Genomic DNA, 144,179 nt, shown 5'->3' with positions numbered 1-144,179 from the left:
GTTGTGATCGTCAATTTGCAGTTGCTAGGGGCCGTCTTAAAATTACTGTGAGGGGAACATTATTTTTCCGTGTTGAAGGTTTCGCTGTGACTTTGAGATGGAGAACAGCAACGAAAGCACATTTCCATTGCTTTTTGTGTGTTTTACTGTGTGTATACATTTTGTACTGATTTTGTGTTGTTGGTGAAAACCCCAATTACTTTCTATTCTATTACAGATTTTTTTTCAAATGGGTAGAAAAATAAGAGATCGTCGTTAATGCTGTTTGGCTTCAATTAAAATGAGTTGATGGAGAAGTAGTATGGGGGGATTGATTTCGCCCGAGTTCCCTTTTTGTCGTACTTTTCACCAATAAAATGTTGAGTACATGTATTTCTAAATTCAATTTTAATATTGTGTCAAATAACATGATACAATTCAATACTAGTAAGACCTATATATTTTGTTTTATAGAACTACATTTTTGTACCTTAAAATAAACATTTAAACTTCAAATATATGAAAATAATGAAACTTTAATAGCGTTGTATAACTTTAAACATATTTTATTAAAACCGTATTTTCTTAATTTGTTGATTGGAAGTTACTTCTTGTCAAAATTTATACAAAAACAATGTATAAAGTACATTTCTAAGAATTTTTATAACCTTTATAAATCACTTATACTACACTACAGTCCAGGTGGACTTTGTCATTTACACTCGCCCACGGTGCATGGACAAACCAACGCCGTCCACTCCCTGTCCACGTCCGTTGTCCATCGTGGGCGTGGTGCCCACCCTATACCGTGGACTTCCGTGGGCGTAGTGCCCACCCTATACCGAGAACAGCCGTGGTCGTGGGGTCCACCCTATACCGAGGACAGCCGTGGACATATAATGCCCACGGTACACGGTGGAAAAGAGTATGCACAATTCTGGATATAACTCGTGATTTTCGGATACGTTAGATGCTTTTAAAGGGGTTTATTTCAATATAATCTTTTTATAAAGTAGTTTGCAATATTTCATGCATTTTTCATCTTTGTAAAAAAACGTTTAAGGGTCATACCCTTTACCAGTTCACCGAATGAATCAACTTGTCCAGCAGGTGTTAATAAAATTGACAAGTTTGTGGAATGTGGAAGGTTACCGAAGGAGATTTCGCTTAACAACATTTATTAATTTTCAAATTATTAGAGAAACAGATTCTCGCATAGTAGCTCGTTAATTTTCTGATTTCAACTTGCCGAGATCGGACTTTTAAATTGAAAATTAAACTGTTGCAGACATTTGTACCCATGCTACTTGCGTTTTTTTTAATTAATAACCAGACGTATTTCGTATAATTACGTGAAAATTATCAAGTGCAAAATAGTATTCCTTATCGCTTATGCATATTAATGAAAATCATTTTTTAAGGAACAATCATGTAGATAAATGATGTGAAAATGTTTTGTGGTTACACATATAGTATCAATATTAAATCAAGGATACCAATAATTTGTGTTAACGTTGCGGAAGAATATCTCAAGAAGGTTTTCCAAAAATTGCGGGAAAATTTGAATGCCTACTCAAATCTACTTACTCAAATCCAATATATTAGAAAAACTAATTATTTCAAAAGAATAACCTAACAATATAATAGTTGTTACAATGAGGTTGAATTCCCGGTCATTTATTCATCATCTACACAGGAACTTGTCTCCGGAAAACATGTGTCTGTGAGGTGTACCTTAACCTAACTGTTGGGAAAAGACATGCGATGTTTTTGCTGATACAAGTGCTTGTCACCACCCAAAAGAACTTGTAGTCAACCGATGTTTTGTCAGTACATTGATTGATTTAAAGATTGGTGAATGCTTGATTTCATCGTCTGTTTAAAGACAAAAACGGATATGGATAGTAAACGGCGCTGGAGAAAACTAGAGGCTCTAAAGAGCCTGTGTCGCTCACTTGGTCTATGTGAATATTAAACAAAGGACGCAGATGGATTCATGACAAAATTTTGTTTTGGTGATGGTGATGCGTTTGTACATTTTACTTTACTGAACATTCTTGCTGCTTACAATTATCTCTATCTATAATGAACATGGCCCAGTAGTTTCAGAGGAGAAGATTATTGTAAAAGATTACTAAGATTTGAAAAATTACGAAAAATGGTTAAAAATTGACTATAAAGGGCAATAACTCCTAAAGGGGTCAACTGACCATTTTGGTCATGTTGACTTATTTGTAGATCTTACTTTGCTGACATTTATTGCTTTTTTCAGTTTATCTCTATCTATAATAATATTCAAGATAATAACCAAAAACAGCAAAATTTCCTTAAAATTACCAATTCAGGGGCAGCAACCAAGCAACGGGTTGTCTGATTCATCTGAAAATTTCAGGGCAGATAGATCTTGACCTGATAAAAAATTTTACTACATGTCAGATTTACTTTAAATGCTTTGGTTTTTGAGTTATAAGCCAAAAACTGAATTTTACCCCTATGTTCTATTTTTAGCCATGGTGGCCATCTTGGTTGGTTGGCCGGGTCACGCCACTTATTTTTTAAACTAGATACCCTAATGATGATTGTGGCCAAGTTTGGTTTCATTTGGCCCAGTAGTTTCAGAGGAGAAGATTTTTGTAAAAGATTACTAAGATTTACGAAAAATGGTTAAAAATTGACTATAAAGGGCAATAACTCCTGAAAGGGTCAACTGCCCATTTTGGTCATGTTGACTTACTTGTAAATTTTACTTTGCTGAACATTATTGCTGTTTACAGTTTATCTCTATCTATAATAATATTCAAGATAATAAACCAAAACAGTAAAATTTCCTTAAAATTACCAATTCAGGGGCAGCAACACAACAACGGGTTGTCCGATTCATCTGAAAATTTAAGGACAAATAGATCTTGACCTGATTAACAATTTTACCCTGTCAGATTTGCTCTAAATGCTTTGGTTTTTGAGTTATAAGCCGAAAACTGTATTTTACCCCTATGTTCTATTTTTAGCCATGGCGGCCATCTTGCATATCCAGAAATCAACGCCACTTTGCTTATTTGAATATTTTACTAAAGAAATCGGATACGGGTCACGGAAATTACATTAAAATGATAGGGAATTTTGAAAAAGTGTCTGTTTTAATTTTAATTAAAGTGATAGACAGGTTGCCGGCGCAGAAAATGAATATATACACAACAATTTACACCATTTAAACGAAACATAATGACTGTTGTTGCAAAAATACAGGTTCCTGAGCTATTTTAAAAAACGAAGCGTGAGGCTTTTAACATTGCAGTGTAAAATACAGGCTAACATGGCTGAAACGTCAAATTTGCAAACTTCGTGTTGAAAATTGGCTTACATTATAATACAAGGTTATTACAAAAACAGGTTGCCGGGGTGAAATATGAAACTTGAATTTCCAAAGAATAAGCAAGTCCAAACCTTGTATGTGTAGTCATTGAACTCTAGGTTCCCACGTAAAATTAAAATGTCACTATTTTAAGAAGAATAAACTCACGAAAGCACGAAAAATTCATTAAATTCGCGTTCATTATTTTGATTTTGACCGCCTGACAACTGTACGGAAATATCAAAGTGATTGTAAATAAGGACTCTGTGACGGGCAACTTATAATATCCGTGTTTTAAAGATTTTAATGATATCAAGCCTATTAAGCCAGTGCGGTTCAAAGTACTATCACGTGGTACAATTCTCATTTACATATTATGAATATTAATTAGCAAAACCACTACTAATTTCTGGCTATGGGTTGGTTGGGTCACGCCACACATTTTTTAAACTAGTTATCCCAATGATGATTGTGGCCAAGTTTGGTTTAATTTGGCCCAGTAGTTTCAGAGGAGAAGATTTTTGTAAAAGTTAACGACGACGGACGACGACGACGACGACGACGGACGACGACGGACGCCGGACGCCGGACGCCAAGTGATGAGAAAAGCTCACTTGGCCCTTCGGGCCAGGTGATCTAAAATTGTATTTTTATAGAAATAAAACTTTTTGATACAAAATTTCGAAGACAATTATGCATAATTCTTTCAACATGAGGTTTCCAGCACACAGCACTTGAGATATGTTTCATTTTTATTCAATTGCAACCTTTTGATAAGAAGCTCGAAGAGATACTTTCCATAATCCAATGAATCGACATGCATGTTACGTTCTCCGTTAGAGCCCTAATTTCCGGCCAATCTGAGCTCGTCTAGTCAGCAATTTATTCTAGAATGATGTCAATTCTTGGTTATAACAATTTTAAATTTCACATGAATGATTGATGTCAAGTTCGTTTTACGATTTGAAAATGTGCAATAATATTTTATAAAATGATTTCAAATCAATTTTACGGATTTTAAAACTTATTAGAATCGATCAGAGATTCGATCTAACTAGTGTATTCATATTGTTTAACGTGTCGTTACGTGTTCTTTCTTTGTTTGATAAATACTTTGTAATGAATTACAACTCGTATTACAAAAATCCGTATCAGTTATTCTCATTGTCAGGTTCATGTACTTGTAGGATGATATGTGATTTTCCGATGGCAAGGGTTGGGAACTACAAAAAATCTAAAAAAAAATCTAAACACATCCTTTACGAGAAATGCCATTTTCTGTTACAGACGCTTTTTTTTAACCTTGCGTAGACTTGATAATTTTTTTTTATAGACATTTACTCACTTACATGTATGGAGAGTTACAAATGTATCTCATTGGCAACCATGACAAATCTTTTTTTTTTTTTATTATTATAAACGTTAAAAATAACTTATTAAAAGTACGAGCTAAAAATTCCGTAGTATAGTATTCAAATTGACCACTTTCTTTTAACAAGTAAAATATTTCTTTGAAAGTACTTTCCACAGTCGATATATTGTGATTCGTAAGGACAAATCGATAGTGACCATGAGAAAAACGATTCTTGAAATTATATTAATTAGAATGTAAAGCCCCAGTCCCACTATGCCACGATCGCACTACGCTCATCACGATCTAAAATAAATGCAGATCGTGGTGAGGTCGCGGTATGAGCGGCATGAAAATGTAAATTGTCGTTGCTTGCACGATGCTACTACGTCCTCATTACGCTTCTACAGCGATCCCGCTACGATTATACCACGTTCTCATCACGCTTATTCTTCGACCTCTCAACGCTTATCAAGATCTTTCTACACTCATCACGTTCTCACTACGACTATACCACGAGTTATCCGATTGCAACACGATCTTACAACGCTTTTACTGCGATTATAGTACGTTCTTAGCACGATCTTACTACGTTATCAGTAACAACGTCAACATCGTGTTCCATATCAATGCAATTCCATTCCTTGTATTTTTTATTAAAACAGATTTCTCGGAAACAATACAGTCATGTCACTTTAAACTTCTAGAACACGTGGACGGGTTGGTAGGGGTTGGTGTAGAGGCAGAGGGAGCTCTGATAATAACGAATCCAAATTGAGCAGAGATTTCGGACCAGTCAATCCAACCTAAATTACTACCTTTTTCTGGTCCATCAAGCTCAAATGACGATATTTTAGTGAATGATTGCAGAGATGATACAGATGTGTCAATAGATATAGGAAGATGTGGTATGAGTGCCAATGAGACAACTCTCCATTCAAGTAACAATTTATAAAAGTAAACAATTATAGGCCAAGGTACGGTCTTCAACACGGAGCCTTGGATCACACCAAACAACAAGCTATAAAAGGCCTAAATTTTTTTTGATTGTAAAACCATTCAAACGGGAAAACCAACGGTCTAATCTACATAAACGAGAAGCATGGTTGAGCCGTTAAAGAAAATGGGCAAGAACTACATACAGACAAACAAAACCTGAAGATATATCAAGGCCGTAACTACCCTTGAGGCAAGTGAGGCAATTGCCTCACTAAAATTTCGACACTGATTTTTTTGTTTGTACATATATAAAAATATAATAGTCATTTGTTGTTCTGTCTCAACCTTGATTTCTATAACTTGTCATCATTCCTTTTAAACTATTCTTCCTGGATATAACTCAGCATCTCAACGGGTGATGTTTCTCGATTACAAGTTAACCTAGTAACGATATTAAATCATCATGGATCTCTAGTAAAAAACAGGATCTTGCAGAAAATGGAAAAGCGACACTGAAGGTAAAGAAGGAATAATTCTAGTAAACTAGTTTTTTTGTGAACAGAGTTTGAGTATTGCATATAACTTCATTAGAACAATCCAAAAACGATAAATAGACTGACAAATCAAGTACTGGTCTTCGGAAGGGGGCAGTCCTGTCTGCGTATTCATTTCTCCGTTTCACCAACTTTTGGCAAATCAAGTACTGGGCATCGCAAGGGGGAAGTCCTGTCTGCGTATTCATTTCACGAACTTTAATCTTTCTCTTTACAGATAAATAAAATATAAATAATATGAAGCATGCATTTAGTTTTTATCAATGTTTCTTTAACCTTTAAAATTGAAAGAATATCCCATATTCCAATTTGATATTATTGAGGAATGGTAGAACCTTTAACACAGGATTTTGTCTTTACTTATTCGGGACTACGGAATTTCATTTCTTTATATTCGGGGTTTCGGAATCGGACACCCCCAACCCCTAACCCCTAAATTTATAGATTCTGGAACTAAAATACCACCAACTATTTCCAGAAATAATTGGAAATTACGGACCTACATGTAAACGTCAAAAACGCCATTCCAATTTCCCCTGTACCCATATCAGATATACTTACTCTATAGATAGAATCATATATCTGTATCTTATCTCATTCTATCCATAGTTTGTCTACTCTTTGTCAGCATAAAAGCGAGTTTAATATTTTGTAACTGCGACTGTATGATGGTGCTTACAGGAAAGCTTAATTCCCTTTTGCAAACAAAACTGTTACTATCGATGCTGCTACCGAATTGCTGATGGAGAAGGAATTGGAAGAAGACATTGATCATTGTGTTGATGATAATGTGCTACCTTTAAAAACACAGACTGCCCTAAAACGACTGAAAACTTGGAAAAGACCATGCATGATTGGCGAGAGATTGTGCGGTCTTGCCATGCTCCATGTTCATCGCGATAAGGATATCAGCAGACCAAGTTATGATTCTGAGACGATTTGACTGAACCGGCAATAGAAAATTTTGGCAAACTCTACTAAATCGATGTTTGTTCTATGTTCTGGCACCAGACTCAAATCAGTGATATTTGGATGATTATCTTACATATAAATTTAAATAAAGTTGTTAAAAATTTGGTGTTAGTAAAAGTCTTAAAATATAAAAAAATTATATAAAAAGTGCCCAAATTCATAACATTATCAGACTCTCTAAAAATGCCTAGAATGCAGGATTTTGCACCATTCATTTCATACCCTCCAAAAAAAATTTTTCGCCTCGCTTCGCAAGGCTCAATTATTTTGCCTCACTAAAATAAAATGCCTAGTTACGGCCTTGTATATAATATATTTTATGTGAAAATGACAATGAGAATGATGGTCGTAGTATGAACGTAGTCAGGTCGTTAGAAGAGCGTAATGAGGACGGCAAGGGCGTGCTAGAATCGTACTGTGGTCTTGTTCATGTAATTGGGTCGCGGTGAGAACGTGATGGTCGTAGTGAGGTCGTAATAACGTCGCTGTGAGATTGTAGTGCAGTCTCTCTGAATAGAACCTTGCTTTCGCTGCGCTCTTGCTACGATGGTACAGCGACCTTTGCGATCTTACTACGACCTTAGTACGCTCTCACTACGCTTCTACTACGATCTGATTTCGCCAAGACCGCACCACGATTTTTTTTAACATGTTCAAAGTTGGCCACGCTCATCACGATCTTGAAGACCTCACCACGACCGTGATACGATCTTACTGCGATCTACACGATTGTACTACGAATATCAAAATTTGCATTTTTTTCACAGATTGTAGTGCGATATCGTGGTCTAGTGAGACTGCGGTATAACTAAATATATCATGTATATATACATATATGGCTTATATTTGGAAACATACTAATACCTTTGCTTGTCTTTAGATATAAAATAACTTTTTAATAGGTGCATTACTTGACGAGTTAAACTGTAAATATTACATGAATATAACAGTGCTGGATCAAGTAGAAGTCGAAGAGTGCATGTTTTAAGAAATAAGTGGATATTATTTACTGTCTCAAAATAAAGTATCCACATTCAAAGCGAACATTTGTATGTCTTAAAAAGTTGAGAAACCATCTTTGTATTTAATTAACAGTAATAGAACAATGTTTTGAGCTTGTGTCCAGCGGCAAGTATAACACACCCCTTAATTCGACGTCAATACTATTAACTATCTTGGTGTAATCGGGGGGTGTACAGAATTTTATTCTGTTGTTGAAAATTACTTATACCCCGGATTACACCTAGAAAACGAATTTAATAATAATGAACAATTACTGTATACTCATTTTAAAACCGTATGTAAAATTGAAACATGCTAATGAAGCAATTCCAGTGTAACATTTTATTTCAACGATGTTGCTGTGTATTGTCAAATAACGTTTTTCCTTATTTTTTGGGGAAATTCAGAAGAAGCAAAAATTTTCTTTCGAATTTTTCGGGATTTTGTTTTTTATTTTTACAAAATTTTGTCCTCAAATTTATTTATTTTTTAATATTTTTTTATTTTTACATTTTATTTTAAAATTTCTTCTTTTTTGCCAAAGATTTGAATAGTTATTTTTATATATCACAGGGGTGAACAAGGGTGGATGTTATTTACACCGGGGTTATTAACCAATCAGATTGCAGAATGTTTGCTACATAAGAAATAAACATACATATTTGAGTTGAAAACTTAAATACGAGGGTAAAATTGATTAAAATGTAATAATGATAATCGGTTTGAAAAATAGCTGTAACACAAGGGGAGCCCTTGTCGCCTCTTTTGTTTTTATTCTTCATCAATGACTTGATTGAGGACATTCATATTGATATGCGGGATGATGCCGTTACTGTAAATAATATTCTTATATATCTTATTCTTTTTGCGGATGACACTGTTTTGTTTGGAAAATCACCAGAATTATTGCAAGAACTTTTAGATAAATTATTGAAATACTGTCATAAGTGGAACATTGAAGTTAATACTGAAAAAACAAAAGTTATAGTATTTAGAAATGGATGGCAACCAGTAAGTGCCAGATTCTTCTACGACAATAAAGAGTTAGAAATAGTAAATTCCTGTATATATCTTGGCATGATGTTTTATTTTAATGGAAAATTCGTACAGACTCAGAAACGTGTGTCCCAACAGGGATCACGAGCTTTATCGTCATTGTTAAACTCAGTGAAAGATTTGTACTTGTCAAAGAAGAAACAACTCGATCTATTTGACAGTATGGTGGCATCTGTTCTTAATTATGCTTCAGAAATATGGGGTTTCAATCGAGGTAAAGATGTTGAGATTATTCACAATAGTTTCTGTCTATATATTTTAAAAGTTGGCAAATCTGTCTCAAAATGTTTTTTATGTGGAGAATTGGGCCATTTTCCTATGTATATTATGAGAAAATTTAGAATTTTGAAATATTGGTTGAATATGTTAACTAACAAAACACCTATTGTTTATGATGTTTATAAATTGTTACTTGATGATGCCAATAATGGCAAAAAAAAACTGGGCTTCTAATGTACGTGTCTTACTATTTGATAGTGGTCTCAATTATATATGGTATCAACAATCAGAAATACATACTATTGGATTTTTTGATGTAATTAAGAATAGAATTAAAGATCAGTATATACAAAGCTGGTTATCAAATGTAGAAAAGAGCGAAAAACTTAGTATTTATAAGGATATAAAGTTAGAATTTAGGTTTGAACATTATTTAGATTTTTGTTATAATTCACACTTTTTAACTAAATTGCGAAGTGGTACATTCAAACTGAACATTGAAACAGGAAGATATACTGGCATGGCTAGAGAATTACGTTTATGTAAATGTTGTAATATGCAGTGTGTTGAAAACGAATACCACTTTTTATTAGTATGCCCTGCCTATAGATCAATTAGGCCTATATATTTGCCAAAATTCTATTGTTCTTGGCCAAACCTTACTAAATTACAGTATCTATTTAAATTAAAGTCTGTTTTACATATTAAAAGATTGTGTAACTACATTAAATCTGCTTGGTCAATCAGATCACATATTGTTACTTAATGTTATTTGCTTTCTTGTAATGATTTATATGTATTGATCTCTGCTGTTTATCATTTGTCATGTTGTAAATATGTTTTTCGTTGCTATAGCATATATATGCTTTTTGCAATAAAGTATTCATTCATTCAAATTCAAAAATTTCAAAATAAATCTGACTCCAATCATTTTATCATATTTTTTTTCTTAAATTTTAAGTACAAATTAAAAAATTTCAAAATGAAATCTAACTCCAATCAATTTATCATATTTTTTCTTTATTTTTAAGTACAAATTCAAAAAGTTAAAATTAAATTCAACTCCAATCTATTTATCACAATTTAAGTATTTCTTTGGTGAAAATAGAAACATATTACAAATAAACAATTATACTAAACCGGCAGTGTACCATAATGCTATGCTTTAAAAAAAAATACAGGTATATCTTAGGTGAAATTTTACTTAACCTTGAATGTTATAAAAACAAATTATTTATCAAAATATCTATTGTTATTTGCAAGTGGGAATAGAAAGAATAGTACTCTGAAAAAGTGGAAATAGGAGGAAGACACCAATAGTATACATGTAACGTTTTCATAGATTTATGACACGTTTCGTTTTGTATTTTAAACTAAATCATACAGTTGCAAACGGATGAAAATCTCTCAAAACCCAGTGTTTTGAAAAATACTCAAACTTAGTACAGAAAATTATGTGAAAATGTATTTATTATTTGATGTCCCATTGATCTAGTGTTTAGTTGTTTTTGTTTACACATTGTCACATATACAAAGCCACCATCAACAATGATCAAAGAACACGATTTCATTATAGGATTAAACACATTTTTTCTAGAGGTTATTGATGTGTAAACCGGGTCTCTTACTCACAAACTTGACATAAATTATGACGATATAAACACAAGTAATACACGTCGTTAATATTGCATCTTTTAATTAGATAGTGTTTTCACACCTTGTGATAAACAAAGCAATAAAAGTAGGACACACTTTCACACCTAGTGATATATACAAAGATAGAAAGTAAGTTAGAGATTATACGGCTGTATAAAAAGTCCTACAGCAACACAGAGATGAAGGTGTCATTAGAGTCATAGGGTGTGTCCCGGTTGTTAGCTATCGGGTGCAGCAATTTCGAAATGGCAAGTTTGATGCAAATTTATCACCGACCAAGTGGAAAAAGTTCAACAAGCTTTCAAGAGAAGATGTATGCCTCGTCAGCAAGACATTAGCCAAAAAACCATGTACGACCATCGATTTTTGAAACAGAAAGCATCAAAGATCAGTCTTACAACAACGAAAAGAGCAATATTTCATGCTGGCTATACCAACACAAAGCCAAGGTATGCTCAAATGGTTCGACATGATAACAAAGAGAAGAGGGTCAACTTCTGCAAGACTCTCATTACAGCAGACGACCAATTTGAAGACATCATATTTACGGACGAGTGTTCCGCACAGTTGCACAACAACAAAGTGACATTTTACCGAAAAATAACAGCTGACCGACTGTCAATACCTAAGCCAAAGCATCCATTCAAAGTACATCTATGGGATGGCATCAGCAAGAGAGGAGCTACTCTAATTCTCATATTTGACGGCATCATGACAGGAGAGTTTTTTACGAACGCCAACCCGCAAAGATGAAGCTCTGCCATTCATCAACAGAAAGTTTGCGGATCATCATCGTTTCCAGATGGACATCGACCCCAAACACCGGTCCAGGGTTTCTAAAGACTTCATGGCTGCAAATGGCATCAACTGGTAAGTGTGTCTCATTATAAACTTTTTTGATTAGATAATGGTAATTTGATATGAAGGGTACCGTTAATGTTGTGACAGTTCGATAATTTTTCTAGTACTAGTACTAATTATGTATTTTATTATTGATGTTATTTTCATAGTTAGATATAAGAAGATGTGGTATGAGTGCTAAAGAGACAAATCTCCATCCAATTCAAAATTTGTAAAAGTAAACAATTAAAAGTCAAAGTACGGTGTTATGTGTCTTTTATGATTTTTATAACATTATATGCTGTACAATGTCTCGTGTGGGTTACATTGTCATATTTAATTATAAGTGTTTATTGTTAATACCCCCCTCCCCCCCCCCCCCCCCCCCCATGTTATCTTCAACAATATGCAGTGCTATCAATGTTACGGGTTAAGATATATTTGTTGTTTTGATTTTTCATTGGCATGACATTTTGTGTAATTCAAAACAATTCATATTTTTTCATACACATACATGTACAATGAAGTAAATAATTGCCATAAATATGAAAAAACTGTGGAGTGCCTCTACATAACCAATCAAATTAACCTCTATGTTTATTTTCTACAGAAAGTGCAGATCTTAACCCCATTGAAATGATGTGGAGCCAACTGAAAAGGTACCTAGCCAAAAAGACCTTGTACACAAAAGACTGAGACCTCATCAACTCTATAGATCTAATGCTGAGGAAGACTTATGTTGTTCACTTTTATGAACGTTTGTTAACTTATGTTAGAAATAATAATATTTATTTTTATGACTACATGTATTTGTAATTTATGCTGACAATTATAATATTGTAAATATCTTGTATAGTCTTTGTCATTTATACTGGATAAACACTGAAAAGAGAATTTGAGGTAAATTTGTCAATGCGATTGCTTTAACCATGTGAACAGACCAGTCAGATAAATGATAACAAATAAAAATGAGAGTATGAATTTGTACATGTACATCCATGATACATCCACTACACAACAACACAAACCATGATGGCATACAAGGGCGAATCCAGTATGATTCTTTATTTTTTCTACGGTATTGAAAGTAAAATTGTTGAATATGTTGAAACAGACATGACAAGGATATGGTCTTGCCTTCATGAGATTTTAGAAGAATGGGGACTACAACTTCAGTTTCGTGTTTCGGAGGGAATAATTTAATTTTGGATGTAACGCGTCTTCTGATTGGCTGACGTTATTTTGTTATGAGCCCATAGACATAATATTTAGACATGTTACCGTGACGCCATCAACGTTTTTTCATGGATTTCTACGGTTTAAAATGGAATTTAGAATTAAATTATAAGAAATGACTGTAATATTTTTTTATGTCTATTCGAAATAACATAAAAAATGTGGTGCACACTGTTAAATAACCCGCTACGCGCGTTATTCAGTGTGCACCAAATTTTTTATGTTATTTCTTCATAGACAGAAAAAATATTACAGTCATTCCTTAATTAAAAATAATAACTTGGCTTGGGAAGAGTTGAAAATAAAAATTCTGCAACACGAAATACAGAAAACAATTGAGACAGCTCTCCATCCAAATAACAATTTATAAAAGTAAACCTTGGTTTATTTTTGCAATAAGTACTTATTCATGATTCACACCGTATTCCCATGAAATGTTGTTTTGAAAGTAAAAATCTAATTTATAGAAGCTTAGGATGATGCGTGAAGAAAACGGGGAATTTTACAACTATTAATTCGTTTTAAAATGGTAATCAAAAACACCGCTCGGCGAATTGAAATTTTTTTGGATGAGAATACGGATATAATTAGGGGGAAAAGCACAATACAAACGCAAGTTGATAGTTGGGGCTGGCTGTAGTCAGACCGGTTCCGTGTTCCCTGATTCCGTTATAATTTTTTTCTCGAAATTTACATACAAACGAATGACTTGTTATTATTCAAACGGCAAGAGACTGTAAAAAAGCTAGATCTTGAAATCATTTAGATTTTATATTCGTGCATGGGTATTCGGTGTTTTTTTAGTTTTGAGTTGGAAATAATGTACATGTACAAGTTGGGAGACAAAACGACTGAAAGAAAATTAACAAAGTTACCTTTTAGGGCTCTGAGGGCCATATTGCTCGCATACTAGGCATCGGAAAAGGCCCGGAAGGATTCTTTCTTGAAATTAGTTTTTAGAACAAGTATACAAGTATACATGTATAGCGTCAGTTGAAATTTTCCCGAACATCATCGCGGATGCCCTGCCTCTATTGCAAAACCTACCTTTTGTATTTTTTGTTAACTTGTTCTCGTCCTGAACATGCATGAAATATTTTCCACTGGACGTTAACCAACCAATAATGAAAGCAATCAATCCTACAATTTACACCCGTCACTTGGAACTTTAGTTGTTAAAATTTAAATCATTGCCTCTAATTTTTTTTTTAAATTCGACAAAGTTTAAACGCAGACCGCGAGGAAGACCAAAATTGAACAGTTACGCAAAACTAAATATCTACGTTACCGCTTGCTCATTATGGAAGTGGGGTAACATGAGACTTTATTTGTAAAAGTACAAGTACATATAAAAAAAAAATTTGTGTACATGTTCATGTTATTTGTACAAAAGTTGGCTGATAGAATGATAAATGGAGATATGTGATATGCAATTTATAAGATAGCAACAGCTGGGCATTAATTAAACGACATCAACACCTTGAAGACATCAAGAAAATCGCGACTAATGCTAATTGGAATAGTATCTTTAAACTTAATTTGTTTTAGTAAACGTTGGAAAATTTTGAGTATGTGTACAGTAGTATAATTGTCACAGTAACATTTCAGTCTCTTGGTAAATATTAGTTTAAGTCTTAAAACTTTTGCTCTTCTCTAGAAAATTCAAAATATAATGAAATATAAGGAGATGCTGTAAAATTTCCAATTCATCAACTTTCCACCAAAGACGAAATGACGCAAATACTAGTCTTCTTACATTGCTACTACATTTCAGATCTCCAAATTACCATTCCATTGTATGAACTGCATATTCAAAAATATGCATTGTCACCAAATTACTTATAGAGCACGTATCATCATATTGTTTAACATTTGTCCGTTCGACCGTTGATGATGATATGTGGATGTTTCACGTCCGGCTATCCTGTCTGGATATTGCGGACTGGACTAACCTATTCTAAAGACCGGAGTCTGTTTGTCTTTTAACCTTCATTTTACTCCGGCTGCGCTGGTGTTGCTGGTATGGAGTATCGAAATTGCATTGTATCGTCCCGAACATGCATGAACTATTTGCCACTGAACGTTAAACAACCATCAAACCGAGAAATTAAAAAACTGTTAAATGAATCAATTTTTTTTAAATACTATATTTCTGCATCACCGGATGCAGTGATGATACCACCATTGTCTTATATGATGGAGTTAAAAATCAGTAATTCGGATGAATCTCATGTGAAATGTTTCATTTAATTTTCACGTAAACTTAACAAAAATCTGAAGGTATTTTTTAAAGTTTTAATCAAATTTTAGAACAAAGATATTATGTAAATAATTTAATTTCAAATATTTACGTGAATTTAACATGTACAAAATTCCGGTGATTTATGCATGAACTATTATCATAAGGTTCATATGGAACCTGTTCACGCAAGTTTCAAGTACATGTATATCTCGTTTGATGTGAAAATCAGACGATATTAATATTAATTCATATGAGTGAAATTCCATGTGCAGGACGAACTGAAATTATATCTGATTCAGTAGAATTTTATATTGCATTACTAGGAACTTTACGACAGTCGACAGGGGAAATGAAAATAAAATATACTCATTCAGATCCCGACACATATTTTTTTCTCCATTTCTCTGAGAAGGAATAACGTTATATTCCGTACACCATAACGTCACACGTTTTTGGTCAAATTCTAGGCCTATCGATCAATTTTGAAGCCATTTATTTAAAAAAACAAGGATGGTGACATATGAGTTTCTATACGTGTATGGATTCACTATGCAATCCTGGATATTATGTTAGTTTTTTGTTTTCTCCGTATATAAGAAAATAGCCATCCATTCGAAAATCTAAAAAAGGTAAGCCGAAAAAAGGGCATTTCCCCTATATATATCTAAGTAAATTTGTCGCCAAAATTGACGTTTTCCTATGAAAATTACAAAAAAACAAAAATGGTGACCCCCATGTTTTATTACATATTACGATGTAACTCGATTCAAAGTACATGTATTCCAAAAATTTTGGAAATCGGGAAATATGCCATTCGGTATCGTGTTACCTTAAATTAGTGTATATGGGGAAAAAAACAGGAAGTGAGAATTTGTTTCTACATATCCACAACGACAATTTGGAGAGTGTACTAAATTACGAACGAAAAGGTGTGAATTCAATGAACTTGAATCCATTCTTAAGCGAGCATGAAACAGACGGCATACACATATAATACATATATATATAGCAAGTTTAAATGATTAATTATAAATCAAATATAAATATAATTCGCCTAACGTTTTTGTAGATCATGGTACATGTATCATATGACAATATTTTGCAACGCGGTCCTTAGCATCATGCAAAATACATATTTTTATAGATGTATACAAGTGTTCTAGCTGCTTTTTGGTTGGGTTTTATGTCTTTTTGACACATGCTCCATTTCCATTCTCAATTTTAATGTTACATGTCAGAATGTTACCTGTTCAACATAAAAAAAATCCCTGTGTCCATAAATCAACCCCTTCTAATTTTTGCTAGTTGTATTATATGTATATGCCGTCTTTTTCAAGAAATAATCTTATACGTCTTGAAAAGGATGGCATAAACATATAATGAAAGTAACAAGTTGCCATACAGTTGAAAAACAAGTTGCCGTACTGTAAATATGTGAACAGTAGCAAGTTGAAGTTGCCAGTATATACCCTAGGCTGGATTCATTTTTACTGATATTCTTTAGAAATCGTCTTTTTGAGATCGAAATTCAGTAAATATGAATTCGTACTATCATAATCAAAATATTTGCCAGGAAAAAAAATGAAAACCGGTTGAGTATTTTGCCAACGGTGGGACGGAGGAAGATTAACCTCGAAATTTTCTGGTACTTAATGCACCGTTTTGGAGTATAACTCAAAATCTTGTATTTGTTTGCTTCTTTTTGGTATAAAAAATTAAAGCTTTATATATCAGTAACTCGTTTCAGAAGCGATGCCCTCATCAAACCGCTAGAAATTATAGACTTAAATTGTTTCTTTATTTTTTCCTTTCTCTCCGGTGGCGATGATAGTGATCCTGAACCTTTTAAAAGATCAATTGAAGAAAAGAAAAAAAATAAGCATATTCTTATGACGTCTGTTGGAATTAAACCTTATATATTCACTAGTGAGGGAGGATAGGAGGGGTCCTGATCCCGAAATCCCGAACTTAAAAAAACGAAATCCCGAGGTCCCGAATTTAAATAAAGTAAATCCCGACGTCCCGAAATCCGAAAAAAAGGATTCCCGGATCCCGAAAGGGTCAATCCCGAAATCCCGAGCTTAAAAACACCCGATCCCGGAGTCCCGATAAAGGTCCTATCCCCCCTCACTAGTGTTGTTCTCTTTAAAAAAAAATCCTATCAGAAATATTTCCGGAAACAAGCCCTGAAACGACTTGTATATTATGCATAGTAGATAGTTTCCCGCCGCCTGTCAAAGTATGTTTCCTGTAACGATTGTGAAAGAAATGGTAAGAATAGACGGTTTTTGTCAAACATACTCAAAGATATGTCAAATATGTTGTGAATACGCAAAGAAGTATGTTAAAATAAGACGTGCAAGGGTGCAAGTTGAAACGTTGGTCCCAGCTGGGTCAGTTGTGGTCCTAGTTCCAAACAACAAAAATGTAATCAAAAACCCATTCCTTGTAAAAATAATTGTCGTATAAATATACGTTAGTGACACATCTCCATTAATCCCGTTAGGGAGTGTACATGGATGCCACTGTACCCTTGCAGCTTTCGAGGGGTTCTTCGGATATCGGAGGCATTTACCAGTACATACATACATACAACAGTAAAATATACACAAGTAATACTAAACATGAATATCAGTGGCATAGTCAGGGTTGAAATGATGTGGATGCAGAACTGAAAATTTTTTGGGACTTTTTTATGCAGAAAATTATATTTTTCGAACGTTGTCCCTGTATGCATGTGAACTCCCCTAAAATCCGACACTGGTTTAATAGATTTTTGTTTAATTTCAAAATACCCACCAGTATACATTATATTTCCAACAAAATTTTATTGTTTTGTCTGACTTGACTATCATCATTAAATGCAAAAATATTTGATGTAAAAGTTTCACATCAGATCTTATATTTGACATCTCAAAAACAGACCCAATACAGCTGCTCTTCTGTATATAGAACTTCGGAATATAGGAACCGAAGTGCTCCCTCTCCTTTCCTGGAATTTGAGCTTCCCAATTGGGTTTTTGATTACATCTCTTAACTCCTTGCCGCGAGGGGATATGGAAATACCGGGCGTCCATCCGTCCGGTCTTGTTAGCGCTGTCATGTGTGAAATTCTTGCCAGATTTTCATGCAGCCATGTCTTTCACACATACGAGTATAAATCCTGATCAAATATTTTTAACCAATATGCCCCTTGGAAATATAAATTATAATGCAAATCTCATTGTATTTGTTCGGGAGCTTTTGTTTCTCTCGAGATATAAATACAACAAAGAAAAAAGTGTTTTTTTTAGCTTTTGCCCTGGTATCTTGGATAGATAAAATATGTCCAATGAGGGGGACATTGGAACTCTGATCTTTTATTGAAAACAACATGAATATTTGTACCTAGATGGAAAAGGGTATTCATGAGCCTAGGAATAAAAACACTTCATTACAAATAGAGTTTTTATCACGTCGTCTTTCGTGCCACAGGAAACGATATGATGTTTCAGATTTTTTTTAAACTAGTAACATTGCTATGCCATAGCTCTGTTTGGCTAAATTTCAGACCAAACTTGTCCGCAGGTCTGCGTTTCATCATCATCATCTGCGCTTGCCATAGCCTACAACATGTACAACGCGCTACGAAGTAGTTTTTTTTTAAACGAGAACACTTTTCTGTGATTTATATGGGACTATTATACTTGGTAGTATAATAGTCCCAGGATTTATCAATCTTGTTTTCATAAATGAAAAACCATGCATACTGCTTCGGAAATGATTGGATGCTATTCCATTATCCTCACCCTTTTTACATTTGGATACCACCATGTGTATATGCTGCCAACTCTTGCATTACATATTTATTAAAAACATTTTTTTTTTGTCAAAATGATGTGCAGGGCTTTCCATTGAAATTGAAGAAGAAGGCTCAATTAAAATTATAGGCGGCTGTAACATGCGTTCGGCAAAGCCGGACGCCCTCCAAGCTGTAAGCTTGGTGCCTTACGGCAGGGGTTCTGGGGGCTGCTCAAGGCCCCCAGAAGCTCTGGCATAAATAGAGCAAAATCCTGCATTCTCGCAATCTCCTGGCACCTAATTCCATCTTTCAAATGACCATTATTTATGTATGAAATTAAAGAAAGAAAAAAAAAACTCAAAGAAATTTAATTTTTTTTTATGTTAGTTTTTTTATTTTCATTACCTTATAATGCTTAAAATTCATTTACTTTTAAAGGAGTTTTATTTAAATAATCATCCGGTTTGTTAGAAATCTTGATCAATTTATTTTGCATAACCATGATAACTACGTGCATTTGTAAACAAATGACCCCCCTTTTCTCTCTAAAGACTGTTACACGTATTTAAATCATAATTATTTCTCAAGCATTGACAGAAAATTGATAAATCCTCTGATTTTCTCTTTTTTTTTTGTAAACTGTTCAATAAGTAGGATACATAAATCATTAGGAAATGTTATTCATTTGAGGTCGAGTCGACAATATTCTACTTTCGTTTTTGACCTTGATTCTCTGAACACCACGTGGGCTTTGAAAAATGAACTTCAAAAGATACTGTTTTCCAGATTCTGAACAATATGATCTACTACACTTTCTTTAATTTGACTAATAATATTCCATAACATAAAATTGTCATTCTATCTGATTGTCTCACGTTTCAAAGGCCAAAAAAAGCCAACGAGTTAATGACCATCGGAACGTCTCTATTGTTATCTTTCAATGACCACCGGAACGTCTCTCTTGTTATCTTTGAAAAAAAACATGCATTCTGACTTTAAATAGACAACCAATCAGTGACCTGAATTCATGTGAACTATATTTAGCTCAAGGTAAACACTGACTTTTCATCCTTGTCTATCGTGACCGCGACTTTGCGACAATACGTCTTTCGGCTGCCTGTAAACATTTGAAAAAGATATTTTTTTCTTTTTGAATTTATATTTTTGTCAGTGAAGTAGCCGGCACTTGAAGCTACCGTAAGCGGCGGATTTCCCAGGGATGATTCCAGGTGTTTTCAAATGGGTCCCTTGACCATCAAATTGGGAATATTTATCCCAATTGGGAATTTTTTACCCATAAAATCTTAGGTGAAATAACATCATGAACATTATTTTCTTGTAAAAACAGAAAATGTATATTAATAAGTTTCACCTGTACACTGATGTAAGAAGTTGTAACATTTGGAATAATTCTGGACGGGCTACTGATTATGACATTTATACTGCACTCGTTCTATTTGAGCAGTCAAAATGCTTTGACTGTATATTTCTATGTCATATACATATATATGTCACTGACCCGATATCACTTTTCCTCATGAATATTTAAATAGAAGTTGCCGAAATGATATTTCATTATGCATACGACCTCTTCAACCTGTTTTTTGTCGAGCCTGCAACTTTTATTGCAGAAAGCTCGACATAGGGATAGTGATCCGGCGGCGGCGGCGGTGTTAGCTAACTTCTTAAAAGCTTTATATTTTAGAAGGTGGAAGACCTGGATGCTTCATACTTTGTATATAGATGCCTCATGTTACGAAGTTTCCGTCAGTCACATGTCCAATGTCCTTGACCTCATTTTCATGGTTCAGTGACCACTTGAAAAAAACGTTCAAATTTTTTGTAATGTTGAATTCTCTCTTATTATAAGTAATAGGATAACTATATTTCATATGTGCGTACCTTGCAAGGTCCTCATGTCTGTCAGACAGTTTTCACTTGACCTTGACCTCATTTCATGGATCAGTGAACAAGGTTAAGTTTTGGTGGTCAAGTCCATATCTCAGATACTATAAGCAATAGGGCTAGTATATTCGGTGTATGGAAGGACTGTAAGGTGTACATGTCCAACTGGCAGGTGTCATCTGACCTTGACCTCATTTTCATGGTTCAGTGGTTATAGTTAAATATTTGTGTTTTGGTCTGTTTTTCTCAAACTATATGCAATAGGTCTACTATATTTGTTGTATGGAATGATTGTAAGGTGTACATGTCTAGCGGGCAGATGGCATGTGACCTTGACCTCATTTTCATGGTTCAGTGGTCAATGTTAAGTTTTTGAGTTTTGGTCTTTTTATCTAATACTATATGCTATAGGTCAACTATATTTGATGTATGGAAATATTTTATGATCCTTATGTCAGTCGCGCAGGTTTGATTTGACCGTGACCTCATTTTCACAGTTTATTGCACAGTGTTAAGTTTTTGTGTTTTGGTCTATTTTTCTTAAACTATAAGTTTAAATAGGTCAACTATATATGTTGTATAGAAGCATTGTTAGCTGTACATGTCTGCCTGGCATGGTTCATCTGACCTTGACCTCATTTTCAAGGTTCATTGGTCTTTGTTTAGTTATCTTGGTTAATGTTAAGTTTATGTGACAGTTGTTATAAAGCTTAACTTTATACTTAGGACTATCAATATAATATCAATGGTTAGTATAGAAGGCGAGACATTTCAGCGTGTGCACTCTTGTGTTTCCAATGCATGGACCAACTTAACCTTCAAGTTGTTAATTTTGAATTTATTGGAAAAAGATATTTCATTTGTTAATATTAATGCTTTTTGTTTGAAACCTATAAATCATTTTGTTTTATGCTTATGGTTGATATTTTAGTCCATACTCAAACGATTTCGTTCACCATCGAGTGTGGGTATCACCATGTAAATGTACATTTCATTTAAGAATTGAATGCTTCTTTTTGTAAATTTATTAGGGTGTAAAAGCGTTGACCGAAGTACATTTTGTATGAAGCGCTTCTGCGCTTCATTCTAAAATTGTACGCATGGTCAACGCTTTTACAACCCTATAAAGTTACAAAAAGAAGCATTCAGCCATTCAATACTTATAATTACATTTTTTAGCTAGGATCATGAAAACACAAGTTTTATTTAATTCACCTGTGCACTTTATTGTGAGACCTCGTGTCATCACGAATGATAAATTTTATTGTCTAATGCAATTGCTTACGGAATAACATGTGATGTGCAGTTAGCAAATCAGAATAACGTATTATAATGAAACATACATCTAATGTAATTATTGTGTTGTATTCCGCGAGCATGATATGAGGCCTTTTTAAAGGGGATTTCCCCCAATATTTTTAAAATCACATAAACAACCTTATTTGGATGGAGAGTTGTCTCATTGGCATTTACACCACATCTTCCTATATCTAATTAACGCATTAGGCAACAATTGAAAATGTTTTTTTTTAGATTGCAGTATAAAGACAATAATAGTGCATTGACTTGACATATACTTGACATATCAACGATATTTCAAGTCAATGCACTATTATTGTCTATATATGATAACCAGATCGCTTGACCGTTATTGGATTGAAACCAGGGAAGTTGTCTTAAGATCATTGCACATGATGCACCATCTTTTGTAGGCTTGCATCTTACAATGTAGCTATTGTAACCTAGGCCTTTTACAATAACATAATATATATCAGTTAACATAAACCACTGAAAAAAACCCATCCATTGGGTATTTTTTTCAACAACTGGTCATCTTTATACATTTACCTTGATTCAAAGTGATTTCAAATTGAAAGCTATTGTAACCTAGGCCTTTCAAATTCAGAAAAGCAATTACCAAAGTTTATATACTTTTTGCTTGCTGTTTATAATATATAGAAGTTTGCCATTGTTTCACTGTACATGTGTAGGTGTCACCATAAGAAACAGGAAATAAAAGCATTGAACCATTGTATTTTAATATTTTTTGGATAATCTTCTCAACTTTTGAAACAGTTCCATAATGTTGACATCGTATTTTATGAATGACCTATCCTCCACATGTATTTTCAAAAACGCTCAAACTTGTGTCTTTTGAGGAAATAGAGCCTGACAAAATATAAAATAATTTCTTTTACAAATCAAGTTTTCATCATATTATATAATATGCTCTGCTGTGCGATCTCCTTTTATGAGATCGGCGCCCATTAACATTTATTTATCAATGTTATATCAAAATTTGAATTTTGCTCTCTGCCGAGGTCTGCTTTAATGACATCCATTTTGACAAAAGCATCTTTTTATCGACCTTCTGGGCGATCTGCTTTTATGAGATCAAGTACTTCCATAACATTTTCATCAATTCAATCAGGCTGCTAAAATCGTTTACCACATGTTGACTTACTTTAATCGTTGTTAATAAAGTGCGATCGTTGACAGCATTCTTATCCTGATTTTAAAACGTTTTGACGACAAACTATGAAAAATTATAGTTGCCTAAATCGGTGACGGATACATTTCTGTAAAATATCGATTTTTATTTTATTTTTACTCAATTGGGAATTGATATTCACATCATTTTTTTGGGGCCGCCGGTCGATTTAAGGGCCGTTTAGCGACCCTAAACTATATAGTGGAATCATCCCTGTTTCCGCCGGCTACCGGCTTCAATGGAAAGCCCTGGAGCATCTGAGCATACATGCAAGCTACGCCACTGAATATTCATAGTTTACAAGCAGTGCGAATCCACTGACTGCCTAAGAGGGGACCCTCTTCCAGTAATGCTCCAGTGATTCCCTAAATAATCAAGTTTTTCTCACAAAAAGGGGAGGGTGGACCCCATCCCCCCCAAAAAAAAAAATCCGCCTCTATCTAGGGAGCTACAATTTGATTTTTATGCTGCCTTGGTTCACTAACTCACATATAAAGGTACTCTATTATATAATTATAGCTGTTTATTAAACATATGAAATATTTCATATAAGACAGATTTACAATAATATTAAATTCCAGCAATCAATATTCTAAATTTAACTTATGCATCAAACCTCTGACCTTTTAATTACCAAAAAGAAATGCTGAATTAGACGGAAGGTATTTATATTAGAATCCTTAATGTCTTAAGTAGTGGTCAATAACATGTGAAATAAACAATTAATTACAATTTATTACTCTCTAGAACTACTGCTACTAAAACCAATACCTGTTGTTGACAACTAAAATCTACACATGCAAAATCTTTTATCTTCAACATGAAATAATTAAAATACTGAAAATTATATAAAATGATACTATCAAATTTGTCAAGTAAATTTACTCCCTATAAAAGTATTCACTTCTACATGTATTTATTTAACTGCACATTGCAGCATCACTCATTTGTGATGGCTGTCTTTAATTGTTCCACCTGACCAAAAATTTGTAAAACATGCACCCATAAGCACATACTGGATGTGCTGAAGCTGAAAGCTGCCATTGAAAAACAATAAATAATAATTAAACTGTCAATTGTTCTTGAACAATTGAGAGGTCTTTCCTTTTATAACGTAAAATACATGTTTCAATAGACGTAAAATGCATTGAAAAGCTTTAAAACACACTGAAATTCCTTTAAATAAGGTCAAAAACACATAATTAGATATATGGGAATTGACCTTGACCTTTGACCTTTTGACCTTTGTCAAGGTCATTAGTCCCCAATGTCATTGCTGAAGACCCCATGGGTCTAGGACCTTTGGTTATGTAGTAAAAGCTGATTTTGTCTTTTCAGAAACCTAAAACAGGCTTTATGCCCCTTAACAATAGGTTAAATCTCTTCGGTCAAAATGTAACAAAGTTGCGCCGTAATGACCCAAACACTTTCCACTATTTAAAACATCTGTAAGTATAATGGTTGCTTAGATTATCCCATAACAAGGTGTTAGGTCAAAGGTCAAGGTCAACATACAAATTTGACCTTGAGGTATTTTTCAAAGATACATGAATTGATGATGATTGGTGAAGATCCTAGGTGTCTACGACTTACGGTTTCTGAGTTTTGGTGGCCAACCGACACCGGTTAATTTTTATAGGGGCATAACCCTACCAATGAGTCGTTGAATCTTTTCGATCCAAATGTAACGAAGAACCGGGGTCTGGTCCTGAACAAATTTCACCCTTCATTTTTTTTCTACCTATTACGGTTACGGTGTTGGAACGATAACAAGGTTTTTGGGTTTCGGAGGGATTACTCCGAACCGACAAAATATTTCGACTCGCAGGGTGAGTTCCAGATAGGTATTCATGACACCGATACAAAGTGTGAACATGAAAGCGACACGTCTTACGGTTACGGAGGCTAACTTCGTCAAAGTTTGGCGGAACAAAAAGAATAATAATAATAATAATCAGAAGAAATACAGTAAGGTCTTTCCCTTTAGTAAAAGGAAAGACCTTAATAAGAACAACAAATGATATGTGGTATCCATTTATGACAGAAAATCAGTACATGCACGACAAAAAATCACACACGGAATAATATATTAATAATATGTATGCAATATTGTATCATCATGATCATTGAATTGTTTTGTGCTGATTATTATTATTTTTCTTCTTTTTTTTCTTCAGCCTAATTTTTTTCCTTCGCTGTTTTTTAGTTCACAAGATGTCGCTTAGAAATTTGGAATATGATATCGAACAGTTTATATGCTTTTGAAACCAACTCTGCTTAACAGAATACTTTCCCATATATGGACCATAATTTGCTATTGGGCTCCGTTTCCTATAACTATAGAAAAGTGATAAAATGTGAATTACTGTAAGAAAAGTTGCAACTACATCTAAAGATGCCATTTTTTTTATCAACATACAAGTGTATGCTACTCTTCCCTAGAAAAAAAATTAAAATATACGAATTTCAAAGATTCTACAACCGTATTTTTGTGTCGTTTCTCGCGTTATTTTTTGCTTCCGAAGAGCATAACGCTGACTGATTTATAGATAATCGTCACCGGCAAATTCGTAACTTTTGCTTTCAAATAACAAAGAACATCGACCAATAAGAATAGTGAGAAGAAAATGCCGAGAACTATAAGTATTTATGTAGCAGATATAAGAACAGTGGCGTGATTTTTGTGTCCGATTTCGTAACGCAATTTTTAGATGATGTAATCTGCTTTGTTGTAATAGAATTCTTAAAAACAATATGCAAATATGAACTCTCGCGAGATGTTCAAACAGGTAAATCCGAGATGATTTACATTCTTGTTTTGATCTTCGTAATAATTGAGTAAGAAAATTACGTTATCGTTATGCGTTACATTTCACACGAAACAGAAGTCCAGTTATTTATTAAAATTGTTTTTGTCCTTAAGTTCTAATCATTTCCGGTCATACGTGAAACATGTGACTAACATGTGATAACGCCATTACGGCCGGATGTACGAAATACTAGGTCTAAACATTGTTTTTGTTTCCAACGGGATGTTAGCAAACTTAATCTGTAGACTTGTTTCGTCTTGTTTAAAAGAGGAAAATACAATTGTCAAAGAGATTGCGCCGATGGTCTGTTATTTTTCCTATGTGCATAATGTTGCATAAGATCCTGTGTGAAAATAAATGCCCAATGACTTGACAAAATCGATTTCATATTTGACAGACGTTAGAACACACTTCGTTTCCCGATAATGACGTGAAGAGTCCTTGGAAAAATCAATCGAAATTACGTCTCTTATCATTGTACCAATGCTCTTTGGATTGATTTAACTTCAGCAGTAAATATTACTGGATATTTTAGGTGAATAAATATAATTTAATAAAAAATACATGTTAATATACCGTTACACTTGGAATGTACAAAGTTGGAATCTTTGTCACAGTTTTTAATTAATATTTTTTATTCATGTTCTGCAAACACTTAACAGAAACGCAATAAACTTGTCAAAGGAGAAGTAAACTTTTACCATGCTTGACTTGAAAGGAAGTACTTTATTGATTTTAGCCCACTAAAGTAGGTTAAAATGTGGAAACCATGTAGATGGTGTACAGGTCACAAGTATCACATTGTGCCTATTTTAAAGATTTTAATTCCAAGTTAAAAGTTTTTTTCTTTACTGGATTTAAAGAATGTTACATTGCCAAGGATTTGGAATAAATTGTATATAACTGGAATATCAAAACCAAATATAAATACATTTTTTTGGCTTAAACATCAAGATACAACGATTATGGTATCTTGTATCAATGAAGAAAATATGGAAAATTCTGAATAAATTGTACTAATTGTTTTCAAAACAAGCACATATTTAGGAGTTTTATAATACTGTTACATTTAAGATGGATTTTAAGAAAAAGTATACGGTTCAGATTATTTTAAGCAGATTTTGCAATAAAATAAAACTAAAAAAATGCTTTCGGTTTCTTATGGTTTCCTGTCAGGTTTAAAAAAAACTTTAATATAACATTGAAAATAGATTTTAAATATTAACATGAAGCAAGTAACACTAGTAATGGTGTTTATTTATGCCTTTTGAATTATATTGTGCAAAATAAAGAAAATAAAGATTGGTTTCCTGTTTGGTTTCATGTCACGTAAACGGTGAATCAAAATGTATTAATTTTTTCTCGAAAAACTCAATTGTTCCATTCATACTATTCTAACACCAACACAACCCACAAAATAAAAGTTAAAATTTTAGAACTTATAAAAAAGGATACAAAAAGAAACCAAAGGCCGAATACCAAATTATGGTCCATATAAGAGTTATCTCCCTGAACACTGTTTTTCTTGTTATCCCTAAGGCTTCGCAACCGTAATAGAAACCGACAAATTTATTTTTCCAAAGTGCTCGTTATATCCTCAGGATATTCTGTTTTATTTTGACTGAAGCCCGATATAGATTCCATATGAGAGTTTTCCCCCCTTTTATGTTTGATATATAAGAATATGCATTTCTAACTGGTAAACCATAAGTAATAGAGACCTAGGGTCTTTCCATTTGAGATACTTGGTCCAAAAAAATGAAAATAAGGTCAAGGGTCAAGGTCAAGGGTCAAGGTCATATTTTAAATTTTGATTTTGGCTTATTTTAACTTATTTTCAAAAACTATTTAACATATAACAGGCTATTATTTGAACTTGGAATTATTTTTAATTATGGAATTTGCATAATTTCTTGTGTTTAAAATTTTTAATAAATTCCATGTTAATTTTGTATTATTATCTTTTGAGGGGTTAACATGGTTAATAAAACTTTCCATACAATGTATTTTGGTTAGATAGTGTTGTGCGCGGCACAGTACATTCTATTGAAAATATAGTATTTTCTTTGTAATAGAAAGTGTTGTGCGCAGCACAGAGCATTTCAGTACAGAATAAACATGGAATTTATAAAAAAATTTCAATAACAAGAAATCAAGCAAATTCCATAATTAAAAATAATTCCAAGTTCAAATAATAGCCTGTTATATCGACAAATTATTTTTATTAAATTCAGTGATCTGGAAGGATTTTTTCACTATGGGCCCAGGGATCCCCAAAAATTAATTCAATGGGCCATTTAAAAAAATAATGGGCCATGTTGTCCAATGAGTGGGCCATTTAAATTGACTACTGTAAAAAAACCAAAAGTATCAGTATATTTCAGCAAAGAGGTTACTTACCTTTATGATTTTAAATAATATCATGGATATTGTTCCTGTGATTTTGTAATTTCAATTTCAATGAATATACAATAACTTCTTCCAAACCGGACAATATTTAAGATAACCTTTATTTACAATTTTTGAACTGGTACTGTTGCCTTGTTCATGTTCCTGGTGTTTTTTTTTGGTACATTAAATTTGGGTCTTCGTCGATACCATACTTATTCCAGACGTTGCGTATCAGAGGACATTTCTAGCATTTCCTCTGCACTTCTTGTATTATTATTACTTCATCCCGATGACAAGAATAACAGTAGAGAGTATCATTAATTGATAGAACAAAACACCAATTCGATGAAGTCATATTTACAAAATGTCAAAACGAGCCAAAGACCAAAAAATGACAAGGACAGTTAAGCGCCTTATATGGAGACTATCTTCATAAAAAGGCTTTGGGGTTTTTCAATCAAAATGATAGCAAGCTAAACTAACTTAAATATTATAATTAGAGATAAATCTCGTCTGTACTAGCCAAATTTCACAAATTTAAAGTTTTTTATAAAAAAATATATCATGAATGATGGTTAATTACGTTTTTTGGGTAATCAGTTAAACCGCATGGTTTTATAATTACCATAGGAAAACACCCGAGACTTTAAACTGCATGGTTCTATTACCATAAGAAAACACCAAAGACGTCCCAAAAATATATAGGTGCTCCTATCATTGGAGGAACATTACACAGTTGTGTACACACACATGGCGGTACGAAACACGATCAGAAATCCATTTGACGATATATAAACGTTTCGAAACGAAGTGAAAAATATTGTGCGCCACGTGGGCGCTTACATTTGTCACTCTATGTGCCATTTCTGGTTGATATGCGCTACAGGCGCAGGGCGCACGTCCTTCCCGATCCCTGTAAATTGTTGGTTGCGACATGTCGTAAACTTTTAATTTGGGTTGAAAGGGTGGGTAGACAAGAAATAGGAGTTTTTGACCATATTATATCTAGAATCATGCGTAAAGTGAAAACACTTATCAACCATACATTTTAAAGACCTAGGGTTTTTTGATTTGAAGTACTGTACTTGGTCACTGACCTTGAAATTGAGGTCAAGGTCATAGGTTAGTTGGACGTTCTAGATTTTGACCTTTGTTTCAAATTCATTTCTATATCCCACATATATGACTCTGTGCTTTAGGTTACAAACCAAATGACTTTTAAAAAGCAAACCGGAAGTGACATTTATAAACCGGAAGTAGCTCTTTTTGGACTTAATCCATTAAAACGTATATAGAAACCATATATTTTTGGAATCAGCTGAGCATTACCTTTTATTTGACACTGGAAATTACATTTAAAACTGAATTCTGATATTTTCATATCAAAATAAATCATTAGAAGTTGAAAGACCTTCTTTTGGGAAAGACGGCTTCAAGCCGTCGATCCCCTATGGGGTTGACCAGAGTGACATTCCCTCATATCATTCATTTTGTTTTTATAGTGTGGAAAACCCCCTAACAAATCTTACTGAAATTGATGAGAAGGAGACACACAAATGAATAGATTGACTTTAAACACTTTTCTACACATTTCCCTTCTGTTTCTAGCGAAATTATCATATTTTGAGCTCTCTTTTGCACTATTTACGTTTCTTTTACAATACGGAAAATCAGTATGACGAGATATTCTAAATATATCCAACCTACATTACATTATATTCTATAATGACCTCATTGTTGGAATGCCACACTATGCAGAAGCAGGGATATCCTTCGCTGGTTATTTAAATCATTCTCAGAGTTCGTGCACTAATTATAAATTGTTATTTGTTAAATTTAAACATAATTATGTTTGCTGTAGATGATTCAAACATCAACATGCAATACTTTAATTTGTAGGCCAACAACTTTCAAAGTAAACAAAGTTCGTGGAGATACATGAGATTAGGGAGAAAAACAATTTTTATTATTATTGAAGAATTTTTAGCTTTACACATGTCTGCCTGGCATGGCCTTACCTCATTTTTATGGTTCATTGGTCACGGTGCATAACCATAACGGCCACTTCTGGCGGAAACGGATACTGCCATCAAAACCAACGGCGACTTTCTGCGTTTTTCCTATGATGGACTCGGACGACGATCCGAATAATGATGATTTAGACAAATCTGTTAGATAAGTGATACAATTGCTGCGTCCACGGCTTCTATATATATTGGATTAGCATTTTAAACTAGTGACTATGTGCTGTGCAACTCTTTTTCCACCAAATTGACAATTATTTACCTTTAATTAGAACAGTATTAGCCATACTTACATGGTTTCGACGTAAACTTTCTTTTGTTAATAACATTTTGTGCATAATTCAAGATTTAAAGTCAAACTCCTTCCTTTTCAAAATTATTAGAAACGGGTCTAGGTGAAAGGGTTCGTTTCTAATAATTTGAAAAGGAAGGAGTTTGACTTTTAATAACCTCTAAAACACGATTAAGTGAAAATCATCTGTTCCTTATTTTGTTCCCAAGGTAAAACAATTGTGTTCAACCAATCAAATTCTATGTTTCTCATGATCAAATTAATAAGCTAATCAAAAACATTTTCTCTGAAGATTATTCTAACATGCTAGATTTTGAACTTTCTTGTTTTCATCTTGTAAAATCGTGAACATGGCACTGCCTCAGGTTAATTTTCATCTGCAAAGAAGGTTCTTACACAGCTAAAGGATAAAAGCATGGCTGATTGACAAAATTCAATGATGCAGTACTACCATAAAGATAATACTAAATAGTAGTTTTTTCACTAATTTATTGACATAATACGTTATTTTTGTATTCAATTAAATAATTTAGTATTCTTTTTTTCACAAAGACCAACAAACAGGTTGTCACACACTATAAAACTCCATGGGAACTTTCAAAAGTTGGCAGGTATGTAACAAGTCTTACTATTTTTATGCCCCATTTATGGGCATTATGTTTTCTGGTCTGTCAGTCTGTCCTGCTTCAGGTTAAAGTTTATGGTCGAGGTAGATTTTGTTGAAGTTAAAGTCCAATCAACTTTAAACTTAGTACACATGTGTTCCTTATGATATGATCTTTCTAATTTTTCTGTCAAATTTTCACGGTCCACTGAACATAGAAAATGATTGTACGGATAGGAAATCCATGTACTTATGACATATTCTTGTTTGAAGAAAAAAATACGTCATAACGATAATGGAACAAAGCAGGCTGGGTTAGTGGGGCTGCTTTTATGGTAATTCAAGTTACCTTTTATTCACCTTCTTCCACCTCAGAGCTATCAGCTCTTTGATTAAATTATTGACCTATCACAATCACTGTGTTTGTACTTACATTCATGAGCAACACAAGTGCCACATGTGGAGAAGGATCTGCTTACCGTTCCGGAGCACCTGAGATCACCCCCAACTTTTGGTGGGGTTTGTGTTCCTCAGTTTTAAGGTTTTTATTTCTCTACCGACAAAGTAGAATGGGACTTTAGGTTTGCACTCCATCAGTCTGTCTGTCTGTCCATCTGTCAGTTCAGCAAATCAGTTTTTCAGTTTTTATAAGTCCGTCAAAATTTTGACGGACGTATTATGGTATACAAATTACCGGCGTCTGTCTGTCTGTCCATCTGTCCGGCGTAAACATGTTGCACCGTTACTTGAGAACAGCTTATCCAAATTTCTTGAAACATAAAATAGTTGTTTCTTATGATGGTCAAACGATCTGTATACTTTTTGGTGAAAAAAAAATTTAAACTTTTTCAGTTATAGGACGATTCAAAATTTTATTTTAGAGTAATTGAGTTTTTTGTAAAAAAAAAAAAAAAAGGGGCGGATTTCACGTCGTGCCACATCCCAGAAACTATTTATGATTATTGCATAAAACTTCACACAGTTGTTAGTTAAACTAATTAATCTGAAGATCTGTATACTTTTTCGTGATGTTTCTTAATTTTATTTTTGAGTTATTGAACTTTTATTGAGCTTTTTGGTAAAAAAAATATAAAACATGTTGTGAGCAATTGTTTTTCTGTCTCATATATAAACTTCCTCAAGACTGGTTTATCCACGTCTTATCTCAAAAACATGTGCTGCCATTAAGAGGTTACATGGTGCGTCGGCCATTGCACTCGTGAATGATAACGCACAATCAATTTAATCAGACTGAAGGACCCTCTAGTTCTGAACTGTTTCCAGAAGCTTTTTGTGATTTGAATGTGGTTAATTCACCTATGGCATCATTTGGAACACAATATGTCGATTCCGATTATATGATTTCACAGGATCACATGTATTCAAAACCCTGGTTGGCCACACAGAATACCTTTACTCAAACGAATACAGCGTTGACTGATCAAGAAAAGGGGGTTCAAGTTAAAATTGAAAGAAGCGCTATGTCCGCAAAAATAAGTATAGTAACGGACAGTGACTCTTTGTTATATACTGGTGTTCTTTACGTTAGCAGAGGTTATGTCAGAAGTAAATACATTTAGCTTTCAACTTGAAGTCGTCGACCAGTTACTACTAGTGTTGATGAAACCTAAACCAAACTTGCTGTTTGATGACTTAGCTCATAGATTTGGTTTAGTAAAATGTTTAATGCTTTACAGTACAATGATTTTTTAAACGGTAGGGGACTATGTATACCATGTAATAATGTCAGTATGCTTGTTTATTTTGTGTTTTGTGTACTGTTAATGTTAGTGTTTTCTTTTTTAGCCTTGTCTTTAGTTTGAACATCTATTATTTGTATTTTGTAGATCCTTGTCCAGTCAATGTGATCCTTGTCCATGCAGTCAATGTGATCCTTATCCATGCAGTCATTGTGATCCTTGTCCATGCAGTCAATGTGATCCTTGTCCATGCAGTCAATGTGATCCTTGTCCATGCAGTCAATGTGATCCTTGTCCAGTCAATGTGATCCTTGTCCAGTCAATGTGATCCTTGTCCATGCAGTCAATGTGATCCTTATCCATGCAGTCATTGTGATCCTTGTCCATGCAGTCAATGTGATCCTTGTCCATGCAGTCAATGTGATCCTTGTCCATGCAGTCAATGTGATCCTTGTCCATGCAGTCAATGTGATCCTTGTCCATGCAGTCAATGTGATCCTTGTCCATGCAGTCAATGTGATCCTTGTCCATGCAGTCAATGTGATCCTTGTCCAGTCAAGTTATTATAGGTAAGTGTACATTATATGTGAACTATATATAGGACCATTTACTTTTGAAATTTGTTCCAAATGTAAAATGTGAGCTATATGTCAATGAGACAGCAACCCAACAAAGCAGGTATGGTGATGTATACAGGTCAATATATAGTCAACAAATCAAAAATAACCTCATATGACAAGGTCTACATTTTAATGAAGCGAGCCATAAAATTTAGGAATTATAATTATGGCAATGAAATTATTCAGGCTCATTTTAATTTTCTGATGAGGTGAACACAAAGAAATTATTTGTGGAAAACTTTACTATGTATTCTAACCAAATTAAAATCGTAAAAATTTGCATTTGTGTTTCACCCTTCAGAAAATGAAAACGACCCTCACGAAAATCATGGCCAGATAAACAAAAAAACTATTACTACATCTTATGGTGTTTATTTTATAAAAATAGCTCATAAAGTAATATTTTTTTTGAATAATATTGATTTTAGTTGAAATGATAGGACATGTTTTTAGCTCACCTGACCTGAAAGGTCAAGTGAGCTTTTTTCATCACTTGCCTCCGGCGTCCTGCGTCCGTTGTCCGTAAACTTTTACAAAAATCTTCTCTTCTAAAACCACAGGATCAAATTAAACCAAACTTAGCCACAATCATTCTTGGGCTATCTCCTTTAAAAAATGTGTCCGATGACAAATAAGTCAACATGCCCAAAATTGTCAGAGGACAAATTGTTAGTCGTGCAGGTTTTATTTGACCTTGACCTAGTTTTTACGGTTCATTCGGTGTGTGCTTTATATCTTTGAAACTAAGATATTTAGGGCAAATCTTTCAAGATTTAAACAATCTTTCAAGATTTAAATGTCCATCAGAATAAGATCTATCCCCTATCAAATTTTCAGATGAATCGGACAACCCATTGTTGGATTGCTGCCCTAAAATTGGTAATTTAAGGAAATTTTGCAGTTTTTGGTTATTATCTTGAATACTATACTCATCACTTGCCTCCGGCGTCCTGCGTCCGTTGATAACCCACAAACATTGATATGTTTATAAGAAACAGGTAGATAGCACAGTAGATAGCACACACACATTGATATGTTTATAAGAAAACAGGGATATAACACACACACATTGATATGTTTATAAGAGACCGGGGGATAACATACAAGCATTGATATGTTTATAAGAAAAAGAGAGATAATACACACACATTGATATGTTTATAAGAAAGGGAGATAAAACACAAACATCGATATGTTTATAAGAAACATTCATAACAGCTAACTATAAATAGAAGTACCAATGAAGTAATTTTAAGTGATACATATATTTTACATATATCAGGCTTAAACAAGTATAAATATGATTTATAGTTATTTTTCACAGATGCAATAGATGATGGCACAACCTTACTTATAAAATAGGCTGACCTCAGAGGTATATTCATCAGTATTTATCCAATTACAATGTAGTATGTATTGTATTTTTTAAGATTGCATAAAATTTTTTTTTCATAAAAGCTGCCTCGTTGATCTTCATTGTGGTGTGGTATTGTGTTCACCTTAAGTGTTTGAGATGGTGGGTTACACCCTGGACAGTTAAACCAAAGATCTTCATTGTGTTGTGGTATTGTGTTCACCTTAAGTGTGGGAGATGGTGGGTTAAACACTGGTCAGTTAAACCAAAGATCTTCATTGTGGTGTGGTATTGTGCTCACCTTAAGTGTGGTAGATAGTGGGTTAAACCCTGGACAGTTAAACCAAAGATCTTCATTGTGTAGTGGTATTGTGTTCACCTTAATTGTGGGAGGTGGTGGGTTAAACCCTGGACAGTTGAACCAAAGATCTTCTCGGTGTTGTGGTATTGTGTTCACCTTAAGTGTGGGAGGTGGTGGGTTTAAACCCTGGACAGTTAAACCCAAGATCTTCATTGTGTTGTGGTATTGTGTTCACCTTAAGTGTGGGAGATGGTGGGTTTAAACCCTGGACAGTTAAACCAAAGACTTGAAAATTAATATTTGCTGCTTCTCCAAAATGAGGTAAATCTATACAGCCTGTAAGCAGTTTTCACATCTACCATGCAGTCACTTCCTGTTTGCCGATAGTTTGAAATTATACAACACTCATTGTACAATGAAAATTTCTTTGAACTTTCCTTGGCTTCTATTAAAGGGAATGATTTTATATAAGATGGACAGCTTTTTGTTTTGGCTGTTCAGCTTCTTCCTGTTTGCCAGTAGTTTGAAATTTTACAACACTCATTGTACAACGATAATTTTCATGAAAGTTTCTTGGCTCTCATGATTTTATGGAATGATCATTTATGCTTCAGTAAATATATTACCTCAATCAATTGCATGCAGCGACACAACTCTATTTGTCTTGTTCGAAGTTATGGTTCCACAGCATAGGTTAGTGCCATTTTTAAAAAGAGCTTTTAGTTAAGGACTAAGCAACAACATAAAAAAAAGGCAATATAACACACCATTACATTATTCTTACTTTACTTCTCATAGTTTTAAATTAGTGGTCAGGGACCTAGTTTTAAATTAGTGTGGGCCCAATGGTCAGGGACCTTTCATTTCTGCGAGAGAATATTTGAATTTTAGAAAACAAAGGTCCATGGCCTACAATCCGTTAAGTTAGTACTTATTTCAGGACCATTGAATTTCTTGAGGAGGGCCTTTTACTTGAAAATTCAAATGGTCCAGAACTAAACATATTTTTAAGCAAATTGTAAAACTTATAATTTTACTTATAGAAAAGAATTTCAAGCTTCAATCCTGCAAGTACATTAAGTATGTTAAGAGCATGAAGAGGGAGGGGGCATCTGTGATAATTTTATTGTATAAAAATAAGAAGGTGTGGTATGATAAACAATGATACAATTATTCCTAGACCATAGGACAAAGATATACATAATGACAGTTCATATAACTGCCTTCAACAATGAGCAAAAATCATACCATATAATCATAAGGAAGTGGGGTTAGATAAACAATGATACAATTATTTTTAGACCAAAGGACAAAGATATAAACAATTACAGGCTGTCCAACAGCCTTCAACAATGAGCAAAACCCATACCATATAATAATTAGGAGTTGTAGTATGATTAACAATGATACAATTATTCCTAGACCATAGGACAAAGATATAAACAATTACAGGTCGTCCAACAGCCTTCAACAATGAGCAAAACCCATGCCATATAATAATTAGGAGATGTGGTATGATTAACAATGATACAATTATTCCTAGACCATAGGACAAAGATATAAACAATTACAGGTCGTCTAATAGCCTTCAACAATGAGCAAAACCCATACCATAGGATAACTAGGAGTTGTGGTATGATTAACAATGATACAATTATTCCTAGACCATAGGACAAAGATATAAACAATTACAGGTTGTCTAATAGCCTTCAACAATGAGCAAAACCCATACCATATAATCATTAGGAGATGTGGTATGATTAACAATGATACAATTATTCCTAGACCAGAGGACAAAGATATAAACAATGACAAGTTGTCCAACAGCCTTCAACAAGGAGCAAAACCCATACCATATAATCATCTATAAATAGCCTTGGTATGATAAATGTGAAATATTTCAAAAGAAAACATCCTCAGCTGAAAACAACAATGAAGGAAAAATAAATATGGTACACAACTAACTAGTCCTGATTGTGGACAAGCACATAAAGAATAAAGAAAACAATCCAATTTAATTGACAGTTCTAGTTCAGTAGTTGATTATGGACAGTGTTTTAAGAAACTGTTACTTGATATTTGATATTGTATTTAGCTCACCTGACCTGACCATAGGACAAAGATATAAACAATTACAAGCTGTCAAACAGCCTTCAACAAGGAGCAAAGCCTATACCATATGATAATTAGGAGTTGTGGTATGATTAACAATGAAGAAATTATTCCTAGACCATAGGACAAAGATATAAACAATTACAGGTCGTTCAACAGCCTTCCACAAGGAGCAAAACCCATACAATAATCATCTATAAATAGCCTTGGTATGATAAATGTGAAACATTTTAAAAGAATAAATCCACAGCCGAAAACAACAACAAAGGAAAAATAAATATGGTACACAACTAACTAGTAAATATTTAATTTGACAGTTCTAGTTTATTATGGACAGTGTTTTAAGAAACTGTTAGTAGTGTTACTTGATATTTGATATTGTTTTTTATGTGGGTCTTAAAGCTGGTAAATAAAACTTTTGAAATTCTTAGGTCTGGAAAAGTGCAATAGATGTTCTGGTGTTCGATGCCAGAAAGAGTCAGACCCTGCTTGTAGAATACATTTGTACCTCATTTAGGTATGTGATCAGATCTTCAAGGTTTTGAGTTCAGTTCATTAACTTTAAATAGTACAGAAAAGTTGAGATAAATCACTGTTTCAATGTTATTATTATTTGAATGAAATTAGTATTCACAAATATCTAGTCAGTATTTTATATCCAATAACGATCATGTATTTTTGATTGGCAGTAACTATAATACATGTACCTCAATAATAACTCAACAGTATATATTAAATATAACTTTTCTTTTCTATTTTTAGGCTATAATGGAGGATTGGAATACGGTAAGATTTACTTATTAGTTTCCTTGCTACGTGTTGTTGTGTTCCCTTTTATTGAACAATTAGATACAAGTATGTGATAATTTCAGATGAAAACTAGTAGAATACTAGGTAAACTACAAAACTACTTATTTCAAGAACACAGATCAAACAAAAATTACAAAACTGGGACAAAGCAAGGTGTACTCAAAACATTTGATAAACTAAGGAGTTGCTAATAACTAATAGTTCTCAGAGATTGTCTTAATTGTGTTATCTATCTACTCATTACACAGGTGACACTGACTTAAATGTCTTATTATCTACTCATAACATGGGTGACACTTATTTGTTTTATCTTCTACTCATTACACAGGTGACACTAAATTGTCTTATCATCTACTCATAACATGGGTGACACTTGATCATGTTATCGTCTACTCATTACACAGTTGACACTTGATTGTCTTATCTTCTACTCATAACATGGGTGACACTTTATCGTCTTATCTTCTACTCATTACACAGGTGACACTTGATTGACTTATTTTCTACTCATTGCACAGGTGACACTTGATTGTCTTATCTTCTACTAATTACACGGATGACCCTTTTTTGTCTTATCTTCTACTCAATACACGGGTGACACTTTATTGTCTTATCTTCTACTCATAACACGGGTGACACTTAATTGTCTTATCTTCTACTCATAACACGGGTGACACTTAATTGTCTTATCTTCTACTCATAACATGGGTGACACTTAATCATCTTATCTTCTACTAATAACACAGGTGACACTTACTTGTCTTATCTTCTACTCATAACAGGGGTGATACTTGATCGTTTTATCTTCTACTCATAACATGGGTGACACTTAATCATCTTATTTTCTACTCATAACACGGGTGACACTTGTCTTATTTTCTACTCATAACACGGTAGACACTTACCTGTCTTATCGTCTACTCATAACATGGGTGACACTTACTTGTCTTATCTTCTTCTCATAACACAGGTGACACTTACTTGTCTTATCTTCTACTCATAACAGGGGTGACACTTGATCGTCTTATCTTCTACTCATAAAATGGGTGACACTTAATCATCTTATTTTCTACTCATAACACAGGTGACACTTGTCTTATCTTCTACTCATTACACGGGTGACACTTAATCGTCTAATCTTCTACTCCTAACATGGGTGACACTAACCTGTCTTATCTCCTACTCATAACACGGCTGACACTTACTTTTCTTATCTTCTACTCATAACACGGCTGACACTTACTTGTCTTATCTTCTACTCATAACATGGGTGACACTAACTTGTCTTATCTTCTACTCATAACATGGGTGACACTTACTCATCTTATCTGTTACTCATAACATCGGTGACACTTACTTGTCTTATCTTCTACTCATAACAAGGCTGACACTTACTTGTCTTATCTTCTACTCATAACACGGGTGACACTTAATCATCTTATCTTCTACTCATAACACGGGTGACACTTGATCGTCTTATCTTCTGCTCATAACATGGGTGACACTTACTTGTCTTATCTTCTACTCATAACACGGCTGACACTTGTCTTATCTTCTACTCATAACACGGGTGACACTTAATCATCTTATCTTCTACTCATAACACGGGTGACACTTGATCGTCTTATCTTCTGCTCATAACATGGGTGACACTAACTTGTCTTATCTTCTACTCATAACATGGGTCACACTTACTTGTCTTATCTTCTACTCATAACATGGGTGACACTTACTTGTCTTATCTTCTACTCATAACACGGCTGACACTTACTTGTCTTATCTTCTACTCATAACACGGGTGACACTAAATCATCTTATCTTCTACTCATAACACGGGTGACACTTGATCGTCTTATCTTCTGCTCATAACATGGGTGACACTTACTTGTCTTATCTTCTACTCATAACACGGCTGACACTTACTTGTCTTATCTTCTACTCATAACAAGGGTGACACTTACTTGTCTTATCTTCTACTCATAACACGGGTGACACTTACTTGTCTTATCTTCTATTCATAACATGGGTGACACTTACTTGTCTTATCTTCTACTCATAACATGGGTGACACTTACTTGTCTTATCTTCTACTCATAACATGGATGACACTTACTTGTCTTATCTTCTACTCATTACATGGGCGACACTTAATCGTCTTATCTTCTACTCATAACACGGGTGACACTTAATTGTCTTATCTTCTACTCATAACATGGGTGACACTTACTTGTCTTATCTTCTTCTCATAACAGGGGTGACACTTGATCGTCTTATCTTCTACTCATAACACGGGTGACACTTAATCGTCTTATCTTCTACTCATAACATGGGTGACACTTACCTGTCTTATCTTCTACTCATAACACGGCTGACACTTACTTTTCTTATCTTCTACTCATAACACGGCTGACACTTACTTGTCTTATCTTCTACTCATAACATGGGTGACACTAACTTGTCTTATCTTCTACTCATAACATGGGTGACACTTACTCATCTTATCTGTTACTCATAACATCGGTGACACTTACTTGTCTTATCTTCTACTCATAACACGGCTGACACTTACTTGTCTTATCTTCTACTCATAACACGGGTGACACTTAATCATCTTATCTTCTACTCATAACACGGGTGACACTTGATCGTCTTATCTTCTGCTCATAACATGGGTGACACTTACTTGTCTTATCTTCTACTCATTAAATCGGTGACACTTACTTGTCTTATCTTCTACTCATAACATGGGTGACACTTGTCTTATCTTCTTCTGATAACACGGGTGACACTTACTTGTCTTATCTTTTACTCATTACATGGACGACACTTGTCTTATCTTCTACTCATAACAAGGGTGACACTTACTTGTCTTATCTTCTACTCATAACAGGAGTGACACTTGATCGTCTTATCTTCTACTCATAACATGGGTGACACTTACTTGTCTTATCTTCTACTCATAACATGGGTGACACTTGTCTTATCTTCTACTCATAACACGGGTGACACTTACTTGTCTTATCTTTTATTCATTACATGGACGACACTTGTCTTATCTTCTACTCATAACAAGGGTGACACTTACTTGTCTTATCTTCTACTCATAACAGGGGTGACACTTAATCATCTTATCTTCTACTCATAACATGGGTGACACTAAATCATCTTATTTTCTACTCATAACACAGGTGACACTTGTCTTATCTTCTACTCATTACATGGGTGACACTTACTTGTCTTATCTTCTACTCATAACATGGGTGACACTTACTTGTCTTATCTTCTACTCATTACATGGGTGACACTTAATCGTCTTATCTTCTACTCATAACACGGGTGACACTTAATTGTCTTATCTTCTACTCATAACATGAGTGACACTTACTTGTCTTATCTTTTTCTCATAACAGGGGTGACACTTGATCGTCTTATCTTCTACTCATAACACGGGTGACACTTACTTGTCTTATCTTCTACTCATAACACGGCTGACACTTACTTGTCTTATCTTCTACTCATAACACGGGTGACACTAAATCATCTTATCTTCTACTCATAACACGGGTGACACTTGATCGTCTTATCTTCTGCTCATAACATGGGTGACACTTACTTGTCTTATCTTCTACTCATAACACGGCTGACACTTACTTGTCTTATCTTCTACTCATAACAAGGGTGACACTTACTTGTCTTATCTTCTACTCATAACACGGGTGACACTTACTTGTCTTATCTTCTATTCATAACATGGGTGACACTTACTTGTCTTATCTTCTACTCATAACATGGGTGACACTTACTTGTCTTATCTTCTACTCATAACATGGATGACACTTACTTGTCTTATCTTCTACTCATTACATGGGCGACACTTAATCGTCTTATCTTCTACTCATAACACGGGTGACACTTAATTGTCTTATCTTCTACTCATAACATGGGTGACACTTACTTGTCTTATCTTCTTCTCATAACAGGGGTGACACTTGATCGTCTTATCTTCTACTCATAACACGGGTGACACTTAATCGTCTTATCTTCTACTCATAACATGGGTGACACTTACCTGTCTTATCTTCTACTCATAACACGGCTGACACTTACTTTTCTTATCTTCTACTCATAACACGGCTGACACTTACTTGTCTTATCTTCTACTCATAACATGGGTGACACTAACTTGTCTTATCTTCTACTCATAACATGGGTGACACTTACTCATCTTATCTGTTACTCATAACATCGGTGACACTTACTTGTCTTATCTTCTACTCATAACACGGCTGACACTTACTTGTCTTATCTTCTACTCATAACACGGGTGACACTTAATCATCTTATCTTCTACTCATAACACGGGTGACACTTGATCGTCTTATCTTCTGCTCATAACATGGGTGACACTTACTTGTCTTATCTTCTACTCATTAAATCGGTGACACTTACTTGTCTTATCTTCTACTCATAACATGGGTGACACTTGTCTTATCTTCTTCTGATAACACGGGTGACACTTACTTGTCTTATCTTTTACTCATTACATGGACGACACTTGTCTTATCTTCTACTCATAACAAGGGTGACACTTACTTGTCTTATCTTCTACTCATAACAGGAGTGACACTTGATCGTCTTATCTTCTACTCATAACATGGGTGACACTTACTTGTCTTATCTTCTACTCATAACATGGGTGACACTTGTCTTATGTTCTACTCATAACACGGGTGACACTTACTTGTCTTATCTTTTATTCATTACATGGACGACACTTGTCTTATCTTCTACTCATAACAAGGGTGACACTTACTTGTCTTATCTTCTACTCATAACAGGGGTGACACTTAATCATTTTATCTTCTACTCATAACATGGGTGACACTAAATCATCTTATTTTCTACTCATAACACAGGTGACACTTGTCTTATCTTCTACTCATTACATGGGTGACACTTACTTGTCTTATCTTCTACTCATAACATGGGTGACACTTACTTGTCTTATCTTCTACTCATTACATGGGTGACACTTAATCGTCTTATCTTCTACTCATAACACGGGTGACACTTAATTGTCTTATCTTCTACTCATAACATGAGTGACACTTACTTGTCTTATCTTTTTCTCATAACAGGGGTGACACTTGATCGTCTTATCTTCTACTCATAACACGGGTGACACTGAATCGTCTTATCTTCTACTCATAACATGGGTGACACTTACTTGTCTTATCTTCTACTCATAACATGGGTGACACTTACTTGTCTTATCTTCTACTCATAACACGGGTGACACTTAACTGTCTTATCTTCTACTCATAACATGGGTGACACCTAATCGTCTTATCTTCTACTCATAACACAGGTGACACTTACTTGTCTTATCTTCTACTCATAACACAGTTGACACTTACTTGTCTTATTTTCTACTCATAACACGGGTAACATTAAATCGTCTTATCTTCTACTCATAACATGGGTGACACTTAATCATCTTATCTTCTACTCATAACACGGGTGACACTTACTTGTCTTATCTTCTACTCATAACTCTGGTGACACTTACTGTCTTATTTTCTTCTCATAACACGGGTGACACTTACTTGTCTTATCTTCTACTCATAACACTGGTGACACTTACTTGTCTTATCTTCTTCTCATAACACCGGTGACACTTACTTGTCTTATCTTCTACTCATAACATGGGTGACACTTCCTTGTCTTATCTTCTACTCATAACACAGTTGACACTTACTTGTCTTATTTTCTACTCATAACACGGGTAACATTAAATCGTCTTATCTTCTACTCATAACATGGGTGACACTTAATCATCTTATCTTCTACTCATAACACGGGTGACACTTACTTGTCTTATCTTCTACTCATAACTCTGGTGACACTTACTGTCTTATTTTCTTCTCATAACATGGGTGACACTTACTGTCTTATTTTCTTCTCATAACACGGGTGACACTTACTTGTCTTATCTTCTACTCATAACACTGGTGACACTTACTTGTCTTATCTTCTTCTCATAACACTGGTGACACTTACTTGTCTTATCTTCTACTCATAACATGGGTGACACCTAATCGTCTTATCTTCTACTCATAACACGGGTGACACTTACTTGTCTTATCTTCATCTCATAACACGGGTGACACTTACTTTTCTTATCTTCTACTCATAACATGGGTGACACCTAATCGTCTTATCTTCTACTCATAACACGGGTGACACTTACTTGTCTTATCTCCTTCTCATAACACAGGTGACACTTACTTGTCTTATTTTCTACTCATAACATGGGTGATACCTAATCGTCTTATCTTCTTCTCATAACACGGGTGACACTTACTTGTCTTATCTTCTACTCATAACATGAGTGACACCTAATCGTCTTATCTTCTACTCATAACACGGGTGACACTTACTTGTCTTATCTTCTACTCATAACACGGGTGACACTTACTTGTCTTATCTTCTACTCATAACACGGGTGACACTTACTTGTCTTATCTTCTTCTCATAACACGGGTGACATTTACTTGTCTTATCTTTTACTCATAACACGGGTGACACTTAATCATCTTATTTTTTACTCATAACATGGGTGACACTTGATCGTCTTATCTTCTACTCATAACATGGGTGACACTTAATCATCTTATCTTCTATTCATAACACGGGTAACACTCATCTTATCTTCTACTCATAACACGGGTGACACTTACTTTTCTTATCTTCTACTCATTATACGGGTGACACTTGTCTTATTTTCTACTCATAACACGGGTGACACTTACTTGTCTTATTTTCTACTCATAACACGGGTGACATTTAATTGTCTTATCTTCTACTCATAACATGGGTGACACTTATTTGTCTTATCTTCTACTCATAACATGGGTGACACTTACCTGTCTTATCTTCTTCTCATAACATGGGTGACACTTCCTTGTCTTATTATCTTTTACTCATAACACGGGTGACACTTACTTGTCTTATCTTCTTCTTACAACACAGGTGACACTTAATCGTCTTATCTTCTACTCATAACATGGGTGACACTTACTTGTCTTATCTTCTACTCACAACAGGGGTGACACTTACCTGTCTTATCTTCTTCTCATAACATGGGTGATACTTCCTTGTCTTATTATCTTTTACTCATAACACGGGTGACACTTACTTGTCTTATCTTCTTCTCATAACACGGGTGACACTTACTTGTCTTATCTTCTTCTCATAACACGGGTGACACTAACTTGTCTTATATTCTACTCATTCCACGCGTACGGGAGACACTAAATCGTCTTATCTTCTACTCATATTTAAGGAATTCCTCTCTGTTATACGAAGTAAGAATTCTACTGATTTATGTAGTCATTGGGTTTAAATTAGCTGTGGTCCAAGATCTGAGACCTATCAGATTAACGGTCGGACTTCTGATTTGGTTATTTGCTGCACCGGACAGACTTTCAATTTTCAAGTTTTAGAAAACATTTATATTGAACTACTGTATAAACACTTTGTTATAACTTGTAAATTGATGTGGTAATGAGTCACGATAAATTAGCTTTGTGATTAAATTTATTTTTAATTTAGTAATCAATTTCCTGGTTCATTAATAGTGCAGCGTGTCAGATGACAATTTTTATGGGTGCTTTCGTCAAGTTCGCGTTCGTCATATTAACGCATGTGGTTGTCAAAATTGCTAAACCATGAGTTTTTTTTGCTTAAACATCACGTCTTCTAAGTGAAAAACGGGCGAGGTGGATGAAATAAACTGAAGAAGCAATGAGAGTTTAAATAAGGATAAAAGATATGATCGCGAGAAACGTAAGCAAAAATTCAAGTTTCATTGGCAGAAAGATCGCCCTTGGCTCCAATTTGAAGCTTCCTGAACCATGACCTGCAATTATTGTTTAAAATACCTAACCCACTCTGATAGGCATAGTGCTTTAGTGAGAGGGTCACAAAATCTTTAAAATTGATCCAATCAAAAGTCAATGTTTGGACCTTTCATCCTAAGGTGTGGACCTTCCACTTTACTGGTGTAAAGGACTTAGGTCCAGGAATTTTCAGGGAAAAACGTTGATTTGAACACTCTATTGTGTCAATTTTGGAAGCATACATTTACAATAGTGAAAAAATACAATTTTTCTGAAGGACCATCATATATAAAACAAACAATGGCATGTCCTTGGTAATACAAATAGCACAGCAACACATAAATACATAACTTTTAATCAATGATCGGAACAATCACAAACACATGATCTGATGAATACTAAAAAATGTTATTTTGAACCACTGCATTGCTATACAGAAGAATACATAATTATTACCTGATTTAACAGTAAGGACATTCATTACAATATATTAAATGTAATTTCAATGTTTTACTTACAGAAACTTTATACAGCTGCTAGAGATGGAGATATCGAAACCTTAAAATTATGTCTAGAGAATGGTGCAGACATTGATTATCAAGCTGTAAGTGAAATAGTCACATTCAAAACTATCTTAATTTAATACTTCATAGAAAAATCATTTCAAGATACGGCATCATGTGGTACATGTACAATAAAACACACAACCACAATTTACTTTAGATCATAACAGATTGAACATAAGTAGTTAAAAACACACAACCACAATTTACTTTAGAACATAACACATAAGTACTTTTAAAACACACAACTACAATTTACTTCAGAACATAACAAATTGTACACAAGAAGTTTAAACCACGCAACTACAAGTTTCTTCAGAACATAACATATTGTACATTAGGAGCATAAAACACACAACTACAAGTTACTTCAGAACATAAAATATTGTACATTAGGAGCATAAAACACACAACTACAAGCTACTTCAGAACATAACATATTGTACATTAGGAGCATAAAACACACAACTACAAGTTACTTCAGAACATAAAATATTGTACATTAGGAGCATAAAACACACAACTACAAGCTACTTCAGAACATAACATATTGTAAATTAGGAGCATAAAACACACAACTACAAGTTACTTCAGAACATAAAATATTGTACATTAGGAGCATAAAACACACAACTACAAGCTACTTCAGAACATACAATATTGTACATTAGGAGCATAAAACACACAACTACAAGCTACTTCAGAACATAACATATTGTACATTAGGAGCATAAAACACACAACTACAAGTTACTTCAGAACATAAAATATTATACATTAGGAGCATAAAAGTTTTAAAAGAAACAAAACGCAACTAAATGTTACTTCAAAACATAACAGATTGTACATAAGCAGTGTAAAGCACATGCACAACTGCAAGTTACCTTCTAAACATAACAGATTGGACATTAGCAGAATAAAACACACAATTTCAAGTTACTTCTAAACATAACAGATTGTACACCAGCAGTATCAAACACATAACTACAAGCTACTTCAGAACATAACAGATTGTACACCAGCAGTGTAAAACACACAACTGCAAGTTACTTCAGAACATAACTTGTACATCAGCAGTATAAAACACACCACTGCAACATACTTCAGAACATAACAGATTGTCCACCTGCAGTATAAAACACACAACTGCAAGTTACTTAAAAACATAATAGATTGTACATTACCAGAAAAAAATACACAAGTTAAAGTTACTTCAGAACATAACAGATTGTACACCAGCAGTATAAAAACATCTGCAATTTACTTCAGAGCATATCAGATTGTACATAAGCAGTATAAAACATACAACTACAAATTACTTCAGAACATAACAGATTGTACATTAGCAGAATAAAACACACAATTTCAAGTTACTTCTAAACATAACAGATTGTACATAAGCAGTATAAAACACACAACTGCAGGTTACTTTAGAACATAACAGATTGTTCATAAGCAGTATAAAGCACATAACTAAAAGTTACTTCAGAACATAGCAGATTGTACATTAGCAGTATAAAATATACAACTGCAAGATACTTTAGAACATAACAGATTGTACACAAGCAGTATAAAACATAAAACTACATGTTACTTCAGAACATAACAGATTGTACATTAGCAGTATTAAAACACATAACTACAAGTTACTTCAGAACATAATATAATAATATATCTGTATGGAAACTGATATTTATATCATTATACTGAATTCAATATTAAATCAAAATCTGTTTTTAATTTAACAGTTTAAATGAGAGAAAAAAAGTATGTAAAGGTATTTTTTTCACTCATTAATTGTTTTTGTTTGTTTTGAATTATAGTTGATAAAGTTCTTACTTTGAATATTTACAAGAACATTTTTTACACCAAGATTTTACAGCGGGTGTAAAACAAATATCACACATGTTTGTTATTGCTTCACTTTGACCACATTCCTTAATATATACAAAATTATGTTGTTAATTAGACAGGGTTAATGGACAACAAATATTTGTAAGAATCATATAAAGTGGGGTCTCATTTTGTTTGTCTCCTCGTACTAAATCAGGAAATGTAACTATTTTTCATATTTCTTTGAAAAAGTTACTTTTTAAAAAATTGATCATTATTCTGAATCATGTTAATCAGACAGATTTAATCATTATATTAACAAATACTTGTTAGAATTATATAAAGTGAGGTGTCATTTTACTCAGAGAATTGTAATGAATGCATTGATGTAAATATTTTACTAATTTCTTAAAAAAAAATTTTTTTTGACATGACAGTTCATGTTGTTTATTTGTTGTTTATGCAGAATATTAATACAAGTGTGAATGGTCATTTTATTGAGTTTTGACCACTGATATATATTTTACAACATTGTCCAGTTTATCAGACAAGTTTTGATGTCAGTTGTATTATTCCAGGAGGATGGAGGATGGACAGCATTAATGTTTGCTGCCTGGGGAGGACACCTGGAGGTCTGTCGTCTTCTCATTGATAGAGGATGTAAGATCGACATCACAGATGTATGTTATCTACTTAGTCTGATCACATTACTATTAATCTACACTAAATCCTGTTGTTAATTAGACAGTTTTAATGAACAAATATTTGTATTAATTATATCAAGTGGGGTCTCATTTTACTCGTATTATTGTTCTGAATTAGAAAATATTACTTTTTTCATGTTTCTTTAAAAAAAATGTTTTTTATTAGAATGAATAATTATACTGAATCTACACTAAATCCTGTTGTTAATTAGACAGATTTAACAAACAAATATGTGTAAGAATCATATAAAGTGGGGTCTCATTTTGCTTGTTTTGTTCTACTGAATCCATTGATATAATTATTTTACACATTTTCTTGAACATTTTTTTTTTTTAAGATATCAGGTTTTATGGAAGTTTTGACATTTCACAACAAAACATGTTTATTTATTGTTTAAAAACAATATAAATACAAGTGTGACTGGTCATTTTATTCAGTTTTGACCACAGATTCATGTGATATATATTTTGTTTATATTGATTACACAACATTGTTCAGTTTATCAGACAAGTTTTGATGTCAGTTGTATTATTCCAGGTTGATGGATGGACAGCATTAATGTGGGCTGCCAGGTTTGGACACCTGGAGATCTGTCGTCTCCTCATTGATACAGGATGTAAGATCGACATCACAGCAACAGTATGTTATCTACTTAGTCTGATCACATTACTATTAATCTACACTAAATCATGTTGTTAATCAGACAGTTTTAACAAACAAATATTTGTAAGAATCATATAAAGTGGGGTCTCATTTTGTTTGTTTTGTTCTACTGAATCCATTGATATAATTATTTTACACATTTCTTGAAAAAAATATTTTTTTAAGATATCAGGTTTTATGGAAGTTTTGACATAACAAAACATGTTTATTTGTTGTTTATGTAGAATATAGATACAAGTGTGACTGGTCATTTTATTCAGTTTTGACCACTGAATCATGTGATATATATTTTGTTTATATTTGTTACACAACATTGTCCAGTTTATCAGACAAGTTTTGATGTCAGTTGTATTATTCCAGGTTAATGGATGGACAGCATTAATGTTTGCTGCCTGGAGAGGACACCTGGAGATCTGTCGTCTCCTCATTGATAGAGGATGTAAGATCGACATCACAAATGTATGTTATCTACTTAGTCTGATCACATTACTATTAATCTACACTAAATCATGTTGTTAATTAGACAGTTTTAATGAACAAATATTTGTAATAAATATATCAAGTGGGGTCTCATTTTACTCGTATTATTGTTCTGAATCAGAAAATATAACTTTTTTTCATGTTTCTTAAAAAAATTATTTTATTAAAGTGAATAATTATACTGAATCTACACTAATTCCTGTTGTTAATTAGACAGTCTTAACGAAACAAATATTTGTAAGAATCATATAAAGTGGGGTCTCATTTTGCTTGTTTTGTTCTACTGAATCCATTGATATAATTATTTTACAAATTTTTTGAAAATTTTTTTTTTTTTAAGATATCAGGTTTTATGGAAGTTCTGACATTTCACAACAAAACATGTTTATTTGTTGTTTATGCAGAATATAAATACAAGTGTGACTGGTCATTTTATTCAGTTTTGACCACTGATTCATGTAATATATATTTTGTTTATATTTATTACACAACATTGTCCAGTTTATCAGACATGTTGTATATTATTGATATTGATAACAAAGTATTGTACATAATAGTTACATGTTATTTGGTTATATTATAGATTGATGGATACACAGCTTTACATTATGCTGCTCAGGGGGGACATCTACAGACCACAAGATGTCTGGTAGAACAAGGAGGTGCCAGTCCCTTGATTAAAACACATCAGGTAATATTTTATAGTATATGACCAGTGATCAACTATTAAGTAATGAATCACTAAAATGATGTATAAGATATGGTTGGTCAAATTGATTTTTTTTTCAAGGCTATAGTCAAAAGTCATATGATTATTTAAATTGGACTTCAAATATGAAAAAGTTATATAGACTTGAATGTCTAAATTTTACTATAAAACACAAGAACATAGACTATCATACTGGCTGTAATTAAAGTCAGTGTAAACAAACAAATTGTCAAACAAAACTTACACCAATCCGTTGTCATGACAATTATAACAAAGACTAATACATATAGATATTGAAGGGTGTGGATGAGGTAAACAGATATAGGAGGATGTGGATGGGGTATACAGATATATGAGGATGTGTATGGGGTATATAGATATAGGAGGGGGTGGATGGAGTAAATAGATATAGGTGGATGTGGATGGGGTATACTGATATAGGTGGGTGTGGATGGGGTATACAGATATAGGAGGGTGTGGATGGGGTATATAGATATAGAATGATGTGGATGGGGTAAACAGATATAGGAGGGTGTTGATTGGGTATATATACAGATATAGGAAGGTGTGAATTGGGTATACATATATAGGAGTGTGGATGGGGTAAACAGATATAGGTGGGTGTGGATGGGGTATACATATACAGGTGGGTGTGGATAGGGTATACATATATAGGTGGGTGTGGATGGGGTAAACAGATATAGGAGGGTGTTGATGGGGTATACTGATATATATAAGTTGGTGTGGATAGGGTATACATATATAGGAGGGTGCGGATGGGGTTAACAGAAATAGGAGGGTGTGGATTGGGTATACAGATATAGGAAGGTGTGAATTGGGTATACATATATAGGAGGGTGTGGATGGGGTAAACAGATATAGGTGGGTGTGGATGGGGTATACATATACAGGTGGGTGTGGATAGGGTATACATATATAGGTGGGTGTGGATAGGGTATACATATATAGGTGGGTGTGGATGGGGTAAACAGATATAGGAGGGTGTGGATGGGGTATACTGATATATATAAGTTGGTGTGGATAGGGTATACATATATAGGAGGGTGTGGATGGGGTAAACAGATATAGGTGGGTGTGGATGGGGTATACATATACAGGTGGGTGTGGATAGGGTATACATATATAGGTGGGTGTGGATAGGGTATACATATATAGGTGGGTGTGGATGGGGTAAACAGATATAGGAGGGTGTGGATGGGGTATACTGATATATATAAGTTGGTGTGGATAGGGTATACATATATAGGAGGGTGTGGATGGGGTTAACAGAAATAGGAGGGTGTGGATGGGGTATACAAATATAGGAGGGTATTGATCGGGTGAACAGCTATAGGAGGGTAGGAATGGGGTATACAGGTATAGGAGGGTGTGGATGGGGTATACATATATAGGAGGATGTGGATGGGGTACACAGATATAGGAGGATGTGGATGGGGTATATAGATATAGGAGGGTGTGGATAGGGTATACAGATATAAGAGGTTGTGGATGGGGTAAACAGATATAGGTGGGTGTGGATGGGGTATACAGATATAGGAAGGTGTGGATAGGGTAAACAGATATAGGTGGGTGTGGATTGGGTATGCATATATAGCTGAGTGTGAATAGGGTATACATATATAGGTGGGTGTGGATGGGGTATACAGATATAGGAGGGTGTGTATGGGGTATACAGATATAGGAGGATTTGGATGGGGTATACAAATATGGGAGGATGTGTATGGGGTATATAGATAAAGGAGGGTATGGATGGGGTAAACAGATATAGATGGGTGTAGATAGGGTATACATATATAGGTGGTTGTGGATGGGGTATACAGATATAGGAAGGTATAGGTAGGGTATACAGATATAGGAGGGTGTGGATGGATATACAAATATAGGAGGTATAAATACAAATATATGCTCAGATATAGGAGGATGCGGATGGGGTATTAAGATGTAGGAGGGTTTGGATAGGTACACAGATATAGGAGGGTATGGATAGGGTATACAAATATAGGAGAATGTTGGTGAGGTATACAGATATTGGAGGATATGGATGGGGTATACAAATATAGGAGGGCATAGATAGTGTATACAAATATAGGAGGATGTGGATGGGGTATACAGATATAGGAGAGTGTAGATGGGGTATATAGATGTAGGAGGGTGTAGATGGGGTATATAGATGTAGGAGGGTAAGGATGGGGTATATAAATATAGGAGTGTGTCGAAGAAGCATGCATTTTTAGCTCACCTGGCCCAAAGGGCCAAGTGAGCTTTTCTCATCACTTGGCGTCCGTCGTCTATCGTCCATCGTCTATCGTCCGTCGTCGTCCTGCGTCCGTAGTTAACTTTTACAAAAATCTTCTCCTCTGAAACTAATGGGCCAAATTTAACTTAACTTGGCCACAATTATCATTGGGGTATCTAGTTTTAAAAATGTGTCCGTTGACCCGGCTTACCAACCAAGATGGCCGCCATGGCTAAAAATAAAACATAGGGGTAAAATGCAGTTTTTGGCTTATATCTCTGAAACCAAAACATTTAGAGCAAATCTGACATGGGGTAAAATTGTTCATCAGGTCAAGATCCATCTGCCCTGAAATTTTCAGATGAATCGGACAACCCGTTATTGGGTTGCTGCCCCAGAATTGGTAATTTTAAGGAAATTTTGCAGTTTTTGGTTATTATCTTGAATATTATTATAGATAGAGGTAAAATGTAAACAGCAATAATGTTAAGCAAAGTAAGATCTACAAATAAGTCAACATGACCAAAATGGTTAAATGACCCTTTAAGGAGTTATTGCCCTTTATAGTAAATTTTTGTCAATTTTTCGTAACTTTTTATTATCTTGTACAAAAATCTTCTCCTCTGAAACTACTGAGACAAATTTAATCAAACTGGTCCACAATCATCATTAGGGTATGTAGTTAAAAAAATGTGTCCAATGACCCTGCCTGCGAACCAAGATGGCCGACATGGCTAAAAATAGTACATAGGGTAAAATGCAGTTTTTGGCTAAAATCTCAGAAACCAAAGCATTTAAATTAAAGCAAATCTGACCTGATTAATTTCTTCGTTAGGTCAAAGTCTATCTGCCCTGAAAATTTCAGACTAATCAGGCATTCCGTTGTTGGGTTGCTGCCCCAGAATTGGTAATTTTCAGAAAATTTTGCAGCTTTTGGTTATTATCTTGAATATTATTATAGATACAGATAAACTGTAAACAGCAATAATGTACAGCAAAGTAAGACCTACAAATAAGTCAACATGATCAAAATGGTCAGTTGACCCTTTAAGGAGTTATTGCCCTTTATAGTCAATTTTAAACAATTTTTATAAATTTTGTAAATTTTGTAAATTTTTATTCGTTTATGATATGCCCATAGACCTAGGTGAGCGACACAGGCTCTTTAGAGCCTCTAGTTGTTAATGTCCTTTTTTTTCTGTTGAACAAATAGGAGATATAGCGGTTATATCGAAATAAAGAAAAAGAACTAAATTACAGAAATCGCTTAAATTTTACAATTATTTAGTTTATGTACAGCTTATTCGAAAACAAAAATAAAAAGTATATGTCACCGATGAGTTAAAAAAAGATAATTAAATTTTAATGCCAAAAAATGGCATTTTTGCATCAAAGGGAGATCATTTGGAGCTTTTTCAATGATATCTACCTTTTAAAAGTCACCTGGGGCCAACACAAATTCATTTTTGGAACTACATTTGTATCATATGATAAAGTAACAACTACTTAAGGACATAAATAAAATTTGTATTGAAAAGTAAATGTTTAATTATTTTCTGAAAATCTTATACCCGTGAGCCTCCTTCATAGGATATACAGATATAATAATAACTAGAACAGACCCGTGAAATCGCGGGCATTAAAGCTTGTGAGATTTTGTGTCTGGAGAATTTCAGTAAAAGATTTCATATCTGGAGAATTCAGAAAAAGTATCAAAAGGTACTTGGAAACAGTTTACAGTCCTCTCCCTTGTTTCCAATGTCCGTTATTTTTTTCTGTTTCCATTATTTTCGCGTTTCTGTATACTATAAATGAAGTGTATTTGCTATTAACTATGAATTTCTTCTCCTAGACGATTACTGCTATATATTATTTATTATAGAGTCTCTATCAACGCAATAATTATTGTCCTGTCCTTGAGTACTCTTATGAAATTTAAGTGCAAGTTTAAAACCGAAGTCCTGTTTGACTTACATTTTAAAGCGAAATTGTGGACATTTTAATAAAAGCTAGGTTGAAAGTATTAACTATTTTAGGCTGATTTTTTGTAAAAAAAATTATGCCTGAAGAATTTAAGAAATGATATCAAAAGTTACATGGAGATAGGACAATATTTCTAAGTCCTCTCTTTTTAGCTCACCTGTCCCGAAGGGACAAGTGAGCTTATGCCATCACTTGGCGTCCGTCGTCGTCTGTCGTCGTAAACTATTTCAAGAATCTTCTCCTCTGAAACTACTGGGCCAAATACTTTCAAACTTTAACTGAATGTTCCTTAGGGTATCTAATTTATAAATTGTATCCGAAGTTTTGATCTATCAACAAACATGGTCGCCATTGCTAAAAATAGAACATAGGGGTCAAATGCAGTTTTTGGCTTATAACTCAAAAACCAAAGCATTTAGAGCAAATCTGACATGGATTAATATTGTTTATCAGGTCAAGATCTATCTGCCCTGAAATTTTCAGATGAATCAGACAACCAGTTGTTGGGTTGCTGCCCCTGAATTGGTAATTTTAAGGAAATTTTGCTGTTTTTGGTTATTATCTTGAATATTATTATAGATAGAGATAAACTGTAAACAGGAATAATGTTCAGCAAAGTAAGATTTACAAATAAGTCTACATGACGGAAATGGTCAGTTGACCCCTTTAGGAGTTATTGCCCTTTATAGTCAATTTTTAACCATTTTTCGTAAATCTTAGTAATCTTTTACAAAAATCTTCTCCTCTGAAACTACTGGGCCAAATACTTCCAAACTTTAATTGAATGTTCCTTAGGGTATCTAGTTTGTAAATTGTATCCGAAGTTATGATCTATCAACAAACATGGTGGCCATTGCTAAAAATAGAACATAGGGGTCAAATGCAGTTTTTGGCTTATAACTCAAAAACCAAAGCATTTAAAGCAATCTGACATGGGGTAATATTGTTTATCAGGTCAAGATCTATCTGCTCTGAAATTTCAGATGAATCAGACAACCTGTTGTTGGGTTGCTGCCCCTGAATTGGTAATTTTAAGGAAATTTTGCTGTTTTTGGTTATTATCTTGAATATTATTATAGATAGAGATAAACTGTAAACAGGAATAATGTTCAGCAAAGTAAGATTTACAAATAAGTCTACATGACGGAAATGGTCAGTTGACCCCTTTAGGAGTTATTGCCCTTTATAGTCAATTTTTAACCATTTTTCGTAAATCTTAGTAATCTTTTACAAAAATCTTCTCCTCTGAAACTACTGGGCCAAATACTTCCAAACTTTAACTGAATGTTCCTTAGGGTATCTAGTTTGTAAATTGTATCCGAAGTTATGATATATCAACAAACATGGTCGCCATTGCTAAAAATAGAACATAGGGGTCAAATGCAGTTTTTGGCTTATAACTCAAAAACCAAAGCATTTAGAGCAAATCTGACGTGGGTAATATTGTTTATCAGGTCAATTTCTATCTGCCCTGAAATTTTCAGATGAATCAGACAACCTGTTGTTGGGTTGCTGCCCCTGAATTGATAATTTTAAGGAAATTTTGCTGTTTTTGTTTATTATCTTGAATATAATTATAGATAGAAATAAACTGTAAACAGCAATAATGTTCAGCAAAGTAAGATCTTCAATTAAGTCAATTTGACCAAAATTGTCAATTGACCCCTTAAGGAGTTATTGCCCTTTAAAGACTTTTTTCACAATTTGTTCATCATGTTGACTTACTTTAAAAAATCTTCTCCTTTGAAACTGCTGTATCAATTTCAGCCAAACTTAGGCTAAATGAGTTTCAGAGTATCTAGTATAAATTTTATATTTTATTTCCTTGTATGTCAAGAAACATAGCTCCTATGGCTAAAATAGAACATAGGAGAAAATGATTATTTTTTTTGGCTTTTGAAGAAAATAGGACGATCCAAAAAACATTTAAATAAATTTAAAAGCCAAAATAATCATTGATGAGAGATTTAACCAAAAGAATTAAGGTGAGCGATTCAGGCTCTTGAGAGCTTCTTGTTTTTTTCAAAGTCCGTTTTTTTATTTTGTTTTCTGTTATATCTCATTATTTTCGCGTTTCTGTAATACTTTAAACATAGTTTTACGTATCTTTTTTATAAATATTAATGTGAATTTAATTTTCTACTAACTATTAATTCTATTAAGTTTCTTCTCCCTGGCGATCACTGCTATCACTGCAATATTATAAAGAGAGTCTCTATATATAATAGTAGTATATTAATCATAGTATACATGGGGATGATGCAGATAATCGTGAAAATAATTGTCTTGTCCCCGTCCTAGTACTTATGAAAATTGTGTGTAAGTTAAAACCGAGGTATGATGATAGTGGTTCTTACGATATAAAAACCACGATGTGGACAACGCTCTGATTGGCTTATTTATTTATCTTCTTTTTTTTTTTATCTATCATATGATTGGTTATCAATGTTAAAACTGGTAGTCATGTCTGACCTAAAAGTCGGTTTGATGACAGAAACTCAATGCTATATTGTATAGAGAGTCTCTATATATTATAATAGTATATTAATCATAGTATACATGCAGAAAAATGCAAAAATAATTGTCCTTTGCCTGTCCGAGAACTTATGAAAATTAATATGTGTAAGTTAAAACTGAAGTATAATAGTTGTGGTTCATACGATATAAAATTAAAAACCATGATATGGACAACGATCTGATTGGCTTGTTTATTTTCAGTTTTGTTATCTATCATACGATTGGTTCTCAATGTTAAAACCGGAAGTCATGTGTGACATAAAAGTCGGTTTGATGACACAAGCAATATTCGGACACCTTAATTTTCGTTTTTCTCCCAAAATAACCCAAACTGAATAGTCATTAGAATAGATGACAAATGTGACTATGCATGGTACCTATAGGACACATAGGCATGATGATTAATTTATTGTTGGAGGAAGAGAAGCGACACACAAAATGAGGTCTTCTCTTTTAATAGTATAGATAATAATGATTAAAAAAACCAATTGTTCAGAGAACAATCGAAGGTCTTTCCACCAAAAACAATGTATTTTAATATGAAAGTTGTAAAATTAAGTTTAGAATGTCATTTCAATTGTCAAATGATAGCTTATTGTACGCTGATTCCAAAAATATATGGTTTCTATACAATATTTTTTAAATAAGGGAGATGATTTGTTACTTCCGATTTGAAAAATGTTACTTCCGATAATATTTGAACATTAACTTGACACTGATTCCAAAAATTTCTGGTTCTATATACTTTTATATTAATAAAGTACAAAAAATAGCCACTTCCGGTTTACACAGGGTCACTTCCGGTTGTTTTATTCAAGGTTAAATGGTTTGATACCTGTTGTCAAAAGTCTCATGGCTTTATCATGCATGTAAACATATGAGGTAAAAGCAAAGGTCAAAATCTAGAACGTCAAATTAAGCTATGACCTTGAAATCAATTTCAAGGTCATAAACCAAGGACCTCAAATCAAAAGACCATAGGTCTTAATTATATTTGGTAAATGAGTTATATCACTCGTATTTTTAAATACAAGAGGGGAGAGAACTCCCTTTTAATCAAAATTTTCGTCTTACAACAGACATGTTGCAACTAACAATTTAGTAAAAATAATTTGTTGATATCTTATACGCTTTTGGGGAATAAGTGAAAATAAGACAAATTAAAAAAAATAGAATATGACCTTGACCTTTGACCTTGACCTAATTTTCATTTTTTGGACCAAGGACCTCAAATCAAAAGATCCTAGTTCTCTTTCACTTATGGTTTACAAGATAGAAATGCATATCACTTATATCAAATGCATAAGGAGAAATAACTCTCATATGGAGCGTTCATATTGCTTCGGTCAAAATAGAACAAATCATGCGAAGGATATAACAAGCAATTTTATAACATAAATTTGTCGTAATCTTTTACCGTTGCGAAGGAAAGTGGACACAAGAAAAACAGTGTTTGGGGAGATAATTCCCACAAAGAAAAGTATTTGGTTACGCAGGGTAAATTTCAAAAGCATATAAACTGTTCGATATCATATACCAAATATCTAAGCGACATATTGGGAAACAAATATTTATAACAAGAACAAAATTAGGCGGATGAAAAGAAAATTAAAAACCAATTAAAAACCAATTGTTCAGAGAACAATTGAAGGTCTTTCCACCAGTTAATATCTATTTTGATATTAAAATATAAAAAATCAGTCTAAAATGTCAGTTCATATGGCTTTATGATGTATAGATATGAATTTAAAGCAAAGGTCAAAATCTAGAACGTCAAATTAACCTATGACCTTGACCTCAATTTCAAGGTCACAAACTCAGGATTTCAAATCAAAAGACCCTAGTCTCTAATATGTATGGTTAATAAGTTATATCACTTTAAACATAATTTAAGATATGATAGGGGCTAAAACTCCCATTCATTGTTTACGCACCCTTTCAACTAAAATTATTTAGTTACCACATGTCGCAACTAACAATTTATACAAAATAATTTGTCGATATCTTATACGGTTAATGAAAATGAGTGGAAATAAGACAAATTCAAAAATTAGAATATGACCTTGACCTTTGACCTTGACCTAATTTTCATTTTTTTGGACCAAGGACCTCAAATCAAAAGATCCTAGGTCTCTATCACTTATGGTGTTCCAGTTTAAAATACATTTCAAAATTTCAAATACAAAAAGGGAAATAACTCTCATATGGAGCGTTCATATTGCTTCGGTCGAAATTGGACAAATCATGCGAAGGATATAACGAGCAATTTTATAAAATAAATTTGTCGTAATCTTTTACGGTTGCGAAGGAGTTGTTGACACAAGGAAAACAGTGTTTGGGGAGATAACTCCTACAAAGAAAAGTATTTGGTTACGCAGGGTAAATTTCAAAAGCGCATAAACTGTTCGATATCATATACCAAATATCTAAGCGACATATTGCGAAACAAATGTTTATCGCAAAAATTAACAAAATTTGGCAGAAGAAAAAAAAAAATAATCAGAAGAAAAACAATAGGTCTTTCCACAGAAAAGTGGAAAGACCTAATTATTCAGAGAACAATTGAAGGTTTTTCAACATCAAAGAAATTTTGAAAAGAAGCTAGTTACTTTATACTGATGTGATACATAAGTAGTTTCGATATACTTTTTAATGAAATAAGGGAGATAATTTGCTACTTATTGTGAAGTAAATTTCTTCCTGTCTCATATGATTGCTTCTTGCACACTGATTCCAAAAATATATAGTGTCTATATCATTCTGCCTCAAAATCAGGATATTTTTGACACTTCCGGTTGATCAAAAGTCGGTTCTAGTCTTGAGTGATAAGTAAAGGAATTCAAATAACAACATGTATGAATTTTTAGTACTTTTTCATGAAAAAAGTGCAAAAAATAGCTACTTCTGTTTTCTCAAGGTCACTTCCGGTTGACATTTTTCAAGGTCATATGTCACCCAACCTTTTGTAAAAGGTCATATGGCATTATAATGAACCAAGTTGAAGAAATAATCAATTAACCTTATAATTGAACATTTCAGGGACAGTAACTCCTATAAGATGCCATTGGATTGTTTCAGACCAAATGTAACATATCTTCATTACAATAAAGCAAACATGTTCCACTTGTTCTTTTATATATATTTTTAAAAGAGTTGAGAAAATGCAAAAATAAGCCAAATTCAAAATTTAGAATCCGACCTTGACCTTTGACCTTGACCTTATTATTATTTTTTTTTGAGCCAAGGATCTCAAATCAAAAGATCCTAGGTCTTTATCACTTATATATAAATAACTCTCATATGGAGGGTTCATATCGCTTTGGTCAAAATGGATCAAATCATGCGAAGGATATAAAGAGCAATTTTATAAAATAAATTTGTCGCTTTCTTTAACGGTTACGGAGGAGACGTGGACACAAGGAAAACAGTGTCCAGGGGGGATAACTTCTACAAAGATAATTATTTAGTTACGCAGGGTAAATTTCAAAGGCGCATAAACTGTTCGAAATCATATTCCAAATATCTAAGCGACATATTGCGATCGCAAGAACAAAATTAGGTGGAAGAAAAGGAAAATAATCAGAAGAAAAAAATAGGTCTTTCCACAGAAAAGTGGAAAGACGTAATAATCAGAAGAAAAACAATAGGTCTTTCCACAGAAAAGTGGAAAGACCTAATAATCAGAAGAAAAACAATAGGTCTTTCCACAGAAAAGTGGAAAGACCTAATAATGAAAATTTATAAAGCACCCTATATAAAAATAAAAATTACTCTAAGGTGCTGTACATTCACATGGTAATTAAAAAAAATCAATGACAAAAACATAAAACATATATAGCATGTATAGTGTCAGATTCAAATACTGAAAAAAAAATGCCTACCATAAAAAAAGGTCAATACGAAAATACATGTTAAAACAAAGAATTAAAAATAAAAAAATATAGGCTAAAAGCATGCAAAACAAGCAAACACTCTTAAACATGTTAAACGAAATACAAAAAGTTGCATTAAAAATTGATTATAAAAAAATAGTAAAGCCCGTAAAAGAGAAAAGAATTCAATCTAATAAAAAGGCAATGCGATGAAAATGAGTTTTTAGCTATGATTTAAAACACTCTAGGGACTTGCATTGCCTTAAACTGTTTTGAAGATTGTTTCATAGAGATGCCGCTGCCCAATCAAATTATATTTCACCGTACGTCTTCGTCCTCACTTTTGGAACGGTAAACAGAATATTCCAATAATCAAGTCTGGATGTTACTAGACTGTTCTCTAGTGTCTTGCAAGCAGTTGTTGTTATGAAGCTGCAAATGCGTTTAATATTACTGATGTGAAAATGACAGGATTTTACTATGGCAGAAACTTGTCGTTCCATCGTTAAATGTTGATCAACATATACACCTAAGTTTTTCACGCAGGATACACTACTTGTCACAATATTGCTGACTTTGAGTTAGAGAATTGGTACAAGAGCCTTCAGATGTTTCCTTGTTCATATGATAAGTTCGGTTTTAACATATTTGTTGACATCCATGAACTAATGTCAGAAAGAGTGTGTTAATTGGGTATACACTATACAGATATATGAGTGTGTTAATGGCCTGGGGTATACATATATAGGAGGGTGTGGATGAGGTATACAGATATAGGAGGGTGTGAATGGGGTATACAGATATAGGAGGGTGTGGATGAGGTATACATATATAGGAGGGTGTGAATGGGGTATACAGATATCTGAGTATGTTAATAGAGTATACAGATATCTGAGTATGTTAATAGAGTATACAGATATAGGAGGGATGTTAAGGGCATACGATACAGTTTTGAACCTGTATTTACAAGTTGCTGAAAATTTGCATATAGGCTATTTTTTACCTGATTAAATCAAATATGTTATAAAAAATATACCATCATGTGCTACTTTTTGAGTAAAATGAGGTCGAAATTTTGTATATTTGCTCAAAATTCAGATTTGTGTCTGTATTTTCTTTTTCGAAAGAAGGACACAACTTTTTTGTTTTAAAAGATAAACACAAATTGTTTTTTGTTAAATAATTGGTAATTTCTGTATTTTATAAGTATCATTAAAATTTATGCAATTTTTATTCCGAAATAACTATATTTATCAAATGTTCATGAATAGAGGAAAAAACATCATTTTTTGCTGCATGTTTATCAAAATTAAAAAAAATGCGCTATTTACAGTTTTATAAAATTTGGGTCACATAATCTCCTTGCAAAATGAAACAAATTGCTGTTTTAAAAAATAGGTGTCCATGCACTCGTTTTCAACTTAAATCAGTTTGAATGATAAAAATCAGTCGAAAAATGCATCTTTTCCTGATATGTCATAGTTTGACGTCGCGAAAATAACATTTTACGTTAGCAACGTCATTACCTTCCCTGTAACTGTATCGTATGCCCTTAATAGAGTATACAGATATAGGAGGGATGTTAATAGAGTATACAGATATATGGAGGGATGTTAATAGAGTATACAGATATAGGAGGGATGTTAATAGAGTATACAGATATAGGAGGGATGTTTATGGTGTATACAGATATACAAGTGCGTTAATATTGTATACAGATATATGAGTGTGTTAATAGAGTATAGAGATATCATACACATGAGTGTGTTAATGGGGTATACAGATATATGAGTGTGTTGATGGGGTATATAGTTTTATTAAGTGCGTTAATAGGATATAAAGATATAGGAAGGTGTTTATAAGGTATACAGATATAGGAGGGTGTGGATAGGGTATACAGATATATAAGTGTTAATGGGGTATACAGATATGAAGGTGTAGATGGACTATACATATATATAAGTGTGTTAATGGGTCATACAGATACATGAGTGTTAATTGGATATAATATATATAGGAGGGTGTGAATAGGGTATACATTTATATGAGTGTGTTAATGCGGAACGGAAAAATACTGTTAAATACTACTCATATAAGAAAAATAGAATTTCTAAAAAATCTAACAGTGAAATATTATGGAATAGTTTACTGCGACAAACTCTCCAGCGGAAAAGATATCACAGAGGAAGAAATAAACCATTACATACAGTTAGGGGGGGGGGGTGTTGATTGGGCCAGTTAACAGATATTAAATGTTGTGGATAGGGTATACAGATATTAGAGCTGCAGGGGGTAAAAAAATCCCTAGCTCGGCGTACGGAAATACAGCATTTACGCCTCGGGCAATCAAACTGTTCACCCAATATGCCTGACAGACTAGTAATAACAAATTCCTGGCGTTTCCAAAATAGAAAATTAAAAACCCTTATCACTATTCTATCTTAGCTAGTCATATTTAAAAATGTCATCCAGGATTCCAAGAATTTGAACTAATTGTGTACATATTTTAAAAATAGAACACTTAACTCTGGGTTGACTGGTATCATGTATTGATACCAATTCCCCTACTTGCAATAATTATTTCTTAGTACAGGAGGTATTGTATATCGCTCAAGCTAAGACTTTTTATTATCATGTTGGGGTATCATAAATTGATTGATATTTACCTGTCTTGTCAGACAGCTGTTGTGCAAGAAACCATGCAACAAAATATTTTGAAATATTTTAGGACAGGCACCACAAAAACTTGGTCAGTCTAACAAAAAGTTAGATACAGGGGGTATTGAGATGGAAATTCATTTGAAAAAATGCCAAATACAACCGGAAAAAGGGAAAAGAACAGTTATAGTGTCATGGACAAAAGGATTCCCAGGGCAAGGTCGGCTGTTGCTGTTTATATTCAGCAAAGACTATGTTTTGTGTATCTTGCCGTTATTTTCTCAATCACAACAATAAAAGTCTGCGTTGTACATGTTGTATGTTTGAACAAATATTTGATTTGATTCACTGGTTATACATCACAAGACCATTGCAGATGTTTTCTGTAGTTAATCATGGTGATCAAAGATAATCTATCAGATTAACTCTTCAATCCATTTAACATGTTTAAGTCCTTGTAAAATATTCAACAACCCATAGAACAAGGATAAAAATGAACAAGTTTATAGAACTCATTGTATGATGTTACATTTGTAGCAAAATTTGAATTTGTAGGACAAACTCAAGCTAACAGGTCAGTTTCGATCAGTTCTTCAAACAGGGCTAGTAAAATCATGCTACCAATATACGTCTTGGGTTAGTGTGCTGTTATCAAATTTTTGAACCCGTAAGAGTGTGTGGATTGGGTATAAATATATAAGAGGGTTTCCGCGGCGACGTCACTGACAATATGCCGTCGAAAATGGAAAAGTACAATAGTACTGACAATGTGTTCCAGTAACAATCTAAACAGTTGATGGGCTATACAGATATAGAAGGATTAGGATAGGCTATACAGATATAGGAGGGTGTGATCGGGGTATATAAATGTTAGAGTGTGTGGATTGGGTATACAGATAAAGGAGGGTGTGCAGTGGGTATACAGATATAGAGGGGTGTGGTGACTGTGGTCTGGGTACACAGATTTAAAAATCATAAATGAAAAACAAACTTTTAAAATAGAGAGAAATGGGCAATAAATTAATGAATAGAAAATAATTAAATGCAAAAATATAAAGAATAGAGAATAATATAAGTATATAAAGAATAGAGAATAATATAAGCATATAAAGAATAGAGAATAATATAAGCATATAAAGAATAGAGAATAATATAAGTATATAAAGAATAGAGAATAATATAAGCATATAAATAACTGTTAATAATGTGTCCAACAACCCTTATGTAGACATAAGGATGACATTGAGAATGGAAATGGGGAATGTGCCAAAGAGACAACAACCCGACCATAGAAAAAACAACAACAGAAGGTCACCAACAGGTCTTCAATGTAGCGAGAAATTCCCGCACCTGGAGGCGTCCTTCAGCTGGCCCCTACACAAATATATACTAGTTCAGTGATAATGAACGCCATACTAATTTCCAAATTGTACGCAAGAAACTAAAATTAAAATAATACAAGACTAACAAAGGCCAGAGGCTCCTGACTTGGGACAGGCGCAAAAATGTGGCGGGGTTAAACATGTTTGTGAGATCTCAACCCTCCCCCTATACCTCTAGCCAATGTAGAAAAGTAAACGCATAACAATGTGCCCATTAAAATTCAGTCCAACAGATGTCCGAGTCTGATGTCAGAAGATGTAACTAAAGAAAATAAACAAAATGACAATAATACATAAATAACAACAGACTACTAGCAGTTAACTGACATGCCAGCTCCAGACTTCAATTAAACTGACGGAAAGATTATGATTTCATCATATGAACATCAGGCACAATCCTTCCCGTTAGGGGTTTAGTATCATACCATCATAACATATATGAGAAGAACATAACCCGTGTCATGCCAACAACTGGTTTTTTGTCGAGCCTGCAACTTTTGTTGCAGAAAGCTCGACATAGGGATAGTGATCCGGCGGCGGCTACGGCGGCGGTGTTAGCTAACTTCTTAAAAGCTTTATATTTTAGAAGGTGGAAGACCTGGATGCTTCATACTTTGTATATAGATGACTCATGTTACGAAGTTTCCGTCAGTCACATGTCCAATGTCCTTGACCTCATTTTCATGGTTCAATGACCACTTGAAAAAAAAGTTCAGATTTTTTGTAATGTTGAATTCTCTCTTATTATAAGTAATAGGATAACTATATTTGATATGTGCGTACCTTGAAAGGTCCTCATGTCTGTCAGACAGTTTTCACTTGACCTCGACCTCATTTCATGGATCAGTGAACAAGGTTAAGTTTTGGTGGTCAAGTCCATATCTCAGATACTACAAGCAATAGGGCTAGTATATTCGGTGTATGGAAGGACTGTAAGGTGTACATGTCCAACTGGCAGGTGTCATCTGACCTTGACCTCATTTTCATGGTTCAGTGGTTATAGTTAATTTTTGTGTTTTGGTCTGTTTTTCTCATACTATATGCAATAGGTCTACTATATTTGTTGTATGGAATGATTGTAAGAAGTACCTATCTAGCGGGCAGATGTCATGTGACCTTGACCTCATTTTCATGGTTCAGTGGTCAAAGTTAAGTTTTTGAGTTTTGGTCTTTTTATCTAATACTATATGCCATAGGTCATCTATATTTGGTGTATGGAAATATTTTATGATCTTTATGTTAGTCGCGCAGGTTTTATTTGACCGTGACCTTCTTTTCACGGTTCATTGCACAGTGTTAAGTTTTTGTGTTTTGGTCTATTTTTCTTAAACTATAGGTAATAGGTCAACTATATATGTTGTATAGAAGCATTGTTAGCTGTACATGTCTGCCTGGCATGGTTCATATGACCTTGACCTCATTTTCAAGGTTCATTAGTCTTTGTTTAGTTATCTTGGTAAATGATAAGTTTATGTGACAGTTGTATTAAAGCTTAGCTTTATACTTAGGACTATCAACATAATATCAATGATTAGTATAGAAGGCGAGACATTTCAGCGTGTGCACTCTTGTGAATAAATGTGTTTAGTTCTGATGCAAAGACCCTATAAGTGAATCAATATTAACGCCCAAATATGCAATCTTTAATGACCTGACAACAGTATCGTAACTATATCCCTTCTTAATAAGTCTATTCAAAGGTTTTGTTAGTTTTTGAGGTGAATACTGACACCTTTGTGCTTTATAAAGAATATTTCCATAAAAAAATGGATGTGAAATACCTGAACGTATAAGAAGTCTGCATGTTGAGCTATATTTACGAATGATGTCCTTATACCGATGATAAAATTTAGTAAATGTTTTGACTAGTTTGTGATATCGAAAACCCTGGTGTAATAATTTTTCAGTAATACATAAATTTCTCTCGTTAAAATCTAAAACATTGTTACATACACGAGCGAATCGTACAAGTTGAGATATATAAACACCGTAAGATGGTGACAAGGGAACGTCACCATCTAAAAATGGATAATTAACGATAGGAAATGAAAAATCATCTCTTTTATCATAAATTTTAGTATTCAACTTTCCGTTAGTGATATAGATATCAAGATCGAGGAAAGGACAGTGGTCATTGTTAGTATTAGCTTTATTTAAAGTAAGTTCAGCAGGATAAATTTCTTTAATATACATATTGAAGTAGTCATTATTGAGAGCCAAAATATCATCCAAATATCTAAAAGTATTATTAAATTTGTTTATCAGATGTTGTTTCGATGGGTCTTTGCTTATTTTTGTCATCAATTGTAACTCATAGCAATACAAAAACAGGTCCGCAATAAGTGGTGCACAGTTAGTCCCCATTGGAATTCCGATAATCTGACGATATACGGAATTCCCAAAGCGAACAAAAATGTTATCTAGTAAAAATTCAAGGGCATATATAGTATCAAAGCATGTCCAATTGACATAGTATTTTTGTTTATTGCTACTAAAAAATGACATAAAAGAGTTTGAACATATATATTCACATTCTGACTTTTTAAATGCCCATTTAATTAGGTGTGTGAATTTTTTCTTAATGAGAATGTGAGGCAATGTGGTATACAGGCAGACAGGGTAGATGCATTTATCAATCCCCAAACTGCAAGGATAATTAAAAGGACCAAATGGTGACAGATGGAGCTTTTATTCATATGCTTAAAAAAAAGAAGATTTAAAAGCCTTTTTCAAGTCTTCAGAAAATAGTGAATGTTGTCTCATGAGTTATATATAAATTCTACCACTGCATCGAGTGTGATACAATATTTATCCGCTCAACGAGCGTTTTAAATATTAAAATTTAACAGTCAAGAGTGTATAAATATCGTACTACACGATAATTGGTGATGGAATCTGTTTCTCTAATGATTTTGAAACAATATGCAGGCAATTATTCCTTTTTTTACCTCACCTGTCCCGAAGGACCAAGTTAGCTTTTCCAATCACTTGGCGTCCGGCGTTGTCCTGCGTCGTCGTCCGTCGTCGTTAACTTTTACAAAAATCTTCTCCTGAAACTACTAGGCCAAATTTAACCAAACTTGGTCACAATCATCATTAGGGTATCTAGTTTAAAATTTGTGTCCGGTGACCCAGTCATCCAACCAAGATGGCCACCACGGCTAAATATAGAACATAGGGGTAAAATGCAGTTTTTGGCTTATAACTCAAAAACCAAAGCATTTAGAGCAAATCTGACGGGATAAAATTGTTTATCAGGTCAAGATCTATCTGCCCTGAAATTTTCAGATGAATCGGACAACCCATTGTTGGGTTGCTGCCCCTGAATTGGTAAGTTTATGGAAATTTTGCTGTTTTTGGTTATTATCTTGAATATTATTATAGATAGAGATAAACTGTAAACAGCAATAATGTTCAGCAAAATAAGATTTACAAATAAGTCAACATTATCAAAATGGTCAGTTGACCCCTTTAGGAGTTATTGCCCTTTATAATCAATTTTTAACCATTTTTCGTAAATCTTAGTAATCTTTTACAAAAATCTTCTCCTCTGAAAATACTGGGCTAAATTAATCCAAACTTGGTCACAATCATTATTGGGGTATCTAGTTTAAAAAATGTGACCGGTGACCCGGCCATCCAACCAAGATGGCCGCCACGGCTAAATATAGAACATAGGGTAAAATGCAGTTTTTGGCTTATAACTAAAAAATCAAAGCATTAAGAGCAAATCTGACAGTGTTAAATTGTTTATCAGGTCAAGATCTATCTGCCCTGAAATTTTCAAATGGATCCGACAACCGGTTGTTGGGTTGCTGCCCCTAAATTGGTAATTTTTAGGAAATAAACTGTAAACAGCAATAATGTACAGCAAAGCAAGACCTAAAAATAAGTCAACATGACCAAAATGGTCAATTGACCCCCTGTGGAGTTACTGTTACTAATTGTAAGATATGTGTGACAGGTAGCAGTTAACAGGTGAAAGTAATATAAAGATTTGTCTGTATTTCAGGGTGAGACTCCATATGATCTAGCAGCAAAAAGAAAAAGGGGGAAGTATAAAGAAGTGATGGAATACTTACAGGTACATATGGTGATATATATGGTGTTGAATTACATAGGCTTACATTTATAATGAAACAAGTAGAAAATAAGTTACATAACATGATGAAATATAAAACTAAAAAATCATATGCCGCAAAACCAAGATCCTTCATGAGAGATATCTTCAAAAAAAAAGGACATTTCTTTACTCTTGAACACACATTATATATTATCACGATATTATCACGATTTTTATTTGACAACATCATCTATTTGAGGCGCTAATAACACTTTTTAGAGTGGCTTTATATTATTATGTTACGTAGTAATATTATGTGAATGTAACGTAAGAGGTGAGACTTAAATAAAATATTGTCTTTTTAATTCCACCCTTAACAGGTTGTCAGCCATCATTTTTTAAATACGAAACAAAAAGTGGACAGATTAGCTACTAAATCTATACAAGCTTACATAAAGTTCCCAAAATAGTCTGTGTGTATATGCACTCTTTATTTAGAGTATTTTTTTAAAAATATTAGTCATTACTTTTTAGCTCACCTGGCCTAAAAGGCCAAGTGAGCTTTTCTCATCACTTGGCGTCCAGCGTCCGTCGTCGTCGTTAACTTTTACAAAAATCTTCTCCTCTGAAACTACTTGGCCAAATTAAACCAAACTTGGCCACAATCATCATTGGGGTATCTAGTTTAAAAAATGTGTCCAGTGACCTGGCCAACCTTCCAAGATGGCCACCATGGCTAAAAATAGAACATAGGGGTAAAATGCAGTTTTTGGCTTATAACTCAAAAACCAAAGCATTTAGAGCAAATCTGACATGGGGTAGAATTGTTAAACAGATGAAGATCTATCTGCCCTGAAATTTTCAGATGAATCGGATAAACCGTTGTTGGGTTGCTGCCCCTGAATTAGTAATTTTAAGGAAATTTTGCTGTTTTTGGTTATTATCTCAAATATTATTATAGATAGAGACAAACAGTAAACAGCAATAATGTTCACCAAAGTAAGATTTACAAATAAGTCATCATGACTGAAATGGTCAGTTGACCCCTTTAGGAGTTATTGCTCTTTATAGTCAATTTTTAACCATTTTTCGTAAATCTTAGTAATATTTTACAAAAATCTTCTCCTCTGTTTAACTACTGGGCCAAATTAATCCAAACTTTGCCACAATCATCTTTTGGGTTAGGGTGCTATAAACAGTTTCGTATAAAAAACTAGGGGTTATTTCCCAACTAAAAATAGACATGGAGGGAAGTCCCTTTTTATCAACATAATTGGTGAAAAAGTATCATGTTTTTTGTATTTGGTTGTAAAGATATGTTAATGAACTTCAATTAAAGCAGGTTGAATGATTAAACTAATTTAAAAAATTAGATTAAATATACATGTTTTAAGGGGAGACAACACTGTAAACAGTCTGTTTTTTTGGCAGTGAAAATTGAAAACTTATTTGCAGCCACTGTAGCTCTTTTCGGAGCAGGCGAACTTACCCTGAAGCATGAATTTTTTGAAAGACCAGGTAAAAATCTATGAAATTCATACAATTTTGATTATGAAAAATGTGCAGGTATCATGTCTTCAGGGGTGTGCACATGACCTGATTTCAGGTTTTTTAAGCTTAAATTAGGCAATGTTTTCCCCAGTTTCTCTGAATAAAACTTTTTTATACCATTAAAAGTACACTTTTTTTTTATTCCATTATAAACTAGAGAACATTCTGATTCCAGTGATATCAAGTTTTATACAAGTATCTTTATTAATCAGTCCACCACTAAGGGTCACTTATACATGGTCCCTCAAAATATGACGTCATAGAAAAAAACTGTTGATTGCACCCTTAAAGGGACAAATATAAAATATAGTGATGTTTTAGCATAGAAATATGTTAGCGAATGGAGTAAAATAATTCCGAAAAACATTGTACGGCATGTATACATTAATTTAAAAGCATCGGTTTGGTATATTTAATGCAAATATTACAGATTTGTACATAGCAACCAGATATAAGAAAACCAGACTCTGTGTGAATATTGAAGTTTTTTTCATTTTTTGCGACGTCATGATATTTTTATTCAATCTCTCATATATTTGGAACCAAAAGTTGCATATGAAAAGTGTAGATTTTTTCTACTTTGACCTTTACTCCTGATCAGTGTAACATAAATTTTTATTCATTATAATATATATTTGGTACTTTTTGTAGTCAAAAAGGTACACTATACCGAGTAAAATGATGCCATTCCTAAGAAAAACACTATTTCAATATTTTCTCAACTCAGCTATAACTTAGTTCATATAGTACTAGGGACAAAATATATTTAAAGTAACTTTATTCATGCCTATTTCATAGTTTTTATTCTATTTATTCAAAAGAAACCAAATTTTATGATTTATTTTCTTTGTAAAACTGATGAAAATGTGATACAGGAAATGTTTGGAACTTGCCAGTTTAACTGTTTGCCACTGGCCAATATGCCACTACTGGCGACATAAAAAAAGAGCTGTAGCTTCACTATTCGTGGTCACAATCCTTAAAGTAAGACATCATTTTACTCGGTATAGTGTACAGATTGAGAAAAGCTAGAAAATATAATATTTCGCATACAAAGTTTTGCCTTAGGGTGCTATAAACAGTTTCGTATAAAAAACTAGGGGTTATTCCCCAACTAAAAATAGACATGGAGGGAAGTCCCTTTTTATCAACATAATTGGTGAAAAAGTATCATGTTTTTTGTATTTGGTTGTAAAGATATGTTAATTAACTTCAATTAAAGCAGGTTGAATGATTAAACTAATTTAAAAAATTAGATTAAATATACATGTTTTAAGGGGAGACAACACTGTAAACAGTCTGTTTTTTTGGCAGTGAAAATTGAAAACTTATTTGCAGCCACTGTAGCTCTTTTCGGAGCAGGCGAACTTACCCTGAAGCATGAATTTTTTGAAAGACCAGGTAAAAATCTATGAAATTCATACAATTTTGATTATGAAAAATGTGCAGGTATCATGTCTTCAGGGGTGTGCACATGACCTGATTTCAGGTTTTTTAAGCTTAAATTAGGCAATGTTTTCCCCAGTTTCTCTGGATAAAACTTTTTTATACCATTAAAAGTACACTTTTTTTTTATTCCATTATAAACTAGAGAACATTCTGATTCCAGTGATATCAAGTTTTATACAAGTATCTTTATTAATCAGTCCACCACCAGGGATGATTCCAGGTGTTTTCAAATGGGTCCCTTGAACATCAAATTGGGAATTTTTATTCTAATTGGGAATTTTTTAATCATAAAATCTAAGACGAAATAACATTATTTTCCTGAAAAACGGAAAATGTATATTATTAAGTTTAACCTGTACACTGATGTTCATGTAAGTTGTAACATTTTGAATAATTCTGGATGGGCTACTGTTATTACATGAATATCATTGAACATGATGCACTAGTCTATCATCTTAGCTATAGTTACCTAGGCCTATTAAAAAAACATATATTTAAGCTAACATAGACCACTGAAAAAAATCATTCATCAGGTATTTTTTCAACAGCAGGTCATCTCTTTAAAATTTCCTTAATTCAAATGGATTTCAAATTGAACTGGTTAATTGTCGAATTCAGAAAAGCAATTACAAAAGTTCATATACTTAATTGATAAGATATTTAAAGCGTTGAACCAGTGTTCTTTAAAATTATTTGGATCATCTTCAAAACTTTTGAAATAGTTCAATAATGATGACATCATGTTTCATGAATGGTCTATCATCAACATTATTTTCAAAAAATGCTCAAACTTTTGTCTTTTGAGGAAATAATTTCTTTTACAAAACAAGTTTTCATCATATTATATAACCGGCTCTGCTGGGCGATCTGCTTTTACGAGATCGGCGTTTATTAAACCTTATCCATCAATGTTATATCAAAATTTGAATTTGCTCTCTGCCGAGGTCTCACTCAGCTTTGACACCCATTTTTATCAACCTGCTGGGCGATCTGCTTTTGCAAGAACCAATACTCCCATAATATATTAATTAATTGTATTCGGCTGCTAAAATTGTTTCCCACATGTTGACATAATTAAATCGTTGTTACCAAGATGCGATCGTAAACAGCATTCTTATAAGGATTTTAAAACATTTTGACAACAAACTATGAACAAGAAAAATTATAGCTGCCTTAATTGGTGACAGAAACTTTTCCGGAAATATCGATTTTTATTTTATTTTCCTGAATTGGGAATTCATTTTCATGTACATTTTTTGGGGGCCGCTGAGCGGCCCTAATCTATATAGTGGAATCATCCCTGACCACTAAGGGTCACTTATACATGGTCCCTCAAAATATGACGTCATAGAAAAAAGCTGTTGATTGCACCCTTAGTAGTTTGAAAAATGTGTCCGGTGACCCAGTCATCAAACCAAGATGGCCGCCATGGCTAAAAATAGAACATGGGGTAAAATGCAGTTTTTGGCTTATAACTCAAAACCCAAAGCATTTAGAGCAAATCTTACATGAGGTAAAATTGTTTATCAGTTCAAGATCTATCTGCCCTGAAATTTTCAGATGAATCGGACAACCCGTTGTTGGGTTGCTGGCCCTTAATTAGTAATTTTAAGGAAATTTTGCTCTTTTTGGTTATTATCTTGAATATTATTATAGGTAGAGATAAACTATAAACAGCAATAATGTTCACCAAAGTAGGATTTACAAATAAGTCAACATGACTGAAATGGTCAGTTGACCCCTTTAGGAGTTATTACCCTTTGAAGTCAATTTTTAACCATTTTTCGTAAATCTTAGTAATATTTTACAAAAATCTTCTCCTCTGAAACTACTTGGCCAAATTAATCCAAACTTGGCCACAATCATCTTTTGGGTTAGTAGTTTGAAAAATGTGTCCGGTGACCCGGCCACCAACCAAGATGGCCGCCATGGCTAAAAATAGAACATGGGGTAAAATGCAGTTTTTAGCTTATAACTCAAAACCCAAAGCATTTAGAGCAAATCTGACATGGGGTAAAATTGTTTATCAGGTCAACATTTATCTGCTCTGAAATTTTTAGATGAATCGGACAACCAGTTGTTGGGTTGCTGACCCTGAATTGTTAGTTTTAAGGAAATTTTGCTGTTTTTGGTCATTATCTTGAATATTATTATTGATAGAGATAAACTGTAAACAACAATAATGTTCAGCAAAGTAAGATTTACAAATAAGTCAACATGACCGAAATGGTCAATTGACCCCCTTAGGAGTTATTGTTCTTTATAGTCAATTTTTTACAATTTTCATAAAATTTGTAAATTTTTACTAACATTTTCCACTGAAACTAATGGGCCAAGTTCATTATAGATAGAGATAATTTTAAGCAGCAAGAATGTTCAGTAAAGTAAGATGTACAAACACATCACCATCACCAAAACACAATTTTGTCATGAATCCATCTGCTTCCTTTAATATTCACATAGACCAAGGTGAGCGACACAGGCTCTTTAGAGCCTCTAGTTTCAATTACTAACTTAGTTTTGTATTTTCATTTAAGTATATTAATACATTAAAGGGGCACTGATACTAGCTGTCAAATTCATGTTCACCGTCGGATGTTAATCAAATTTTCATATTCTCATATTTGATTTATAACAATGTAAAACATTTATCCAAACTATTAAAAATCTAAAAAAAAAAGTTAAAAGGGCACGAGCATAAAAAATGTAGCTTCGTTGTGTGTGTAAATCAATCTAGACACCATCTAATTAACTATCGAGTTGACCTCTAAAGTCATTCTATGACCATCTAAGCGATGTAAACATAATTATAGATATACACAGATTAAGCAAACTTGTGCTTTTGAACTTTTTGAGGTCTATTTGATTCCATATTAAAGATGAAAAATAAATGTATATCATTGTTTTTACCTGTATAAGAATGTTTTTTTGTGGATGGAATCAGTCAATCAAATGAATTACCTTCAGTTTGTTTCACTTTCAATGTTGACATTATTTTCCTTTAAATAACTTTACACATACAAATCACGTGTTATTGATATCAAGCTCAGGGGTTAAATTGCAGTTCACATGAATACAGATTCCATGAGGTCGAATTATTCACTTGCAAGTGAATAATTCATAATCAATGTTATTTTAGCTTATTTTGACAAAACTGAACCATAAAAACAAATTAGTATTTCATTATTTGCATTTCATTAATGGTTGAGCCAAAAAAATAATATATTAGATTTTTTTTTATATATCTCCTAGCTAGTGCCCCTTTAACAGTACGATTGACAACTGTAATGATCAAGGTTCACTTAAACACAAAGGGTGGGACAATTATTGGAATTCCTAATGCCAATCATAGTTGACCAAATGACATAACATTAGTTTATAGAGAACATGGCAGTCCAATCAATACACAAACGTTGACCTCATTAGTATCTGATATCTCTGTCTTTGTGTTTAATTAAAACTTTCAAATACTAAATCATTGAAATCGGAAGTTCTTTAACAAAGTTATATACTTATGATAGGTTCATTTACGTATATATATCTTTTGATTTACACTGCATTTATCAAATGATCTTTAAATCTTGTTTGAAAGATGATTAAGAAAGGATTAATACATAATATATTTTTTTAAGAAAGGACCAACATAAAAATCTGTATCTGTAAAGAATACAATGGGTGTCTGTTTTTCTTGCAACATTTTAGCAATAATGATATGCTCTTTCATGTGTCGCTGATTTCGGTCTATATGCATATTCAACAAAGGACACTATAATTGTAGACAAGAAAATAGTTCATGATCCATATCTTTTTGATTTTGATTAAAACAGTAATATATATACCATTGAAAATGAACGGTTGACAAAAGGTAATTTTCATATCAATAATCTTAATATGATGTTTTTATTATATTGTCCAAATATTGAAACTTAAAAATGTTGGGGCAAATTCTTATTTAATTCATCGAAAAAATGTATTAATGTAGTTTCATTTATTTTCGTTGGTACCAATTTTCTTGGTTAAATGAAAACTTTGCATATTCGTTGTTTTGGCAAAGTCTGCAAACATTCCTTTGGAAATTTATAATATTCTGTATATTTTAATTAGTGGTACGCATGACATTCACATAAATTGGTATCCAACAAATAATAATGTGTTAAATTGCTGGAAGATAATGATTTGATATTTTGTATATACCATCACAATATACGAATCAAGTTCAGATTGTTTTCTGAACTAATGAGATTTTGCAGAGTTAATGCCCTTGTCAGTTGGTGAAACTATATTTACAATGCTTATTCCTCATTTTCAGACTGTCAAGTCAGAAAAATCTTCAGGTGTGAATGCTGGACTAGGGGTGGAAGGTAATTCTCTATATCTTCATTTCGTTAGTTTTAACTTTAGATGTTTACTCAGTGGAGGTTTACTAATTCAGTACTCCTTAAATTTACCGAGCGATACTCGAGTACTCGCTCGGGAAAACATCTCCAAAATTAAAACACAGTTATTCCCATTTTACGTTTAATTTGTCATTGTCTTATAGATGTTAAACTCTCAACAATATTACTTAGGTTCCTGGTCCCAGGAATTTTACCTCGTAATAAATTACTCATATAATGCATTTGTGCTAATTAAATATGTATACCCGCAATAATCTAATCAATTAATTAATAAACACCTATTGAAAAATTATTACTCAAACCACAGTAATTCCATGGGAATCGTAAAGAAACACATTAAATGATCAACAAAGGGGTGATGATAAGAACTTACTAATGCCTATAACCATATTTTTTGGGGGTTAAGATTTTACCTTCCCTGGATGAGCTCTTAATAACAATACTTTTTTTCTTAAGAATGCATCAACTATGATAAAAACCTAACCGTATAGCCGGCTTTAAAAGTTCCTGACGTAAAATAAGTATCCATTCAATTGATGAAACTAACAGCCTACTTTTCATGATTCATATGTCAATTGTGAGATTCTCATTGGAAGCATGCCACATCATGAATGATGTGAATTTTATTTGAAAATAAAACATAATTTAGTATTGCCTCAGTAGTGATGTTATCCAACAGATCCTGATAAATCATAAATGGGTTGTGACCCCCTTACATTTTAACCCCTTCCCATTTATGTATGTTTGTATGTACCTGTACCAAGTCAGGAGTTTGTACATCAGTGGTTGTTGTTTGTTGCTGTGTTACCTATTTGTTGTTCAATCATTTTGTATGCACTACCTACGATTTTAGATGGGCATTATGTTTTCTGGTCTGTGTGTCCGTCCGTTTGTCCATCTGTCCTGCTTCAGGTTAAAGTTTTTGGTAAGGCAGTTTTTGATGAAACTGAAGTCAATTCAACTTGAACTTAGTCATTGTTAGTACAAATGTTGCTAATGATATGATCTTTCTTATTTTGAAGCCAAAATAGACTTTTGACGGTCCAATGAACATAGAAAATGAAACTGAGAGTTTCAGGTTAAAGTTTTTGGTGAAGGTAGTTTTTGATGAAGTTGAAGTCTAATCAACTTGACACTTAGTACACATTTTCCTATGGTGTGATCTTTCTAACTTTTTTATGTCCCACCTACAATATTAGAGGGGCATTATGTTTTCTGGTTTGTGCGTCTGTCTGTTCTTCCTTCTATTGGTCTATCCGTTTGTTCATCTGTCCTGCCTCAGGTTAAAGTTTTTGGTGAAGCTAGTTTTTGATGAAGTTGAAGTCCAATCAACTTGAAACTTAGTACACATGTTCCCTATGGTATGATCTTCCTAATTTTAATGCCAAATTAAATTTTGTACCCAATTTCACGGTCCATTGTACATGGAAAATAATACTGCGAGTGGGGCATCCGTGTACTTTGGACACATTCTTGGTGTACATTAATTTTTACCGTTAGTTTTCTTGTTTAAATTTGTTCACATTTTTCATTTTGGGATTTTATTGCTTACTATGCAGTAAGGGCTTTGGTCATTGTTGAAGGCCTTACATAAACCTATACTTGTAAACTGGTGTGGCTTTTGATATCTTGTTAAGTCAGTTGTTTCATTGTCAATCATTCCACATCTTCTTTTTTATAAGTAATTAAAAACCTTTAAGCTGCGTATTAAATATAAACATACAATGAAAACAGGCACTTAAAAACTAGTCATATTTCATCTACTACAATAAAGTTATAATGTTATTTTTTGTAGATGATAAAGTTCCAACCGAAATCGAATTAATGGCTGACAAAAAGTCAGTTCCCTTGTACCTCAAATTACTTGAGTCAGGATCTGAGAAAAAGAGAGACATCCGTTTAGTTATAGTTGGGAAGAATGGTGCGGGAAAGACCTCATTGATTAAAAGATTGTTTTCTGAAGAGAATACAGATGTAACTAGTACAAATGGAATAGAAATTCACACAATAAAATGCAAAGCAATGTCTGATGATGGCATATGGAATAAGTTAGATGGTATGATATAAAATTTGAAACACATTTTGTTCTCCTTTCTTGGTAAAATAATGGATAGCACTTTAAGTTTCTAGTTAAGATATCATTTATGTTTTAGCAATGTCATCGAATTAAATTTGTTGCGGGATAAACTTTCAATGTAATTATTTGGAATCATTGGTCTGACAAGTTCCAATTCAATGCTACGAGGTCGTGAATCTTCATAAATAGTTTGCCAGGTTGGAAACTAGCTGAGAAGCGATTGTTTTTTGTTCATTTTTTGTACAATAAATAGGCCGTTAGTTTTCTCGTTTGAATTGTTTTACATTTGTCATTTCGGAGCCTTTCATAACTGACTATGCGGTATGGGCTTTTCTCATTGTTAAAGGCCGTATGGTGATCTATAGTTGTTAATTTCTTTGTCATATTGGGCACTTGTGGAGAGTTGTCTCATTGACAATTATACAAAATCTTTTTATACGGCTCTATAATGGTATCATGTTGTCGTCTGCGTCGTCCTCGTCCGAAGACACATTTAGTTTCCGGACAATAACTTTAGATTTAGTTAATGGATCTATATAAATTTTTACAAGAAGGTTAAATACTACTAAAGGAAGGTTGGGATTGATTGTGGGGTTATGGTCCCAATAGTTAAGGAATTAGGGGCCAAAAAGGGGCTCAAAATAAGCTAGTTATTTTAGTTTTCAAACAATAACTTGTGTTTAAGTGCATGAATCTCTATGAAATTTTACCACAAGTTTCCATACCATGAAGGGATTATTAGTAATGACTTAAGGGGGTTATGTAGCCTTTTCAATAGTCGTCTGGCGTGAAAAGGACGATAACTCAATTTTAGAATTTAATATTTTTGGAGACGGTCAATTTCCGGAATTCCATGCTTGATCATCCCGATTTTTTCTTTGGCCGTTGATAACAGAATTATTGCTGCATTCTTTGACAATAAGGTATATTTAACAAGGCAGTATTATCAATGTATTATCGTGGTATCAATATATGTTAGAAATGTTAGATACCTGAATTATTTGTAATTTTGGCGAGGACAATTCATCACGTCCCCTGAAAACATGATTTTGTAAAATATCACTTATCGGCATCTCCGGGCGGCAAGCCAGATTAATTTCCTGATAATCTTTACTACAGCATTCTGATTGTTGTTAATTGCTACATATTACCGCTTTTTTGTAAATCGATGTTTGTTTACATTATCAACAAATGTGAGTAACATTCTAGGTCGAGTTGTCGTTCGTGGTGTATAGTTTGTTCCAAACCATTGTTTGTTTCTGGTACAGGTTGGCAGTTGTTGCAACATAAACACATGTTATTTTCACTGTGTATGTGTGTTTTTTCTTTCTTTCTAATTAGTTATGATTGTTTATAAAAACAAAATGTTTTTAAATTCATTTGGAAGACAGGATTGTCATGTAATTGTTATTTCCCTTGTTTAAAAATAGAAATTGCGTGTTTCTATATTTAACGATTTGCATGACACTATTTAGTACATATTTGTTAAATAATATAGATATTGCTGTTTTGAATTCATTGTTAAAGAGAATTATATATGTTCTAAAATTCAATATTTGCATCGTTGCTTATCATTTATAACCTTTGTTGAAAGAATTTATCATTTTAGATAAGTTGTTTGAAAATATTGTTGGTTACAAACTTCCTTCTGTTGTTTGATTGAAAGCAGTCAATGGCGCTTTTCAAGGACTGCCAACGCTAATACTGTATATGGTTGGTAACAACATTGAATGATTGAGATGTTTATGAACTGACATTCAGTCCGACCATGGGAAGCTGTGCTCTGCCGGATGCGTGCTCAATTATTGGAGTCATTCAATGCTACATTTCTCTACTTTAGGTTTACATAATAAAAATTGTACTTATTGAAAAAAAATATATATTGTTTTCATTTATTTTATTTAGATAGCGCTATCACATTCGGCATCCATCGTATTTTTATTTATCAGTTGTCAAATTAGACCAATCTGTGGTCTGCATCCCCTGCATAATTTATCCTTTTACATACATGTCAGACCCCACTCCTTTATTTCTTTAATGGCTTTCAGTTATTTGATGGACACAGGGAATTGATTCCCAGTTCCCTCCCCAAACTCCTACTTCACTCCATATTCTGTTCCTCTGCACTTATTTTTTCATCAACAAGAATTATCCCTGTTTTATCAAACTTTTCTCATGATTAAGACCACCCTGCCTCAAGCTTTCATCCATCAAATTCTCATTTCTAGTCCTCTTATTCAACAGTTCCCATAATTCTGTCCAAACCCTTTAAAGTGTCCCAATGACTCGCACCCATTAACAACCCATCATTCGACAAATTATATTAAACAACCTGATTTGTCTCCTATATGCAAAAATTACGAGTCAGGTTTTTTTGCTTTAATATAAATGGCATTTTTTTTCACACATCTCGTTTTTGAACTCCCATGCGTATTTGTTACTATCAACTATATGGCATCAATGCACACAATTCAAACGATCTTTTCACAAAACCACAAAAATTGCATAGCAAATACATTCTCAGGATTTTTAATAAAGTTTACTTTGCGAGCATAAAGTGAGGAATTTATTATAAAACAATTTGGTAAATCAAAATAAATATCTAAAAGATGTTTTAAAAATAGACTATAGTGGATGAGCTACCCCTTCGTGTAACAAGATTTATCTCTCCTGGGATTTAAACACATTGAGATTGAGATTGAATTGTTTCCCTTTGATAACAACCAGTTCCAAAGCAAGATTATTTGTTTGATGATTTTTAATTGATTAACAATATTTTGATAAAGGAAAAGGATAATACTTTCAATTTCGAGGTCTCACAAAGGCTTTTTCACCTTCTATTCTAATTTTACATTAAAAACCCAAATTTAGATGAAAAGGCTAGGTTATGGCTCAAAATGTTTTGGAATTAGTGGCTAAAAATGGGGAATTAGGGGCAAAAAAGGGAAGACAATAACTTGTGTTTAAGTGTATGAATCTCTCTGAAATTATATCACAAGTTTCCATACCATGAAGGGATAGTTAGTAATGACTTTGGGGGGTTATGGATCTAAATGTTTTGGAATTAGGGGCAAAAAGGGGGAACAACTAGGTTTTTCTTGTCAGACAATTAAGACAATTTAAAAGCAGTGTAAGGGAGGTAATTCAAAAACAGTCAACATACAATGTTGGTATGTTCGCATTTACCTCCCTAACACTACTTGTAAATTATGTAAAAAGAAATGTCGTCCTTAATATGCATGAAATATTTGCCACTGGACGTTAAGCAACCAACAATCAATGTATAAAGAAATGTCAGGTTTTGGACTTATTTCAAAAAAGGGGGGTGGTTTTAGTTTACATTTTTTTCCCCAAATTTCTCAATTTTCAAATTTTTGAAAAGTTTGAAGAAGAAATCTTTAATTGCACAATATTGCATAATAGATTTGTAAGATCTTGACATTTGTTTTGTGTCAGAAACTCATATAATGTCAAGAATTTTATCACAATCCAAATTCAGAACTGTATTAAGCTTGAATGCTGTGTCCATACTTGCCCCAACTGTTCAGGGTTCAACCTCTGCGGTAGTATAAAGCTGCGCCCTGCAGATCACCTGGTTATTTATATATAGTACAATTGCGCATCAGGTCCATTACATTGGTACCATGTATGCAATTCAATGGTGATTTTCATAAAAAATAAGAATATGTAATCACAGGAGACAAATGGAGCAGATTTAAGAAACTATAGGTCGCCACACATCTTTCAACAACGAGCAAAACTAAACTTGTATAGTCAGCTACCCATTTCTTTTAGTTATTGGCTTAATAACCTTGAAGACTGCAACTGGTAAATAGAAAACTAACACTTACATCACATGGCTATATTTAAGTTTGACTTTTAAAGTAATATTATGATTCTTATTGCATGCTTATCTTTTATTTATATTTTTGAGGAATATCAATAGTATCATCAATTGTACCCGGTAGTTTGAAACTGTATTTACTAAATGAATTGATAATACGATAAGTGTAAATTATCCATCAGGTTTAGTGGGTAATAATATCAATATTCCAACTTACAAAAGAAACCCTGTCTACACGTTTGATAACTCTTCGTGTGTAATTTTGTAAGTTCAATTGTTTAAAAAAAAAGAAGAAAAATTGGATGGACAATATATTGGTAAATGTGTATTTATTATTCTATACTTTGATCTTACTTAATATTTCTCACATTTCTTTAATATTATTGTAATTTTCTAATGATAGGAACCACAGAAGAAACTGAAATTCATGCAAGACTTTTGAAACAATACAAAAAAACAATTGAAGCATCACTTGAACCATCAGTAGAAGAAGGAACACATAAAGATATAAGGGAAAACACATCATTGACCTGTTTTGAGGAGTCAAAAGAATCAGAGAAAGTAGCCTGGCAGCCTAAATTAATGACACCTTCAGTAACCATTGAATCTCTAGTTGAACATCCAGCTACCTCGCAGCAACGAAGTCCGTTATATGAACAGGCAGAACAGGATATTGAAGCCATGCTTAAATCTAATGTAGATCTACATGACGAAGAGGAGTACGCCACATTTTTGTTGTGGGACTTCGCAGGGGATAAAGAATTTTACCACACACATCAAACTTTTTTATCACCAGATGCAATTTATCTAGTTGTTACAAAACTCAATGAGGCTGACGATAAAAGTGCACAAGGTAATATGTCATATAGATCAATAAATAAGTTATACTGAAATTATACTTGACATTTTATTGTATTTTGTCTTATCTTTTATTGTCAAGAATGGTGTTAAAAGTTAAGACACAAAATATGTTAAACAATCAGTCATTCAGATGATTATGATAATAGTTTTTGTTTAAAAGACAAATTTACCAGTCACAAATATGTCATTATTCGGTTCGGTCGTGTATGTAACAATGTTTTAGATTTTAACGAGAGAAATTTATGTATTACTGAAAAATTATTACACCAGGGTTTTCGATATCACAAACTAGTCAAAAAATTTACTAAATTTTATCATCGGTATAAAGACATCATTCGTAAATATAGCTCAACATGCAGACTTCTTATACATTCAGGTATTTCACATCCAATTTTTTATGGAAATATTCTGTATCAAGCACAAAGGTGTCAGTATTCACCTCAGAAACTTACAAAACCTTTGAATAGACTTATTAAGAAGGGATATAATTACGATACTGTTGTCTAGTCATTAAAGATTGCATATTTTGGCGTTAATATTGAGTCACTGATAAGGTCTTTGCGTCGGAACTAAACACATTTATTCTAAAAACAGTTGTTGGCATGACACGGGTTATGTTCTTCTCATATATGTTATGATGGTATGATACTAAACCCCTAACGGGAAGGATTGTGCCTGATGTTCATATGATGAAATCATAATCTTTCAGTCAGTTTAATTGAAGTCTGGAGCTGGCATGTCAGTTAACTGCTAGTAGTCTGTTGTTATTTATGTATTATTGTCATTTTGTTTATTTTCTTTGGTTACATCTTTTGACATCAGACTCGGACTTCTTTTGAACTGAATTTTAATGTGCGTATTGTTATGCGTTTACTTTTCTACATTGGTTAGAGGTATAGGGGGAGGGTTGAGATCTCACAAACATGTTTAACCCCGCCGCATTTTTGCGCCTGTCCCAAGTCAGGAGCCTCTGGCCTTTGTTAGTCTTGTATTATTTTAATTTTAGTTTCTTGTGTACAATTTGGAAATTAGTATGGCGTTCATTATCACTGAACTAGTATATATTTGTGTAGGGGCCAGCTGAAGGACGCCTCCGGGTGCGGGAATTTCTCGCTACATTGAAGACCTGTTGGTGACCTTCTGCTGTTGTTTTTTTATTTGGTCGGGTTGTTGTCTCTTTGACACATTCCCCATTTCCATTCTCAATTTCATTATTGTATTCTACTGGTTAGAGGTTTCAAAGGTGACAAACTGGAAAATCTAAATTTTGTCTACAAATGTCATATGCCGAACCTGTTCATGGTTTTACCTCTTCTGTCATAACGAGATGTTCCCCCGAAGAGCATTTTATAACATTTATGGGCACGTTGAACATGTTGAACGATTATTTTTTTAACTTCTTTAAGCTCCTCTGGTCCAAATGGCCTAGTGAGCTTTTTTCATCACTGGTCATCCGTTGTCGTCGTCTGCTATATCTTCACCTCTGATTCTGCTGAACCAAATTTAACCAATCTTGTTTGACACGGCTGAAAATAGAACATAAGGGTTAAATGCAAGTATCGTCTATTATTTTAAATTCTGTTATCAATTAACATGAGTAAAATGTATAGAGTGTTTACCTTTTCCAATTGTCTAAATATGTCAAAACTGTTCGACGACTTCTCAGAGGAGCTATTGCCCTTACATGACAAATTTTACCATTTTTTTTCAGCATTGTCTATTATCTTGAAAACTATGATAGATAGAGAGAAACTTCCAAGTTGCAAATTGATCAGCACGACAAGTTCTAAAAATACATATGTATGGTTGAAATAACTTCTGATTAATTGCCCTTGATTAATCACAAGATATTATTCAAACAACCCACCCTGATGTACAACAAGTACACAAAATCATATGACAGTCAAAATTTTCTATTAAAATAAAGAAATAATTCCATTCTTTTTTCAGAACAAAAACAAAAGTCTGTGCATAATTTGATTTATCCTGGTTATTCATGTTTTAAAAGATTAATTATTTAGAGGCATTGAAAATGACAGATTTCAAATACCATTGCGTTATTTTTGGATAAAAAAAGAAATATTGGCATATTTAAATAATGCAATCACAAATTTTAATATCTTTTCTCCAATATATGTCAATATCTAAATTAAAAAAAACAAAACATTCTGATGTACAAAAATACTAAATTTTAAGGGCAGTTCATGATTGCCATTAAAAAAAGAAATAATTGCAATCTCATTCAACACAAACAAAATTTTAAGTTTCTTTCACCTTGTATTATTCAGGTCTTATATAAAATAACGTATAAAAAGGGATATATAATGATTGATTGAAAATGACATTGCATTATGTTTCAACTTTTGATTTTGCCATTTTATTAGGGACTTTCCGTTTTGAATTTTCCTCAGAGTTTATTGTTTTTATGGTTTTACTTTTTATATCTGATTTAAAAGGAGAAACATTTGAAGTTCTATGCAATGCAAACAAAATTGAGTATCTTTTCCTAACACTCATCTTATTTTATGAAGAGGAAAAAACAGTCCTGATTTACAAACTGTATGACAGTTGTTATCCATTTGTTTGATGTGTTTGTGCTTTTGATTTTGCCATTTGATTAGGGAACTTCCGTTCTGAATTTTCCTCGAGTTCAGTATTTTTGTGATTTAACTTTTTGTTGTGCCTTTTTAATAACCATTTTACTAGTTCTAATGTAGCAACAATAACTTTTAAAACTACATCAATCTTATGTTTTAATTAAGTGATTCTCTATATTTGATTTTCCGGCTGTTGTAGCAGCTCCAATTCGATATGAATGTCCCTTACATGAATGAGGATTATATTCACATATACCGGAAAAAATTTGTCTGTGGGCGGGTTTTGAAGTACTTGGGTTGCCAAACATGGTTATCTGCTGCGACGATTGCACCTTTTTGAATTTTATTAGGCCATTTGCGCTCTTTGTTGTCCAAATAAAGTTGTTTTAATACTGTTTTAGACCACCTTTTGTGGATGGTAAGCCTTAATTTCTGCAACCCGTCCCGGAACTTTACAGATTTTCCATAACCTATTGCGAGCTTCATTGTTATATGGATGTTGTCTATAACTTGAATGACGGTTACATCTGGTTAAACAATCCATAGTAGAGTGTTTGTATAACCGTAAATAGTCTGTTGTTATTTATGTATTATTGTCATTTTGTTTAGTTTATTTGGATACATCTTCTGACATCAGACTCGGACTGCTGTTGAACTGAATTTTAATGTGCTTATTGTTATGTGTTTGCTTTTCTACATTAGCTAGAGGTATAGGGGAGGGTTGAGATTTCATAAACATGTTTAACCCCGCCGCCTTTTTGAGGCTGTCCCAAGTCAGGAGCCTCTGGCCTTTTTTAGTCTTGTATTATTTTTAATTTTAGTTTTTTTGTACAATTTGGAGTTTAGTATGGCATTCATTATCACTGAACTAGTATATATATTTTTTAAGGGGCCAGCTGAAGGATGCATCCGGGTGCGGTAATTTCTCGCTGCATTGAAGACCTGTTGGTGATCTTCTGCTGTTGTCTGTTCTATGTTAGGGTTGTTGTCTCTTTGACACATTTCCCATTTCCATTCTCAATTTTATGATTCAAGTTCTCTAATTTTGGGGATTAGTGTTCCAATATTGAATATCAAGAAGTGTTTGGAAAAACGAAATACGCTCCCTTTAACTGCAATATTAAATCATGTCCAAGATCACAAAGTAGCATTGCGATTTGAGGAGGTAACTTCAGTTATACTGAAGAATATCGTAATCTTTCACAATAGTCTCAAGTTTTTTTTTAATTAATTATTTTGGTAAATTGTATAAAGAATTTTGTTGTAGATTTGTTTGTTATTCTGTGAAACTTTTTTAAATGTTATTCATATTTTTTAATGACGCGAACTCCTTTTAAAATTATTTATTAAACATACAGTTAGACTTCTGATTGTGGGCCCCGAGTTTTCAAGCTGGTCCAAATCAGGGTCCACAATTATCCTTTGTTTGATTTCAACAAAAATTAAATTGATGGGGTTCATTAAAATGCTGAATCTAACTATATAGTTAAATATTTTGGGTTTCTTTGTCAAATTGGTCTAATTGAGGTGAAAAGAATTACATTAAACTTTTGTTTGATTTCATCAAAACGTGAATTCTTGGGGTTCTTTGATATTCTGATTCTAATAATGCGCAACATATAGTGTTCATACTTGCTCAACTGTTACGGATTCGACCTCTACAGGAAATCTGGTTTGCTATCACTCTGACAGCATCTTGTTAATATTGATATTAATTAAATAAATTATTTTCTTCTCTATCTCTAGGAATCATATTTTCCTTATAAAACACCCAAATGGAGAAGTTCAGCAGGGTAAAAGGTCAAACAATGATAATTTGATTATACTTAATTGCAAGAAATCCGAATTGAATAGGCAGTCAACAAAATAAAACAATTAAATGATAACTAATGAGATAAGGCAATGAAGACAAATTATTTTACTTCATTTATTGCATACAAAACTAAAAAAACATTATCGAACTTTCTGCAATAATAGGTTATACCTTTGTGTGTGTGTATTGACAATACTTGCAGATCTTCCATTTGTATAATTAGAGCTACAGAAATCTTCAATACATTGTTTTAAAGTCATAGAGAAAACATGCATGTACTCTTTAGGTCAGTATTGGTGTCTTAACGTCTGTTTAATCCAACACATAATACAACAGATGTCTACTTTTGTAAAGAAAAAATGAACTTGCCCAATTTGACCACAAAGCGAAATAGAGTGTATAGTGCAAGAGATTATTTATTTTCTGAATGACATACATCATGTACATGACATATATTCTGTTGGTTGTAGATTTTTACCTTGTTATCAAAACAAAGACATCATGGTGGTTTACCAGTTGTTATATCAAAAACACAATGGAAATTGTTTGTGGTCAATAAAGCTCAAGTCTATGCGGTTTTTTTTGTCTTAAACTGAGAGAACCTCTGACAATTGGTTAATACACTACGTATACAACTATGGACCTTTATCTTAAGATATCAATATAAATCCTGATGTAAAATCATTACTTGTAGAGATGTTTCAGTTGTGGATGAACTCAATACATTGCTACAGCAGACTCAAAAGTAATAATGAGGAAGTGCAGAGGAAAGAAAATGATGATTACATTTATTCACCAGTAGTTCTTGTTGGTACACATAAAGATGAAGTTGTACTTACTAACGGAGAAGAGGTATTATGAAATATATACATATATATATAAAAGACAAAGAGGCAAAGAAAATATATTATCCTCAGGGATTTTTATATTAAAAAATCTCATCACTCAACATTTTTTCATATATACTGCATGAAATTGCTATAAAGAACTTGGTTAATGTTTTAAATAAATAAAAATTTGCAAATCAAATGCTATCATCTCTCCATGTCAAGTATGTTACTATTCCTGCTTAAAAAGCTTCAAATAATAATGCTATGTATTTAAATCGTGCTACTGTGGATGTCTTGTAAGAGAATACAAGAAATATATCATAAGGTTTTTCATAGCTTCAATGCACATTATATTGAATAGTATATAGGAGTACTTATTCTGTTCGTATTGGAATCCTACATTTTACAAAACAGTTGACAAAAATTTGAAAGCATTTTATTAGTACCCCCTGCTTGACTTAGTAATTGCCTGAAATTTTGGACAATAATGTGCATTGATATATTAGTTTATTCTCACACCTTTTTTAAAATGCTTTTACTCAAATTATTTCCTTATTGATACAATACATCTATGATTATAAATTGTCATGATTAAAAAAAGAACACTCAATGATGTAAGCTTTAATTGGAATCAAGTCCAGTATTAATTCACACCAGTTACGTTTGTATATCATGAACTGTTACATAATATATCATGACCTGTTACATAATTATTTAGTCAAAATTTATTACACACCTTATTAAATACACAAATTCTTGACCTGAATAGTAAACACAAATGAGATCTGATCGGCTACATCGTCATATGTCTCTCGTAAGGTAAGTATACGGTTTTCCGCCACTATAGCGGACATTTGTCTTTTTATATTGGAACTCAGACTTACTCATAAACAAATCTTGGTCCTCTAGATGATCATGTTACCGACGTGGAAAAGATTTTTTGTCAATCACATTATGTTAATATTGTTCTGAATTTGATTCCTAGCGTCATAGTGAATCTTTAAGTAAGTAAATATAAAAAAAGACTTAGGAGTTTATTTACGTGAATGCATATTATTTATCCTCGTATATAGTAACTATTTATTATATTTAAATTACAGTATTTGTGATAAGCCAAATGGGCTGGAATTATCACGATGGAAACATCAGGGTTTTTCAAGAGTAAAGAGAGATATACAAATCATATGAATACACAGAATTTCAATCCAATTAATCATTTGCCTTCATGTTAAATTTTTACTTGTTTTTACTTGCTAAAAGCGTGTAATGTATGTATAATCTCTGTTTGAAAACTGGGAAAATTAATATTTTGTTACTGTAAACTTAAAAGCTCGATGATTTGAATAATCTTAACTGACAGAACTATATAGTATTAAAAGAGGAGCGAAAGATACCAGATGGACATTCAAACTCATAGATCAAAAATAAACTGACAACACCATGGCTAAAAAGGAGAAAAGGCAAACAGACAAATAATTATAGTACACTTTATGGAATACAACAAAACACTTACTTATAGGATTTTTTTCATTGGACATGCTGGTGATTATTTGTATCAATAAATTTCTTGTTATTACATGTATTAAGAACAATAATCTAAATTCCGTTATAATTAAACATTTCAATAATTGGATGATCTATAATGAAAAACATGTGATTATCAATTTAAAATAAATCAATAGAATTGTTATTTTGCTTGATTATTATTTGAGTATATATAACCATATCTGAAATGTGCTATCATGCTAATACTTATCAAGTTTATTGCTATATAGACTAAATATATCACATACTTTATATTGAAGATTGAGGACAGATGCAGAGCTTGCCTTGATAGATATGTCCAAGATGTGTCAGAAGATGCGCTAAAACATTTATCAAAAGAGTATGAATACTTCATTTCAAATACAGAAGATGACTCTGGTGTATTCAAGAAAATACGACAAAATCTCTTAAACTTAGCCAAAACAATGAAAACATGGAATATGGACTATCCAGCTAAATTTATTCAGTTGGAAAAATGTCTTCAACAGAGGAAGAAGAAGTTACCAATCATTGAATTTCGTGAACTTAAAGACATTTCTACTAAAACTCAAAAGCCACTTTCTCACAAAGAACTTGAGTTTTTCTTGGAATTTCACCACGAAATGAGAACTTTAGTATATTTTGAAGATCTTTCTGATTATATTATATTAGATACACAGTGGTTGTCTAATGCTTTCAAATGTATTATAACAGCAAAGAAATTCCAATCAGATGCAAGTCGGCATCTTGTTAAAGATAAATGGGATGATTTGAATGACAGAGGATTATTACATAGTGTGGTTTTAGAAAATATATTAGACAGAAATAAGAACATTTTTGAATTTGACGAAGAGCAACCCAATGATATGCACAAAGATAAGCACAAAGATCATGTCCTGAAAGTCATGGAAAAATTTGATATCATCATACGACCAAAAACATCAAACCATGTTGCTACTGATGAGATGCCTTTGTACTATGTACCATGCATGGTAAAAGAAGAACCTGGAAAGGACATATATGAAATGTTTAATGTGACAAAAGATACATGTAGGATATCTACTTGGTTGTGTTTCCAGTTTAGCTTTTTACCACCACATCTAATGAATCATTTAATTGCTTCTCTAAGCCGGAATTATGAAGTTGCAGAAGTGGGTGTTACCAAACAACAGCAAAGTAAAATTGCTCTTTTCAAAAACATTGCTGTCTTTGAGTTACAGAAGAATAAAAAGTTAACTAAATTACTTGTTACGACATTCCGAAATATTATTCAGATACAAGTTTGGGATTTTGAGGCAGAAATTAAAGCTGGACAGTTCAAATTCATTGCCGACTTTATTTCACTGGAAATAAACAAAATAATACATACACGATTCAAGATGTCAACTGTAGGATTTTCAAAAAAGTGGGATTGTGGTTTTAAAAAGCCGGGGTGTATGACAGAATCGAGGAACTTTGATATTGTTGGAAAATATTACTGTACAACATGTCTTGAACCACACACCTTCACTGATGAATGGTCAAACCAGCCAAAGGTAAGTTATAATTTGATTATGAAGACATCTGATTTGCAATTAATGCAAAATACTGTTTTGTCCCCATGTGACATGTTGCGGGGACCAAAAACTATTGATCGTGCATATATCTGTCTGTAAGGTTTTGTTATCGCAATCACATGTATAATTCTTGACAAATATGTAATTTGTTATGAAATATTTTTCAAAGATAAATAACAGCCATGTCTCGGACAAGTTTATTTTAAAAGGTGTATTCCCCTTTGATAAATTAATAGTATTTAAAATGGCATCATCGTATTTTTCTCAAGCCTTCATTTTTTTTATTGTAAAATGTTTTAAACATTAAAAAAACAGAAGCTTTTTTAAGTTATTGCAATAGGAAAGATCAATTAAGTGCAAAGTGGGGCATACGATATATGTTCTTGTATCATGTCTTAAGGTTGCATTTCTGTAAATATTGATGCATTTTCCCATAGGAACTCTTTTAATGGCTAAAACTGTTCCATTTTTACAATGAAGTTTTGAAAAAAATCTTATCCAAAAATTAAAAGTTCATATATATGTAACAGGTCGGGACCACTACCTTATATGGAAATGCATAAATTAGCATACTTATGTTCTCTCACATGTAATTGTTTATTTACATGTGATGCAATTTATTTTTACCTAGGTTTTTGACCAATCCACTAAATGTGTCACAATGCATGATGGACTACTACGTGTTTACAATCAACCAAGAACACGTGTTATTTACTGAAATACAACACATTTTTTCGTGCAATGCGGGATTCACAATTTCGCTTATTTTTTCATTTTGTGTATCCTCATTTATAGTTCGTGATATAAAGTATTACTTCCATGCTCAGATTAACGAAGAGTTGTTTCTATGCGAAGAAAAAAGGGTTTGAATTAACCGATATATATAGCCATTAACATGTTTGATGATAGTACAGAGATTTCATGTATTTGTCCACCAGAAGCAACGAAACAACAGCGAAAAAACACAATTACCCATGAGACAAACTTACTGGTGTAAAGTAAGCCGTCGATAAAATGCAGCCAGTGCTGATATTCAAGAGTACAGCAATGTTCGTATAGATAATTAAAGGCAAATGTGGGATCCTTGAATTTTGTGTTCGTAAAAAAGGAGAATAAATATTTACATACATGGCAGTGTTAACAAAATCTATTAGTATTTTTGTTGGTCACATTTCAGTGTATGGGACTTCTAAACTGTTCCCTTTTTTTTTAAGGTAGTGAAGTCCGCAACTGTAGTTTCAGTTTGTTCTTTTTTTAACGGGCTCAGACATTTGCCAAACTGAATGAAATCATTACAGCTGATTTCTTAAACCTGCAAAGTAAAACTTTTGTTGGCTTGCTTGCTTTGTTTGTATAGTTGTTTATACAAGCTTTGAAAATAAGATTGACGTCTTTAAACAATTGTATATCTATAGGCATAGTTTAACTTGTATATTATATATTTTGTACAACATGCACAATATACAAACAAAGCAAGCAAGCTAACCAAAGTTTTGCTCCACATGCATTAGGAAATAAGCTGTAATGATTTTATCCATATCTATGTGCGACAAGGTGGAAAATTTGATATGTTTTGTGAAAATTGAAGCGTTGGATCTATAATAAAAAAGAAGATGTGGTATGATTGCCAATGAGACAGCTGTCCACAAGAGACCAAAATGACACAGAAATTAACATTTATAGATCACCGTACGGCCTTCAACAATGAGCAAAGCCCATACCGCATAGTCAGCTATAAAAGTCCCCGATATGACAATGTAAAACAATTCAAACGAGAAAACTAACGGCCTTAATTATATTAAAAAAAAATGAACGAAAAACAAATATGTAACACATAAACAAACGACAACCACTGAAATACAGGCTCCTATACAATATTTCTTTTTTTGATGGGATAGATTTCTTGTCCTTTTATATATTTAATTGGGCCTTTTTTTTTTTTTTTTGGATTGTTTTACACAAGTAATTTTTGGGTCATTAATAGCTTACTTTTCAGCATTGGACCTATGACTGCTTACTTTACTAAATTATGTTTTTGTTGGAAAGATGTCTCATTTGGCACTCATACCTCATCTTCCTATTTCTATATACAAAGCACGTTTTAGAAAAAAAAATAGGTAATATGGCACCCACTATGATCCAGAGACTTTTAATATTGGAGATATTTTACATATGTCAACAGGACAGCAGCCGAACGATAAAAAAACCTCTGAGGTATATTTTGTGATAAAATTAGCAACAAACGGATATTATCGATGGATGAAACTATAAAAAATGTATTGAGCTATATACCGTACCCGCTCAGTGGCGGATCCAGGGGGCGGGGGTTCCGGGGGATGGACTCCCTTTTTTTTTGGACGATCAGTGCATTTGGATGGGGACATGTAGTTGGAACCCCCTCCACTTTTGTCCAGGGTTAGGACCCCCCTTTTAAAATGGCTGGACCCACCCCTGCCACTTTCATAACACTTCTTTTTAGAATACTGAATATCATGATGTTCTTACTATTAGTTCAGGTCCTGATAAAAAATAAATACACATTCAGTACAGAAAGAAGTGTTTCAATGAAAGTTTCGTGTTTTTCTAGGCAGAAATGATTTTGCAATGACATTATGCAGGTTTAAAAGAGCTCAAATGATTTTCTTACTGGACAGTGGTCACCTCATTGGATATTTCACTGTCATGTCGTGAAATTAATGCAGGTTCAGTTCATAACTTATAACAATGCACAAAACCAGACTTCAACTACTTTTGCAAGGCGAAAAAGAAAGTCGAATCGTGAAGCCAATAAACAATATTTTTTTAATCTGAGCATGCAAATTGAAGATTACGTTATACATTTTACATTAAATATATTTGCAGAATAAAAACTTTGGTAATGAGACTCCCAGACAATATATTAATTGACTGTTTTCCCACTAATTCCACGTATTTAAAGTAGTAGTTTACTCGTAGTAGCCCACAATGCATTGTAGTTCATTGAGTCGATTGGTCAGTTTTTCAAGGCCATATTGGCCTTGTGTTTTGGAAATTACTATGCAAATATATTCTGACGTCAGAAAATCTAGAGTTCTCGACCTGTGTAATGGTGGTCACTTTGTTTACTTGTCTATATTCTATTTATTTGGGGATATTGGTTAACTTTAGAATTACTTATAGTTCCGTAACTCTTTCTTCCGAGACCGGCCATGAAATTATCCTTGTCGGGACTTCCTGTTCTGGCACGTGCCCGGCAGGGCTCGTTGTCCATAGGAACTATAAGTATGACGTCACTCACCGGGTTCTGGGCAGTCTACACTAAGGATTTGAAATGAGCAGACGCTCATACTTTGGCTTGCGATGGAACCTTTATTTATACAAGTAGACTAGCCACCACCGTATATTTATTTATGTAAACTTATGTTCAACCATTTATATGTCTTTAAAATAAACATCTTGTTTATATTTACGTAGTTTTACGTACTTTGTCCAATATCCCAGAACTTGGGTAGACAACGGGAAAACGAAGCCAGTGGAAACTTCCACTCCCGTTACATATATATATATATGCACTACAATTTTTTTCAAAGGTCAAAATATAGGGCTGTGCGGCATATTTTCAACGTTTATATGCATATAAACTGGTAACATTCCCAAGATGCAACACAGAGAGCATTCCTGGGAACCAGTATGTAAACATAATTTAATATTCTAGATATCCCCAAAAGAGGCATGGTTTCAGAAACAGCTGTGTTTACAAAGTGCAACCTTAATGACTACACAAGACATGAAATGTTGGGCTTTGTTTTTTTTAAATGTGTGGATGTTGTACAAGCCTATCGAAAATATCATAATCAACTTGTCATACTTATGGTTTCTTAAAAGTGTTTCAATATTTTGACAATTCCATCAGTTTTTAGTTTATTCTTTTTTCTATTCAGTACAAGGAACTGCCAAATGACTTCATATTTCTTCATTGTAACAATTTGTAAGTGTTGTCTATGAGTAAGCGGTAAACCACTGGAAAAATAGAATATCAAACACCAAAACCACTTACCGGCTAACCAGATTTTTTTTTCTTTATATATGAAATAATCTTATTTATTTTGAATTTCAGAATTATCATCATGCTATTTAATAGAGCACATGATTTATCTAGTATATTGATTACTATGATTGTTAAATTTGAATGAATTTCAACTTAACTAAATTAATAAGCACACAATAAACTTGCACCTAAACAACCTGTCCATCAGCTCAGGACAAGATTTACAGTAAACATGACTAACGTAAATCTAATTTAATTTATTACTTTTCAATCTATTTAGTTAAAGATCTTTCTTAAAAACATATGTATTTTTTCAAATCATAAGACTATTCAGAAAAAAATTCTGTTGGTCAAATAAGTAATAACTAATATAAAAACTTTAGAATAAATTACAGAAAGTATGTGATATCAATATTTGAACATTAAATATAACATGTATAATTTTACAATTTATATTATTAAACATAAATCCTTATCATTAACACCATAAAAGTACATGTAATTGAAATGTAATTCAAAAGTAATTGAGAATTACATGCTTTTTTGTGATACGATTGCTTTCAAGCAATCTGTAGACTTTTACCGTTGACTCGGGGCTCATTCCCTCACGTCAATCGTTTTATTCTAAACATTCAGCAACATCTCAGATTCTTATGATTGTCTTGCCTTAAAAGGTAAAAACAAGCAAAAGGATTGAACATAAACAACTTTCATGTTACGTTCTTCTCATAACCTTCATGTTTGATTTTTCCCTTGACTTATATGCGTGTTTTTAACAACATGGAAAATCAGAATTAAGCAGTATTTATATTTAGTGTTTTTATAAATTTAAAAACACGTCTGAGGGAATCCCCACGTTTTGATAAATGCGAGTTCTCTGAATTCCGATAGTTCTATCATATAAGAACTGAAGTGAAGTTTTTCTATATTTTACCGTTATGAAACAGATACTGTACTCTCATAAAGAAATGGAGATCCATTCATCATATCATTTAATAAACGTTCTTGTTCCAAATCCCAAGTCACGGGTTTGTTTATGTATGAACGGTCTCACTAATTAGCGACAAGAAGAATTTTAGCGACAGGAAGCGTCAATAAGCGACAAGAAAACATTTTTTTTTATTAAAATTACTTTTTCCAAATAAATATTAATAGAATATGCAAAAGAAAACAATTTCAACGACAGGAAAGTTAATATTGATAGAAAAAAAATGAAACTTAGATCTAATTCAGTTGCTACATTTATTTACATGATATTTTATTAGGTATAACAGCAAGTATTACGTTTACCCTGTCGTATTACAGTATTACTTTTACTTGTGTTTTAAAACAATAATATATTTATCTTAAAATATTTGTGCATCATTAACACAACACATGGATATTTGGAATAGTAGTTTATTAAGCCGGTCTGGACCAGTGTCCATAACGGACGGTCTCTCTATACAGTAAAATACATCAGTATATCTATATATACAGAATATAAACAGTGTCAAGGTTTCTATTAATTTGACAATTATAGTCTTAAATCAAAAGATACAGGGATGAATAAACCACTGGAAAAATAGAATATCAAACACCAAAACCACTTACCGGCTAACCAGATTTTTTTTTCTTTATATATGAAATAATCTTATTTATTTTGAATTTCAGAATTATCATCATGCTATTTAATAGAGCACATGATTTATCTAGTATATTGATTACTATGATTGTTAAATTTGAATGAATTTCAACTTAACCAAATTAATAAGCACACAATAAACTTGCACCTAAACAACCTGTCCATCAGCTCAGGACAAGATTTACAGTAAACATGACTAACGTAAATCTATTTTGAACAGCTGTAAACAGGTATAATGTCAATGCATTATTTGACTTCGATTTAAATGTTAGACCCTGTTAAAACTTGTAAAAAGATCGATTGTTCCTGAGATTGATCGAGATCTATCGAGAAAATATTGATCTTTAGTCTAGTGTTAACGGGAAAGATCGATCTTCTATCGATTTTTAACAATCCACTTCCAGAGGTGGTTTTAAAGAAAATCAATCTTATTTGAAACAATCTTTTTTCGAGTGTAGACGCTACGATCTCGATCGATCTTTTTCAGGTGAATATTAAATTTAGATATAAAAATAAATCTACGCATGTTCGGCAGCAAAAACACACAGGTTCAAAAACAATGAAAAGATTTTTGCCGTGAAGTTTGCAGACACATCATACAACCACATGTTGGGTTGCTGCCCCAAAATTGATAAAAATTTTAGGAATCTTTAACAGGTTTTGGTTATTATCTTGAATTTGATTATACATGTTATAGATAGATATACATTCTAAACAGCAAAATTGTTCAGAAAAATTCAATAACAGATTTAAGTCAAACATGGCAAAAATTGTCAATTTTATTTTTAGATTTTTAATTGTTTAGCAGAGTAAGATTTAGAAATAGTACACACATGACACACATGACCAAAATGGTCAATTGACCCCTATTACCCAGACTTGGGGTCAATTACATTGAAATGTAATGAATTAAATTACACATTACATTGTAAAAATGGTCAATTACACTTATTACACATTATACAGTTTTTGAAATGTAATTAATTAAATTGTTTTTTATTTTTTAAAATGATCACCCCTGCACACAAACAAATCGTGTGGCAAAGCATTTTGTTTGTTTTCCTTGATTCCGAATTATGTAGACGCTTCAATGCAAAAATACCTTGATTTAAAACGCTCGTTGCCTACAGCATCGGAAAGGTATCACCAAAACCCAACGCTCTTTGACTACAGCATCAGAAAGATATCACCAATAACCAACATAGCAAAATAAAAATAGTGGACAAGAATAATGAGAATGGCCAATAAAATGTTTCGGGTTGCGGTGATTTTACCGGGTCGGTCGGGTGATGGGAAACAAACAATACTTTCTTTTTGGCCTAACCAATCTTATATATGCATGTATAATGTATGTGTAAAATATTCATGTAAACATAGTTTAAGCGTTGCATTTGATAATCATGAGTAATTTTAATGTTTCGTCATTTAGTCTGCATCTCTCTGGTCTGTACACTTTGACAGTCATTCTCAAAAGTATTTCTGTAGGAGCTAATGTGGGATATATCGCTTGATTAGAACATGGAGGTATTATACTTCAATAATCAGTAGATGTGTTGATAGAAGAGGAAATTAGTTCCTATTAACTTGCCAATACATTAAGGGGTATTTTGATATCTCAGAACTGAAGTTATTTAAATAATACATAGCATAAATAAATTAAAAAAAAATTACTTTATAATTATTAAAAGGTATGCTTGTCACAACATTGAAAATAATTTTGAGTACAAACAATGTATATATAACAATGTATAATGTCTATATCTTAACAATATTTTGCTAATAAGATAAAATACATGTAATAATGGCATTGCCCCTGGACATTTTAATCTGATTAATTACTGTTTGTTTTTACAGCTGTTATTTTTTATCTCTATAATCCTTTTGTGTATACTATAATTTGACAAAATGATTGTGTGCAGTAAATTTAAATTCAAAATTAACTTTCATAAAGACTTTTCACACATTTTTTTGTTTTTGTTTAACATGGTGATTTATTACTTTTCAATCTATTTAGTTAAAGATCTTTCTTAAAAACATATGTATTTTTTCAAATCATAAGACTATTCAGAAAAAAATTCTGTTGGTCAAATAAGTAATATAAAAACTTTAGAATAAATTACAGAAAGTATGTGATATCAATATTTGAACATTAAATATAACATGTATAATTTTACAATTTATATTATTAAACATAAATCCTTATCATTAACACCATAAAAGTACATGTAATTGAGAATTACATGCTTTTTTGTGATACGATTGCTTTCAAGCAATCTGTAGACTTTTACCGTTGACTCAGGGCTCATTCCCTCACGTCAATCGTTTTATTCTAAACATTCAGCAACATCTCAGATTCTTATGATTGTCTTGCCTTAAAAGGTAAAAACAAGCAAAAGGATTGAACATAAACAACTTTCATGTTACGTTCTTCTCATAACCTTCATGTTTGATTTTTCCCTTGACTTATATGCGTGTTTTTAACAACATGGAAAATCAGAATTAAGCAGTATTTATATTTAGTGTTTTTATAAATTTAAAAACACGTCTGAGGGAATCCCCACGTTTTGATAAATGCGAGTTCTCTGAATTCCGATAGTTCTATCATATAAGAACTGAAGTGAAGTTTTTCTATATTTTACCGTTATGAAACAGATACTGTACTCTCATAAAGAAATGGAGATCCATTCATCATATCATTTAATAAACGTTCTTGTTCCAAATCCCAAGTCACGGGTTTGTTTATGTATGAACGGTCTCACTAATTAGCGACAAGAAGAATTTTAGCGACAGGAAGCGTCAATAAGCGACAAGAAAACATTTTTTTTTATTAAAATTACTTTTTCCAAATAAATATTAATAGAATATGCAAAAGAAAACAATTTCAACGACAGGAAAGTTAATATTGATAGAAAAAAAATGAAACTTAGATCTAATTCAGTTGCTACATTTATTTACATGATATTTTATTAGGTATAACAGCAAGTATTACGTTTACCCTGTCGTATTACAGTATTACTTTTACTTGTGTTTTAAAACAATAATATATTTATCTTAAAATATTTGTGCATCATTAACACAACACATGGATATTTGGAATAGTAGTTTATTAAGCCGGTCTAGACCAGTGTCCATAACGGACGGTCTCTCTATACAGTAAAATACATCAGTATATATGGGCAAAGTAAAAAAAAATGGTCCAAATTTATTTTTTTTGGTCAAATTTCAACATTGTTTTAGTACATTTTCTTTTATAGTATCTTGATACATATACATTTAAGTTAATAAATACAAAAGGATATAAAAAAGTATAAAGAAACAAAAAAGTTCTGAAACTTTATTGACATAAACCAATTGAAAAAAAATAAATCAAGTATACCTTTTGGGAATATGATTCCAAACAAATACTATCAAATATTAATATTTTTTTCACCCCATTTGATTGCAGAAATCCAAACATGACTTTTAATGCAAAAATTAATAATCTCATCTTTGATTATAATTTTTTTTTAATGTTTTTGGCTATTTTTTGTATCAATTCATTTAAAGTTGATTGAAAAAGTTTTAATTATAAAATAATTCATCAATAAGTTGATAAAATACCTTCTCCTTATCAAAATTAACCCTTTTTTAAATTCACTGACGAAAAAAAATGATAGATAAATCTTTTAATAAAAAAGATGTATCAAACAGAAAATACATCCAATTTCCCCTGTTTTTGTTGCACTCCTGACATATTATACACCAAACTAAAATACAGAAACTAGAACAAAATGCTAATGATTTTTAAATTTTTTTTAATCATTGCTGGTTTATAAAGACCTAAATCTGTCATTTGAATGTAATTTCTGTTTTACCTTATGCATCTTATGCACTTCAGACCATATCTAAATTGATTTTTCTGACACATTCTTATACAATTAAGGGTAAGTTACCAAACTGTGAACTAAATTCCATTAAATATCCATCAGAATTGTTGTTTAACAGCTTAAAAAGAAGTCTGCAATCTTCAAAAATTTTCTGAACTCTTATTTTTTTTTTTTTAATTATTACCTATATAAGGTACTTTATTTCCCCTATCTTGTTGCACTCCTGACATTCAATATATATCATAACAAAATAGTTTATACATCATCAAAACATACCATGATTTCTAGATTAAGTGTTTATATACATTTATGCCTTTCAGATTTGACATTTCATTTTCATTTAAACAATATTTTTTTGAGCTATATCATACATATCACTTTTTGTATACATAAATTCACATCTCATCACATTTCGCTACTATTTTTTTAAAATGGCAGTGATTGCAATGTTAAAATGGGCTGAATGTTGTGGCTTAATGTGTAGAATAATCCTCCTAAATATCTTTGGAAAATTTCAAGCATTAGAAAAATTACATTAAAAAAGATGCCAAAATTGTCAGGAGTGCAACACTTTTTCTTGACATTTAAAAAAAAAGTTTTATTTGAAAGACACAGCAACTTGTAATATGATGACATGTGCCATAGATTTTTGTGTATATTACAACTAGTATGTCTTATGGATGATTTCAGCTCAGAATGAAGCTTATCCATTGAACCGTTTTGATACAGATGTGTTTTGAAAAAAAGTTGTGCCATGTCAGGAGTGCAACACAAAAAATAGTATTACTGAGGAATAGAATGAATTTTGCTTGAATGGCTCACACCTAAACATAAACAAAAGTCAATCCTGTATAACAAACATATTCTTTTAGAATTTCAAAGCAGGACTTATAAATCTATTTAATATTTAAATATATTTGTCCGAATCAAAAATTCTTGAATGACAAATTTTTATATAATTCTAGAATTTAGGAACCTGATTCTCATAAACTGTGCATTTCTATGAGAAATAACCATATTTCAGTTTCAAAAGTTTTATAATGGTTTCATGAAATACTAATTAAATTATTATAACTGTAATAAGAAACAGTTAATTTTGTTGAGCTCCTCACATGAATTTACCACAACAAAAAGTTTTTGCACATATTCAATATTTTTATCATAGAAAGTTTCACAAATTTTAAGTTCATCTTGCTTACCAACCTTAAAATAAATAAAAGATGGGAAAATTATTTGATGAAACTAAACTTACTAAACTTACTTGAGAATAAAATCAGACAGACTAATAAGGGACCAAAACACACCATCAAAGTCAACATCTACTATAACTTTGATGAGCAGAAAATTGAGAAAAAATCTGAAAGAAGATCCACCTCAAGGACACACTAGACATTATAATTAACCAAAGAAAGAACAAGAAATGTAAAACTTAATTACAAAGACTTAAACATGAAAACAAAAACATAGATATGAAAAATGAAAATAAAACCAGAGATTGGCAACAGAAGAGAAAAATAAATTTACACAAGCCAAAAAAAAAGAAAAATTCAAACCCACAGAAGAATATCCAGTCAATAAGTAAAAGTACAGGTACAGATACACCATATAGAATAATCAGAAAGAGAAGACTAATTCGTCCTGACAAACCCAAATATTACCCTAAAACAATTGAATACAACATATCCACAGCCAAATCAAGGTAGTTGTAAGAACTAATCAGTACTGGTGAAAGTGTGCTAGAAATTGAAGGGTGCTGAAGTGGAAACAAAGTTGAGAGACCCTTAATAGATCTGGAAACTTGAAAAGAAACTGGCATTTTCAAAAAGAATAGAGGCTACCTAAAAAACTTAAGACTTAGAACTACAACAGTTTTCAGATCTTTATGGGGTTCCTCATCTTTGTTTGTACTTCAACATATTTAAGACTCGTCAATTTCTGGTACACAGCTGCCATTAGTTCTCATTAACTCTGACAACCACCTTGGTGTAGCTGTGGATATGATGTGCTCAATTGTTTTACCACAAGATTTGGAATGGTCAGGCAGATAATGTCTTTTTCTTTGACTTCTCTTTCTGATTTCTCTAGGTATTGTTAATGCATCTGTACTTTTGCTACATGACTGGACAATTTTCTGCTGGTTTGCAACTTTTTCAGCTTGTGTCAATTTTCTTCTTCTCTTTTGTTGCCACTTTCTCTGTTTTCTTTTCCTTTTCTCATATGTGGTTTAATTCTGGTCAAAGTCTTTTGAATTAAGTGTTACATTGTTTTGTTTTCTTTATTCTTTCTTTGTTTATATTTGTCTAGATTGTCCTTCAGATTAGGATCTTATTTCATTGTTTTTCTCAATTTTCTACTCCTCAAAATTGAAGTTGTTGTTGACTTTGTATGCACTTAGCCTGTCTGATATTACTCTAAAGCTTAGTTTCACAACCATCTTTCCCATCTTTCATTCATTGAAAAGTTGGGTCTTAAATTTGAACTCAAAATGTGATAAATGGTTTGTTATGGTAAATCCATGTCAGGAGTGCAACACAATTAATAGTTTGTTATAACAATTATAATAATTTAATAAGTGTTACATGAAACCATTCTAAAACTTGTAAAATGAAATATGGTTATTTCCTAATCAAATGACAAAGTTTAAGACAATTACCTTCCATAATTTGAAAATTATATGAATATTTAGCATTAAAATATGTTTGCCTGTGACAAAAAACAATTCTTGGATCTAAAGTTCTGCTTTGAAACCTACCTTTAAGAATTTATTATACCTCATATATGTAACCTAAATAGTTAGAAAACATGTGTAGATGCAAATAAGTCACTAGGAGGTGAGATTATCTTAAAATGTAAGTCCAAGAAAATGTCATTTTAAAAGTGTTGCACTCCTGACATCAAAGAAATGGTTCTAAAAGAAAAGTTCCTTGTCTATCAGACTACTCTTTGGATGCAACCTTGTATCTAGTATAGTATCTTTTGAAAAATAAAACCGAACCATATATTTGCTTTTGTATTTTTTAAGTGTTAGTCTTTAAACTTCAAAGTTGCACTCCTGACACTCATAGGGAGGCCTTATTTACTTGACTGTCATACATTATTTATATCAATAATCAGGTAAATAAACTGTTTATTCTAGAAAGGACATATTTGTTTAACACTATTGACTTTTGTTTATGTTTAGGTGTGAGTCATTTGAGCAAAATTCATTCTATTCCTCAGTAATACTAATTTTTGTGTTGCACTCCTGACATGGCACAACTTTTTTTTCAAAACACATCTGTATCAAAACGATTCAATGGAATAGCTTCATTTTGAACTAAAATCATTACTAAGATATAACAGTTTTCAAAGAAATAAGAATTTATGGCATATCACTCCATAAAACAATTTGCTGTGTCTTGAAAAAAAAGTATTTTTTCAAAATGTCACAAAAAAGTGTTGCACTCCTGACAATTTTGGCATCTTTTTTTAACATAATTTTTTTAATACTTGAGATTTCCCAAAGAAATTTTGCAGGAATATTCTACACATTAAGCCACATCATTTGAAATCAAATTAACCAATCAAATTAACAGCATGGTTGATAAATAAATTATTGCTATATATGCAAGGAACCATTTATTTTGACTTTGCCCATATACAGAATATAAACAGTGTCAAGGTTTCTATTAATTTGACAATTATAGTCTTAAATCAAAAGATACAGGGATGAATATCTATTAAGTTGACTTTAATTGACGTTTTGACCAACCTGGAGATTAATGGTCAAAGAATACACATATTTCCCGTGTTTTAACTAATTGCTACATGTCACTACCCTGGTCTGCATGTAAACATGTTATATATATGCAACCCAGTGGTCAATTGAACAACCTTTTACAAGGTCATGTTTTTCTTAATAGATATTCCCCTGTATTTATTTTATTCGATTTAATAAACATTTTGAGAATATATAATCATAAATATAAATATATATATATATAATATGCGGACCGTCTTCATAAGTCCGACTCCAGTGAACTGCTCCTCTGATCGTCGTTGTCAACTCCAACAATCCATTTGTTTATCGCAACGCCAATTCCCGTCATTTAGAAGTACTGCAATTACTCCGACCTGCATGTGATCCACCATTCATCGTTGAAAACTCCAACCTGCATGTGATCCACCATCCATCGTCGAAAACTCCAACCTGCATGTGATCCACCATCCGTCGTTGAAAATCCAACCTGTATGTGATCCACCATCCATCGTTGAAAACTCCAACCTGCATGTGATCCACCATCCGTCGTTGAAAATCCAACCTGCATGTGATCCACCATCTGTCGTTGATTTACTCCTAACTGACCTAGCTTGCCTACTCTGTTAATTCAGAGTCCCTGACTAGGTTGCTCAGTTATCACCGGCTGAAACATTACAGGCAAATCTACCTGTGATGCTGTAGAACGATTCCCTCTACCAATATAAGTTATGTGATCGTATAGTTTTATGTACATCTAAACGTCTGCGTTGTGTCCAAAATCAAAGCCAATATCCAATACTGGATAATGGTTCTTAGTGGCTGGTTCTTGTAATGGTGCAGAAGCTATTTTAACATCTCTGGAGGCAGTACTATCACCCTCAACATTAGTTGACACCATTTGATCGCCACCAAGGTATCGTGTGACTATTTGAACATCTCTATTACTAAATTTTCTTGGCTTAACACCTATTCTTAAACCGTAGAATATATTAATAACAAAATACCTATAAATATAGGAACAAAATGAATTAATGCATTTACTAAATTTGATAGTTCAAAGTCGTCCCCAATAAGTTATTATATTATTGCCTTAATTTGGTAAATAGACTTATGAAATTAATATTTCATTTACTTATAGATAACTAGAATATAAAAACTCGAAAAAAAGTGGTTTCCATATTAAAGTTAACTTTTTTTCTAAATTATATAATTAAACTGTTTCTACTGTGTAGCAATTTCCCGAAAAAAACAACCTTTCGCTCTCGCATCACTGAAAAGGTTATAGATAAGGTTTGACATTTAACCAACACTTTCCTTCCTTTTTTATAAACAAAGCTGTGATTCAGAGATTACTGATATTTATAGGATTTCTAAACAATCAACAACTTTTCACCGATCAATCTGAAGCGAGAATTAGAATTATTAATCAAAACAAAATTATTTTGTATACACATATATTTATTTAAAAACAATCATCACGAAGCCTATATGACTAAAAATCTTTAAAATATTTTTAGCTCACCTGGCCCGAAGGGCCAAGTGAGCTTTTCTCACCACTTGGCGTCCGTCGTCCGGCGTAGTCCGTCGTCGTCGTCGTTAACAATTTACATTTTGAACTTCTTCTAGAGAACCACTGAATGGAATGGAACCAAACATGGCATGAATGTTCCTTATGAGGTGTTGACCAAGTGTTGTTACTTTGTAGCCGATCCATCATCCAAGATGGCCGCCAGCGGGGGACTTAGTTTAACATAGGACGCTATGGGAAATGCATACAAATGACTTCTTTTAGAGAACCATTGAATGGAATGAAACCAAACATGGCATGAATGTTCCTTATGAGGTGCTGACCAAGTGTTGTTACTTTGTTGCCGATCCATCATCCAAGATGGCCGCCAGCAGGGGACTTAGTTTAACATAGGACCCTATGGGAAATGCATACAAATGACTTCTTTTAGAGAACCACTGAATGGAATAAAACCAAACATAGCATGAATTATCCTTATGGGGTGCTGACCAAATGTTGTTACTTTGTAGCCAATCCATCACCCAAGATGGCCGCCAGCGGGGGACTTAGTTTAACATAGGACCCTATGGGAAATGCATACAAATGACTTCTTCTAGAGAACCACTAAATGGAATGAAACCAAACATAGCATGAATGTTCCTTATGGAGTGCTGACCAAGTGTTGTTACTTTGTAGCCGATCCATTATCCAAGATGGCCACCAGCGGGGACTTAGTTTAACATAGGACCCTATTGGAAATGCATACAAATGACTTCTTCTAGTGAACCACTGAATGGAATGAAACCAAACATGGCATGAATGTTCCTTATGTGGTGCTGACCAAGTGTTGTTACTTTGTAGCCGATCCATCATCAAAGATGGCCGCCAGCAGGGGACTTAGTTTAACATAGGACCCTACGGGAAATGCATACAAATGACTTCTTTTAGAGAACCACTGAATGGAATAAAACCAAACATAGCATGAATGTTCCTTATGGGGTGCTGACCAAGTGTTGTTACTTTGTAGCCGATCCATCATCCAAGATGGCCGCCAGCGGGGGACTTAGTTTAACATAGGACCCTATGGGAAATGCATACAAATGACTTCTTTTAGAGAACCACTGAATGGAATGAAACCAAACATGGCATGAATGTTCCTTATGAGGTGCTGATCAAGTGTTGTTACTTTGTTGCTGATCCATCATCCAAGATGGCCGCCAGCCGGGGACTTAGTTTAACATAGGACCCTATGGGAAATGCATACAAATGACTTCTTTTAGAGAACCACTGAATGGAATAAAACCAAACATAGCATGAATGTTCCTTATGGGATGCTGACCAAGTGTTGTGACTTTGTAGCCGATCCATCATCCAAGATGGCCGCCAGCGGGGGACTTAGTTTAACATAGGACCCTATGGGAAATGCATACAAATGACTTCTTCTAGAGAACCACTAAATGGAATGAAACCAAACATAGCATGAATGTTCCTTATGGAGTGCTGACCAAGTGTTGTTACTTTGTAGCTGATCCATTATCCAAGATGGCCGCCAGCGGGGGACTTAGTTTAAGATAGGACCCTATTGGAAATGCATACAAATCACTTCTTCTAGTGAACCAATGAATGAAATGAAACCAAACATGGCATGCATGTTCCTTATGTGGTGCTGACCAAGTTTTGTTACTTTGTAGCTGATCCATCATCCAAGATGGCCACCAGCATGGGACTTAGTTTAACATAGGACCCTATGGGAAATGCATACAGTCAAATGACTTCTTTTAGAGAACCACTGAATGGAATGAAATCAAACATGGCATGAATGTTCCTAATGTGGTGCTGACCAAGTGTTGTTACTTTGTAGCCGATCCATTATCCAAGATTGCCGCCAGTGGGGGACTTAGTTTAACATAGGACCCTATGGGAAATGCATACAAATGACTTCTTCTAGAGAACCACTAAATGGAATGAGACCAAACATAGCATGAATGTTCCTTATGGAGTGCTGACCAAGTGTTGTTACTTTGTAGCTGATCCATTATCCAAGATGGCCGCCAGCGGGGGACTTAGTTTAAGATAGGACCCTATTGGAAATGCATACAAATCACTTCTTCTAGTGAACCAATGAATGAAATGAAACCAAACATGGCATGCATGTTCCTTATGTGGTGCTGACCAAGTATTGTTACTTTGTAGCTGATCCATCATCCAAGATGGCCACCAGCATGGGACTTAGTTTAACATAGGACCCTATGGGAAATGCATACAGTCAAATGACTTCTTTTAGAGAACCACTGAATGGAATGAAATCAAACATGGCATGAATGTTCCTAATGTGGTGCTGACCAAGTGTTGTTACTTTGTAGCCGATCCATTATCCAAGATTGCCGCCAGCGGGGGACTTAGTTTAACATAGGACCCTATGGGAAATGCATACAAATGAGTTCTTTTAGAGAACCACTGAATGGAATAAAACCAAACATTGCATGAATGTTCCTTATGAGGTGCTGACCAAGTGTTGTTACTTTGTAGCCGATCCATCATCCAAGATGGCCGCCAGCAGGGGACTTAGGTTAACATAGGACCCTATGGGAAATGCATACAAATGACTTCTTTTAGAGAACCACTGAATGGAATAAAACCAAACATGGCATGAATGTTCCTTATGAGGTGCTGACCAAGTGTTGTTACTTTGTAGCCGATCCGTCATCCAAGATGGCCGCCAGTGGGGGACTTTTGAATGAAATTAAACATGTTCCTTTCCTTATAAATGAGGTTGTGTTGTCACTTTTAGCCAAATTTTATATTTTTTTATATGATTTCAAAAACCCAAGTAGAATCAGGTGAGCGATACAGGCTCTTGAGAGCCTCTTGTTACCTATTGTTTTTTAATTCTTAAATATCAATGTTCAAGTGTTGTTTTTTTCTTATTTAAATATCTATTTCTGTCTTTTAAAAAACAGCATATAAAAACTTCTCATTATATCATTACAATATGTACGCAAATCTTATATATTGACTTATACTATCAAATACCTAACAAAGTTGCCAGTCTTTTACATTGAATAAAACAATCAAATACCTATTATAAGTACCTTCACCCTTATGATTACATAAAAAAAATATCAATAAAAAAATTAAACCTTCACCATTGATTTATAAAAAAAATTAAATATCTACATTTTCGCTTAAAAAAATAATTATCTATTAAAATATTTTTTTAATGAGTTAATCGCATCTTGATCATGAACAATTGTGCTCACATCTGATACACCTATTCCTAATTTGTCTGATTTTGAACCATCAAAGCTTTCAATCGAAATAATGCCTTTTTTAAATACCTTTTGAGTGAAACTTTGAACTTGTGTTTCTAAATTTTGAAAAACAGACCCTACATTGAAATCTTGTCTAGCCATTTTGAGAAATAAAATAAAGAGTATCAAATAAAAAGTCACTTTACCTTAATATCCTGGTCACGGCACCAAAAATAGCCACATGTAACACAACACATGGTTATTTGGAATAGTAGTTTATTAAGCCGGTCTGGACCAGTGTCCATAACGGACAGTCTCTCTATACAGTAAAATACATCAGTATATATACAGAATATAAACAGTGTCAAGGTTTCTATTAATTTGACAATTATAGTCTTGAATCAAAAGATACAGGGATGAATATCTATTAAGTTGACTTTAATTGACATGTTTTGACCAACCTGGAGATTAATGGTCAAAGAATACACATATTTCCCGTGTTTTAACTAATTGCTACATGTCACTACCTGGTCTGCATGTAAACATGTTATATATATGCAACCCAGTGGTCAATTGAACAACCTTTTACAAGGTCATGTTTTTCTTAATAGATATTCCCTGTATTTATTTTATTCAATTTAATAAACATTTTGAGAATATATAATCATAAATATAAATATAAATATATATAATATATATTTATATATATTTTTTAATCCCATCATATTGTCACAACACATTGTCCAGAAAATACATACACAAATTGTGAAATACAAAGAACTCAAAAGAATCAAACAAGAGGAAAACATAATTAAAATGTCTAGATTTTTCATGATTTTATTTGGAGTATTGCCTCATTAAACGATATTTATCATGTTTATGCATATTGAATGAAGATTAAAGGAAATTGATGACAATCTTGAGTTTTCAACAGGTGTGATTGTATATTCTTGATCGTGTAATTGTATAGTCTCACGCGTGTACATAATTGCATGAAGGTGTTAATTGGATGTTATTGTAGCAAAAAAACAAGGGACACGCAACTCGTTAATCTCATTTTATGTTCTACATTGTGTATTACCTTTTCTTGTCGCTAAATAGCTTCTTGTCGCGAAAGTTATTCTTCTTGTTGCTTCTTGACGCTTCTTGTGGCTTCTTGTCGCTAATTAGTGAGACCCTGTATTAATGCGCATGCGTATAGTTTTCTTGATTTCAAGGGGTATCAGATTCAGTGGTTGCTTTGGATTCCTCGCTTATTAATTCATTTGAAACTCATTGGATTCTTTCTATGTCGGTCTGCTTTTGAGGGTTTAATATTGTTGTTGCATAATTTAAAATCATATGCATCATTTAAATTAAAATCAATGTAGTTTTACCTAAACACCCCTTCAGCCGAAATGGAGTCTTCCATATTATCGTTTCGAGTTGTCAAAATGGAAATACTTTACGACTTGTCAAGAAAAATTAACTCGTTAGATGTCGATAAACGTCGTATTATATTAAGAACGATCTCATTTTAAACAGAGGAGTGTGTACGGAAAGGAGTCATGCCCACTGACCCAAAGGAAATTAATATTTAAAGAGTTAGAAATGGGCTTCCTCCTAGAATTAACAGTGAGAAGATACGAAGTGAAATACCTTCTCTCAGTCTCACTCTCAGTCTGAGCTCTCAGTGACTGCTTTGAAAAGTAAACTCGGAATTGATAGTACACAAATAAAACACAATAAGTACATTGCTCACACACTTGTATACGGGATTGTTTTTTTTTAAGGTTCATCATAAGGAATTGAAAAATATGGCCGTGTTTTCACCTCAAAATTTACTATGAGTACAGACAAACTGGTACGTCTGGGAAAGTTTTAAGGCATGGCAGGAACTAGATATATAAAAGTTGTATGAAGTCTACGTTTCAGAAAATTAAAAACTTACCTTGATTTTGATGTCCAGTTTTTTCCAGTCTGCAGAAGATAGCAAAATAAACAAACACCCGAGTTTCATTTGATACGGTCCACTCAGTTACACAGTTTAAATCACCTATTCATGCTATTATCTGCAGATGTCTATTGTCCATTTATTATTATTATTATTTAAATGAATACTACTCACAACCCGATTATATGAGGGGAGATTCTCAAACCTCTTTCCCAACTTAGTTTATTTTGACACCTTCTGCAGGAACGAAAAAAACTGGATAGCAAAATCTAGTAAAGTTTATTATTTTCTAAAATATAAAATGCATTTAAAATTTATATATCTAGTTCCTGCCATCCCTTAAAACCTTTACAGGTGCATAGGTTTGTCTGTACTCAGAGTAAAATTTGTGGTGTAAATACGGCCATATTAGACAAAAGGTTATGATGAACCTTAAAGTTGAGTGACTATTCAGATTATTACATTAAATGATTTGAATGTGCAGTTGAATTATTTTTGACTGAAATAATACTATCCAGCTGTACTAGGATTTGCGGTAATAAAACTTTCGAGTCAGATGTTTGTACTCATACTCGAAAATCAACCAATGAAATTGCTTACTTTCTTGTTTCGAGCATGGTTTTTGTGCTCCAAGCACTGAGCAAAGTTTTATGCCTTCAAGGCCAGGGTTGCCAAAAAATGTGTGAGACTCACGCATGTTCATGCTTTTTTGCAGCAGTATCCTTGGATCTTTTTTTCCCTCTTTGATCTTTTCAATTTTGGCCAATTCTCACGAATTTGCTTAATGAAAAGTTGGCAGAACTGCTATACATGTGTCAATGAAAACTATATGGCAATCGTATCCCTCAGAGCATTCTGCTCTTTGATTCATTGTAATTAATTAAATTACCATTACAAGTAATTAAAAAAATGCTCAATAACACATGATTACATTCAATTACATTGAAAATTGTAATGCACTTAATTAATATTACATTTTCAATTATACCCCATCCCTGCTATTACCCATCCCCATCATAGTTGTTTTTTAACATTTTTTCGTAAATTTTGGACTCCTTTGAAACTACTGAAACAAATGTAAACAAAACTGGCAACAATCATCATTAAGTATAAAGCATCTGAAAATAACTCTGCCTACATAATGTATATACCATCCAACATGGTCAAAAATATAATATGGGGTAACGGGCATGTGTTGTCATTTTTATTTTGAACCGTTTTAAATAGAGAATATCTGAAAGGAAACATTATATTCAGAATAATGAGCTGTACCAATTCTCCATATATACAATAAAATGTCAGACAACGCATTTGCTCATCAATGTCAAATTGTACATTTTTGTTATCATTTTTGCCTATTATCATGCCTATTATCATGAAAACTATGATTTTTAGAGAGAATTTTTTTTTTTTTTAATTCTAAAATATAAATACACCATCTTAAATCACAAAAATTATTGGCAAGGCAAGATCTTTTGATAAGTCAAAGAAACTAAAAGAGATTTTTGTCATGAAGTCTATTTTCATCTACAATGTTGGAGAATGTGCTTTGTTTAATAATGCCCATACAACAAGGTGAACAATACCAACCAGCTCTTAAGGAGGCTCTCGGGTATAAAAAATTCAGCAAAAATATAGTAATGGTATCATTGAGAACCTTATGTGATTGGTTAAAACAGTGGTTGAACAAGTAATCACGCAGTGATGTTAAGGTTGTTCGCCCTTGTGAAAAGTAAAAAAATGCAGTGTTTTCAAATTCAATAGTCTGGTAAATAAGAAGTTTGTCTCAAATCATAGTATAGTCGCTGCTTATATTATACTTTAAATAAAATTTTCGAAAAAAAAACAACCTATTTTTAGACCCAGTGAAAAGTCACGTGACCACCCAAAATAGAAAGTAAAAAGCTGACAAATGAATCGTAGCAGAACAAGGGCATACTGATGATTAAATATATTGTTGAAAACACATATGAATTGCTTATGGTATAAAGTTCATTAAAAAATCATGGTAAAGTGTTGTTTTAAAAAGATAATGCATAGAAAAACAGCGTCAAAGGTTCATATTTTGTGCCTTTTTCGCAGTTTCAGACACATTTTTATCAATACTTATATTATTTGCCATATGTTAGAGCAATGTAATTTTAAAATACTCTTTGTGGGAATCCAAAACAAATTTACCTTAGTGGTCAGTATGCCCTTGTTCTACTCATTTTTGGGATACGATTGCTTTTAAGCAATCTGTAGACTTTTACCGTTGACTCAGGGCTCATTCCCTCACGTCAACCGTTTTATTCTAAACATTCAGCAACCTCTCAGATTCTTATGATTGTCTTGCTTTAAAAGGTAAAAACAAGTAAAAGGGTTGAACATAAACAACTTTCCTGTAATGTTCTTCTCATAATCTTCATGTTTGATTTTCCCCTTGACTTATATGCGTGTTTTTAACAACACGGAAAATCAGAATTAAGCAGTATTTATATTTAGTGTTTTTATAAATTTAGAAACACGTCAGAGGGAAGTCCCCAGTTTTGATAAATGCGAAAGTTCTTTGAATTCCGATAATTCTATTTCTGTCATTTAAGAACTGAAGTGGAGTTTTCTATATTTTACCGTTATGAAACTGATACTGTACTCTCATAAAGAAATTGAGACTCATTCATCATATCATAAATTAAATAAACGTTCTTGTTCCAAATCGCAAGTCGCGGGTTTGTTTATGTATTAATGCGCATGCGTATAGTTTTCTTGATTTCATGGGGTATCAGATTGAGTGGTTGTTCTGGATTCCCCGCTTATTAATTAATTTGAAACTCATTGGATTCTTTCTATGTCTGCCTGCTATTGAGGGTTTAATATTGTTGTTGCATAATTTAAAATCATATGCATCATTTAAATTAAAATCAATGAAGTTTTACCTATAACAACCCTTTAGCCGAAATGGAGTCGTCCATATTATCGTTTCGAGTTGTCTCCCTTTCAGAAGTATTTCCCGTCAAAATCGTCTCAATTTAAACAGAGGAGTGTACGGAAGGATTCATGCCCACTACCCAAAGGAAATTAATAATTAAAGAGTTAGAAATGGGGTTCCTCCTAGAATTAACGGTGATAAGATACGAAGTGAATAGTCCGAGATTACTGGGTACAAGTCAAATCGGCACCTGGTTAAATCGGCACCTATTTAAAAGTCAATTCGGCATCCAATAATATTTGATATAATATATGGGACTGGGAAATGGGGTTCCTCCTAGAATTAACGGTGATAAGATACGAAGTGAATAGTCCCGAGATTACTGGGTACAAGTCAAATCGGCACCTGGTCATATCGGCACCCATAGAAAAAGTCCAATCGGCACCTGGTTAAATCGGCATCTAGTCAAATCGGCACCTATTTAAAATTCAATTCGGCATCCAATAATACTTGATATAATATATGGGACTGGGACTATTTAAGTTTGTAATTTAAGTATACTAGCATAAAAGTCCCCCACGGTCCCAGCTTGTCTGGCAAATCAGCCGTCGGACATCAGAGTAATCTCGAACTATGAAGTGAAATACCTTCTCTCTCTCTCTCAGTGACTGCTGTGGAAAGTAAACTTGGAATTGATAGCACACAAATAAAACACAATAAGTACATTGCTTGTACACTAGTATCCGGGATTAGCTATTTTTAAAGTTGAGTGACTATTCAGATTTATATTACCTTTGCATGTGCAGTTGAATTAGTTTTGAAAATAATACTATCCAGCTGTACCAGGCCTTGCGGTCATAAAACTTTCGAGTCAGTTTTTTTGTACTCCTACTCGAAAATCAACCAATGAAATTGCTTGATTTCTTGTTTCGAGCATGATTTTTGTGCTCCAAGCACTGAGCAAAGTTTTATGCCTTCAAGGCCATAGTCCAAATAATTATGACGTCTTGGAAGGCTATTATATTTTTTTCTTTGAAGCCTTACTTCGACGTCGAAGTAAGGCGTCAAAGAAAAAAAAATATAATAGCCTTGACAAGACGTCATAATTATTTGGACTATCAAGGCCAGGGCTGCCAAAAATGCGTGAGACTCACGCATGTTCATGCTTTTTTGCAGCAGTATCCTTGGATCAATTTTTTCCTCTATTTTGGCCAAATCTCACGAATTTGCTTAATGAAAAGTTGGTAGAACTGCTATACATGTGTCAATGAAAACTATATGGCAATCGTATCCCTAAGAGCATTCTGCTCTTTGATTATGATGGACTCCTCATTATTTCAGTAAAATTGTCGATTTAAAGCGCTCAACTGACTTTCAATATTCCAAACGAATAACTCCCCTTTGTTAACTGAGAACGCTGATTTGTGTCGAGCCTTCTAGGGAAAACAGTAGTATTTAATATTCCAAGCATTAGGTTGGCCTTTTGTGTACCCAAGGCAGGTCAAAGTCAAATTAGGAGCGCTGTGATTGGATGTAAGGGTACAATTTATTTTTGATTTATCTATGAATAACTGCAGTGTGTATATTTACAATATAAATTTTGAAACCTATTGAAATATTTTCTAGAGAATTATTCGAAAAGACATGCAAAATTTCATAAATTTGGTGCAAAATGACGGTGGGCATGGATAACATAAACAAGCTCCGTTGGAAGTTGGTCATGATACTATTTGGCTTTAATTTTTAAAACACAATAATAAAGTACTAACACAACATTTAACTGTTTTATCCAGGTTTTTATCTTAAAAAGTGGTAAATTTAGAAAATGTTAATATTGTCGCCTATGGGAGAATAAATAGTACCGTTTTCCCTATACTGAAGATAGCAAGGGAAATCAAAGTTACTCAGACTTCAATTCTTTTATACTATTTTGAAGCTTTTGATTACTACATTTGATTTTTATCACAAAGAATAGAAATTTTTAACTGAGAACAATACTGTGTTGAGAAAAGTGCTGAGTCATCATGATAGGTCAAATTGATTGGTAATGATATAAAACTTTATTCTAGGATGTCAATACTAACTATATTGTGTAAAATGCACCATATTATAGTTCTTTTGTATTTGAATTCACCTTTCGCAATGATTTTTTCAATTGGAAACACCAGAATTTAAGTCGCAACAAATATTTTTTACTGAAATGTTTGCCTTTTTTGCTGTGTAATTCCCTAAATGTATCATTTGGGTTTTTCTGTAAACATAATCTATTTAAATGGGAAATTGTCTGGTTTAGTTTGTACTGTTTATGGAATTAGGCAATGTTTGCTCACATTGGAAGCATTTTCAGTGTTAGAATTGTTCATCTAAGAAAAAAAGAGGCCCACTTGAGGCTAAATTTACATAGAATTTATACTCTCCTGTGTAAAGAATTGTTCACATTCTTGATAATTCATGCAGCAAATATTTCAAAAGTGCTTCATTTTGTTATTTCTTTCTTTTATTATATCAGACATAAATAATTTTTCATTTCCTACTGTTTGAAAGGACTTTTGGTGGAAATTAATACTCCCAAGGGACATAATTCAGCTTTTTTATTGATTAGTACAGGCAACATGCATCTTTACAGCTGAGTATTTTGCATATTTAATGTTTAAAGTGTCTAATATCTTTGTTTTCATCATCTCAAGACAGAATAATAGATTTTATAACAAGCTCTGAAATTTTTAACCACAATATAGCATATACTAAAGCATGGAATGGAGATTGGTATGAACAATCTTGAATTTGTGCATTTGTTGTAAATTTTTGTTAAAATGAATACAAATTGAATGGAACTGTCCATTTTTTTCGAGCCTTCGACTTTAGTCGAAAAAGCGAGACTAAGCGATCCTACATTCCGTCGTCGGCGGCGGCGTCCACAAATATTCACTCTGTGGTTAAAGTTTTTGAAATTTTAATAACTTTATTAAACTATACTGAATTTCTACCGAACTTGGACAGAAGCTTGTTTATGATCATAAGAAAGTATCCAGAAATAAAATTTTGTAAAAATAAAATTCCATTTTTTCCGTATTTTACTTATAAATGAACTTAGTTTTTCTGCGAGGAAACATAACATTCACTCTGTGGTTAAAGTTTTAAAAATTTTAATAACTTTCATAAACTATCCTTGATTTGTACCAAACTTGGACAGAAGCTTGTTTATGATCATAAGATAGTATCAAGAAGAAAATTTATGTAAAAATAAATTTCCACTTTTCCGTATTTTACTTACAAATGAACTTAGTTTTTCTGCGAGGAAACAATACATTCACTCTGTGGTTAAAGTTTTTAAAATTTAAATAACTTTCATAAACTATCCTTGATTTGTACCAAACTTGGACAGAAGCTTGTTTATGATCATAAGATAGTATCAAGAAGAAAATTTTGTAAAAATAAATTTCCACTTTTCCGTATTTTACTTACAAATGAACTTAGTTTTTCTGCGAGGAAACAATACATTCACTCTGTGGTTAAAGTTTTTAAAATTTTAATAACTTTCATAAACTATCCTTGATTTGTACCAAACTTGGACAGAAGCTTGTTTATGATCATAAGATAGTATCAAGAAGAAAATTTTGTAAAAATAAATTTCCACTTTTCCGTATTTTACTCACAAATGAACTTAGTTTTTCTGCGAGGAAACAATACATTCACTCTGTGGTTAAAGTTTTTAAAATTTTAATAACTTTCATAAACTATCCTTGATTTGTACCAAACTTGGACAGAAGCTTGTTTATGATCATCAGATAGTATCAAGAAGAAAATTTTGTAAAAATAAATTTCCACTTTTCCGTATTTTACTTATAGATGGACTTAGTTTTTTTTCCAGAAACAAAACATTCACTATGTGGTTTAAGTTTTTAAAATTTTTATAATGTTCTTAAACTATCCTGGATTTCTACCAAACTTAGACAAAAGCTTGTTTCTGATCATAAGATATTATTCAGAAGTAAATTTTGTAAAAAAAAAAAATCACTTTTTCTGTATTTTACTTATAAATGGACTTAGTTTTTCTTCCAGTTAACATTTCATACAGTCTGCAGTTAAAGTTTATAAAACATTTATTAGATTCATAAACTATCCTGGATTTTTTTACCAAACTTGGAAGCTTTTTTCAATCAAAAGACAGTATCGAGAGGGAAATTTTTATTGATGTTTTTCCTCATTTTTGTTGAGTCTGCGATCAACAGCAAAAGTAGGCGATGAACATTTAGGAATTAATCCCTCCTTTTTTAGATTTTTCTCCAGTTGACACCATAAAAGCTACGTTTCACTTTTAGTATAAATATATGTACATTTTGTAGGTTACTTTTTCACAGTTTAGATATATTTATTTTAATTGAAATATAATAATGATGAAAATAAACAACTTGTTTGTCATAATGCATGTAGCTGTATTTACAACCACCATAATTTAACACAAAACTTCAAACATACATGAAGATATATGAGATAAATTGGAATATTTACCTTCATTTAACCTTATAAATTAATAAGTAATCAATATATATAAATATAATATGAGTCTACTGAGTTTTTATTTGGAGAATCATTGATGGTATTACAAAGCTAACGCATGATTGGCACAAAATGCACTTATGCGGTGATATTTTGCATGTTATTTATTAGTTGAACAATTTCATGTCCACTTTTCAGGGCATACGATACAGTTACAGGGAAGATTATGACATGGCTAACGTAAAATGATAATTTTGCAACGTTTAACTATGACTTATTGGGAAAAGATGCAGTTTTCTAAAGATTTTTTTCATTCAAACTTATTTAACTTCAAAAACGAGTTCATTGACACATTTTTCAAAAATGCCATTTGGTTTGATGACGTAAGAATATTATGTGTGCCAATTTTCATGAAAGCATAAATAATGCATCTTTTATAAATTTGATAAATATACAGCAAAAAACGAAGTTTTTTTTCTACATTCATGAACATTTGATAAATATGAGGTATTTAAAAAACGATATGCAAAAATTTAAAGGACATTTATACAACATAATTTAAAATGATTTAACAAAAAACAGCTTGTTTGTATCTTTTGAAACAAAAATGTTATGTATTTCTTTTGAAAGAAAATATTCGTCCACAAATCCGAATTTTCAGCAAATATATAAATTTTTTACCTCATTTTACTAAAAAAAAAGTAGCACATGAAGATATATTTTTTATAACATTTTTTATTCTATCAGGCGAAACATAGCCTAAATGCAAATTGTCAGCAAAATTTTAATATGGGATCAAAACTGTATTGTATGCCCTTAATGGGAAATCCTTCTTAATTAACACTGATCCTGTCACTTCAATTTGTACTGATGCTTGCAAAACAGGTGCAGTTGGATTTATTTTGGTACCGATTGGTTTTATGTAAACCATTTTGTAAACTGGAAAGAGGATTTCCCATTAGCACAAACTTTGCATATTAATGAGCAAGAAGCATTTGCAGTGGCTTTGGCGTCCAAGAGTTGGGCTAAATGTTGCCAAAATAAGAGTGTATATATTTATTGTGACAATTCATCAACAGTTTGTTGTATCATTTAGTGTACCTCTAAGAACAAACTTTTGATATCATTTTTGCGTGAATTGTTTTGGCTGTCTGCTACTAAAAATATGAGCTTGTTGCAATTCATCTGCAAGGGAAGCAGAATGATATGTTTGCTGCCGTTCCACGGTTGCGTGTGTTGACGCTTTGTCAATTTTTTCTGAAAGAATGCTTACCAACTCCTTTGTGTATGCATCAACTTGTTTCTCAAATGTCCTGTTACTCCCTTCGGTTTCTTTTATTTAGGCTCACAGGCACACTTTGATTCTGTGTTAATTTTCAGAAGTACCTTGGGCTGAATTTAGGATACTGAATTCTTGCAAGGCTTTTCTTGTCACAGAATAAGTGTTAAATAACATCAGAAATTTTGTTAATTCAAAAAGGGTTCCATCCATATCTGTCTTTCTATAATCAGCATGGCATGCATGTATTTGTTATGAGGGTCTGAATGGGGGGGGGGGGGGGGGGGGGGGGGGGGAGGGGGTCTGTTATTCTGTAAACATTTAATTTTCACCCCTTTTTTCTTTAATCTTTAAAAAAATAACCCCTTTTTTCCCTAATCTTCAAAATATTAACCCCTTTTTTCCTCTAATCTTCATTTGTTTTGCCCGTTATTCTCTAATCTTCATTTTTTAAGGGCATTATTCTTTAATCATTTAACCCCATCCAAACCCTCTGTTATTACCAGGCTTTCAATTGCATGAAACTAATCTCATACTTTAACACATGCAGGTTTGGATTATTTTGGAGTACCACAGTTTTTCAACTTGATTTTGCTTGCTTCGTACATATGTGTATTGCTATATTGATAGGCAAAGAAAATATTAAACTGTGATATTTTCTCCCAAACCTGTGTCTGTATGTTACTTGATTTCTTTATACGTACTACTACCAGTTGATTGGTCCCTTTACTGAACTCTGTTAAGTGTTAAGCAGGTGCCTTTATCTGTGCAGTAACTCTTCAGCATTCTGCCAGGGCACCACATATATAGCAAACTGGTTATCGGTACAACAGATATATATATATATATATATATATATATATATATATATCTATATACATCATAAAAAGGAAGGATCTAAATGGGAGAGTGTTATGACTTTATCATAACTTTTTCAAAGATTGTAATCACCATCATTAAATATAATGTTTTATATTCCTTTTATAATTGCACATGTAGTGTTCTATAAATTTAAATGTATTGACGTCCTGGTTTCATATGCACACACTGGTTAACATTCCACTTATTGTATTTTTTCAGCCAACTGAGAGTTCAGAAGATGCCACAAGATTGACATCTGACAAAGAAGGCACCACTCAAACTAACATTATTCCAGAAAATGTAAGATACTGTAACTATTTAGTACAATAATCTGAGTATTGGGAGGAAATAATTAGTATTCTAAAATTTGTATTCTGCATAGTTTCGAAAACTACTTCGTAGTTCATTCCACAACATGTAAATATACACTGGAGTAAATTGTCACATTGTTACATTATTTTCTTCAATGCTAGAACTTACACATGAGTTGAATATGAATTTAAATGTTATGAAAATGTGGTATCAAATGCAGACAATAATAACCATTTGACTTACATTTTGTAAATTATTTCAGCCACTAAAGAGTTCTGAAGTGGCCTCAGGATTTAAACCTGACACAGAAACCACCAGTCCAACTCAAATTATTTCTGAAAACGTAAGAAGGTGTATCATTTTAGTAGACATCATCTTAATATTTAACAAATAGCTAAACAGTATTATCGGTTGATAATTTAGAGTTCTAAATGCATTTATGGATACAAAATACAATTATTGCATGTCCTGTTCTGTTAAATAGGGGAAAAACTATCATTCAATATTTTACTCCAATATGTATCACGTCCATTAGTTCTGTTTAGATTTACAAGAGCTGTAATAAAATATTGAGAGTTGATGAACTTGGAATAACACTGCAATTTTAGGGCATCGTTTTTCAAATACTTTTAGCAAGGCTTTCTTTATTTCGAACTATCTTTGTTGAAGTGCAATAAGTTGATATTTTGCAGAAAAGAGTATGGACAATAAATCAACAATCTTAACGTTATCCTACCAATTCCTCTATTATAAGCCATCATATTCAGCAGAGTGTAGAAAATAATATGACCAATGAGAATCAAATGCAATCACTGAAAATCAATGGGGAACCGCATTAAAATACCAGCAAAGACGATAACTTGTTTAAAATTATACAATTGGAACAAAATGTAAACATCGGCCCTCAAATTTAATAACACAAAAACTGCATCTTCTGACATCAGACTCGGACTTCTCTTGAACTGAATTTTAATGTGCCTATTGTTATGCGTTTACTTTTCTACATTGGCTAGAGGTATAGGGGGAGGGTTGAGATCTCACAAACATGTTTAACCCCGCCGCATTTTTGCGCCTGTCCCAAGTCAGGAGCCTCTGGCCTTTGTTAGTCTTGTATTATTTTAATTTTAGTTTCTTGTGTACAATTTGGAAATTAGTATGGCGTTCATTATCACTGAACTAGTATATATTTGTTTCGGGCCAGTTGAAGGACGCCTCCGGGTGCGGGAATTTCTCGCTACATTGAAGACCTGTTGGTGACCTTCTGCTGTTGTTTTTTTTCTATGGTCGGGTTGTTGTCTCTTTGACACATTCCCCATTTCCATCCTCAATTTAATGCCTATGCTATTGCTACATCAGAACCGCAACAACATTAGACGCTGAATATATGAAGAGGTTTTTCAATAAGACAGCAGCAAAATAACACAAAAGATCTAAACCAATCAAGTGGTGTTAATAAATTCTAAAACAACAAATGTGAATAGATACAATGGTTGCTGTCTATTGATTATATCTTTAAAGAATACATGACAGTAAGATTAGACAAGAAATTCTACAGTAAAATGAAAACAACACGTTCTAAATTTCATGCACCTGAACTACAAATGTATCTTAATTGAACACTTGTGTTATAGTTTTTTTATTAACCACCATCTTTCTTTTAATTGTGTATACGTTTACATAATCATTAACCAGTTTTACACATACTATAAAATATTTCACTTTTTATTCTACAGGAACCTATGTCTCCAGGTAAGTGATATATTTAGTATTTTATTTTTGTTATCCTTTAAATTTGTTTATTCATTTTGAAAACAGATACATACGTTAAAATTTATAATTATTCAAAAAATGATAAAAGCTGATTTGTTTTATCCCAAGTTTACATCATTTAAATAAATATACAGTATAGTTCTTTCGTACTTAATTTTAAGAACGTATACATTACATTGGATATACAATTATAAAACAATAACAATTTTAACATATTGTTTTGACCGGAGTATTGAGTTGGAATGAAAAGGAATTTAAAAATATGTGGAATATTGATGCTTTTTCTGGATTTACCTTCATCAGGAACGCTCAAAGCAAAACATTTGAAATCCAAAGATGTATAAGTACCTAAAACCGTTGAAGAGCTTTATGACAAAAATTCCTAAAATAAATAGCCAAATTCATCTAAAGTCAACTTTGCCTGAGCGAGTTGAAACCTTAGTTTCTAAATAATTTCAAAATTTATAAACTGACAATTTTAGTAAAAGTGTGTTAAATCATGTCAGCACCGAAGTACTGACTACTGAGCTGATGATACCCATGTTTTTAAGTTAAATAATGATTTTCCCACTGAAAGTAAATAAAAATATGAGCTGTGAAACAAAAAGCTAAATTTTAATGAATACTTGCCAATCTATAAATAAAGACAACAGTATAGTGAAAAAATGAAATCTCATAAATCAATAAAGAAGAAAAATCAAGTTAACCAACATTTTATCAGGGAATCGAACTACCTCTAAAAACAATAAGACTGGTGGTGTCACAATGTCCTTAATATGCATGCAATATATGCCACTGGACGTCAAGCAACTAAAAATCGAGGTACCAATCACTTGTATGAAAGCATGACTGCTTGAAAACTGAATCTATGTTTGTCAACCAAAATGCTTTATGAATATAACAATCTAAAGTATTATGAAAATATTTATAAAATATTAAAATATTACATCTTATTAAAGTCAATAATCAACATGATAATCTGTATAGGGATCCTTAGGAGGTTTTAATATTCGTCTGACAGCGTTAACCTTTGTTCCTTGATTCAGTTTTCGTGATATTAGTATGCAATAATGAAATAGGTTGTGCTTGCTGATTGAACAAAGGAAAGTAAAATTAGCAGATGTAGCTCAACAATGAGCAAAACACATACAATATTGTCAGCTGATCCATTAATCTGTCTATCCATCAGTCCGTAAGTCCTTCCCATGAATATTGTTCGTCGCATCTTTCTCAGGAACTACATTACAAGGGTTTCTGTAATTTGGTGTCAGGGTTGATATAAGTCAGTTATACCGTGCGATGTGTTTTCAGATTCATCACTCAGCAACTTCTAGTTTACCAAACACTTACACCATTTTACACATTACATCCAAGCTGAAAATTTTCTTACAATACAAGGATTTCTGAAATATGGTTTCAGGGTTTATATAAGTCAGCTATAACATGTGCTGCATTTTATATTAATTAAGATTATCCACTTGCAGCGGTGGTAACATCAGTGAACAGAACATCGCAGTTTCACTTTTTTCTATTGTTTTTGTTAAATTGGACAGTAACTATATGGCCTTTGTGGTTGTTTTTATATTTGAATTATTTCACATCATCAGCTTTCTGTTTTGCTAATTAGTTAAAGCTTTTCACTGACCTATACCTGTCTACTTATTTGTCCTTTTGTCGATGAATAGTCTATCGTTTATATTATTCATTTTAAAGTGTTAATTTATACGATTTTAGATACCAAAGTAGACTTCAGGGATATTTTGGATCAAATGATGACAAAGTTAGTGATATCAGTGGACGACAGACGAAGCATTGAAGAAAATGATGATCCGGAAAAGAAACTGTTCAGTATAATGATTGACAGGCGAGAGCCAAATAAATCGGTGTGTATTGATGTTTTAAAGGAAAATAGTGGATACAAAGATCTCACAGAAAAATTGTCGGGTTCACCAAGCTCAGTGCCACAACCCACTAAAACAGGTAAGATGTGTATGTGTCATCATAAAACAGATCATAGAGATCCCTGGCGTGCATTCGGTCCTTTTATCAAAATCAGAAATAGCTGTATTAAACCTTTATAAAATTGCACATCTTTATTTTTATCCACAATTTGTCTATATTGTGTTTTTGTAAGAATTTTCTATACAATAAACATGATAAAGAAATCGTAAGCCTATATTTTACATGAGGACATTGTTTGCATACCTATTTATTTGTATTAATTACAGTGCGTGCATGCACTTTATTGACATTTTGATACTGATTTACATGAAAACGTGAAGTCATTTCATAAGACTTTAAAATAGCTCCTACAGTCCTTGATCTTAATATATGAGGCAGTTGTATCAAGAGGTTATTGAACAAATTGTGAATAGAAAAATATAGTAAAGGTACCTAAAGCTTTTTGTTTGTAACGCTCATAACAATGCTAATAGAGGGGCAATATAGTTACATCCTGGAAATAATATTTCATTTCGGCTTGCAATTAAATTTACATAGTTAAAAAGTGTGTTATTTACCACTGTTAAGGTCGTACTGTTTCCCTTTTGTGTGTTAAATAAATGCACAACATTAAATAAGAAGCATGTTCACTTATTAATAGTAAGAGCTACTGTTTACAGAATGATACTTGTTCTACCCTTTTCATGTGTATGGTATCAATTGTTGGTTTATTTTCTAGAAACAAGTGTTCTTCACAAAGAAATCTTACTATCGTCAATTTCGCATTATACGGCAGAAAGACCGATTTGTAGACAAACTCATGACACACATACATTGGACTACCACCAATATTTTATAAATTTGCGGTCATGATTTTGAAATATAAAAGGTTTATTTAACTTTTATTTATTGATTTGAACCTTTAAAAAAACACAACAATAATCAAGAATATTGTATATACAAATTTGTATTTAGGACTGAAACCACCAAATGCTTTCTTTAAGCGACAATTGATCAACCTTATCCTTATTTATTTGTAAATGGTTTAACAAACAGTATTGAAAAAGCTGACTATGCGGTATGGGCTTTGCTCATTGTTGAAGGTCATATGGTGACTTATAGTTGTTAATTTCTGTGGCATTTGGTCTCTTGTGGAGAGTTGTCTCATTGGCAATTATACTACATCTTCTTTGTTATATATATACATACAGATTGCATAATCAGGCATATCATATTAAAATATATGCCTAACTGAAATCAACAATTGGCTCTTCAGCAGAAATGTTCCAATTAAGTATCCGTATAATCAATTTATTGGTTTATCGATGGAACTATTTTTCAAGGCAGTGTATGAAAAACAGCAATATTTGTCACTGATGAATTTATGTATAACATACATTTGTACATTATTATAGATTTAGAAGATGTTCCCGATTATAAATTACGTCTACAGAAGAATTACTTAGAAATAATCAAGACGTTAAAACACGACCAGTAGATCTACAACAGTTAAAAGGGAAGTATAGAAAAAAGATAAACAGGAAGAACATGTTGTTTAAATGTTATTTTCTTTTATTTTCCATAAAAAACATTGTTAACTGTCAAGTTAAGTGGATGGTTCACTTTACAGCTCTAGTGTGAAACACGGTGTTAATTAACACCAATAACCTTAGCATAAGGTCATACATTATTTGTCTCTTTCAAAGTAATTTGACAATTAATTTGAGTAACTTACATTTTTTTCCAACCTTTACCAACATATTTCTTAATTTTCTTTTCTTGAGAAAGATCAAATCTTATAATATATTGAATGCAAATGCATACCAAAATATCACATTATTTTATTTTTCTATCCTAGAACAATTAAAAATACTTTGAAAAGTATTTTATTTATCTCTACTTCCTATAAATGGTTAACTATTTTATTACATGTTTATATCAACAATGGTCGAAAGTGCGAGTGTTTTATAGCAAGCCGAGGACTTTTAAACCCCCTTTATTATTTAGAGGTTGTACTTAATGATACATACTGAGACGCAAGAACTTTAGTCAAGTTATATATTGCGAGATATCTTCACAAGAAGGAATTTACTTCGTGTTATTTATTCTTTAGTTGTCTATGTTGTGTCATGTGTACTATTGTTTGTCTGTTTGTCTTTTTCATATTTAGCCATGGCGTTGTCAGTTTATTTTCGATTTATGAGTTTGACTGTCCCTCTTGTATCTTTTGTCTCTCTTTTACTTAGAAATGTTTAAATTAATGTTGATTTTATAAAACTTATTAAAAAGTAAAAACACAAAAATACTGAACTCCGAGGAAAATTCAAAAAGGAAAATCAAAAATCAAAAGGCAAAATCAAAAGTCCAAACACATCAAACGAATGGATAACAACTGTCATATTCCTGACTTGGTACAGGCATTTTCTAATGTAGAAAATGGTGGATTGAACCTGGTTTTATAGCTAGCTAAACCTCTCATTTGTATGACAGTCGCATCAAATTCCATTACATTGTCAACGATGCATGAACAAAACAAACATACTCAAAGAGTAAAAATGTCAAAAATAGGGGTACAACAGTCAATATTGTGTTATCATCTTAATATCACTACATAAACAACAAATGTAACAAAATAGCACAAAAAGGCATACATCAAATTTAACATTCTAATAATACACTTTACATGACATTGTCATTGCATTTACTTTTTGATTATTGTGTTGATGTCTTTGTCATTATATTTTTAAACTTTTTGTTTTGTGAATATTTTTGTATAGTACTATGTAAAATATCTATTGTATATAAATGTTGAATAATTAGATAAAGATGTAAAAAAAATAATTACTTTATCTTGTCAATTGATATTATACAATGAATGAATCTAGGAGATAGGATACAGTAATACACATCAATTTAAGCTTATTTATAATTAATGTGTTGTTGCTATATATATTGACAGAATGATATCCTGATAAATATTGAAATCAGTTTGTTAACGAAATTACAAAAACAAACAAAAATAAAAGGTATGTGTCCTTGCTTTTGAGTTATTGAATAAATATTGAATAGACAACTTTCGAGTTCGATGCATTTCTGACAAAAAATTGGTTTTCGTGAACGTCATTCGTTCGTTTAGGGGCATCGTCATTTCCGTTCCGATGTTGAGCTAGTGGTTGGAAAACTATGATGTTAAATTGCACGAATTATTCGTCAAATTGAACTCTCAAATTTGATAATCAGCAATGCTGTAATTGGAGAATTGTGACTGTGTTATCCACAAAACAAACATTAATTATAGTTTATCCTGCACAATGACGATAATTAAGACGCCTGATAAACGTTAATATCGCAGGAATACAGTCGTTCTCTATCTGGTGAATGATTTCAAAAAGGTCTACATAATTCACCACTTTTTCTTTCTGGTGAAGACCATACTCTAACGTGGTCTAATGTTTGCAGAAAATGATTTTCTTTAGATTTAACATTTCCACACTTTTTCTTTTAAAAACTATGAACATATTTTAAAGATTTTAATAAATAAATTTTCAAACCATAGTTACCACCATGATCAAAAGAGCAGTGCGGGTTACAGGGTAATGTTTTTAATGGCACTTAATGGATTCTGAACATCTGACAAACAGTAAAAAAAAAAGATTAGTGAAAATACATAAATAGCTGTCGTGCAATAAGTCGGGAATCTTTCAGGTCAACATAGAAGCCAAGTTTGACATTGCACAATTTAAATTTTCCTTCAGAATCCAAGATACATGTATGGTTGTCAATTGATAAACATCAACACTTACAATGTATATATATAAATGCTTGTACCTTTGATTCATTTGATTTCTCGAAGCATTCTGGGGTATGTTATTTAGTCATTTGATTGTTTGACAGATTCTCTGATTTTAATTGTTTAAACTAGATTATTTAGTAATTTGTCTATCTAATAGATGTTTGATTATTTTTTTAGTTAATCATTTTGCACATACTCATTTAATTGCAATATCCCCTAATCAATATCTATAGTTTTGAAAGTGGAATTTAACATAAATAAACAGGACACTTTCAAAACATATTTATGTGTGTATATCATGTATATTGTTCTATCTAGTTAACATACATCATGAAAACTAAGCCTTACCAAATATGTTTTTATGTTTATGAGATGTTTGTATTTAAGGATTTGTTTTGATTGATATACAGTTTATCCATGCTTAAATCTGAAGGATATTTTATCAAGCATGTAATATCATCTTTAATATATATGAGTATTGCTATATTTACCAATAAAGTTATAAAAATACATGTCAATATTTACTACATCAAACTTAAAACTGTTGCATTAAAGTAAAGAATATATCATATGACTTTTATACAATTAAGATTCGATCAAATAAAACATTAATTAAATGTAGTACTCTGTGTTTAATTGTAGTTGTCATTTTCCTGTAAAAGCAAAGGTGAAAGATACCACACACACATTCAATTTCATAAGTCGAAAATAAACTGACAACGCCATAGCTGACAAAGCAATCGAAAACAAACAACAAACACACAATAGTTAACAAAACATAGAAAACGAAAGATGATAAAACAAACTTGGGGGGATCACATATGCCCCGGAAGGGTACGCATATCCTGTTACACATGTAAAATTACAAAAATACTGATCTAGTAAAATTCAAAACAGTAAGTCCCTGATTAATTGGCAAACTCAAAAGGTCAAACACATCAAACGAATGGATAGGGGAACAACAGTCAACATTGTGTTATAATCGTAAATACTATAAAACAAAAAAATAGGTTACAAAGAAGCAACAAAAGGCATATAGACAAAGTACATAAGTAAAAATAAAAAACAAGAATACAAAATAAAAATGTATCATAATGACACAATGACGGAATACACCTCATCGCTATTTATTAAATTCCAGACAAGTTTATCTGGGACCCTCTTTAAACAATGCACCATGCATGGTACTTTTTTAATGAGACCTGTTTAACCCATCGTAAATACTTCAACCAAATATTTTTTTACTATAATTTGATTTTCGAAAAGGTGGATCATAATCTATAAAAGTTTCCTATTGGTCGCTTTTTTAATTGTTTCCCTCCCTCAGCTCGTTACTTATGACCTACAACGAAAGTTGTCTAAAAACTGGGTTTTTTCGGATAAGACCAAATTGCGAGATAAGGTGTACGTATAAGTAGAGTTCTACGTCATATGTAACCCCCAAAAAAAGGCATACAGGTAGAACACAATAGCAAGAATGAAAACAAAAATACCAAAAATGGACCAAAGAACAATAACACAATGACGGGATGTATAATTACAGAGCCACGTCAATTACCAAAAACAGACTAAGCAGTAAAAGTAATATTCATAAAGACTAAAAAAGAATATAACGTCACTACCAAAAATCTATATTGCAATACCATCCAGTATTATTTGTGAAGTTGATACGGAATATTTATCAACAAGTCTATGATTCCTTCCGATGAACCTTTAGAAAAAGGACGAGACGTTCTTTGACATACCCTTGGTTCATTAACATTTTTCTAAGACATTGATGACGTTTAACAAAGTCAGAGTAGGAGCTGCAATCTCTAGAAGACCAAATAAATAGGGAAATATATATCACATATGCAGGCGAAGATGAAATACTGCTACTAAAGTGTAGGAAATGGATAATTTCAAATCAAAATCGTCTCTTTTGTTTTAGATTCTGGTCTTGAGATGACCGTGTTTATCAAGTTCGAGGTATAAGTCTAAAAATGAGGCATGTCTGTTGCATCTGTAATTCCTAGTTATGGGGATATATAGTAATGGACATCAATCAGACAAGTTTGGATTGTTATTCGGAACATCATCAATATATCTAAATGTGAAGTTGAATTAACTGGCTTCTCCGATTCATATAAAAATAAGAAGAGGTCGGCAAGAAGATGTACATGATGTATGATACCCTTAAGGTATACATGTATATCGTATGCTTTTATTTTTATGTTGAATATCGTTGTGGATTATTTGCTTTTGATAATGTTTCAATCTCACATTGGGACAAGGTGGTTTACAGGGTTGGAAAATCAAAAATAATTTGAACTCAGACTTGATGTCTATAAGGAGAATTTAACAATAGAAGTTATGCCATCATTCAGAACTGCGGAAACCATCATAAGACACTGACTATAGTGTATAGGATAAGCATTCTGCTATTGATTTAGTATATTTGTCGTTCAGATCAGTCTGCTATTTTGTAAAAAAAAAATAAAAGAATAACATATATTGCTGATCACTTTGGGAAAGCCATATAGCATGCATAAAGAATTAGATTGGGAAATTAAACCAATTATAATCAGAAGTAAAAATTAGTATGAAAGGGGAAATCAGATGAGCAAAATGCACAAATATTAACTAGTAAACAAACAAAGTACATAATATATTAAACAACTAAACAAAGTATGTCTTCTCCAATCCAGTTATAATATAAAGGATTAAGTATAAGGTGGTCATCATGAATCGTAATAAAAATAAGATTGTTTCCAAATGCCAAATTATAAGTATTATTTAGTTCTAATCCAATCAATATTTTTAACTGTAATTTTTGCAAGCTTATTTGTATGGCGTAACAGTTCATTTTGTACACTGACCATTTGTCTGTCTGTCAATTTGTAATCAAAAGAACCATTTCGTTCCTTACATTTACCATTTCGTATCAATGATCAAACCCGTTTCGCACCTTATGGGCTAACTGCATAAACCTCATATTCTAAATATATGATATCTTTGTATCGTGTGTTTGTAAATCCTTGAAATCTTATTCAAACATCGGTATTGGAGAAGTTGTTAAATAAAATTGTACAATTAAAATAAGGAAAAATCTGTCATACTATGATCGGTTCAATGACGCAGTACTTGGACTCTTAAATAGTTTTGATAACATTTTTTTGTTTGTTTGCAGGGTTAATCCTTTTTATTTAATTAGTTTTTGAAACTCTAAAGTTCGTTCACTTGAAAATCGGGGATAGCCTGAAGAAAAAAACAATAACCTTTTCTTTTATTGATAGGGTCTACTTCGTGTATGACATAAATGGTAACGCGTTATTTTCGAACAAAGTGTTTGTAATTTTTTGTTCACGTGTATCGTGCTTATCGTCACTGTGATGTAAAGCAATGCTAAGTAAGCTGGGTGTGTTGTGGTGTATTAATTTACAAGTGGCAACACGTGATAGTAAATGAAAACAATAAAACATTTTAAATATGTCTCTCTTCTCATTGAACAAATACTTACATACAAAACTGAAGGCAACAGTAGTAAACCGCTGTTCAATAGTTATAAGTCGAATAAGAGAAAACAAATATCGGGTACAAGTTAACTTAAATCGAGGGAAACATAATTTGTAAGAGGAAAACAAGGAAACAACAGAAATAAAGGCAACAGTAGTATACCGCTGTTCAAAACTCATAAATCCATGGACAAAAAACAAAATCGGGGTAACAAACCAAAACCGAGCGAAACGCATTAAATATAAGAGGAGAACAACGACACAACATCGAAACGCAACACACACAGAAACAGACCAATCATCAGACAAAACACCACGAGAATAACAAATGTAACATGAAAACCAAATACATGAATTTGGGATAGACAAGTACCGTGCCACGTCTTATCTCAATATCTCAAAAATAAGAGAAAACACAAACGACTCAACGTTAAAATGCAACACAAAGAGAAACGAACAATATATAACAATGACCATCTTCCTGACTTGGTACAGGACACTTTTAAAGGGGAATAAAAGTGGTGGGTTGAACCTGGTTTTAAGGCATGCCAAACCTCGCACTTTAATGGCAAAGTTAAATATAACATTGAAATGACAACATAATATTACAGGACTACAATACAAATAAATAGGAGAACATATTAGACACAGAAAAACATGATTAATAGATAACAAAAAGCATCAGGTTTAAAATTCAATACGCCAAAAACGCGCCTTGCCCACACAAGACTCACCAGTGACGCCCAGATATAAAAGATCGAAAGTGAAAAAAGTACAAAGTTGTACAGCACTGAAGATCAAAAGTTGAAAAGGTTTCGCAAAATACGGCATTGTTTTTATGCCCGGGATAAGAACATTCTTATTATATAGAACAATTCATGCTATTGCAAACAGTAAATTTTATCAAATGAATATGAAAGAGATATACACAAAGAAACTAAAGTATTAACTAATTACAGAAAACTAAACCTGAATACATAACGCCTAGATATAAAAGATCGAACGTGAAAAAGGTACAAAGTTGTACAGCACTGAAGATTAAAAGTTGAAAAGGTTTTGACAAATACGGCATTGTTTTTATGCACGGGATAAGAACATCCTTATTATATAGAATACTTAATGCTATTGCAAACAGTAAATGTTAACAAATGAATTTGACAGAGATATACATAATGAAACTGAAATATTAACTAATTACAGAAAACTAAACCCAAGTTTATCACAAAATAGACACACATCCGAATCAGTCCAAGCGTCAACGTAATTAAAAAAATTGTGACGTCACATACGATGGCGAAAAGGCAGAAACGTTATGCCACATTTGAATTTATGAAATTTAGAAACAGCATGACGTCACATATGAAAAACTATCATTCAAAAATGAGATAGAATTAGGATTGATTTAGAACTAAATACTGATAATTCATTTAAACAAAATGCATATTGCAATACTTATTAATAGCAATTAACTGTAATATATATATGTCAAGTTTGTTATGAATCCAACTTCAAACGTAAATAATCGTACAAAATTGAATATAATTAATAAAGAGGAGGTGGTTAATTTTTCTATACGTCATACCTAAATATGTAATAAGAAGACGTCAACACATTTGACAAAATCTGATGAGAATTACAAATATAACATTAAACATGTAAACTAAATACATGAATTTGGGATAAACAAGTACAGAAACACGTCTTATAGTAATGCGAATTCACTTTCAGCAAAACGGTCACAATCGGGAATAAGTCACGTTTGGTAATTAAAAGATTAGACGACATAATGACAAACCACAATCTACCATGTGGTAAAAATGTCCTTAGCTAGTTTGGTTAAAGAGACATTATATGGATCAACCAATTCGTGATGGTGTCCATAAAATTTACGGAGTGTCAATTTTAATCTGTCCTCCTCATAACTTTGTTGGAGCAGTTTCTGCGTAAGGAGCACACTCCTGTATATGAAGTCCGTATAGTGTGAACAAGCACGTGAATAACGTATCAATTGTGATATGTAAACACCATACGAAGGGGCAGAGGGTATGTTACTGCTGAGAAATGGGAAATTGATAATTGGGAAGTTGAAATCGTCCCGTTTATCATAGATTTTTGTGTGAAGTCGTCCATCTACGTCAATATTGAGGAAAAGATCAAGGTATGAAGCAGTCCTTCTAGTATCAGTAGTATCCTTAATTTCAAGTTCACTGGGATATATGAGATGTAAGTATTGGCTGAAGTATGGGTTGTTCAACGATAAAACATCATCAATATATCGAAAAGTAAAATTAAAGAATTTCGCAAGGTGCTTTTTCTTTTTGTCTTTTAGAAGGTTCTGAATAAATTCTGCTTCATACGAATACAAAAACAAATCAGCCAGCAGGGGTGCACAATTAGTACCCATTGGAATACCGACTGTCTGTTGAAATATAAATCCTCCAAACTCAACAAATATATTGTCGATCAAAAAGTCCAGCATTTTAATAATATCATCTTCAGTATATTTTCTGGAAGATTCAGTGTGATTCTTCACAAAATATGAAGTATTGTATCCCAAAACAAGAAATTTGTATCTACGATTCCCATTTTTATAGAAAAAGCTCTGTTTTATGAGTTGGTGAAGTCGATCTTTCAACTGAGCATGGGGAATAGTAGTATATAGCGTAGAAAAATCAAAAGTTTTTATGTTGCTGCAAAGTTGCAAAGATTGTGATCGAAGGTTAAGCAGTAGATCTTTCGAATTTTTGAGAATCCACATCTGGTTAACACCACTGGTAGAATATATCTCCTCACAATATTTTTGAAGCCCATCTTTAACTGTAGAAAGAATAGTAGTCAATACTTTAGAAAGATGTTTAGTCGAACATTTTGAAGACCCAGCTATGTATCGTTCTTTATATGGAGTTTTGTGTAATTTAGGTATCCAGTATAATGAGGGCAAGTTTTCTTCGTTTTCTTTGATGTTGATACCAAAAGAAAGAAGGACAGATTTATGATTTTGTAAAATTTCATCCTTGGTAAATGATGTTAAAGAATATGTAGGATTACCAGTAGTTTGATCAATTCCAAGCTCTGTAGTGAGACATTGCAAATAATGTTTTTTACATATGAAGACAATATTATTGGAGGCTTTATCTGCCGGAACAACGACATATTTGTCATGCAAAGAGGATAAAGCATCCACAACCTCCGGATTCTTGAAAGGGTTAGAAACTCTTGTACTCATATTACATCTTAGTTTTTGTATGCGCCTCTGAATGCATGATCGAATAGCTTTGATCCATTCAGACAAAGTGTCCAGTTCGGGTTCGTCTGGTTCGCGCTTTATCCATTTTCTTGCATAGTCCTCAACTGCATCCATCAGTAACTTGAAATTCTTTTTCCAGTTGATGGGCTGGGGGATTCTATACTTTGGTCCCTTGGCTAGCAACTCTCTTAGTTGTTTATTGGTAACAATACCAAGGTCACCAGTAATAATATGACCAGCTGGACTATAATTGTATTGAGAAGATGCACATGAGCAATCCGGAGGCTTGGATTTTGTATCTTTGAGGTTAAAATCCTCTAAAACTCTCTTGTGGTTGAAAATCTTTGATGCAATAGACTTGGTGTAAATATAAGAAATAACAGGTGTAGCTTTATTTTTGAAGTAATCAGGTATAGTTTTTTGTACAGATTTTTGATGAAAAATATTGCCAATATTTACAGCATCTAAACCTTTATTGGCGAATTCTACCTTAAAAAAGTAACGCTTTTCCTCACTATTGGATGTAGTCAATACGGGTTTAAATAGTCTATGGTTAGCAATGTCCATGATAATTGCAACTAATCTATACAAAACAGAACGAGAATCAGTAACGGAAGTATTTTTGGCATCTTGAAATAGTAAAGAAAGTTTTGACAATGAAATGGAGTATAATTTAGTTCTAATATGATGAATACCTAAAGGTTTTTGAACAGACGTTAATAGACTATCAATTGTCACGGTGTGTACAGCAGGTGGTATATATTTTCTGTGACCATGACTTCTATTTCGTCGAGCAGAAGTATTAAATAATTTTAATGTATTGACAGTACTACACCTGGGACTAGATAAAATACCTACACCATCAATTTTGTCATTGCATCCATAGGGAATGGCTGTTCCCAACTCTCTGATCCAAAAGTCTTCTCTTTGTAAACGATATGGTGTACTCAATATGGGGTCATTTGTTGGATGATATATTTTCTCTATAATCCGGACTTTCATTGAAACAATAGAATGGTCAGGCTGATTAAAATGTTTATAGAGAAATTTGTTGTTATTAGGATCATTAACATTAGACCGATGATCATTCATCCTAAAATTGAGTCTTTGTCGAGTTTCCCCGACGTAGATCAATCCACAAAGAGTACATTCAATACCGTAAACAATATTGGAGGCAGTGCAATTCAAATCCTCATGGCTATGTGTATTGTAATTTTTGGTGGTTAAATTACTTTGAAAGTGGGTATCAGTTATAAGAATATCACAGGTTTTACAATTTTTACGGTTACATTTGGAAATAGAGCAATATTGATGGTTGTCATTGAAATCTAAAATATCTGAAAGTTGAACAGTACACGGCCGAATATATTCAAACTTGTCTGCATTTTTATAGTACAATGAGGATTCAGAAGACTGCACATGTGTCATTTTCATAACATCATTTAAGATGATCCTGGGGACACCTGATAAAATCGGTGTTGTTGTGTCCTTGACAACAGCCGATTGACACCTTTTTATCCTGGGCGTCGTGTCATCCAGTATAATATTATTTTTTCTACTAGTTTTCATGCTGTTAGGCTACCGGACTGGTAGAATCCTCGGGGACAGATTGTCCACCAGCAGAGATTCCGGTCCGGTGGTGATAAATAAAGGCAACAGTAGTATACCGCTGTTCAAAACTCATAAATCCATGGACAAAAAACAAAATCGGGGTAACAAACCAAAACCGAGCGAAACGCATTAAATATAAGAGGAGAACAACGACACAACATCGAAACGCAACACACACAGAAACAGACCAATCATCAGACAAAACACCACGAGAATAACAAATGTAACATGAAAACCAAATACATGAATTTGGGATAGACAAGTACCGTGCCACGTCTTATCTCAATATCTCAAAAATAAGAGAAAACACAAACGACTCAACGTTAAAATGCAACACAAAGAGAAACGAACAATATATAACAATGACCATCTTCCTGACTTGGTACAGGACACTTTTAAAGGGGAATAAAAGTGGTGGGTTGAACCTGGTTTTAAGGCATGCCAAACCTCGCACTTTAATGGCAAAGTTAAATATAACATTGAAATGACAACATAATATTACAGGACTACAATACAAATAAATAGGAGAACATATTAGACACAGAAAAACATGATTAATAGATAACAAAAAGCATCAGGTTTAAAATTCAATACGCCAAAAACGCGCCTTGCCCACACAAGACTCACCAGTGACGCCCAGATATAAAAGATCGAAAGTGAAAAAAGTACAAAGTTGTACAGCACTGAAGATCAAAAGTTGAAAAGGTTTCGCAAAATACGGCATTGTTTTTATGCCCGGGATAAGAACATTCTTATTATATAGAACAATTCATGCTATTGCAAACAGTAAATTTTATCAAATGAATATGAAAGAGATATACACAAAGAAACTAAAGTATTAACTAATTACAGAAAACTAAACCTGAATACATAACGCCTAGATATAAAAGATCGAACGTGAAAAAGGTACAAAGTTGTACAGCACTGAAGATTAAAAGTTGAAAAGGTTTTGACAAATACGGCATTGTTTTTATGCACGGGATAAGAACATCCTTATTATATAGAATACTTAATGCTATTGCAAACAGTAAATGTTAACAAATGAATTTGACAGAGATATACATAATGAAACTGAAATATTAACTAATTACAGAAAACTAAACCCAAGTTTATCACAAAATAGACACACATCCGAATCAGTCCAAGCGTCAACGTAATTAAAAAAATTGTGACGTCACATACGATGGCGAAAAGGCAGAAACGTTATGCCACATTTGAATTTATGAAATTTAGAAACAGCATGACGTCACATATGAAAAACTATCATTCAAAAATGAGATAGAATTAGGATTGATTTAGAACTCACAGAGTTGCAACAAAAAACAAACGACAATGCAATATACATAAAAAAGAACAAATAAGATAACAACTGCATTTTCCTGATTTTGTACAGGACATTTTAAAAGAAGGACGAAAGATACCAGAGAGACAATCAAACTCAAAAATCGAAAATAAACTTACATCACCATGGCTAAAAATGAAAAAGACAAACAGACAAACAATAGTACAGATGACATAACATAGAAAACTAAAGAATAAACAACACGAACTCCACCAGCAACTAGGGGTGATCTCAGGTGCTCCGGAAGGGTAAGCAGATTCTTGTCCACATTTGGCACCCGTCGTGTTGCTTATCTGCTACTTAGAAATGGAAAGTTCACAATTGGAAAGCTGAAATCATCTCTTTTGTCGTAAAGTTTTGTTTTCAACCACCCCACATTGTCAATATCTAGATGGAAGTCAAGATATGAGGCCGACTTAACTGTATCTGTATTATCCTTTATCTCTAGTTCATTTGGATAGATGCGTTCAACATACTCACCAAATTTTGAATTATATAGTGAAGGATCATCATCTTTATAGCGGAAAGTATAGTTAAAGGATATTGCTAACTTTTTATCTTTCTTCCTAAGAAGTTCCTGTATGAAGTCAGCCTCATTATAATAAAGAAACTATTCTGAAAGAAGAGGGGCACAATCTGTTCCCATGGAATGCCGACAGTCTGTTAAAAAAACGTCCTTCAAACGTAACAAATATGTTGTCAATCGAGGAATCAAGCATATTGATAATGTCAGTTTCAGAGAATTTTTTGTTTGAAACAGAGTGATCCTTTACAAAGTAGGATTTATCCCTCCCTAAGACAAGATACTTGCAAATACGTTGGCCATTCTTTTTTATGAAACAAAGCAATACCAATTCTTCTAATTTGTCTTTGAGTTTGGAATGTGGAATACTTGTGTAAAGTGTAGAAAAGTCAAATGTTTTAATACTATTACAAGATGAAAGATAGTTAGATTGTGTATACTCTAAACGATTTTTGGAATTTTTAAGTATCCACATTTGATTCACGTCACTTCTAGAATAGGCAGTTACACAATAATTTTGAAGCCCGTCTTTGATTGCTCATAAAATAGGCGTTAATAATTAAGAAGGAGGTTCCGTTGTTTGTAAGGACACTTATGTAGTTAAGATATTCAATATAGTGAGAGTAGATCCAGTTCTTCATCTTTTCTTTCCAAAAGGAACATAGAACAAACCTATGATTATCCAGGATTTCCTCTTTGGTAAGTGTCATGAGGGTATCTGTTGAGTTTCCAAGTGAATTGTCAATATCTAATTCGTTTATCAAGCAGTAAATGTAATGAATTTTAGAAACACAAAAAAGAGGGACGAAAGATACCAGAGGGACAGTCAAACTCATAAATCGAAAATGGTTTTAGTTTTGCTTCTAGGTAGGCGATGTCCTCGGGGACAAAACTTTCTATGTATGTTACACTGGCGTTTGTTATTTTGTTGCACTACCGTTTTTCGATTGTTTCGTTGTTTTCCTCTTATACTTGATTTTAGTTTGTAACCCGGATTTGTTTTCGCTCAATAGAGTTATGACTTTTGAACAGCGTTATACTAATAATAATTATATTTATTTACTTTTACGAAAAGAAAAGTAAATAGAATTATAAGTACAAATGATAAGATATATAACAATATCCGACTAGAATTACAAATACAGCATCATAACTAAAAAAAAACTGTTGGATAAATAAATACCATGACACGTCTTATAGCAATGCAATTCCACACTTAGCAATACAACAATATTCGGAAGTAGGTCATGAATGGTAAATATGTCCTTAGAAAGTTTAGACACATCGTATAAATCAATCAGTTCGTGATGATGAGTGTTATTTTTAATCATTCCTCCTCATAACTTTGTTGGGACAGTTTCCGCGTGAGTAGCACACTCATGTATATCAAGTCCGTATATTGTGAACATGTATGATCATAAAGTATGAAGTGAGATATGTAAAAAACATGCGATCGTGTATAGAGTATGTTACTGCTGAGAAATTGGAAATGGATAATTGGAAAGTTGAAATTGTCCCATTTGTCATAGATTGTTTAGTGAGTTCGTTCATTTATGTCAATATTGAGGAAAAGATCAAGGTATGATGATTTTTTTCTGGTTTTTATATAGATTAGACCGTTGGTTTTCCCGTTTGAATGGTTTCACACTAGTATGTGTGGAGCCCTTTATAGCTTGCTGTTCGGTGTGAGCCAAGCCTCTCCATGTTGAAGGTTGTACCTTCGCCCATAATGGTTTACTTTTATAACTTGTTATATGGATGGAGAGTTGTCTCATTGGCACTCATACCACATCTTCCTATATTTATGGAACAGTCCTTCTAGCAACATTAGTATCCTTAATTCAAGTTCATGAGATGAAAGTATGGGCTGAAATATAGGTTATTCAATGATAGGACATTAACAATGTATCTGAAAGAAGAATAAAAGAATTTCGCAAGGTTCTAAATATAAATAAAAAAGACGTGGCATGATTGCCAATGAGACAACTCTTCACATGAAACCACATGACGCAAAAATTACCATGCAACTATAGGTACCCTAACGTCCTCCAAATATGAGTAAAGCCCAAACTGCGTATAATCAGCTATAAAAGGCGCCGAAATGACAAACGGTAAACAATTTAAACGAGAGAACTAACGGCTATATATATATATGTACCAAATAAATTGAACGAAAAACGAATATGTAACACAGCAACAAATGACAACAACTGAATTACAGGCTGCTGACTTTGGACAGTCTCATATATACACCATGTGGTCGGGTTCGTCTTGCTTTATGTATGTCATATTCATATACATGTTATTATTTTGCACAGATTATTTACCTGTACAAACATTTTATACCTGTAATTACTTGTATGAAGACTTCATACACGTTATTACTTGTACAAATACAATTGTACAAGTAATTATTAGTACAATGTTTACTGGAGACAAGATAAATACTTGTGCAAATCATTATTTTACCATGGCCTATTTGAAGTTCACAACAAAGTTATACACATTCCATATAACAACAATAGCAGAAAACCTGTTCAGTTAAGTAGTTAAAGTGTAAAGATGGTATAGAAAACAAATTTCATAATGAAATAATTACATTGTGTGATGGCATTACATCTTTACAAATCTTTACATAATATAGAGAGACTATTGGTAATGTAAAAGAATCAAAAAGACTGCACTTCAAAGTATTCTTAAGGCAGTATGATGTTTTTAGTGTAGCAGTAATTAAAAAACTCACAAGGGAGAAGAAAAAAATCATAATTGTACATCAGAAGAACTTTATCCCATGATTAGAACTGCACATTCTGGAGTTGGTCATGTAGACATTCACAAAACATAAGATGTTACAGAAAATATCATCATTCAGATGTGTGAACAGTGTACTCTGAAAAAAATGTCGCTCTGAAACTAACAAATTAAATATTCGTTTTATTAAATCTACAGACTTTCATGAGACTTTAATTCCCGTTGTCAAGTAAACCTTGATGACTATCAGTCATGTCCATATCGAGAATATAAGTGGATCATGCACTACCAGGATCACTTGACCAAATGCAGTATACTGCGCCCTTCATAGACACCCGTTCACCTAAAATTTAGAAAGGGAATCTGATGGACAGCATCATTGCTTATTAAGTTAAATTATTTCAAAATTTTGTTTTGACATGCGTTCGGGTCTTTTATGGCATTCTAAAGCTATTATAAACCTCTATACCTAGTTGTTAACATTCTTTTTATAAAGTAAAATAACTTTTACAACGATCTCCGAGGAAAATTAAAAACGGAAAAAAAACTAATCAGAGTATGTTTCAGAGTAAAGTGTGGCGTTCATTTCCGTGAATCCAGGTAAAGTCCGCTTCTAAGTGCAGGATTTTATATCTGCATTAAAGACCCTTTTGGTGGCTTAATGCTGATTTCTGCTATTTGGTCGGGATGATGTGTCTAAGACATAATCCCCTTTTCATTCTGTGATATTTTCCTTTGTTGTTTGGTGAACATTTGTCTTACAGGGATCCATATTTCACCACAGACTTTGTACATGTATACATTTCCTTCTAATTTACTAGTTATAAAATGTTGAATCAATCTAAAGTTTCGGTTTTTCTACCCCGAATGCACGAGTCGCATTTGCCGTATTAAAAAAACTCGTCATATATACCAGGACTCAATTTTATATATACGCCAGACGCGCGTTTCGTCTACAAAAGACTCATCAATGACGCTCGAATCCGAAAAAGTTTAAAAAAGCCAAATAAAGTACAAAGTTGAAGAGCATTCAGATCCAAAATTTCTAGAAGTGTTGCCAAATACAAATAAGGTTATCTATGCCTGAGGTAGAAAAGCCTTAGTATTTCAAAAAAATCAAAATTTTGTAAACAGTTGATTTATAAATATAACAATATCAATGATAATTCATGTGAGCACAAAAAAAAAACATTCTCCGCATTTTTGTTTTGTTTATGGGCTT

The 144,179-nt window shown here is 32.8% G+C and overlaps 2 protein-coding genes and 1 long non-coding RNA gene across 4 annotated transcripts; all 3 read left to right on the top strand.

Moving 5' to 3' along the window:
* Nucleotides 1–38,158: 38,158 nt before the first annotated feature.
* On the top strand, nt 38,159–47,105 carry LOC139499170 (uncharacterized). The gene is made up of 3 exons (XR_011658135.1): nt 38,159–38,300; nt 38,546–38,569; nt 47,015–47,105. It is a non-coding gene; the product is annotated as an uncharacterized lncRNA (long non-coding RNA).
* Nucleotides 47,106–49,447: 2,342 nt separating this feature from the next.
* On the top strand, nt 49,448–89,629 carry LOC139497846 (ankyrin-1-like). The gene is made up of 9 exons (XM_071286085.1): nt 49,448–49,570; nt 50,133–50,234; nt 50,619–50,717; nt 51,322–51,429; nt 70,129–70,200; nt 77,489–77,540; nt 79,372–79,632; nt 83,901–84,350; nt 89,463–89,629. Exons 1-9 carry the CDS (start codon nt 49,448–49,450, stop codon nt 89,627–89,629), a joined length of 1,434 nt encoding a protein of 477 aa, XP_071142186.1.
* A 1,700-nt stretch (nt 89,630–91,329) lies between these two features.
* LOC139499169 (uncharacterized) lies at nt 91,330–128,675 on the top strand. 2 transcript variants are annotated; one of them, XM_071287854.1, is made up of 6 exons: nt 91,333–92,657; nt 122,393–122,473; nt 122,748–122,828; nt 124,219–124,234; nt 125,990–126,235; nt 127,612–128,675. In XM_071287854.1, exons 1-6 carry the CDS (start codon nt 91,569–91,571, stop codon nt 127,692–127,694), a joined length of 1,596 nt encoding a protein of 531 aa, XP_071143955.1. In that variant the 5' UTR covers nt 91,333–91,568; the 3' UTR covers nt 127,695–128,675. The 2 variants fall into 2 exon arrangements, with proteins under 2 accessions (XP_071143956.1, XP_071143955.1); XM_071287855.1 differs by lacking the exon at nt 122,748–122,828 and having other exon boundaries at nt 91,330–92,657.
* The last annotated feature ends 15,504 nt before the right edge of the window (nt 128,676–144,179 follow it).

This window comes from Mytilus edulis, chromosome 12 (genome assembly GCF_963676685.1).
Source record: "Mytilus edulis chromosome 12, xbMytEdul2.2, whole genome shotgun sequence".
Classification (NCBI taxonomy): Eukaryota; Metazoa; Mollusca; class Bivalvia; order Mytilida; family Mytilidae; genus Mytilus; species Mytilus edulis.
The sequence above is the reverse complement of the archived record's forward strand: the minus strand, read 5'-3'. Positions and strand labels throughout refer to the sequence as shown.

Coding starts and splice junctions, on each gene's coding strand:
- LOC139497846 (XM_071286085.1), top strand. CDS start 49,448: ATGTCAGTTGTATTATTCCAGGAGGATGGAGGATGGACAGCATTAATG. Junction 49,571..50,132: donor GTAAGATCGACATCACAGAT/GTATGTTATCTA, acceptor GTATTATTCCAG/GTTGATGGATGGACAGCATT. Junction 77,541..79,371: donor TGCTGGACTAGGGGTGGAAG/GTAATTCTCTAT, acceptor TATTTTTTGTAG/ATGATAAAGTTCCAACCGAA.
- LOC139499169 (XM_071287854.1), top strand. CDS start 91,569: ATGAAAACATGGAATATGGACTATCCAGCTAAATTTATTCAGTTGGAA. Junction 122,474..122,747: donor CTAACATTATTCCAGAAAAT/GTAAGATACTGT, acceptor AAATTATTTCAG/CCACTAAAGAGTTCTGAAGT. Junction 126,236..127,611: donor GCCACAACCCACTAAAACAG/GTAAGATGTGTA, acceptor ACATTATTATAG/ATTTAGAAGATGTTCCCGAT.